This window comes from Aethalodelphis obliquidens, unplaced genomic scaffold (assembly GCF_003676395.1).
Source record: "Aethalodelphis obliquidens isolate GAN/ISIS:26980383/991018 unplaced genomic scaffold, ASM367639v1 scaffold14, whole genome shotgun sequence".
NCBI classification, from domain to species: domain Eukaryota; kingdom Metazoa; phylum Chordata; class Mammalia; order Artiodactyla; family Delphinidae; genus Aethalodelphis; species Aethalodelphis obliquidens.
In genome coordinates, this window is record NW_020837958.1 from 31,706,907 (window position 1) to 31,851,085 (window position 144,179).

The following is a 144,179-nucleotide window of genomic DNA, read 5'->3' on the forward strand; positions in this document are numbered from 1 at the left end:
AAGCTGGGACGAAGTGAGAGAGTGGCATGGACTTATATATACTACCAAATGTAAAATAGATAGCTAGTGGGAAGCAGCCGCATAGCACAGTGAGATCAGCTCGGTGCTTTGTGACCACCTAGAGGGGTGGGATAGGCAGGGTGGGAAGGAGACACAAGAGGGAGGAGATATGGGGATATATGTACAGCTGATTCACTGTGTTATAAAGCAGAAACTAACACACCACTGTAAAGCAATTATACTCCAATAAAGATGTTAAAAAAAAAAGACAACAGAATGATATATGTAAAGTGCTAAAGAGAAAAACTGTCAACCTAGAATTCTTTTTCCAGAGACAATATCCTATAAAATGAAGATGAAATATAGACATTTCCAGACAAAGGCACAAGAATTCATCACCAGCAGACCTACACAACAAGATATGATAATGTTTTCAGGCCAAAGGGAAATGGCACCAGATGGAAATATGAATCTACATGAAGAAATGAAGAACTCCAGAAATGTTAAATACTTTTTCTTAAAAGTACTTTAGAAAAAAAAAAAAAAAGTACTTTAGAAAATACAAAGTCTTGTTTTCATTACAAGAAAAACAGCTGACTGTTTAAAGCAAAAGTATTAACAATTTATTACAGTTTATAACATTTGGAAAAGCAAAAAAAAAAAAAAGAAAAAGAAAAATGTTTGGTAACAGTATCATGAAGAATGGGAAGGGGGTAATTGGAAATATACTGTTGTAAGGTTCTTATATGCTAAGTGGTGTAACATTAATTCCACGTAGACTGTGATAAGTAGAGATATTAGCAAGCTAAACTCAGTAGTGTATACAAAAGACACTATACAAAAACTAAATTGGGTTTAATCCTAGAAAAGTGAGTTTTATAATTTAAAGTGGAATAATTCACTCTATGCAAATTAAAGGAGAAAAAAATAATCATGTTTTTCCTATTCTAGAATTGTCCTTTTCCATCCCGACAAGCTAACTGTGCAACTTCTAACCAGGCCACATAGAGATGCTTAAGTTTGACAAAAGATGGCAGATATATTGCACACATCCCATGTTTCTGTTTTTGCACCCATGGCAGACGTCAATAAATGATCATGCCTCGCATTCTCTTCTGCTGAGCCTCTCTTGGGTCTCAAATTTTTTCTCAATACAGATATTAGTTATCAACTGACTGGCAATAATACCTAAGATAATGTCCGTTTACAATAACTGGTTTGGATCAGAAGAATGAGATGTGGAATGGAGTTTTATCAGAAGTCTGGGATCACTTAAGAATGATGGTTAGAAGACTAATCTTATTATTATAAATAATAACAGTAATGATTATGATGATTATGACAGTAATGATCATAATGATTATGACAGTAATAATGAATCAATGCTATCAACTGCCTATCTCCAGATTTCTTATATAAGAAAACTTAGTAGCAATCTGTTTTTGGATATTTGCCATTGAAAGCATTCTTGATACAGACTTGATGCCTAAATTGAAAAGTGAAAGATGGGTGAGAGCTGACAAAATTTTGCAGGTAGAGGCACGTCGTGATCAAGACAAGACAGAGATTAGAACTTTGGTAGAAAAGCAAGTGGTTGAGGCATGAGGAACAGGAAAAAATGTAGGAGATGAGAATGTTCAGATCATAATGAGCTTTAGAAATCTGTGTTATGAAGTACAAACTTTATCCTGGGTACAGTGTACAAATGGGAAGTCACTTAGGGGTTTTAAGTATGGAAACCAACATATCAGAATTGTGATTTAGAAAGATCATTCAGTTGTTGAAGAGAGCATGCTTTGGAGAGGAACCAGACTAGAGGCATGGAAATCAGTTAGGAAAATGTCATCACGATCCAGGTAAGAGAAATGTTGGTCTCTGGACCACAGCGGTAGCAATGAAGATGGAAGGAAGTTAACATATCCCCAATGTTAAGGGAATAGAATGGCAAAGATCTGGTGACTAATGCAAAAATTAGTATAAAGAGAGGGAAGAGCAAAGAATGATTCCCATTTCTAGTTTACCTGGGTGGATGATGGGGTCCATCTGATGGGACAGAGGAGGAGAGTTTGGGGGACAGGGAGAAAAATATAAGAGATAATTTCCATTTTTTGACAACCTTGAACAGTCTCTTCCAGAGCTGAGTTCATCTTAAGGAACGGATGAAGGGCTCTTTATTGAAGTACTACAACCGTGACTCCACTGACAAACAACAAAAGAGTGTGTGTGTGTGTGTGTGTGTGTGTGTGTGCGTGCGTGCGCACGCGCACGTGCATGTGCGCACGCCTTTTTGGGAATGGGATGTATAGATGGGGAAGACAGGCTAGGTAGAAAGAGTGGGGTTTTTTGTTTTTTGTTTTCAGGCAAAGAATTTGCCTTCTAGATGTTGGTGGGCTGACCAAATCTGCAAATTAGCAATCGGTTCCACAGTGATATAATCCATATGGAAGAGCAAGGATGATTCCCATGTAATGATGGCGTGCCCATATCAGCTACTGACAAAGGAAGTAGTAGCCAACTTGAAAAAGTGAGAAAGGCAGTGAACATTTTTTCAGGACCAACCAGTAGGCTTTACTCCACCACATTTGGGGTCCTGAACTGTGTTAGTGGAAGGTACCAGCATTGCTAAGATGTAGATGAGGAGCTGTATCCAAACCGGACAGGAAACAGATGGCACACTGAGAAAAGTAACAGAGGTCAAGGAAGGGACTACAAAAGTATGAGCAGGGTTAAAGCAACGACGAGGAACGGTGAAGCACAGGGACTATCAACAGTGGGGAGCTGCAGGCAAGGGGAGGAGACGATGATTGGAACTCTGAGAAATGCGGAGCTGTAGGAGGGAGGCCACCCTGCAGCAGCAATGGCATTTGGTAGAGGAATGCAACCACTGCCAAACCAGAGCTCAGAGGGAATGACTGAGGAGCAAACAGTCCTATCCTTTCTCTCCTCTTGTCCTCTACTCCTGCCAGTGCCTCTCACGGGCTGAATCCAACTGGAAGCCAGAAGGCAAGGGAACCCAAATGTGTCATCCACAGAGGTCAGCTTGACGTGGCAAAGAGCAGCGTGGAGAATAGAGTGGGTCTGCAGGGGCAAAGAACATTCAGCAGAGGAACTTTCCTCTTGAGGGAAAAGGGTGAGGCGGGGTGCCTCTAAAGTGAGGACTGTGAATCAGAATTAGAAACTCAAATGAAATAACCAGCAAGCTCTAACCAAGGAAAAAAGGTAAAAAGTAACTAGACTTATCTTGGAAAAAAAATAATTGAAGCCCAGGGTAGGGGTGGGAGGGGGAAGAGGGGAACCTGACAACTGATGTGGAAACACTGTACATTCTCCTTTGAAAATGAGGAAGACTGAGAAAGCTGTACAGAATGCCTGGCAAAGCAAAGAATCAAATCTAGAGCTAAGAATCTGTGATTTAACAGTATACAAATACACGTACCCTGCAATTTCTAGTTGTAAGTGAAAATTTCCTGAAGATTTTTGATTCTGAGGAAGAAACCTTGTTCAAAAACGAAGATTTTAAATGTGTATGTGTGAGGGTGGGATGATTTCCAGAATTGGCTTCTGGATAGTTCAAGTCTTTTCCTAATTACAGGCCACTGATCAGGATTGAGGACTACAGAGCTAATGGAATGCGAAATGCTCCAGCAGCCAAGTTATATAAACAATTAGAAAAAATTGACAGTTTGCAGTTCAAGTTTGTTTTATCTCTTTTAAATAAAAGCAAGAGGAGGGAAACTCCCCAAAGAATTCTTGGAACACAAATGAGGCCCAGGTCATGTGCTATAATCTACCTCAGCAAGAAGACAAACTATTGGGTTGACTACAGATCATTAGGGCAGATAAAGAGGGCCAGTTGTCTCAACGTGCCCGCGGGTGAAATGACTAAGTGGGACTTCTGTTCCCGTATGAGGAAATTTTGAAGGATCCTCATTTTATCCAGTGGGCAAGTCCTGTTGATTGCAGAAAAGCCACAGTGGAGAAGGGTGCTCAATTAAAGTGATAATAATATTAACACTGCAAGGTGTAAAGAGAACTGATTTCTTATACTTTTATTCAAAATGTTCAAAATTTGTATTCCTTAATGATTAAAAAAAGTGGTATCTGGGACTTTCCTGGCGGTCCAGTGGTTGAGACTTTGTCATCCAATGCAGGGGGGGTGTGGGTTTGATCCCTGGTCAGGGGACTAGGATCCCACATGCCTCGGGGCCAAGAAACCAAAAACATAAAAGCGAGGGCAATATTGTGTCAAATTCATATTGTGTGTGCAATATTGTGTCAAATAAAAAATGAGGACTTCCCTGGTGGCACTGTGGTTAAGAATCCGCCTGCCAATGCAGGGGACACAGATTCGATCCCTGGTCAGGGACGATCCCACATGCCGCGGGGCAACTAAGCCCATGTGCCACAACTACTGAGCCTGCGCTCTAGAGCCCATGAGCCACAAGTTCTGAGCCCACGTGCCACAACTACTGAACCCGCACGCCTAGAGCCTGTGCTCCGCAACGAGAAGCCACTGCAATGAGAAGCCCGTGTACCACAACGAAGAGTAGCCCGCGCTCACCGCAACTAGAGAAAGCCCGTGCACAGCAACAAAGACCCAACGCAGCCAAAAATAAATAAATTTAGATTTTAAAAGAAGACTTTAAAAAAATGGCCCACATTAAAAAAATCTTTTAAAAAAAGTGATATCAGAAATGGGGAAATCATAGTATAAAATTGGAGAATATAAATTGCGTTGCATTAGTATAACTAATTCCATAATTATTCCATAGCTTTATTCCTTAGGCATTTTTGGTGATTTTGAAGAAATAGTTACTGAACACTATGTAACACACACCTTATATTCATTATATCATTAATCCTTACAACCACGTTCCTGGGCAGGTATTTTACAAAAGTGGAAACTGAGTCTGAGAGGTTAAATGACTCATTCATAGTCACACAGCTCATAAGCGGCAGTTGATTCATGCCTAGTCTTACAGCAAAACTAATGCTTTTTCTACTATACAATTCTGCTTCTCTGTCCTTACAGAAGTTTTGTTGTATTTTTTTTTAATTTTAGAAGTGACTATGTACTTGTGCTCCAGTTACCATGGAACAGTATGTTAGAAAAGTAGACATGGAGTATTCATTCTCAAGAACAATTAGAATATCTGTGAGAATCCCTTTCGACACTAATCTTTAACTGCTTAGTTATTTTTATTATTATTATTAACATGGCTGTGCCACGCGGCTTGTGGGATCCTACTTCCCTGACCAGGGATCGAATCCAGGCCACGGTAGTGAAAGCACTGAGTCTTAACCACTGGGGCGCCAGGGAATTCCGCTTAGTTATTTTTTAAAACAGCAAATCCTTCATGTGTGCGGACCTTATAGGAATTAAGCCTCCTAGAAGGAATATTAGTCCAACTCCCTGCAAGAAGAATGTCAGTAATTCTGGAAGACTCACTGCAGCTGGAAAGGGAGTTTTCAAATGGGAAATGCGGAAGACAAGAGCAGAGAGAGAACTGTCAAGAACTATGTGACAAAAGGCAGAGTAGCAATGGGACCAGAGTGGGCAAACAAGCAGTAGTGACTCTCAAACAGATGAGGCTAGGTTTTAGTACATTACCTGGGCTTTGTGAAGAAGTCCCAGAGCTGGAGTTTTAAAACGCCTCAAAGTCAACGTTTTCCCCTTGCATTTTTTCTGTGTTAAGAAAAAAAAGCTTTCTTTCAGACAAAAGGGATTCCTCCTAGGATGCCCAACCTAGGGGATGGTTCTGTGTGCCTTTTTGAGATTACGCTAATACGTGTGCCTAGTGCCAAGGAGGATCTCGGGATACTCCAGAATCCCAGTACTGACATTTCTTGAAGAATTTGTCCTTATGCTCTGCGATGACCTACAATTTTATGGTCTGTTAAGCAGGGTATTGATGTCTATGGATACAATATGCTTGCAGGTAAAGTGCATCTGACAATTCGAGAAGTAGGAGGGTGCTCATAACATGGTATAAGTTTGAACAATACTGGAATTATACAATGAGGAAATTGAGGGTTGAAGTGATGTCAGAGCAGGGCGGGCATTTCATATAGTGTACTGAACATTACCTCGTGTCAAAGGGAAAAAATTCAAAAATTGGCCTAGGCCTGCAAGATCATTCTGGTATACTGGGGAAGAAGGCAGATGATATAGCCAGGTCAAAAATGTGCCATCAGGCCATTCTACTGTGCTGCCAGATGTTACATGCACAGTCGACCCTCCCAGTTGCTTTCGCACCACTGAGCTAAGCAGATTCATAAAGCTTATCCAGAGATTTTCTGATCTAAAGCACACACCACTAGGAATCACCACACACCAGGAATCAAGTTGCCCTTCATTCTAGACAACTAGATTTCTTTGGATAAGTGTCTTCATAAAGAAAAACTCTAGAAGTAGTACAGACAGCAGTACTAGTACTTTATGATCTACTAAGAATTCAGAAGATTGTATTTAGCATGACTTTACATTAGTGGATAGCAAAGAGCCAATCAATGCTTATGGAATAAAAGACTAAACTTTGTCAATTGTGGAGTTTCTAACTTGGAGCATTTGCATTGTCTTTTGTTAGCATCTCTAGGTGAGGAAAAAAAATGAAATTATTGGTGTCAGCTTTTATATTCCTTTTGGCAAATTCTTTTTTTTTTTTTTTTGATGTTGGGGGTAGGAGTTTATTAATTTATTTATTTTTGCTGTGATGGGTCTTCGTTTCTGTGCGAGTGCGAGGTCTTTCTCTAGTTGTGGCAAGCTGGGGCCACTCTTCATCGTGGTGCGCGGGCCTCTCACTATCGCGGCCTCTCTTGTTGCGGAGCACAGGCTCCAGACGCGCAGGCTCAGTAGTTGTGGCTCACGGGCCCAGCTGCTCCGCGGCATATGGGATCCTCCCAGACCAGGGCTCGAACCTGTGTCCCCTGCATTAGCAGGCAGATTCTCAACCACTGTGCCACCCGGGAAGCCCTTGGCAAATTCTTGATTGTAATTTTGTATTATATAGGAAAAGGAAGCTTAACAATTCTGGGGCTGATAGAAGGAAGGACAAACTTCATATTATCAATTAAGCTGAGACATTTATTGAGTAACTTCTATGTGCTAGGTTCCTTAAAGAAATAGGCCCTGCCCTATGGGAGAGCTCACAAGTGCATGAAGTAAACAAAGTAAACAGGTATTTTCAATCTAATGGGGTTAGATCCTGTTTTCATATAGCTTAAGGCAAACCCCCTAATCATTTCAGATTTTCTCAAGTAAAACATTCTAAAATTAGCAATACTTTCAACTGCCTGCATGCTTTGGTAATTATGCGAGGTTCCCATGGCACAGGCTCTAGAACCCAGTTTTAAGGACAGAAACACCTTCTCAACCTATGAAGAGCTGAGCACTCTCTGTGACAGCTGACTCTCCATAAACTCACAATTAATTGATATATAAAATGAGCATTATAATGGGAATTACAATGGGAAAGTAAGCTAGTTGGAGGACTGTGGTAACTTGGCTGCACAGAAAGGACATACACTCATGCTTAGTACCAGATAAAGACTGAGTAAGAAACTAGTAAGCACAGAAATGAATATACTTACCAAGTTTACCAAAAACCTAACAAAGACCTGGACAATTTCAAAGGCTATCATAGCATAGTAAGTTGTTGTTCTCTAACCATGAGACAAAAATGCCATCTCAAGATCTGGAGTTAAAAACCCAGAATGAATGGACTTTTTTTTTTTTAAGTCTTTTCTTATTTTTCCAGATTCCGGAAACACACCCTCATTTGTTACTGTAAAATAAAAACTTTTGCTTTAGTTTACAAAAAACTCAGGCTCATTGCAGAAAACGTAGAAAATATGAAAGTATAAGGGTCAAAAAGCTAGACCACCCATAATTATCACATAAGGCTAACTTCTTGAACATTTTGGCATTATTCCTGTGAGGCCAGACCATTTCCTATGTATTACTATGTGTTTTGTGTCATGTTTTATATATTGATTTTTAGTTTCAAGTGGGACTTTCCAGACCTTGTCCCAGGTCCTAGGAATGTACTCTACTTGGACCTTGCTGGTATCTCACGAAGACTGACTACTCAGACCAGCAGTTCTCCAACTTTAGTGTGCGTAACGATCACTTGGAGGCCACCTCAGAACAGGCTGCTGGGCCCCACCCAGTTTCTGATTCAGTAAGTCTGGATGGGATCTGAAAGTTGCATTTCGATTGAGCTCCCAGGTGATGCAGATGCTGATGCTGCTGGTCTGGGATCATACTTTTGAGAATCACAGAAAACTGAAAAACAGAGAGACCAGCTGTTTAAACACTGGTGTGGCCTGTATTCTCAAAAATACTTAGTGTCACTAATTAAGTAGAATTTTTTCTCTTAAGTTGATTTCATTCAGGAAATAAGTGTTATAGGTCAGTTCACTGAAGTCCAAAATCTATTCATATTTAATAGGAATTGGTGTGCTTTGGCTAGGAGGACCTTCTGAGTGTTTTTGACCACAGCCATTCCACATTCCATAGTGAATTCTGAGCATATAAAGGCCCTTGGTTGGCCCCCAATTGCCTCCCCAGCCTCATCTTCCCTTAGTCATCCTCCCCTTTGGCACCAAGATATTTCCTCATGGCTCCCCACACTTCCCTTTACACATGCCCTTCTCTATACCTGGAATGCTTCCCTTTCCCACCATTCTTCCAATGAGACTTAAAACCACAATTCAACTGTTGTATGTCTGTATGAGCTCCTCCCTGAAACACTAAGCAGTAAATCACTCCTTTGTGCTTTTAGTATTTTGTTCTTTATATGTTATATTAAAACTATGTTTACTTACCTATGTTAAGTCATACAACCCTAAAGGTAGTGGGTCATACTCCGATCTGAACCACTGACAAGTTTAAAATGTGTTGAGTGATACAGACAGATAAACAGATAATTGCAATATATAAAACACAGTGCCTAACCCAACAGCATATAAGAGAACCTCTCTAAATGGTCCAGAAGCACGTGCTCCTATAGTGAAAGACAGTATAGTGTCATGGACAAGTGTAGCAGGCTTTTGAGCTAGACTTACTTGAGTTCAAACCTTGGCTCTGCCACTAGCAGTGTAACATGGATAAATTACTAATGTTACACACCTTAGTTACCACACCTATAAAACATGGGTAACAGAGGTGCCCTTCTCAAAGGGTTGCTGTAAGTCACAAATAGGTTAATACATGTAAAATGCTTAGAGTAGTGTCTGGCACATAGTGAGTGCTCAACAAGTGTTCACTAACGTTATTTCTACAGTGTAAAAGGTGCAAGCTGGTTTTCCTCTCAACAACCAGAAATCAACAACCCAGTTCGGGAAAATGACAAACCTGTGAAAGATGTAACATGAAGCAGAGAAGTAGGTATTATATGTCAAAAAATTAAGTACTGATGAAATAAATATATATTCTCCTGGGATGACTATTTTAAATAAAATCCATTCATCTGTATGTTTAGGTTCAGGTGTGTTTGTTAAAAAATAAAACAAAAAAAGCAGCTCTAATACTAGGGTAGAGTCATATGAGATTATCTTTGTAGTTCAAAGACCATCAAGTATTAGCATTTTTACGTGTTTCAACCTAACACTTTCTAGTTACACTTTGCTCTCAAAAACTGAAGATAAGCTTTCCACAGATATATGTGAGAGAGAGAGAAAGAGAGAAAGAGAATTAGGTTTTCTGTATAACAGCAGAAAATAAAGGAATTCTGCCTCCAAAGCATCTTTGGAGGACACCTAATTCAACCCCATAAAAAAACAAAGTCAAACGTCTAGGAGAGAATCTCAAAGTAAATATTTTGAAGAGAATAATGAGGCACGCTTATATATTTTAATGAATTCGGAAAAATCTCCACGGCCTCTCTTCATCTTTTTTTATAATTTCTTGGCTGCACCACACAGCATGTGGGATCTTAGTTCCCTGACCAGGGATTGAACCCACACCCCCTGCATCCCTGCATTGGAAGTGCAGAGTCTTAACCACTGGACTGCCAGGGAAGTCCCTGCCTCTCTTCATCTTGTATATAAGTATAGGTATTGTATGTGATCTGTGACAAAGGAAGGGAGGGAGGGAGGGAGGGAAAGAGAGAGAGAAAGAAAAGAAAGAAAACGACAATTATAGCCTTATTTGCCCACCATAAAGATATTTAACTCATATTTATCACTTTACATTTTTCTTTATAAATGTATTCTTACAGCCATCAACTTGCAAAGGAGCACGTCAAACTTAATGTTACTCAAATTTTCTTTAATAAAGAAAAATCAAAGGAATAATTTAACAAATATGCTCAAATGACAAAGATGATTTGTTTAGGAATCTTAAGGGTAGCAGAGATGTATGCTAAGAGAGTACCATCATAAAAAAAAAAGGCATTCATTCATTCTATGACTTGAAAATGTCTCAAGATAAAAATACTAATTCAATAAGAAAATATTTCATATTTCTTTTATCACAGAGACTGTAAATTTAATTAACACATTTCTATATCAAGTTATGCAGTATACCTTCCTTTCTCTAGCTTCTCATGCAAAAGATTAGGGAGTTTTTCTCAAAATAGAGCAAGTCAGTGCTAATATTTTCAAGTCACAGCTTGGAGTCAGCCTAGAAGAGCTTGGCTAGGAAGGACATTTATATTCACCTGTACCCCAGCCTGATATCAGCTCTCTCCTTTTTTAGTTACCCTCTATTACTAATGAATGATTCCTTATACTTACTCAATAGACAAATTACAACAAATGTATTTATAAATTAATATAATATCATTCAATGTGGAGGAGAGGAGCTGGAGCCTAATGACACCCTGGCACTGTTTTTAGAAAAACCACCTCATTCCAGCTAATAAATAAAAATGATACTTTAACAAAAAGTATTCATCCTGCCTATATGCTTCCCCTAAAATGCTGTGTAAGAGATTTAGAATTCAACAAAATTAGGATATAAAAAGTAATGAGTACACCTTTAAAAAGGTAAGAAGTATAAATGAGAACTGTTTCCCGTAATCCTAACCACATTACCCCATGAGTAATTTTCAGGACAATTATTGTAAAAATACAATAAATACTATAATGGAAATATAGGGATTCATTTATTACTTTTTGGTTTACAAACAAAGGCACCCAATAATGCTTCTATTATTTCTTATAAAAGACTATCGATTTACATTTAAAACAAAAAGCAAAAAACCCTGAAACAGTTCCTACAGACAAGCACAAAAAAGGGAGAGAAGATTTTTCCTCCCTGCTTCCAAGCTTTATTACACAGATTCAGAAAATATTTATTTTATACCATCCTTAAGTCAAAGAATGTATTGCCATGCTTCTCTGTGTTGAGTTTTTGAACATATTAATGTTGCCAAGTCAAGTTTAAATACAGTTATAATGACTTCACGACTGACAAATGCATATGTTAGAATTATAAGAATCAAGGGTGAATAGGGGGAAAAAACCCAATGTTTAAAAATCAGCTTTATCAAATGAGTTAAATGAAATATTAGATTTATTTAACAGGCTATCCTGTTAAAATTTGAGTTTGTGTGTAAAACACAATCAGAAAGAACTAAAAACCATATCTAGCAAATGACATAAATACAAATGATTTCCAAAATCTTTGTTTGAGTTAAGCTTAAAGTCAAGTTGGTGAGGATTAACAACCTATATACTTTTTATACTAATTTTAGAACTTTAAGTTCCAGAATGACATATTAAATTATTCATTAGCTTTCTTTTGACAGAAGAATTCTAAACACACAAAATTAATGCAGTGGCCTCAGCACCCTCCCAGTTATCATTTCTTTAAGTTAGATTGTAAGAACAATTACTAGAACTGACAGAGTTCAGAGACATACACCTTCCATGTGCTTCACACACCTGCCAAAGTTGTACCTGATTCTTTTGCAAGACACAAAGACAATTCATCTGATTCTAAGTATATTCAGCAGATGTGTAAAAATCATACAAATGTTAGCATGTTTTCAACACATTATGGAAATGTATTTGGAGAGATGGAGTACTCAATGTATAGAGCATCTATAGTTAACTTTGTGGGCCACTTCAAATCAAAGGCATCATCATTTATTCCATTTTTAGACACTGCCATGGTCTCTCACACCTTACACAAGGTATGGTCCTAAACCAGAGACTTTAGTATCATTGCAAAGAATACATATGTATTTATATTTATATACATATTTCTTTTAAAATAATGTTTTAAAAGGTTTACTACAGAAAATCTGGCTTCAACATGGAAGCATTTTCCTTTTCAAGATTATACACCTGCATGGAAGAAGGTGGTTTCCTTTACATTTAGTTTTTTCACAATAACAAAATAAATTTCTTATACATTGCATTTAAATTGATGAAGAAAATTAAGATGTAAAGTTCTATGTAACTTTTTGTATTGTGAACTGACTTCATTAAACATATTCAAGACACATTGTTAATGATTTAAATATAGTACAACTTGATCAGCTAAATTAGAACATGTTAGGCTGATATGTTAAAGCAAATGTGTTATAACAGTAAGGAGAGTTACCTACTATTAAGATTTAAAGGGAATTGTAATGTATCATTAAAATATACATCGATTTTCTTGCTATTACTTGTTTCTATAATGAATTCCTTTCTAAAAGCTAAAACCACATGCAGAAAAAAATAAATGATATCTTTAAACTCATTCAACAGTTTGCTACCTTATGTGGTATGTAAATAAAGTTCTTTAATTTTATACACATTATTTTATGTATTATTTTGTTTTTCTGGAAGAAATTCAGCTCTCAAGGTCAAAAATTAGTATGTGTTTACACACGAGAACATTTTCTTAATGCTATGACTACCTGCAAATACATTCTTCCATAGTAATGTACTTTTAGTTTTCATTGGAAAGACAGTATAAGCCTTTTAAAGTCCTATTAATAAAATTTATAAAGGGCAGAGAGCATAAGTATGGTGAATTCCTCCCTGTACCCACACCTGCTTGTCAAAGTCTCAAGTAATCATCCAGCTTCAAAATATGAACAAAATGTCACAGAACGGATTTTCATTTGGTCATAATGTGGTCAAGAAAAATGTATTCCTATTCTTTTTGATACTAACTGTCTTACTGAATTTTCATTTTCCTTCTAAAAACACATAGTGTATGTTGACATGATTCTCAAACTCATTTAGATCCAGTAGGGCCTCTATAATAATATATTGCCTTCTGATTATGAAAGCAACTGACTGCTTATAGAAAAATGATATGCATCAGACCTCTAATCAGAGAAAGAAAAATGAGAACGTGTCTCTCATGTCTGAGACTACTCAATAACTTACAGGATGAGGTGAAAATAGTTTGGTTGTAATTTTAACAAAACTAAAACCCACTTGAACTGATGAAAAAAATCAAACACTGAAGAATCAAATATCTACCACTTAGCTAGTATTCCTGTCCAAATAAATGCTTTCCACTGCACTAAATATTATAATTAGAAAATCACTGTATGTTAAGGCATATTTTAATTAATATGTTCCAGAATCGCACAGTTATACTGGTCAGTGTTCCTATTTCCCCACTCCTATCCTCACCCAACCCCTTTTCCCCAGGGATCAAAATGTTAAGTCATGGTTTTGGTGGCTATTATAGATTTGAGTTGGCATACCACAGTGTATTCACTAGGTTTTTATGAGCATATGTTACATAAAACGTTCCATAATTTACTCCACACTCTGAGTTAAGATGGTTTAATGTCTTGACAAAAGGTGAAATGACTTAAGTACATTTTACATTTTGTGCATTTAGACCACCATATGCATAGATGTTCTAATGCTAAATTCTTGTCTTCAGTATCTCATAGTGCTGGATGCTCGGAAGTAAGACAGAAACTTGTAGCACAGACTAACCACAAAGTACCAGATGTTTCTTGCCATTTGTGATCTTGCGATAAAAATGCGCCAAATCAGGATCACGAGGATAGTATTGAAACCGTAACGTATGTTCCTCAACCTGAAAAGCAAATCAAGAAATGTACTGGATACTATTTTCTAGAATAGAATATTGTTGGACAGCAGATAATTCATGCTCAGTTTTAATCTAATCAAAGTTCAAATCCATATTAAGCTGCAACTTATTTAAAAACTAACTAGAAGCAACTTCCCTGGTGGTACAGTGGTTAAGAATCCACCTGCCGATGCAGGGGACATGGGTTCGAGCCCTGGTCTGGGAAGATCCCACATGCCACAGAGCAACTAAGCCCATGTGCCACAACTACTGAGCCTGTGTGCCACAACTACTGAAGCCCGTGCGCCTAGAGCCAGTGCTCCGCAGCAAGAGAAGCCACCGCCATGAGAAGCCTGCGCACCGCAATTAAGAGTAGCCCCCGCTCTCCACAACTAGAGAAAGCCCGCTCGCAGCAACTAAGAACCAACGCAGCCAAAAGTAAATAAACAAATCTATTAAAAAAAAAAAAACTAACTAGAAGTCCTTAAATTAGAAAGTTAGCAAACATCAAACAAACCTGACTGTGCACATTCTGGACAAGAGTCCATCAAACAATGCATTACCTCTATTAATAATGAATAATGCAAAGTTTTTTTATAACTACATTTGGGATGCAAATTTATTTATTTAACAAGTATTATTTAGCATCCTTCTGTATGCCCTATACTGTGCTAGTCAGCAAGTACATTAGTAGGTACAATAGACATATCTCTTGCACTTCGGAGCTTCCTATCTAATCTAAAAAGGTAGATTCATCATATACATCATCCTACAGACAAAATAAACATTTTTTGGACATCTTTAGCTGCTTACAAGTTGTCAGACAAGTGAATTTACTCCTTCAGTCACAGGATCAAAAGCCAACTGGACAAGTCCTCATTCATGAAAGAAACATGGCACTTGCTCTAAATAGGAAGACCCTCCTATTCTCAAAGAGCAACATGCACATTATCTTGCTCATGTTTCAAAACATTTTTGATGTTTTTTAATGGTGTTAGAAAGGAATATAAATCCTTTAGATATGCAATACTGTTACATAAATTCCATTAACTTCAACAGGCAGTGAAAGATATAGGACTACAGTTGATCCTTGAACAACGTGGGGGTTAGGGCATCGACCCTCCAACAATCCAAGTATAACTTCACAGTCAGCCCTTCTTACCCGTGTTTCTGCATCAGTGAATTCAACCAACTTCACATTGTGTAGTAATATAGTATGTATTTGTAGAAAAAAATCTACATGTATCAATAAATGGACCCATGCAGTTCAAACCTATGTTGTTCAAGGGTTAACCAAACAACACACAAACAATAGGTGTAGACAAAAGAGCTTTGAATTAGGAGTCAAAGATCAGTATTCTAGTTTGCCCTGCCACTTAATACAATACGACCTTGTCAAACACAATTTTCTTAAGTCTCCATTTCCTCATCTATACAACTAGCTGCCCTATAAATTCTCAAAGAGTTGAAAACACAAGAATAATAATGTGAAACTTTTGAAAACTGTTATAAAACTTGTATTAAAAAATTACTATGGGGGCTTCCCTGGTGGCGCAGTGGTTGAGAGTCCGCCTGCCGATGCAGGGGACACGGGTTCGTGCCCCGGTCCGGGAAGATCTCACATGCCGCGGAGCAGCTGGGCCCGTGAGCCATGGCCGCTGAGCCTGCGCATCCGGAGCCTGTGCTCCGCAATGGGAGAGGCCACAACAGTGAGAGGCCCGTGTACCACACACACACACAAAAATTACTATGAATAAAAGAGATTACTATTAAAACTAACTGCATCTCTGAATAATGGATTAATAGTAATTTTTCCTTTTCTATTTTCTGAGGTTTTTTTTTTTAACAATTAGTATGTATTACTTTTATAAGCGACTAAGAGAATAATTACAACTATTTTATAAACAAGGAAAAAAATTCTATAGTGAATAATGTATTATTATACCTCTTTTCCTCTTCTAAAGATGTATTTAAATAGGGTAAAAGAAACTTTACATTACCTCCAGTTTAAAATATATTTTTATTTTCTCCTAATATCTTTACTTCTTCCTTCACTAGCAATAAGGGAAGATTAAAGTGATATTTAAAACTAAATTCCACCTGACTTTATTACTAATGGACAGTATAAGCTGATGAAAATAGGTTCAACAATCATAGGCTAAATTAATACTACCATAGTTACAGCTCAAAGGCAACCACTTTTCTTAAATATTGATACAATATGTTATTAGCAGTATCTCAATTTATCAGCTTAGAAAAAATTGTAATATTTCATAAGGAAGACAAGATGAAATCAAACCCATATAAAAACGTACTTGTTCAGATGTTTTCTAGCTGCAGGGAGGCCAGACATTTCTTCATTCAATACATATTTCTTAGTTCCCATACAGTAGTTCTCTATATATTCTGCCCAATGTAACTGTCGTACATCAATATTAAAAGTCTACATAAACAAAAAAATTATTGGTTACTTTCTTGGATAAGTTTTTTTACAACCAGTCAAAAATTCACACTTTTTCTAAAGGCTAATTCCACATGACATGATTACAAAACATTTACTGTATTAATTGTTTAAATGTTACTGCTACTCACAAAAAAGTTCTTATTTCATATCGTCCATTAAACAAAGAAACATTTGAGAAGATAATCTAAAAACTCATGTCAGCTTTTAAAGAGGAGTACATGAAGAAGAAAGAAGCCTGCACCATTAAAAATAAATAAATAAACCGACAAAATCCCATTGTCCAAATAGACCTAAGTATTCCTTTTATACATGTAACAATACACCTGTTTCCAGTTTCCTTCTGTCTACACTATCTCTTCTTTTTGAACATCCTGCATACCACACAGATTAATTTTCCTAGAGAAACAGTATTGACATGAAGAGATAGAATATGTTATGAAAGCTGGCTTAGGAATTTAGATAACTTTAAGTAGGCCATTTGATGAAAAGGGTAGATAAATCTGAAAAAGAAAGCCTTACAAAAATGCTATTTCATGACAAAATAAGAGGGCTATACACTGCTCAGTGCTCCTCCACACACAATCAGGTAATTTTTTTGGTGTAATAAATTATTCACAATTTAATTTACCATTATTTCTGAAAATAGCAAGTTCTAGACCAAAAATAAAAAAGCTACCATAAATAAATCACTAAAGTACCAGTGCACTGAAATGGAGACTTGACTTAAGATATGAGATATTATGAGAAGGTCACACATATGTGCAACTGTATTCCCATAGGAAGAGTGAAAAAGAATAGAACAGAAGCAGTATCTGAAAAGACAATGGCTGGAAATTTTCCAAAAATGGTGAGAGACCAAGCCAAAGATTCAAAACACACATATACCACATATACACACATATATCTACACATATTAGAGTAAAACTGCTGAAAGTCAAAGAAAAAATTTTTTTAAAAACCAGAGAAGGCACTGTGGATTACCTCCAAAGAAACATTAGTCTGACCAACTGACTTCTGAAAAGAAGCAGTAGAAGCCGAAAGACTATGAGAAGATGTCTTCCAAGTGCTCAAAGAAAGCTGCTAACATAGAATTCTATACCAGTATAAATATCTTTGAAAAATAAAAATAGTCCCAGAAGAATAAAAACGGATACAAACTGACATCAATAGAAGACACACACTAGAAGAAGTATACTAATGGGTACTCTTCAGGCAGAATGAAAATGATTCCAGATTGAAGTCTGGAATCATTAGAGGAGGATGGACGATGGAGGAAGAAATAAGAGCAGTAAAAGGACAATTATGCCAGTAAATCTATATGAATACTAATTGACTAGACTACAATAGGAATGATTGTGAGGCACATAACATAAATATAGAATTAAAAAACATAACAACATAGCAGATAGGTGTTACCCTTTGCATTATCCAAGAAAAGGTAGAAGTATCAATATTATATTAGACTTTGCTAAATTAAGAAAGGATACTGTAAAGCAGCCGCAAATTAGACTGGCTTTTCAACACTAAGAAAATAAGACAAATATAAAAAGAAAGTTGTCTTTAATGTGCTGAAATCATGTAACAATCACAAACTGAGAATTCACTACCAACATACCTGCTACTCAAACATATTCTCATATTCTGGATATATTTCAAGCAGAAAAAAAAATAACCCTAAAGAGAAGATCTTATAGCAAAGACTCTAGTAAATATATAGTTAAATCTCAGTAAAACTGAACAAAATAATCATTTCTAATTATGAGGTTTAAGTAGAGAACTAAAGTAACATATAACCATATAAGTTAATGAGGATGGTAATCAGAGCTAAAACATTTTATGGTCCTAAATATTATTAAGGAAGAGGCTATAGAAATTGCTCAATTTAGACTTTGTTAAGTATGCATGTTCAAATATCTAAGGTAACCTTAAAAAGAAAATACAGAGTTTAGTCTCAAACTAACGGAGAGCAAAATGTGGAATGGCAAAAAGTAAAAGAGTATACAAAAGCAATTTCTGAGAGAAGGTTTTCCTTAAAACTTAAAGAAAACAGAGTATTTGGGGGGAAAATGCATAAAGAAGTCAAAATTCTCTTTGAATCTGGCATTAAAGAGAAAAAGAGAATCAACATGTCAATCATGCTTTGAAAATACCTCTGCTACTCTCATACTTACATTATAAATTCTAGGATAAAGCAACTTTATCACCACCAATTATGACTGAAGCTTTAATGGGAGAATATAAATAGATCAAATTTCTTATTGTATAATGGTTGGGGGAAATACTCAATTATTTCTCGGGTTGCTAATTAGCATACTCTAATTAGTATGCTACTTGTTTTCTAATATAAAACAGAAAATACTTGCCTTTTTATCTTCCGGGTTTAGTTGATTCATTAACATATTGACATTGTCAGTATTCCAAACCCAAGAATTACTTGTGAAATATTCAAGAAACACCATAGCTTTGTGAAGACGAGTTATTGTCTTCATCATCCTGTATTATAAGAAAAACTGAGATTCATAATTTGCATAGATAGGGAAAAATCTCATCACCACCCAGGGAACCAGTTTCTATTTTGAGACATTAACAATAAAATTGTAACACGTAATTCAGTAAGTGTACCAAACCACCAGGAAATAAGAATATTTCTGCATCTTAGAAGAACATTCTATAAATCTAAAATGAATTTAATACAGCAGCAGTAAGTTTAAGCAGCAGTAATTGAATTTAAGCAGCAGTAAATGCCTAAAGAGAGTTCTGCTGATATATGAAATTAATTATCAAAGGAAATGCAATACTTCAAGCTCAAATTTTCTACATACAATACTAAGCAAATAAATGGATTCAATTAGTATTCCTTTCCTTTTTGTTCCTTAAGCCACATTTTAGTTCAGCTGCATTTTACTAAGATTATCTGTGAATTCATAACATACTGTTCCATTATAATCTCAACTCTTCATGGAAGCAAAGTATACAGAAATATTCATTTGCCATTTAGTCAACTCTCTCTATATATTTTAAATAACTTTCTCTTGAACACTAACGGGTTCCGTGATTGTCTGGACGTGCCATGAAATCAATGACTCATGTTGACAGCTTTCTGAAAAAAATATTCAAGATATTCAAGATATTCACTCACCTTCCCAAGTCCCCAATATCCATCCTTATGGAAACAAGGGAGTTCGATACTTTTTTTGTTTCTTTTTAGAAGTGTGAAGGGCTTTAATCTTTAAATTTGTCATTTTATATATCATGGCTCACCATAAGTCATTGATATCGTAACACTAACCAGAAAAGCAACATCTATACAATAATAATTACCTACGATAAGTAGAGGAACGGAAGAAAGAACTTTTTGAAACAAAACACACACCAAAAATTCCTAACCTCTGGTAAACAGAAAAATTACGTGTGAAGTAATACTTTAAAAGAATTCTATTTATAGTCCCACAATAAGTAATAGCATTATATGCAGTTTAGAAGTCCCAAAATTATGGGCTTCAGAAACGGGGGAAATAGGAGAAAATTAGAACATTAGAAATGGGGGGGGGAATCAAAACAGTAACATTAGCTAAGAAATTCTGATGACATATACATTTAGAAAGAAACCCTAAATCCAGAATACTGAAAGAAAATGAGGCAACATGGACTATGTAAAGAAAAACTGTACTTCATGCAAGGAAGCAATTCCAAAATAAAACCTCCATTAAACACAAGAAGAATTATTGAGCATCAAAGGCTAAATGTGGACAGGAATAGTTCAAATAGAAAGTACTTGAAGGGAAAAAAAAAACAATTCATGCTGCTTTTAGAAAAGAGATTAGGCAATTTTTTTCTAAAAAACAACAAAAAGATTTAACAGATTTGTAATTAACACCCACTATCACAGCCAGTATAGTACACTTGAATCACACATATACACATATTTAGTTAATGTGATTTTCCAACATACATCTTACTAAAAAGTTTTTCTTCCTAACTCCTTTTTCACTGACAATTCTCACCTAGTCTTATTTTCAGATTCATTCAAGTGACAGAATTACCCTAAAACCAATCACTGATTCAGCCATTATGACAATAAAAAATTGGAGGGGGAGAAGGAAATCTGAAAGGTCATATATGTGTGAAGTTCACAGAATACTTATCAAGCAATAAAACTCTGGATTGAATACTATGGGGGATAAAAAGAAACTTAAAACTTTGCATCATCAATCTTTGGTTAAACATGCTGTAAGAGCAGATGCCTGGGACTACAATGCCATGTATGTTCTGAGTATTTATTACAGCAACCTGTAAAAAATAATCACAATCTTTTAGAGGCAGGCAAGATCTTAATGGTCATCTAGTCCAGGGTTCCTCAACCTCAGCACTATAGACATTTTAGGGCAGATAATTATTTGTGGTAGGGGGCTGTCCTGTGCACTGTAAGATGCTCGGCAGCATCCCTGGTCTCTACTCACTAGATGCTAGTAGCACCCATCCCCCAGTTGTGATAACTAAAAACATCTCCAAAAATTGTCCAATGTCCCTTGAGGGGGGCAAAATTGTCCTCCACTGAGAATCACAAAGATAAAAAAATATCATATTCAGAGAAGTTAAGCTGGAGAAAGTTAAGCTAAATAATCAAAAAAAAACAAGACAATGGAAACATTTTTTTAAAATACCATTTTAAGAGTGATGAAATATCTACTACATTTCAAGAGCTAGAGTAAATAATTTATACTGCTTCTACATGTGATAATATCATGCATCTTAGTCCCCAGTGACTATTAACCAGGAATCCATATGATGTGTATACTTTTTAAATTATGTCAAGATATAGAGTAAGTCAGATTTTTATCTAGCTGGTACTCAGAATAATGTAAATGAGTAAACTGGACATCACGAATGACATGACTGACATTAGTTTAATGCAGAACTAGGTATTATATTAAGGCCCCAATATAAGGTATAGAGGCCAGTACCTTGCTCAGTAAATATCTGAACAAATTAATATAAACTACGTATTTATATTTGTAAATATGTAATTTATATTACATATAAATTAATATAAATTTGCTATATTTATATTTAACATTTATAATATTGCCTAAATAAAAAACCTTTATATCTCTTGTTGCTTTTACAGTATAGGCTCCCAAAGCATCCCTGCTTTGATACTTAGGAAGCCTTGTACAGGACAAACCTCATGTAAGAAGATTCTTTATTTGATGTTTCCTATTTGTAGCAAATTTTAATTTCCAAAGGTGGCTGCAAATATTATCTCCCATCTTACATGTTCACCTATAATATCACCTTAATTATCGCCCTATTAAGAGGTGAAGGTAACTTATACAAAAAGAATGAGGAGGAAGTGACACTGTGTGGCTTCCGTGGGGAGGTAAGAAAAAGTGATGTAGCTTTCTGCCTTGCTCACTGGAATACTCACCCTTGAAGCCTTCAGAGGTCATGTATGCTGTCCAACTCCCCCTGAGGCTGCCAGGCTGTGAGGAGGCCCAAATTAGTCCACGTGTAGAGACCACATTGAGAGGCTCTGAGACTATATGAAGAGAGAAAGATGCCTGGCCACCCAGCTGCTCTGTACCCTTTCTCTCCTTTACCATTCCTACAGTGTACCTGCTCCAGCCCCTATGACTGCAACCACTTGAAAGATCCTGAGAAAAAACCACCCCATCAAAGGCTTCTAGAATTTCTGACCCACAGAAATCATGAGCAATAAATGACATGATTACTGTTTTAAGATACTAAGTTTGATGTCAATTAGATCTCAATTTTTTAAAAAAAGAAAGATAACAAATTTGAAAGATCTGCTATGCAGCACAAATAATGGGAACAGATATCAGTACTGGGAGTGAGGGACTGCTATAATAAGAATCTAAACATGCAGTACTGACTTTAGGATTAGGGGGCAGACAGAAACTGGAAGGCCCTGGAAACCACTGCTAAAACCTGGAAGGACCAAGAGTGTTAGTGGAAAAAATAAAAGGGCTCTAAGGAAACTGTTGGTGAGAGTTTCAAGGTAAGTGAGGAAAATAATGTTGGAAGTTAAAAGAACAAAATTGTCACCTGTGGTCACATGGAAAATGTATCTAATAAACTCGATGATCTAGCTAAGATTTCCTCAAAGATGATCTTAAAAAATGAACTATCTGTTTGGGTGCAACTTGGAAGGAATGTAAATTTCCAACCAGGAATTCTTTAAGAAACATCTTCTGGGGATAGATCAAATCCAGAATGTAAATATAAGATTCTTTGTTAGGACCGCAGAAAGATTTAAGGTAGTATACTTCATAGAACCTTTCAGACAAACAAAAGTTTCACTCTAGATGTTAAAGACATGTCTTACATAAGCTCTATTGTTTAAGAGGCAGGATGTAAGAGTCTAAGGATCTAAGATTCAAGGGTGTTATCCCACAGCAACCTCATAAGGAACCCAAGATAGAGAAGGTTATGTCTCAAAAAGATATGTGGGCTTTGGTCTGATGGAGTGGATTGTTTTAAAATAGATACATGGGAAACCCACACAGTTTTAACAGGAATCCTATGAGTTTACACTTAAAAGGACAGAGACAGTACCAAATGAAAAGAGGCCTCTGGATCAAGGGCCAGCAAACCAGAGCTTAGGGGCCAAATCCACCTGTTTTTGTAAATAAAGTCTGATTGGAACACAGTCATGCTTATTCATTTACATATTGCCTAAGGCTGCAGAATTGAGTAGTTACAAGGTGGAAGCTACATTTAACAGCAGAGTTAAGTAGTTACAACAGAATCCATGGCTCACAAAGGCTAAAATATTTACTATATGGCCCTTTACAGAAAGTTTGCCAATCCCTGCCCTGAAGATTCCCAACTTTTTACAGGCAGGAAGTAGGGTACGAAGGCTGTTCAGTTGCAAACACAGGCCATTTTTTTTATGGGAAAAGAAGGATGACTCAGAGGGGAGAGCCAAAAGCCTCAGAAAACAACCAGGGAGTGGGAATGAGCCCTAACTAAGAAACCATCAAACGGGACCCTGCTGGAATGCAGAACTGTTATGGACCACTGATTGCTGCATGCCTCTCTTTTTCTCTCTTTCGAACAAGACTGTCTAAAGTATTTCCTATGCTTGTCTCACTATTATATGTTGGGTGGACAGGCAGCAGGTAACCTGTCACTTTAGTTCACAGGTTTTCAGATTAACACTTGAGGAACTATACCTGAAAAAACACTCCTAAAGAGCTTCATCCACAATTTACCAGATTTCGCTGACCACACTGGCTTCAAGCTGACGTCAGAGAAGTTTTGGGGGGAAAAGGCAAGAGTATTTTCCATGTAGGAGGAATATGAATTGTTTGCACCAGAGGCCTGACTATAGCAGACTGCACTTTCCAAAAATGGCTGCAACAATACCTTTCATCTCACCCGTTCATTTACAAGATGACCTTGACTATTCTCTATATCCCTTCTTCTTCAATCTTGGAGGATCTGTGACTCGCCTGTGACTAAAAGAATGAGGTGGAAGTAGTGCTGCATGATTTCCTTAGGTAGGTCAGAAAATGCACATAACTTCCACCTTGCCTGCTGAAGCACTTTTCCTTGAAGCCTTCAGTTGCCATGTAAGTAGTCCAATTCCCCTAAGGCTACCACTGGTCCTTGCAAAGAGACTCTATGAAGAGATCCTGACACAACATGAAGAGACAGTGATACCAGCTGTTCCACTGCACGCCCCCCTTTCAGCTCCATCTGACCACAATCACATGAAAGACCTCTAAGACAAAGTTGCCCAGTGGATTCCTTCCTGAATTCCAGATCCTGAAAGAAATAAAATGACTACTGCTGTTTTAAGCCACTAAGTTTGAGATGATTTGTTATGTAGCAACATCTACTATAAATTATTTAATAAACTTTGGCTCTTCATTTTTTAAGTTTACTAAGCCCCATTTTCTGTGTAAAGCACTGTGATATATTTAACTTATTTTACTTTTTTGACCTAGTTTTGATTGTTCTGCTCTAATTTGCAACAACTTTATTAATATCAAGACAGCATCACTGCCATCACTCATAAATTTACATCTGCTTTTTAGCCACGAAAGAATGTTGCCAATGACAAATACTGTACTTTGCAGATCATTCTAGGAAAACTTGAAGATAGTTTTAATGTATTTTGGATCTTCTTTCCACTGAGTATTTCTTTACCTATTCTAAAGTTGTTCAATTCAACACCTCTCTTGTATTTCAATATTTAACATACAGGGTTAGAAACATAATGGACAACTGAATCCACAGAAAATTCCCTACATGTAACTCAGATCTTGATACACTATAACTGGAAGATACCTCACTTTTATTTTTTTGAGCAGTTGATGAAAGTTCTGGAATCAGCATCTTCTTTATACATAAATACTCAAATCCTGAACTCTCTAATCAAAGGCTCCACTATAATACCAATGTAGTTAAAAAAATAAATATTTTATAGTATATTTCACTATAATTGTGGTAAAGACAGTAGGATTACTTTATTTAAGTTTGTGGGGTTTCAATAAAAAAGAAAAGAAAGAAAGGCCATAACAACTATAATAGAAAGTTTTCCATTTGTTAACTTTTGTTTTAAATTCTCAACCTTAAAAATTAGTCAAAAACGGTAATTACCATATTATAAGCTGAATAGGAAGCTGAGATAGCTCAAGCAGTTAATTTTCTAGAAGCATCCTAGGTTTTTTCATATAAAACTGCACAATCCACTTAAAGCAAAACATTTAACCCTTAATCCCCTATAAAACTCACCTCCAAGTTTTTAACGGGGAGAGAAGGGCTCAATTTCAGCTTATAATAACAATGACAACCTTGATGCTGGACATTTCCTATATTATGGGATTTTGGAGGATCAGTGGCCCAATCAGATGAGATCCACAGTCAGTCTCCCCAAATATGCTTAATTTCTAAGAAATGTCCTAGCATCCTGACTGTGATTGTGATTAATCAGGTTAGTAATTCTAAAGGTAAAGCTCATGCTAGCGACTTTTTGTCTCTCCAGCAAGCTTCCACCACCTTACCAATACATAGTGTATTTACTGCTATTCTTCTTACCACGGTTTCTGACCTGTCAACCTGAGTGCAAGATCGAGCAATAATGCAGGTACTGTATGTCTGACACCCTTCCAATAATGAAGCAATAAGTTGTTGGAATACAACTTAATATTGGGGCGCCTGAATACTTGGTTTAAAGGATTCATCTTGAAGGAATGATTTAGATAATATCCTGTAGGAAAAATAAGCATCAAAGCATTTTGAATGTTATTTGTTATTCAGAAAAATACCTGAAGTTAGACCTAGAATTCAGCACATGACAATAATTTATCATCCAAACTTTAAAACAGAGTGAATTATAATACTACCTTCGCTTTTCTGACAAATTCTTAAATTCAAGAGTCTTCTCATTCACAAAAGGCCATTAAGCCTTATCATAAGCATAAACAAATACAGAGTTAATATGCATTTTAGCGTAAGCATGGGTTGCTTAACAGTCAGAGGAACAGATAAGACAGAGCTAGTCACCATTACCTTGGGCTTCTTCCAGTCATCCTGAGGTAGATATCATACAGGAATGCTGGGGCCTTATGGCTTACAGCAATCCAGTAATGATATAAAAGGTGATTGGAGGTTAGATTTACATTGGGCCGTCTGAAGGCCTGTTCGAGAGGATTCCTCTTGAAAGTGGAAATTACATGGTATTCTGAGGAAGAAAAGTTGTGTAACAGCTTTGATAATAACCATGTAATGAAGTTTTGAAAAAAAAAAACAAAAACACATGTTTTTACAAAGCAAAATATTTTACCAAAGATGTAAGAGTTTGCTCATTTAAAAAACAAACTTTTCTATTTTCTATAGTAGCTAAGAGAATATGGGTATTAGACTGCGGAACTCAAATGATTTTAGAACTGCCACTATTTATGAATTTTAATTAGATGAATGAATTTTTGCTAAAATTCACTCTTAAAAATCCTTTTAATGTTTTACCTACATCAATTTACAATGTCAGTTTCTATATTTCACCTCTCATGATAGCTTCTTTCTTTCTGTTCCTCTTTCCAGATTCTTATTACTGTACTTACTTAAAAAAGAAAAGGGAAACCATCATCCTTTGCTTGTGAATAATTAAGTTGCTCAAATTAACATATATCAACAAGCTTAAAACAACCCCAAATTAACTTCTGTTGTAATTTATTTAGGTTATGCAATATCAAAATAATCAAATCTATTATCATGTATGTTAATACTTCAATGGAAATGTATACTGGAATATTCACTAAAATAAAGCTCAACTTTATTTTTGCTAAACTTCATAACACAATGAAAGACTACAAAAAACCTAACTCATTAAAGTGTTTTAAAATTCTTAAAAGAATACAAGTTATCATAAAATTAAAAGCACCCTAGATTTTCTTTTTCTTATATGCTCTAACAGTCAATCTTTCAATTGAAATAAAAATGCCATAAAAAACCCGAGGATGAAAGACAAAGATTTACTTTAAAATCAAATCGCTCCTCAAGGGTAACAAATATTGTTCAATTAGAGGTAAAATAAGACCTAGTACTAAATCAACACTGTAAATACATTTTACTTTAAATTTGAAAACATAAACCAACAACTTAAAAATGATTCAATTTAAGTAGGCCTTTAAGTTATACTATTCCTATTCTAAAACAAGTAACACAGCATATACACTACCTGCTGTGAATCTGTGAATTTAAACAGATTAATAAATGTAATAGAAAATATTCTGGCAACATGTATTCTACTTGCTAATTCCTTCAGTTATTACTCTTAGGACAACTAGCTATCTCCTACAATATACCAACTCTTGTAGTTGGAAGTGATACTGCCTGTGAACAGGGAACATCAGGATTGAGAGTACCCACGAGGGAGGAAAAAAGCATTATTTCCATACCACGAGTATCTATAGGCGTTGCTGCAGATGGCAGCAGAGAAATAGTAAGGGTCAGACAAGGGTGGGATGAGGAAGGAATATACAGCAGGATATTTTAAAATTTATGAAACATTATTAAGGACCAAAAGGCAGTACTAGTAGATATTCTAACATGGCAATTAAAATAAGAATAAATTGGTAACTGGTGGCTTTAATGCCTCATGGGTTATTCTAACGTAAAAACTCAGTGAACATTTTAAGTTCGTTAAAATTTATTCTAACATTCAAAAACACAGGTAAAATCATACCAACTTCACCCCAGTGGAAAGGATTAGTGCTGCCTGTTGTACAATTATACACCATGATGTTTCTTGGTCTGCAAAGACAAAGATCAAAGCAATGAAACATAAAAAGAGGCTAAACTTAACCAATCTAAATCTTACATGATACTTAAGTAGGAAGAAATGAGGGTGATGGGTACCTCTTCTACAGTGAATATTTAAAATATTACCTTTAAAGGATTAATTTTTTTGTCTGAACGACTATTTACACTACCCTTTTTCCCTATTCTACCAAAAAAATTATTTATAAAAAATAATATAGACTTCATATTTTCTTCTTTGTATTAGCAGGAGTGTCTGTTTTTCATGCGAGGAAAAAGAACAACAAACAACCTCAGCTCTTCCTATCTCCTTCCCATTTTCAGAGGCTCTAGCTGAAACAATTATGAATTGAGTTCCCTTTCACCAGAAACAATATATTCATATAATCATATCCCTCCTTTTTAAGATATAAAATACTGACTTCAAAAATAAGGGCAGTTTATTATTTAGAAAAAAGTTATTAAGAAGCTTAGGTGTTTAGGCTTAGGTGTTACCTGTAAATGCTACTACTCCCTTTTAAAAGGAGGCCCATGAGTTGATTAAAGTGCTGTAGTGTGCATATTTGATATATGTAAGCCATTCTCTGCGAATTTTAGCTCTTTATATATGCCAAGTTTATACCAAGTTCTAGTTTGGATTTTAAAAAAAACATTTTTTTTTTAAATTTCTAATGACCTTGTCCATCCTGTGGGCAGTACACAAGAATTTATGTTAATTCTTAATAATTGCTGATGGAACCACTTCATCACCTATTTAAACCAACTCTTGCAGTTTAAAATGATAATGCCTATATAATATTGGTATGGGTTAATAAAACTGATAAATATCAGTTATGAGGGATTATTTAACATTAGTATTCCCATCTCAGTTACTATATATTTAACAAGTGACACTGTCATCTCATATACCTATTAACTCCGGAATACCAGGCTGCCGCAAGACTCATGTTGACAACTACATCTACAGGAACAAGATCTGCAAGGGCATTGTTGGAGGCACGCATTGTTCGAAGAATTCCTTTCCCTGCCTTTGTTGAAATTAAAAACAACACCTTAAGATATATAAGCCAAAGCACATATACACAATATACAGATACACAGAAAACAGAAAAAAAGTACAGAATATTCAATAAAACAAAAGGCTTACTTACCGCAATAAAGAGACCACTTGGTCCATTAAAGTTATCAATCCATCCCTAATACCAAAAATTAAAAAAAGGGAGGGAGCTTAGAAATATTATGAAACTAGAGATTTATCATTTGAAATCTATAACTCCACATACATACTTGGTAGTTTTCTTCTAAAAACTAAAAAACAGACTAGATTCAGGCCAGAATATTTCTCCCCATCTTAAATACAAGCAGTCTTCCTCTGAGATTGCAAATGACTAAGTAAAATAGTTTTCAAAGGCGTACCTACTCTTCCATTAACTCTCTGCAAAGAGAATTTTTAAAAAAGGAGTTTATATCTGTCAAATATTTTAGCTAAATGATGACTGTTTAAGTTTGATTTTGTGCTATTTACTAAGGCAGTAGCCTGAGATTGAGGGAAATGGTAAATCCTCCTCAAAATTACTGAATAAAACAGAAGAAAACAGAATAATGCCAAAGCAACAGAAGAGATACTATCATTTACTACCATTACAGAGACCTAAGTTTTTCCTAAATCAATTTATCTCTTATGTTTTCTCTTATTTCAGGGATTCACAAATACCATAATGCCTTGCTTTTCTACAGCAGATCACAGAAATCTCTTATCTTCCTTAGCTTGTAATCTATACAGGGAGGAGTCAACCTCTTGGAAGGCCTGCCTCTTTTTGGTACTAAAAAGCAAATGAAATAAAATAAGATCTGAATATTCTCATCTCTATTTCCTTCACCTCTGCAAGGGAAACTAATCTGCAAATAATTTTAAACTCCAACAAACGTTGACGTGTCAGAGTCCAATCCCTCATCAATCATGAAGAAAACTCATGGTCTCCTTTGACTCCAGACAACACCATAGCCTTCGATTTAATTTTCAATTAACATTTTAAAAATTGATCTGCATATGTATACATACAGTATTACATTAGAAATAAAAGTACCAATAAGAGTGTCTCTTTCTACAAACGGAAACAACTTTGCCATAGTAAGCCATGTTCAGTAAACAAAACCCGCTCATAAAAAATTGCCAACTCTTTTTGTACAGAATTATGCCTTAAAATTCCCAATTCCAATTATTTACAAAGATTTCTAACAACTTACTGGAAAAGGTTCTTTCCAACTGGCACCAACAATTGATGGCCTTACAATCGCCACATTTAGCTTTGCTCCTTCTTGTTGTACGACATATTCTGCCAATGCTTTTGTGTATATGTATGTATTAGGTCTGTCTCCTATCAATTTTGGTGTGATGTCATTTACTAGGCCATCATCCATCCACCTGGTAAACAAAGAAATTGCATGCAAAAATATTTTCGGATGTTTTACTATAAAATGAAAAAACACTTTGCATATTTCAAACATATCTGTTGCTCTGACTCAAGTGATCTGACAACAACTTTTACTAAAAAAATGGAAATTAGCTTTACTTTCATTAAATATCAACCAGAACTCCATTATCTCTTATATCCAGTTTCTATACCCACAAAGGTCTGAAAACCAAGAGTTCTTTAATAACTTATATGGTAGGTAGCAAAAGTGAATCAGAACTGATTTATGTTCTTTTTTTTAAAAAAAAAAAACATCATTTAGTTGTAGGTATTCATATACTTCATATGTGTTTGATGAGGGGTGCTACCCCGAATCCAGTTGAAGTTATTTCATATTACACAATACATAGATTATATTTCCTTTCTAAAGTCTAAATAAATTCCAAAATACATCTGGCCCCAAGGGTTTCAGATTAGGAATTACAGATTTGTGTATAATCACCATAACAGCATAACATGTAAATTATATACATTTTAAATGAACATACATTTACAATCAACATAAAAGGTCTAGTAATCTAAATATTTAAGGTGAAGCACTAAAACTTGTTATACTCTCACTAGCAACACTAACAAATACTGGGGTAAATGATAAAAATAAATTGAACCGTGCTGTAAAAGTTCAATTAGCAACCTACTGTGAAGTCACAAAATTCCTCCAATTCTCTCAGTGTCTCTGAAGAAAAGTTCTACTATGATAATCTGTAAGAGGAGGGTGATACACTAGGTGATCTCTATAGTCTTTTCCAGTCTAAATTTCTAATTCCAAAACATTATGTACTTGTTTTCAGATAGTTTTTCTTCCTGTCTATGATACAATGCATACTAAGTACTCTATCAGTGCACAAATGATACCCATACTAACTGATAAGGATGCATAAAATGGAGACTATCAAGATAAACTTTCTTCTGTATGTGGAAGTAGTTTTTGCATGTAGAAGGAAAAGAACACTAACAAAATTGAAGGGAGGTTGCTACTCAACTTAGGAAAAATTCCATAGTGGAGATGAACTTTGAAAAATGGAAGAGAGAGCTGCTATATTAAAAAAAAAACAAGGGCTTCCCTGGTGGCGCAGCAGTTGAGAGGCCGCCTGCCGATGCAGGGGACACGGGTTCGTGCCCCAGTCCGGGAAGATCCCACATGCCGCGAAGCGGCTGGGCCTGTAAGCCATGGCTGCTGAGCCTGCGCATCCAGAGCCTGTGCTCCACAACGGGAGAGGCCACAACGGTCAGAGGCCTGCGTACCGCAAAAAAAAGACAAACTAGCTAAACCGAGGAAAGACTTTTAGAGTCAGTAAGTCTCATCACTGGAGTGAGTTTACAGAGCCAATCTATGAGTTATCCTAAAATTATCTGGTGGCCAGTTGGTCAGATTTCTTTGTAAGCAAAGAAAGGAAATGATAGAATTAGAAGGTTATAGGCTCTTTCTCAGCAACTTCGATGTCTGGCTATACAAACTGCTAATAAGAGAAAAAGTAAAAAGATTTATTAACTTCCACACCCAGCTGTTCCCAGAGATATTAAACACTTCTGCCTACTGACCTGAGGAAAATGAGGTAGACATTTGGGACCATCTAAGAAACGAATTAAAAAACAGAAACCAGGGAACTGCCATAAGAATGTCTCAGTAAGCTCCCATACTTATTAGTTTCCTTACAAACCTGTCCACTTCCTCATATTTCCAGGAAAGCTTTAAAGAAATGGACTTATGTGTTTATTTTAGAAGAAAACTTGGAGAAGGAGCTACCAACATTCTGTAGCACCCTTGGGAAGAAAAGAATTCAACTGAGAAAACAGGGGATGGTAACTGAAGAGCTGAACGTGAATAGGATTCCTTGGAAGAAAAGAGACCAAAAAGCAAACAGAATAAAGGAGGAAAAAGCTCACAGGAATATTATATGAGGATTAACAAATATGTGAAGATACGGATACTGGAATTTTCTATAATTATCGTCTATAAAAGACCCTTTATTTATTCTTGCTCTGATCCTGTTTGTTTGTTTCACTCGATGAGAAAGTAAAGGCTGAAGCAAATGAAATCTTGGCCATGCCTATTTGTATCCATCAAATGCAAACATTTCTCAAGTAATAATTGATGACAGGATCCTAGTCCTCAGAAAGATGGCGAACAACAACACTAGGAGTATCAATTAAAGGACCATGACTCCTCCGATTCCCTAATAATTCAAGGCCTCTCTGCAGATACACAGTTGACACTTGAAAAACATGGGGGTGGGGCATTGACTGCGCAGTCAAAAATCCACATATAACTCTACAGTCAGCCCTCTGTATCATGGTTCTGCATCAAAAGATTCAACCAACTGCAGACTGTGTAGTACTAGAGTACTTATTTATTGAAAAAAATCTGTGTATAAGTGAACCCACATAGTTCAAGCCCGTGTTGTTCAAGGGTCAACTGTACTCCATTGGGCAAAATAAAAGGATAATCTTTTAATAAATTAGACCTTGCGACTGAATAGGCAGTCATTAGTCTCCATGGATATCAGGCACTTCTTAGCAGCTAAGATTGATTCCTTGGAAAAACGGAGACTCTAATACCATGGATGAGTTGTTCAGAGGCTTTCCTCCAACCATCACACCTGGTCCAAAGTGAAAGCTCTACACTGACTTTACATATTGACTTTATGGAGAGTCATTTAGGTACAAATCTATACAATAAAAAGAACATAGTAGATACATAATAATTTGCTGAATAAGGAAGAGGTAAATGTATACATAAGCGTGGGTGGAGATTTAGAGAGAAAGATAGAAACTGAAACAGACCAAGAGATACATGTAAATAGATCCAAAACTCGGATCCAAAGTTTGGGGTCAAAGCAAATGTATATAAATTTCAAACAAACGTACTCTAAAGAATCAATCAGCTTCTTGGGATCCACAGGGGGTGGATAGACTACTTCATCAATATGCTTTCGATTGCAGTAGGCATATGCCGTTGATACATGCATGAACACTTCCAGATTCTTCATCTGTTGTGCAAGCAGAATAAGCTGTCGTGTAGCAATCACATTTAACTGAACAGCATCTCTGTAAAAGAAAAAGTGACAATAAAAAATTGGGAAGCTGTGTCATTTTTTCACCTGTTAAAAAAATCTTATTTCCATTTTAGAGCATCAGAGACAGAAAGGGACAAAGAAGTTTTTGTTTCTTTACAACTGATCCCTTAGCTCAGATTTCGTGTGTTATTTCAACATGAAGTACAACCATTCTACCAGTTGTGTTTAAAATTTTTCTGATTATAAAATAAACTTCATATTAGGATTGTAAAAATAAAAGCACAAATTAAAAATTTTAAATTACCCAGAAATAGACACAGATAATTTCAGTCTTTGGCTTTTATGCATACATTTTTGAAGTCATTTTAGACTTCTTTTGCCTCTTGATTTTTGAAAGCATACTGTTTTCTGAATGGCTATACCACCAGGAGAAGTAAGAATCATTAAGTAATTTTAAAATGCTATGGTAGAGTCATCAATAAGGGTAAAACAGTCAAAGAAAACTCAAAAACATTAAATTATATTAATATATAATCAAGTAAAAGTATGTTTACTTCTCTCTTTGTAGCAATTAACCCAAACACCTTTTTAAGACTACCTTACAAAATTCAAAGCAGTGTTACAATACATTTGTTACAAGAGGCAAATGCAAGACCCCAAGATGACCTATATATTCCCTTCTTGAAATTTATTTGAGGTAAATAATTTCACAAATGCAAAAGTATATATGCAGAAAAATAATCGATGAAGCATCATCTAGTAATAGCAAAAGCCTAGAGAGCTCAAATATTCACTATGAAATGGTATAATAAAGTAGGTATCTTATCACAACGAAAGAATATAGCCATTAAGTAACTGACAACTATAAAAACATGGAAAATCTGTGTGAATAATATTTTTTAAATATATAGATTATGAAGTGAAACAGGATTAAAAACAAGACTCTGGAATAAGATCTGGGTTCAAACCCTGGTTTAGCCTGCCTATCAGCTAGGATTAGGTGACCCTGTAAAGTCATTCAAGCACTCAGGCCTCAATTTCTTCATCTGTAAAGGAGAATACATAATGGAGACTAACTACTAAGATTTGTATAAAGTTAAATTAAACAAAACAGCTTGCAAGTATTCAGCATTATTCTTAACATAGTCCCAAAATAGGCATTCAATAAATATTACTTAAGGGGTGGATAGTTTTTCCTTTCTATTATACTTTTGTTTATAACTTACTTGAGGGAAAAAAAGTTGAAATACCCCAAACCAGTAATACTGTGAAAAAACTGGAAAAGTAATACACTGTTGGTGACACTATAAACTGATACAACTGATCTGAAAGAGACTAGGACAAAGTACCAGGAATTACAGAGATGACAGAGTTATTAATCTAGTTAACCCACTGAAATTAACTGAGAGGAAAAACTTGTTCTAACCGTAATTTTTCAAACAGAAAGAAATTAAGATTCCCTAAATTTGTTTTTTGGGTTTTTTGGTTGTGTTTTTGCTTTTGTGTTTTAATTGAAGTATACTTGATTTACAACGTTGTGTTAGCTTCTGGTGTACAGCAAAGTGATTCAGTTATACATATATATTCTTCTTCATATTCTTTTCCATTATGGTTTATTACAGGATATTAAATACAGTTCCCAGTGTATACACATTAGGACCTTGTTGTTTATCCATTCTATCTATAATAATTTGCATCCTCTAGTCCCCAACTCCCAATCCAACCCTCCCCCGCCCCTACCCCTTGGCAACCACAAGTCTGTTCTCTATGTCTGTGAGTCAGTTTGTTTTGTAGATAAGTTCGTGTCATATTTTAGATTTTGCATATACGTGATATCATATGGTATTTGTCTTTCTCTTTCTGACTTACTTCATGTAATATGATAATCTCTAGATCCATCCATGTAGTTGCAAATGGCGTTATTTCATTCTTTTTCATGGTTGAGTAATATTTCTCTGTGTGTGTGTGCGTGTGTGTGCGCGCACACACACACACGCACACACACACCACCACATCTTCTCTATCCATTCATCTGCTGATGGACATTTAGGTTGTTTCCATGTCTTGGCTATTGTAAATAGTGCTGCTATGAACACAGGGTTGCATATATCTTTTTGAATTATAGTTTTGTCCAGATATATGTGCCCAGGAGTGGGATTGCTGGACCATATGGCAACTCTATTTTTAGTTTTTGAGGAACCTGCATACTGTTCTCCATAGAAATTGGCTGCACCAATTTACATTCCCACCAACAGCGTAGGAGGGTTCCCTTTTCTCCACACCCTCAGAAAAATTCCCTATATTTGCTATACTAAGTGAACATGACATAAATTACAGTATAGTAACATGATGAAATATCATATCATGAAAATTATAACTATGAAAAAGTTAGAAATATGGAAATTGTTTCAGTAAGTAAAATTACAAATTCTATGTTTACGTTTTATGGAAAGCAACGTATTTTCAAAGAGAAACCACAAGAAAATTTTTTAAAAAAATAAAAATAGTTTTGAGTACTTTCCGAAATTCTTACATTTTCAGTATTTAAGAAGAAAAAAATCCAACTGTTCTTTTAAAAGGCCAGGATATGTCACAGATAGAATCTGGTCTACTTGACTGTAAAGTAGTTCTTTGATGCGTATCACATTTGCAAAACAGTGGGAATGGGGAGGGTACTGTTTTCGAAAAGGTATACAGAGAATATCCTGTTACAGGTTTCTGAGGACAGAACAACAAGTTCTGGGTCACTAGGAATAAGAAGTAATTCATGAGAGGAAAAACTCTTGGGACTTATTTGTTCTTTTAATTTAATATTATCTGAGAACCTATGAAGACATACTAAAAGGAAAAAAAAATTTTTAATGGAATAATTGGGCTGGGATCTTAAAAACATGAGTGTATCTTTTTCCTTCCTTATCTCAGCTGAGGGAGGAAAATCTGTTTAAATAGATATCCAGCAAAAAAGACGTTTCACAGAGAGCATACTGTCCACTAGACTATAAGGCAATGTTCTATTTTCTTTTGCATTTGCAAAACAATAGTGGTAGGGAGAGTGATGTTTTGGGAACAGAACACAAAGGATATTTTGTTACAGGTTCCTGAGGATGGTGACAGAATTTCTGGGTCACTGAAAATAAGGAATAACTTGAGAGAGGAAGCACTCCTGAGCTTTGCCTACTCACCTCTTCCCATCCATCCGCACCTGACAGCGCAAACCTGAAGGCATTTTGTGCCCATGTAAATAACTTAGTATCTCTGCCAGGCTAGTATCCTCATTCTGTTTTACTACCATCCAATTTGTACACCTTGAACTTTAGGCTGAGACCCTGACATGTTAGATCTGAAAGCATTTAGCAGTACCAAACAAACATAAAGTTCTCACTATGTTTTGGTTATGGGTATTCATAAACGCATCTTATATAACACTGGCTTTTTGGGGGGAGAGCAAAAATGAATAAATCTTTGTAATTATGGTCCATCACTAATGTAGACATAGAAACCACTTTAATAAAGGAAAAAGCTCAACTTGAACTGCCAATAAATTTTCTTATTCACCTGTCTTCTATTGACATATTGGGTTGTTCAAAATCTATGCTGATAACACTTTTAAGACCTTAAACCAGAGATCATGCTTTGCTTGACAGACACCTGTGAGCTTATTAAAAATGCAGATTGCTGGCCCTCATCTTCAGACACTTTTTAATGTGTCTTAAATCACATCTTTTTTTTTTTTTTTTTTTTGCGGTACGCGGGCCTCTCACTGTTGTGGCCTCTCCCGTTGCGGAGCACAGGCTCTGGACGCGCAGGCTCAGTGGCCATGGCTCATGGGCCTAGCCGCTCCGCGGCATGTAGGATCTTCCCGGACCGGAGCACGAACCCGTGTCCCCTGCATCGGCAGGTGGACTCTCAACCACTACGCCACCAGGGAAGCCCTTAAATCACATCTTATATAAGCTCCCCAGCCCATGCTGATCTCTTCCTCATCACTCCCTTCCCCACCTCTGAGAAAATACTACCTACATGAGATCTCATCACTATACTGCTGCAGATTTTTTTTTAACTTAATGAAGATATAGAAACAGATGTCTATTAAGGGGACAATTAATCAATCAGGGTAGGGGATCCAGTCGTTTGTAATTTAAATCACACCCTAGGCTCTTATTAAAAATGAGGATTCCTGGGTATCATCTCAAAACTAGAGGCTCTGAATTTGGCAAATACAGTCCAAGACTATGCATTTTTTTTTGTTTTTGGCAGTACGCCGGCCTCTCACTGTTGTGGCATCTCCCGTTGCGGAGCACAGGCTCCGGATGCGCAGGCTCAGCGGCCATGGCTCACGGGCCCAGCCACTCCGCGGCATGTGGGATCTTCCCGGACAGGGGCACGAACCCGTGTCCCCTGCATCGGCAGGCAGACTCTCAACCACTGCGCCACCAGGGAAGCCCAAGACTATGCATTTTTAACACATTTTCCAGTACTCCTTAAGATTCATAATACATTCTAAAGTTTGAGAATCCATGCCCTTAGGCTCAACAGTTTCTTGATCTTTTCTAAATCATCTATCTTTACTTCCACTCCTTTCTGAACACCTACTCTCATATTCATACCCTGGGCCCTCTCACCCAAAATTGCTCTAGCTCTAAAATCTCATACTATGAATTTTCCCCAGACCACACTATCCGTCCTCCCATTTCTGCCCTTAAGCCTGTTTTCTGTCCTCATCATGGTCTTTAGTCTTCTGATACTTCTTTACTCTCAAGTCCAATGGCCCTGTTCTACCTTCACTTTCCTTACTAAGAGATACCATACCTGTGGTCAACTATTTAAGTAACTCCCTTTATTATCCTCAATATCACTCTCTCCTCAACTTTTGTCAGTATTTCTTTATAATTCCTAATCTTGATATCCATTTTTTCCCACTTCAAGATTTATAGACCACCGTATCTGAAAATAAATGAGCTCTGCCACCTCTCAACTCTCACAGCACTTTAATGTATGCTCTTCAGTAACTCCACATTTTCTATCCTATTTTATGGTTATTTAAGTATATTCCATTTCCTCTAATAGACAATATGGACTTTGCAAATAGGATCTGTGTACAATTTATTTTGATTTCTCCCAAAATACAGAGTATAATGTTGGGAGTAAAATCTGGATTTTCTTGTCCTGGCAGTAAAGGCTCTGAACAATTTTTTATTTGTGGGCTAACTTAAAAAGTGGCTATAAAGAATAATTGTTTTGTAAGTAGTTATTATATGTCAACCTACAGTATTTTAGAATGTTGTAGTATCACCACTTAGACATCAATATCCATTAAAATTGCTCCACAGAAAACAATAATCTCAATTAATGACTAGGATTAGGTCAGTAAATATGCATGCCCTGACAAAGAAGAGAAGAACAATAAATTTTCTTGTTCACCTGTCTACCTCCTTCCACTATGGCATCTCTAGTGAAAGAAGAAAGAATAATAATAAAAAGATTTTCCTTTTGTTAATGGTAACCTTGTTTACCCTGAAGGGAAGAGAAAGAGGAGAGAACATTCCCCAAAAGTGTTACACTTTGGTTCTCCTCGTTACTTGGATGAGTTTCACCCTAATGAATGTTGCCTGTTTGTAAAACAATTTCCCCTTCAAAAGCATCTGATTTTCCCTTTGAGGACTATACCATAATTATCAAGTATCTATATACCTTTTTCCTTGAAAACAGTTTCATAAGGCTATGTGAACTCTTTCTTTTGGTTATGAAAAAAATGAAAGCTAGAACTACAGGGAAAAATACCAGTTAGACGGACTATTTCATATTAAAAACCTACCTGTAATTGCACTATCCAAATATAATAACTGGCCAATATTAAAAGATATGTATATAAATACACATTTATGTACATACATATTTTATGAAAATGAGATTATACTATAGTTCTAATAAGATTCTTTTGTCACTTTTGAATCCTGAACACATAATTGCTGCATAAAAAGAACTAAAATGTGAATAAATTATTACCACCAGATAATAAAGGATAAAGTCAAGATTAGAACTAAGGTGTGTAATTCCAAAGCTCATGCCCTCTCCATTATACAGTGCTGCCTCAGCTTCCTCAAGTATAAAATAGATTTGACCATTATATTACATTGGGTAACATTAAGCATGGAATGAAATAATGAGCGAGAAAACACCCTGAAACTATAAAGCATTGTTAGAGGAATCTAAGGGACTATTATAGTGTCCTTACCTGCAATATAGGCAAACTCACTGTAATGCTTTGGCACTGAACTGTCATGTTATACACTGTCGATTAAGGTTTATACTTCTACACATAGACAATATGGGGGATAATCTCAAAACTCTTTACAATCAGAATTGAACTTAAAAACATTTTAAGAAGGCCGTCAAGCAATTATGAAACCTAAAGAAGTGTGCACCATTTTAATTGATATAAGACCATACAATTAGATTAACATTATAAAACTGTATATAACATCAAAAAATGCTCTGAATTAAGCACCATTATTTGAAATGTGTATTTGTTAGATTTTTAAAAACATAGTGACCATTTAAAATGTTATTTTTTTCTTGAAATAGGGCATCTTGAAGGAAGTCCAGACCGTTTTTAAAGTAAACCTATATCCAATGTACCCTGCCCTTAACACTGATACCAAAGTTTTAAAACAAAAACAGGGTATGACTTCAGTGTATAAGCCATTTCATCTTACTCTGCAAAACCTGAGCCTAACTTTTTAAAATTTTCAGATGAATATGTGTGAAGTAGACAAAGCTGCTGGGGTATATACTTCTGAAAGAATGGAGGGCAGAGGAAATAAACATTATTAGTTGTTAAGACTAATACTCCTACCCAAGGGAAACTTCTCTTTCTTCTACTCCACACTTCCCATTTCTTGCCTCCTCCCTGCCCCATATATAAATTTATGGCAACTTCTAATAAACATATACTAGCTATCCGATGTTTTTAAACTGTTAAGAAGAGAAAGAAAATTCTTTTAATACTCTGTAGGACACGGAATGCTACAATTAACAGAGAGCAAACATTTTCAAAACACTTTCAAATGACTTGACTAAAAAGTAGAATTCAAATTAGATCTTTTAACTGTGCTGCAGTTCAAATATCATATAAATACCTTTACTTACCTCAAGTTTTCATTAAACCTTACTGTAGCTGCACAGTGGAATATAATATTGGTAGACTCTATGATGATCTCTTTATCTTCTTCACTAAGAGCCAGTTTAGGTTGGGTGAGTTCACTGTTGACTGCTATAATTTTCTCCCTAAAATCTGGATTTTCATCTCTCAATCTGTCAAAAAGCTATCAAAGGGGAAAAACATTTTAGGGCAGTATTTTTCAACTTTCTAAAACCCATCATCACCACCTTTTCCTCCCCCAAGGATCACTATTTTTTAAATTTCAACTACGTGAATCCTAAGGTTGCTTAAATTGCTATCATTCTGCATGAAAAACACTCTATGGGGTCCACATTGTTATCCCCATTTTATAGATGAGGAATCTGAGACACAGAGAGGTTAAGTAACTTGCCAAAGGACATAGGGCTGGTAGCTTGCAGAGTTAAATTTTAACTGTCCATGCCTTTGTTGATTAGATTATATTATCTCTCAGAATAGACATAAGCAGCACAGACATCAGAACAATGTTTACAATGATCATCCAGAGACTTCCTGGTGGCACAGCGGTTAAGAATCCGCCTGCCAATGCAGGGCACACGGGTTCAATCCCTGGTCCGGGAAGATCCCACATACCGCGGAGCAACTAAGCCTGTGCATCACAACCACTGAGCCTGCACTCTAGCGCCCACGAGCCACAACTACTGAGCCTGTGTGCCACAACTACTGAAGCCTGCACACCTAGAGCCCGTGCTCTGCAACAAGAGAAGCCACCGCAATGAGAAGCCCGTGCGCCGCAATGAAGAGGAGCCCCTACTCTCCACAACTAGAGAAAGCCTGCATGCAGCAACGAAGACCCAACTCAGATAAAAATAAATAAATAACATTTTTTAAAAAATAAATAAAAATAAAATGATCATTCAGATTTCTAAAATCCAAACCTTAATTTATCACTTCATTTTATTTTGCTTTTAGTCTCTTTTAGTAGATTAAAATACCAGTAATCATACTCTACCTAAAATCTTAGGAAAATTTTAAAGGGGAAAACAAAGTAAGTATGTTAAAGGAAAAAAAATTTGGTAAGCAAATGTGAATACGAAGCTGGATAAACTTGAGAAATACATATAGGATTCTAACTTGAAAATAGAAAATTCAATATTCCTTAAGTATACTCAAAGGAATAAATTTTTAACTAGGGAATCAGATCCCAAAATGGTTACAGTATAAAGGTACATTCAATTTTGAGTCAAATTTAATTTTTTATCCCAGATTTTACAGAGGAACAATGGTGTCACCTCCAGATCACTGTTCTAGTACACCCTGACTCTCCACTCCATTTAAAGTCCATATTTGTAGTTTAAGCAGAGATTCTGAAATCTGGGGAAAAAGTCTATAAAACATATATGGTACTCGCTTTCACCTTCCCAGGTGACTTTTAGTAAGTAACAGTCTTCCCCTCCACCACTGCTAGCTAGTGACTTCAATATTATTGTTTTTTTATATTAATTAATAAAATATCTACTAAGCATTTCAGATGAACTAAGTACCTTCTAGACACTGAGAAAACAAGAATTATGACCTTTGCCTCAGGCTATTTAGAGTCTAATAGGAAAAATTAGACAAGTAAACAGTTAAAGTATAATGTTATAAGTAATAAAATAGGGATAATATAAGTGTTATGAGACTGTACAGGAGCAACATCTAGCCCTGCTAGTTGGGAAGGACCTGAGATTATAAAGTAGAAGAATAGTGTTTCAAGTAGAGAAAGTAGCATGTATAACCACCTAGAAGTAACAGAGCATTAATGTTTGGGAAATTTAAAAAACTCAGTAAGACTTGGCCAATGACTGGAAGAGGGATAAGGAATATAAACTCCATGTGGACAGGGACTAGGTCTATTTTGCTCAGAACAAAGGCCCTAGATAACAGAGTGCCTGGCAAGATAGTGACATGATAAACACTTGTTAAATGAATAAATTCATTAGGTGGAAAACACTGGAAGAGAAAGAAGTACAGCTATGGAGATATGAGTTCAGTTTTGTGAATGCTGAGTGTAAAGTGCCAATGAGAACACCCCAGAAGACTGGTCTAGTAGAGATAACTGGCTCTGTGGGTCCTCAGTTCAGGGAAGAAAGAGTCAGACTACTGATATAGATTTTATTAACCACCCAGGTAGCAGCAGTGATGAGCACCCAAGGTCCAGACTATATGAAGCTTTTTCCAAATCTAATTTAAAATACAACCTTTCACCTCACACAAAACAGAAGGTGCTGAGTAATTACCTAAATGGACCTAGTAAAAAGAGATCAAGGCCTAGGACAGAATTCTGAAGAATATTTAAGGGTCTAGCAGAGAAAAAGGAGCCTGAGGAATGACCAGAAAAGTACTTTTAACACACTGAATTCAGACTTTTTCATTCTCCCAGACTGCCAATGACCTTTAATTCCCCTTCATATCAGATATCTCCACCACTACCACCAATACATGATCACGCTGCTTCACAAGTTACATCTCAAATGTGATGCTCTTCCCTTCTTTAGCTACCATCTCTTTATTCAATACCATCTTTTCCAAAGTTTTTAACCCACTGGTATCCCAATTAGTTCCTACTTTACTAAGTCCACTAATGCCCTCTTTAATGTATTTTATTCCCTTTCCAGAATTTATTTTGTGGTCAACTATTTGCACTCCTTGCCAGCAATGAGGTTTACCTTCCCAGAGACATTCCTGTAAATCAGTGGTTCTCAAGGTGGGGCAATTTTAGCCCCCAGGGAACATTTGGTGATGTCTGAAGACATTTTTCTTTGTCAAAACTGGGATGGTGAGGAGAGTGAGCTGCTGGCATTCAGTGGGTAGAGGCCAGGAATGCTGACCACCCTACAATGCATAGGACAGCTCCCCATAACAAAAAATTATCTGGCCCAAAATATGAATAGTGCTGAAGTTGAGAAATTCTGCTATAAGACAATGTCCCACTATAGTATATGCTCTATGCCTATGCTCTTTTATTCCTGTTTCAAAATCACAGAAGGCTCTACCTTAACAACTTTAAGTGTACATATTCACTGCTACTTGATATAAAAAGAACTCATTTTATTGATTCACCAGAAATGCTATACATAAGTGGGAATGAATGGCCCTAGGAGTAAGTGGTGGGATGTGCCGGGGGGAATTAAAAGCATAAGATAAAATGACAAAATTTTATAGAGTATTTTAGTCAAATATTTATTTAGACAAATACGTGGGGACAAGGCATTTTTATATTGAAAATAATGGCCATATGTTTAGACTAAACTATAAAAGTTCAATGAAATTTCAGGCTTTCAGTAGAAGATAACCATTTTCTTTACAAATCAGACTTACTGGTGAGGAAAAATTTTAGAAGCATTACCCTGGAGACCCCAGAGAAGATGCCCAACTCTTTCACATTTTACTTAGGTCCTCAATTCCAACCAAGACATCAGCTTCAATAATTGCTCCTATCCAATCTCTCTTAACACCTCTACACTCTCTCTTCCTTCCCTCCTCCCTCTTAAAAACTCTCTAGACTGTAGGCTCCATTAAGGCAGGGACTCTTATTTATTCCTGAATTCAACCCCTTACATCAAGTCAAGTGCCCAGCACTGAGTACACACAATAAATGTTTTCTGAAAAATAAAAAATGAATAAGAAAAAATAACCTCTCACTAGGGGGAAGGAGGGTGTTGGGAAGGGAATTACAATATACCAATTACAAGTGGTTCATGATAAAATGCCAAGATGAGTAAACAAAGGGCAGAGATGGCAGCAAAACACACATGCAGGCATTATTACTTAAAATAGGCCTTGTGGTCTGATAGCCCCCTTGATGACTCCCTTCTCACAGGTTTTCAGGGAAGCAAAGAATTCCAAAAGGATCTGGCAAAAAATCAGAAAGAGGAAAAAGAAGAGAGACTAACATACACTATCTGAGTAGTTAAGAAGTTTAGGGATAACTTCTAAATTTTGGAGAAAGGATTTTACATCCTACAGTTAAATAAAAATAAAAGCAACATGTTAAGTATCTGCTGCATGATGTCAAAGAAAAGCTACTGTGACATGACAATTAGTTCTAATCCAAAGAACTATCACAAAGGTATACGAAGTTCATTCAAAGTAAAAAATCTGGTTAGTTGCTATGTAAGGATTTGCTAATTTTTTTGCTTTTTCCAACAGGACTATAAGAATTTAGATAGACAAATGAGCATCATTCTCTTCCAAAAAAAATAAATAATGCTATCATTGACATTTCTTTGGAGGGATATGCCTATAGAGTCAGAGCCCTTGCAAAACTGAGCTCACAGCTTTCTAATCACTTTGGTTTCTGACTCCAATTTTATTCTCTGAATCTTTACTGCCAAGCTTGGGTTCAAATTAATTTTGGATGTCTGCAAAAGTCAACTCTCTCCTTAAAGCATGAACATTTGCCCCTATTCAGTATATCCATTAGAATGTGCCAGTAGGCTGTCCCCACATGGTCTAAGCAACACTCTTAATCAGCACCAGTTCGCAAAGTGTAGAAGATCCTAGGAGTCCCTGAGACTCCCACTTAGGGAGTTCACGAAGTCAAAACTATTTTCATAATAAAAGTAAAACATTATTTGCATTTTTCACTTTCATTCTCTCACAAGTATAGAGAGGAATTTTCCAAAGCTACATGTGTAATGACATCATCACTCTCGATGGCTCATGGAATGTGTGCTTGTATGTATATTCTTTTACTTTAAAAATTTCTCAATTTTAAATGGGACCTAATGAAAAAAGCTTTTGCACAGCAAAGGAAACCATAAACAAGACAAAAAGACAACCCTCAGAATGGGAGAAAATATTTGCAAATGAAGCAACTGACAAAGGATTAATTTCCAAAATTTACAAGCAGCTCATGCAACTCAATATCAAAAAAACAAAAAACCCAATCCAAAAATGGGCAGAAGACCTAAATAGACATTTCTCCAAAGAAGATACACAGATTGCCAACAAACACATGAAAGGATGCTGAACATCACTAATCATTAGAGAAATGCAAATCAAAACTACAATGAGGTATCACCTCACACCAGTCAGAATGGCCATCATCAAAAAATCTACAAACAATAAATGCTGGAGGGTGTGGAGAAAAGGGAACCTTCTTGCACTCTTGGTGGGAATGTAAATTGATACAGCCACTATGAAGAACAGTATGGAGGTTCCTTAAAAAACTAAAAATAGAACTACCATATGACCTAGCAATCCCACTACTGGGCATATACCCTGAGAAAACCATAGTTCAAAAAGGGTCATGTACCACAATGTTCACTGCAGTTCTATTTACAATAGCCAGGACATGGAAGCAACCTAAGTGTCCATCGACAGATGAATGGATAAAGAATTGGCACATATATACAATGGAATATTACTCAGCCATAAAAAGAAACAAAATTGAGTTATTTGTAGTGAGGTGGAAGGACACAGAGACTGTCACATAGAGTGAAGTAAGTCAGAAAGAGAAAAATAAATACCGTATGCTAACACATATATATGGAATCTAAAAAAAAAAAAAGGTTCTGAAGAACCTAGGGACAGGACAGGAATAAAGACGCAGACGTAGAGAATGGACTTGAGGACACAGGGAGGGGGAAGGGTAAGCTGGGACAAAGTGAGAGAGTGGCATGGACTTACATATACTAACAAAGGTAAAATAGATAACTAGTGGGAAGCAGCCCATAGCACAGGGAGATCAGCTCGGTGCTTTGTGACCACCTAGAGGGGTGGGATAGGGAGGGTGGGAGGGAGACGCAAGAGGGAGGAGATACAGGGATATATGTATATGTATAGCTGATTCACTTTGTTATAAAGCATTAACTAACACACCATTGTAAAGCAATTATACTCCAATAAAGATGTTAAAAAAAAAGAAAAGAGGAAACTAGAAGAGGAATACAGCATAAAGCTTACTTTGATAAATCTATACACAGAAAAAGATGGGTGAAGAGCTGAACTCGGGAAGCACAGATCATACCTACAGTGTGAATACCCGACTGTTTGGAAAATTCTTCTTGTTAAATAACTCTCAGTACTCGATGAATGATCTAGCAATCCAGTATAAAATAAATCAATATTAATATTGCACTACAATTATCATAAGTACTAAATCACTATCATTGCTATTACTGCTTCTATCATGTTTTGAGTTTTTACTATGGCCCAGGCTCTGTGCAAAATGTTTTAAATAGCAGTATCTTATTTGAATCAATCATTCAACATGTATTTAACACGTAGTCTGTGTAAGGTATTGTTAAAGTCTCTAAACTTTACAAAGAGGTGTTACGGACTGAAAAAAAAAATTCTCAATTTTAATCTCTACTACGATAAAACATCAGTAAGATATTTGAAATAAAACCTCACAAAAACAAAATCTCTTTGAAGTCCTCAATAATTTTTAAGAGTGTAAAGGGGTCCAGAGATCAAAAGTTTGAGAATGACTGCCTTAAATAAACAGAATCTTTCAACCTATTTGGATGATATGAAAAAATACAGCCATAAGGTAATAATATCAGTCTGCAATACACTGCAGTCAATATACATTATCAAATAATTTGCTCAAGAGTTTTAATTAAAAGTCACTTGGAAAAAAGCTATAAATTATATCACATTTTTTAAAAAGTCCTTACACTAGGCTACCAAATACTTTTAATTTTAAAATGATATTGAATACAGTTTAGTTGATCTTCCCAGTTCTCAGGAAAAACTGAAAATGACCTTTGTACCTACCACACTTTAAGATGGCAAATTCTTCAAGCATAGTTATTATGTAGCTAGATTTTACGGTAGTAAATACTGAAATATTAACTCACATCTTTTTTTTATTGTCTCTAAAGAATTTAGAAACAATAATGAAAATGACTAAAACTTGTCTTTTTGTGTGTGTGTGTGTGGGGGGCCATTCCCCTTGGCACCCAGGATCTTAGTTCCCCGACTAGGGATCGAACCCATGCCCCCTCCAGTGGAAGCAAAGAGTCTTAACCAATGGATCGCCAGGGAAGTCCCTTGTCTTTTTTTTTAATTGAGATAACTAACACTGGTTTATAACATCATATAAGTTCCACGATTAGGACATTATATTTTGACTCCTATATACACTACTGCGTGCTCACCAACAAAAGTTTAGTTTCCATCTGTCACCATACAGTTGACCCCCTTTACCCATTTCACCCTACCCCCAACCCCTTCCTCTCTGGTAATCACTACTCTGTTCTCTGTTTTCACATTTAACCCACATCTTACTTTTAAAAATAAGTACATAGAAAGTTCATGTGATAATTCCTTAATCTAAGAGTTTAAAGTTAACACTTGCTACACTTTTCTCATGTGTAAGTATAAATATTTGTTTGAAGCCCTCTTCCTCAAGTCAAACAAGCAAAAATTTAAAAGAATAATTAACAATTTCGATTGTATTTTAAAAGGCAAAAACCTCACTTGGGTAGAGGAGAGTGTTAGTAGGAATACTCCGGCACTTAGTATTTACTTTACATGCCTTATACAGAGTCCAGTAAAGCAAACACCACAGCTTGCTCTGACACTCTTCCAACCTGCCAAGCAGTTCTCAGAGCCTTTGCCCGTGCTGTTCTCTCTACCTTTAACACTCGTCCTCCACATACCACATGCATTCTTCCTCACTTCATCATTCAGGTCTCTGACCAAACATCACCTCAGAGAGAACTTTTTCTGACCATTGTATCTAAAGCAGCACCTCCATCACTTTCAATCCCCCTTTTCTGCTTTACTTTTGAACAGCACGTGGCACTATTCAACATGTTATATAGTTGTTAACTTGTCTCCCTAACTAGAATGTAAATTCCAAATGCTGGGATTTTGTTTTCTTCATTGCCATATCTCTAGTAACCTGAACAGCTTCTAGTATGTAGCAGGACTCACATCTTTGTGGAAGGGAGGGCAAATGGGAAGAACACAAGTGCACGAGAGTTTGGGGCAATGGGAAGAACGTTACTAGAGTATAACTACCCTTGTGAGCTATACTGTCACTGGGTAGCCCTCAAAGAAGTAGATTTGTTTTAAAAAGTAATTCAGAGAAAAGAAGTTTTTCTAGTTGAAATAAAGATTATTTAAAGTTTTCATGTGGGGACAAACTCAATAAACTGTGGGACAAAAGTAAATATTATTTTTATTCTTTAATGCCCTATTAATAGTTTCAAACAATTTATTTTTTAAAGTAAAAACAAATATTAATTTACATCACTGTTACAACCCTGTAGGTCTAGGATTACCTCTTAATGGGGAGGAGGGGGAATACAAACAAGAAAAACGTGGATGCTTCACAAAAGAGAAGTTTATCTTTCTGAACCAAAATTATATTTGAATGGAAATCATTCTCAAACAACGTAACATCTTCGTAAAGAAAACATTCTAAATATAGTTTAACCTTTTCTTAATTTATCCTAAGTCACTGTAGTGAATATTAGTGATTGTATTTTATTTTAACTCTGTAATGTTAAGAAAATTAAAAGTTATATTTAAACCCTCCCACACTTCTGTACAGGTCTTATTGTGTACCTTCTCTTTTTCTCTTAATTATTTTTCTGTTATCATACTTTATCACTCCTAGGAGATAAGCTTCCCACTACTGCCCTAACCCATAAACTGACTCTTATTCCTTCTGATGTTAACCTCTGTTATTCGCTGCCCTTCATGCACTTCTCTTTTGCTTTTGTCATCTTCTCTTTTAATTTTTGTAAACTTGGGCACCAAGCTTTTTGCCATTGGCTTAGGGAAATTAAGCTATTTTTACTCAGTGTGTACCAGCTACAACATACAACTAGTAAGGTATCCAACTCTCAAGATTACTTTTTCCATTTTATCACAAAGTGTTCCATCATCTTTGCCTTACTTTCTTATCTATTGGGGAAGTAATGCTATAAAGTAGAAAGGGATTTGTTATCAAGTCATCTGCATTATATCCGACATCTATTAGCTACACAACTTCAGATAAAATAACCACCTCTGAGACTCATTGTCCATATTTGTAAAATGCGATATATCAACATCTGTCCCTGCCAGAGCATGAGCTCTGGTTTCAATCGTTCACAGACATTGGCTCTAACACTAACTATATGACCTTGTAGAATGGGAATAAGACCAGTACTTACCTTGAAGAGTTCCCGTGATAATTAAATACATATAAGGTGCTTTGCACACAGTGCCTGGCACAACTTAAGCACTCAATAAATGTCAGCCACTATTAACTATGGATTTCTACTGAAAGATCAAAACAGGCTGGAATACAAATCATGTCTAATAAATTATTTATTAACTCTAGAGAACTGTTAATCTATAATTAATCAACATATCTTTTGATACTTTTCAGCAATTCTTTCACTGCTCAGAGTAACTCAGAGGTTTCTAGTTTTGGTCTTTTTTGTTTTTTTATACATAAGTCACAGCTGCCCTAGAAGGTTAAAAGGTACCAGATACCCACCTAATAACTAAAAAATTACATAGCTACTATACCAAACTTACTAACAATGAATGTCAGATAAATTCTAAAGCCTATAACTGTGAAATAATTTTACTCCAGCTCATTTCCATTTTTTCTTAGCCATATTTTACTAAAGGTTCAAATGTATGACATACTCTTGTATTCTATATAACCCCTCTGTCACCATGTTCTTATTTGTCAAATGGGAATATGTGACTTTGCTACTTCCTAATACTTTTGTGAGGAGCAATTAGTGCTTACAAATTTTTAACTGTTATCAAAGCACTGTCTCACAGCATAGTAGGAGTTAGAAAGTAACTCATTATTATCATTCTGAAACTATTTAAACATCTAGTAATTACAAATAACCTGCCTCAAATATTCTAAAAACACATTAAACCTTTACCATAAAGGTAATTTAGAACTTGTTATATAATTTTGTTCATCATAGAAGAAAGCTTTTTTCAAAAAAAAAAAAAAAGAAGAAAGCTTTTTTCTCCTCCTGATCACAAGTCATATTCAGTTTACTGCCATTCTTATAGGGGTTTTTTTTTACCAATTTTTTTCAGGATACTTAAGAAATATACTAAGCTGTTGATGATTACAATAATTACATGCACAAACACACACTTTTTTCTCTCTTCCAAATGATCATTTTCCATACTTACCTTGCCACTAATGACTTCTTCTACTCGTTCCTGGGGTGTCTGTCCAGCTTTCTGCCTCACCAAAACATACACTGAATTCACCTTAGGACAAGACCTCAGCAACTTTTCCAGAAGTACCTTCCCTAGGAAACCAGTAGCTCCAGTGAGGAGGACATTCTTGCCTTCATAGTATTCTGGGATTGAAACCATTCTGATCCTATGGAAAATATGACAAATAAGCATCACTTCAAAGATTTATGTTCATTGTTACATACTGAAAATCTCTTGGTATTCAAATAAGTATTTTCAAGGACAGGCAAAAATCAAAGTTCAACGTTAACACAAAAGGGGACATTAACGTTTGGCTCATTGTAGTAAGGTGGAAAGTACAGTGAACTGCAACACTGGCTTCTAATCCCTGTTTTTACCTGGACCACCTCAGACAAGTCACTCACCTTCTCTGGGCCTGGGTTTCTTTAGTACAGTTTGTACCAAGTGATCTCTAAAAATTCCTTCAGCAATAAGAATCCAAATCTTCACTTAAACCTCAGTTAAACCCCAAACATGAATAAGTGGTGTTTCTCTGTCTCTAAAAGTATTTATAACACCAAATAGAGGTCAGCAGCAAGACTCAATTGCCTAGCTTGTATAACATGGTGAGGTGTCATATTCACCTATCATCACCAGTTGAAACAAGAGGTAACACCAAGTCCTTTCTTTTATATGTCTGTAGTGACAATATATTCAAAAGGTACTTAAACCTCCCTTTTAGTAAGAAATATAGTAAGGAATATATAGACTGACTTATCCTCCCTACCCAAATTCCACTGAAACAGCAGAAAAGAGAGTATACTAACAGAATGAACACACAAAAGAACCATGATGAGTGGAAAAAACAAGATGCAGAAGGACTGATGCAGTATGTCACTATTCAAGGCTCAAACACATTCAAAATGATGCTACTTACTGTTTAGAAATGCAAATACATGATAATATTAATAAATGCATTAGAGAGAGTATAATACAATCAGAAAAGAGAATAAGAAGCTTCAATTGTATTTATGTTTTGTTTAAGCTAAGGAGTAGATACCTGTATATCTAAATTTTTCACAATTATAAAAAATTAAATTCATAACAATCTGAAAACCCATTAACAAGCAAAAAGAAAAGAAGGAAGGTAGGAAGGAAGGCAAGAAAAAAGAATTTCCACAAGAAACAGATGAGACTAAACTGATAGAGAAGCCATAGCATAAGAAATAACAACCTAAGCAAAACAAACATAGGAAAGCACCATAAGGAGGCAAGAGCTGTCCCAACCCCCTATATAGAAAACACCAAGTTCAGGATCAAGAAGCTGAATAAAAGCTTAGGGAAATTAAGGTACCTAAAGGTTGCTCACAGAACAGCAAAGCCACTCCTGACAGTCTTACTTCCTGTATAAACTTTGGCTCCCAGGCTTAGTATCCAGATCTGCTGAGAACATCCAGCATGGCTGCTAAGGACAAAAGAGAAGTAGGGCTAAGTTTGAGGTTGCTCTGTACATCCACAAATGGAGGTGGGGCACTGGGAGAAAGGAAACAAAAACAACCAAAAGAAGAAAAGTCTTCAGAGCACTTGTGCCCCAGAAATAAATTTTAGGTCCTTAGATTATCTGGCTGCTGCTGACCCTTAAAACAAACTCATACAGAGCTCTCAGTAATTCCACTTGGAGAAAAGATCTCTTGGAAAATCAGGCTTCAGAAAACTGAGAGGAAGTCAGTATCAGCTACCAAAACCAATCATACTAGTCCTTCATAAATATGGATAACTAAGGATCATCAGATATTTAAGAAATATCTACAAAATTAAGAAGGACCAAAATGAAAAGCAACAGAACCAACCACGAAAACTAAGGTAATGAAAAATTTATAGGAAATTTAAATTCTAATAAATACCCTCCAAGTCATTCACAAGAATATTGCATCCATCGAGTAAACTACTATGAAAAAGGAACAGAGAATAAGAAACCATTGGAGACGGAGCTCTGCCCACCACAGCAACAGCCAGCTCTACCCACCACCAGTCCCTCCTATCAGGAAACTTGCACAAGCCTCTTAGATAGCCTCATCCACCAGAAGGCAGACAGCAGAAGCAAGAAGAACTACAATCCTGCAGCCTGTGGAACAAAAACCATATTCACAGAAAGATAGACAAGATGGAAAGGCAGAGTGCTATGCACCAGATGAAGGAACAAGATAAAACCCCAGAAAAGCAACTAAATGAAGTGGAGATAGGCAACCTTCCAGAAAAAGAAATCAGAATAATGATAGTGGAGATGATCCAGGACCTCGCAAAAAGAATGGAGGCAAAGATCAAGAAGATGCAAGAAATGTTTAACAAAGACCTAGAAGAATTAAAGAACAAACAGAGATGAACAACACAATAACTGAAATGGAAAATACACTAGAAGGAATCAATAGCAGAATAACTGAGGCAGAAGAACGGATGAGCGACCTGGAAGGCAGAATGGTGGAATTCACTGCTGCGGAACAGAATAAAGAAAAAAGAATGAAAAGAAATGAAGACAGCCTGAGAGACCTCTGGGACATTAAACACAACAACGTTCGCATTATAGGAGTCCCAGAAGGAGAAGAGAGAGAGAAATGACCTGAGAAAATATCTGAAAAGATTATAGGCAAAAACTTCCCTAACATGGGAAGGGAAATAGCCACCAACGTCCAGGAAGCACAGATAGTCCCATACAGGATAAACCCAAGAAGAAACACACTGAGACACATAGTAATCAAACTGGCAAAAATTAAAGACAAAAAAAAATTATTGAAAGCAGCAAGGGAAAAACGACAAATAACATACAAGGCAACTCCCATAAGGTTAACAGCTGATCTCTCAGCAGAAACTCTACAAGCCAGAAGGGAATGGCATGGCATATTTAAAGTGACGAAAGGGAAGAACCTACAACCAAGATTACTCTACACGGCAAGGATTTCATTCAGATTCGAAGGAGAAATCAAAAGCTTTACAGACAAGCAAAAGCTAAGAGAACTCAGCACCACCAAACCAGCTCTACAACAAATGCTAAAGGAACTTCTCTAAGTGGGAAACACAAGAGAAGAAAAGTACCAACCAAAACAAACCCAAAACAATTAAGAAAATGGTAATAGGAACGTACATATTGATAATTACCTTAAACGTGAAAGGATTGAATGCTCCAACCAAAAGACACAGGCTTGCTGAATGGATACAAAAACAAGACCCATATATATGCTGTCTACAAGAGACCAACTTCAAACCTAGGAACACATACAGACTGAAAGTGAGGGGATGGAAAAAGATATTCCATGCAAATAGAAATCAAAAGAAAGCTGGAGTGGCAAAACTATATCAGACAAAATAGACTTTAAAATAAAGAATGTTACAAGACCCAAGGAAGGACACTACATAAGGATCAAGGGATCAATCCAAGAACAAAACATAACAATTATAAATATATATGCACCCAACATAGGAGCACCTCAATACATAAGGCAACTGCTAACAGCTATAAAAGAATAAATCAGGGCTTTCCTGGTGGTGCAGTGGTTGAGAGTCTCCCTGGTGATGCAGGGGACACGAGTTTGTGCCCCAGTCCGGGAAGATCCCACATGCCGTGGAGTGGCTGGGCCCGTGAGCCATGGTCTCTGAGCCTGCGCGTCTGGAGCCTGTGCTCCGCAACGGGAGAGGCCACAACAGTGAGAGGCCCACATACCGCCAAAACAAAACAAAACAATAAATCAACAATAACACAGTAATACTGGGGGACTTTAACACCTCCCTTACACCAATGGACAGATCATCCAAACAGAAAATTAATAAGGAACACAAGCTTTAAATGACACAATAGACCAGACAGAATTAATCAATATCTATAGGACATTCCATCCAAAAACAGCAGATTACACTTTCTTCTCAAGTGCGCACGGAACGTTCTCCAGGATAGATCATGTCTTGGGTCACAAATCAAGACTCAGTAAATTTAAGAAAATTCAAATCATATCAAGCATCTTTTCTGACCACAACGCTATGGGATTAGAAAGCAATTACAGGGAAAAAAACGTAAAACACACAAACACATGGATTGTTCATATTTTGACAAAACAATATGTTACAAAATAACCAAGAGATCACTAAAGAAATCAAAGAGGAAATCAAAAAATACCTAGAGACAAAAGACAATGAAAACACAATGATCCAAAACCTATGGGATGCAGCAGAAGCAGTTCTAAGAGGGACGTTTATAGCAATACAAGCCTACCTCAAGAAACAAGAAAAATCTCAAATAAACAATCTAACCTTATGCCTAAAGGAACTAGAGAAAGAAGAACAAACAAAACCCAAAGTTAGCAGAAGGAAAGAAATTATAAAGATCAGAGAAGAAATAAATGAAATAGAAACAAAGAAGACAATAGCAAAGATCAACAAAACTAAAAGCTGGTTCTTTGAGAAGATAAACAAAATTGATAAACCATTAGCCAGACTCATCAAGAAAAAGAAGGAGAGCACTCAAATCAATAAAATTAGAAATGAAAAAGGAGAAGTTACAACAGACACCGCAGAAGTACAAAGCATCCTAAGACACTACTACCAACAACTCTATGCCAATAAAATGGACAACCTGGAAGAAATGGACAAATCCTTAGAAAGCTATAACCTTCCAAGACTGAACCAGGAAGAAATAGAAAATATGAACAGACCAATCACAAGCACTGAAATTGAAACTGTGATTAAAAATCTTCCAACAAACAAAAGTCCAGGACCAGATGGCTTCACAGGTGAATTCTACCAAACATTTAGAGAAGAGCTACCACCCATCCTTCTCAAACTCTTCCAAAAAATTGCAGAGGAAGAAACATGCCCAAACTCATTCTATGAGGCCACCATCACCCTGATAACAAAACCAGACAAAGATACTACAAAAAAAGAAAATTACACACCAATATCACTGATGAATACAGATGCAAAAATCCTCAACAAAATACTAGCAAACAGAATCCAACAACACATTAAAAGGATCATACACCATGATCAAGTGGGATTTATCCCAGGGATGCAAGGATTCTTCAATATACGCAAATCAATCAATGTGATAAACCATATGAACAAATTGAAGAATAAAAACCATATGATCAACTCAATAGATGCAAAAAAGCTTTTGACAAAATTCAACACATATTTATGATAAAAACTCTCCAGAAAGTAGGCACAGAGGGAACCTACCTCAACATAAACAGGCCATATACGACAAACTCACAGCAAACATCATTCTCAATGGTGCAAAACTGAAAGCATTTCCTCTAAGATCAGGAACAAGACAAGGATGTCCACTCTCACCACTATTATTCAACATAGTCTTGGAAGTCCTAGCCACGGCAATCAGAGAAGAAAAAGAAATAAAAGGAATACAAATTGGAAAAGAAGAAGTAAAACTGTCACTGTTTGCAGATGACATGATACTATACATACAGAATCCTAAAGATGCCACCAAAAAACTGCTAGAGCTAATCAGTGAATCTGGTCAAGCTGCAGGATACAAAATTAATGCACAGAAATCTCTTGCATTCCTATACGCTAATGATGAAAAATCTGAAAGAGAAATTAAGGAAACACTCCCATTTACCACTGCAACAAAAATAATAAAATACCTAGGAATAAACCTACCCAGGGAGACAGAAGACCTGTATGCAGAAAACAATATGACACTGATGAACGAAATTAATGATACAAACAGATGGAGAGATGTTTAACATGTTCTTGGACTGGAAGAATCAATATTGTGAAAATGACTATACTACCCAAAGCAATCTACAGATTCAATGCAATCCCTATCAAATTACCAATGACATTTTTTACATAACTGGAACAACAAATCTTAAAATTTGTATGGAGACACAAAAGACCCCGAATAGCCAAAGCAATCTTGAGGGAGAAAAACGGAGCTGGAGGAATCAGACTCCCTGACTTCAGACTATACTACAAAGCTACAGTAACCAATATGATGGTACTGGCACAAAAGGAGAAATATAGATCAACAGAACAGGACAGAAAGCCCAGAGATAAACCCACACACCTATGGTCAACAATCTATGACAAAGGAGGCAAGGATATACAATGGAGAAAAGACAGTCTCTTCAATAAGTGATGCTGGGAAAACTGGACAGCTACATGTAAAAGAATGAAATTAGAACACTCCCTAACACCATACACAAAAATAATCTCAAAATGGATTAGAGACCTAAATGTAAGGCCAGACACTATAAAAACTCTTAGAGGAAAACATAGGACGAACACTCTTTGACATAAATCACAGCAAGACGTTTTTTGATCCACCTCTTAAGAGTAATGGAAATAAAAGCAAAAATAAACAAACGGGACCTAATGAAACCTAAAAGCTTTTGCAAAGCAAGGGAAACTACAAACAAGATGAAAAGACAACCCTCAGAATGGGAGAAAATATTTGCAAATGAATCAACGGACAAAGGGTTAATCTCCAAAATATATAAACAGCTCGCGCAGCTCAATATTAAAAAAACAAACAACCCAATCCAAAAATGGGCAGAAAACCTAAATAGACATTTCTTCAAAGACATACAGATGGCCAAGAAGAACATGAAAAGCGGCTCTACGTCACTAATTATTAGAGAAATGCAAATCAAAACTACAATGAGGTATCACCTCACACCAGTTAGAAGGGGCATCATCAGAAAATCTACAAACAACAAATGCTGGAGAGGGTGTGGAGAAAAGGGAACCCTCTTGCACTGTTGGTGGGAATGTAAATTGATACCGCCACTATGGAGAACTGTATGGAGGTTCCTTAAAAAACTAAAAATAGAATTACCATATGACCCAGCAATACCACTACTGGGCATATACTCAGAGAAAACCATAATTCAAAAAGACACATGCACATCAATGTTCATTGCAGCACTATTTACTACAGCCAGGTCATGGAAGCAACCTAAATGCCCATTGACAGACAAATGGATAAAGAAGATGTGGTACATACATACAGTGGAATATTACTCAGCCATAAAAAGGAAAGAAATTGGGTCACCTTAGAGACATGGATGAATCTAGAGACTGTCATGCAGAGTGAAGTAAGTCAGGAAAAGAAAAATATCGTATATTAACACATATATGTGGAACCTATAAAAATGGTACAGATGAACCAGTTTGCAGGGCAGAAATTGAGACACAGATGTAGAGAACAAACATATGGACACCAAGGGGGGAAAGTGGTGAGTGGGGTGGTGGTGTGATGAATTGGGAGATTGGGATTGACATATATACACTAATATGTATAAAATGGATAACTAATAAGAACCTGCTGTATAAAAAAATAAATAAAATTTAAAAAAAAGAAAGCATTGGAAATCAGAAATGCAAATGTACGCAGAAAATTCAGACAATACGTAAGTAAATTATTAGAATTACCAAGTGAATTTGAGAACTAGATACAAGGTTTATACAGAAAAAAAAACAAATGTATTTCTATACACCACCAACACACAAGAAATAAAGTTAAAAAAAAACTATACCACTTATAATACCATCCAAAACACCAAAAAATTATGGAAAATATCAAGTATCGACTGATGAGGATGCAGAGAAACTGGAACTCATGCACATTGCTGATGGGAATGAAAAATGATTCAGCTGCTGTGGGAAAGTTTGGCAGTTCCTCAAAAAGTTAAACAGGGGCTTCCCTGGTGGCGCAGTGGTTGAGAGTCCGCCTGCTGATGCAGGGGACACGGGTTCATGCCCCGGTCCGGGAAGATCCCACATGCCGTGGAGCGGCTGCGCCCGTGAGCCATGGCCGCTGAGCCTGCACGTCCGGAGCCTGTACTCCGCGACGGGAGGGGCTACAGCAGTGAGAGGTCCGCATACCGCAAAAAAAAAAAAAGAAAAGAAAAGAAAAGTTAAACAAAAAATTATCATATGACCCTGCAATTCTGCTCCTAGGTATACACCCCAAAGATCTGCAGATAGGTACTCAAAAAGTACACATACACACTTGCTTATAGCAGCAGCAGTGTTTACAACAGCCAAATAGTACAAACAGCCCAAAAGTCCATCAACAAATGAATGGATCAACAAATCATGTATATATAGTGGAATATTATTCAGTCATAATAAGGAATGAAGTACTGACACGTACTACAATGGGGGATGAACCTCAAAAACATACTAAGTTTAAAAAATCAGATATAGAAGATCACATACTATAGGATTTCACTTTTATGAAATATCCAGAATAGATAAATCCATAGAGACAATGCAGACTAGTGGTTGGCAGGAGCTGAAGAGTGGAGAGAGTGGGCAGTGGAGGAAAACTGCTTCAGGAGCTTTACTCTGGAGTGAAGGAATTCTGGAACTAGACAGAGGTGGCAGCTGCATAACATTGTGAATGTAGCAAATGTCATTGAATTTTTCCCTTTAAAATGATTAATTTTATATTATGTGAATTTCACCTCAACGAATTTTTTTGGGGGGCTGAGTTGGGTCTTTGTTGTGGTGCACGGGCTTCTCATTACGGTGGCTTCTCTTGTTGCAGAGCACAGGCTCTAGGCACATGGGTTTCAGTAGCTGTGGCTCACGGTTCTAGAGCACAGGCTCAGTAATTGTGGCGCACAGGCTTAACTGCTCCATGGCATGTGGCATCTTCCCGGGCCAGGGCTCGAACCCGTGTCCCCTGCATTGGCAGGCGGATTTTTAACCACTGCACCACCAGGGAAGCCCCTGAATTATTTTTTTTTTGAGAACACCAAAAATTAGAAATAAATGTAAAAGATACTAATGGAAAACTACAAAACATTGAGAGAAATCAAACAATACTTAAATAAATGGAGAGATGTACTACATTCCTTAGATTCAATACAATCCCAATCAAAATTTAAGCTGTTTTTATTTACGTATGGAAACTAAGACTCTAAAATGTTACAGAAATACAAAGGGCCAAGAGTAGCCAAGACAAGCATTAAGAACAACAAAGCTGGAGAACTTATATTACCATGTAACAAGATGTATTATAAAGCTACAGAAATGTGGTATTGGGACAAGAAGAGAAGAGTACAATCAATGGATGTCCATATAGCAAAAAATGAATCTTGACTTCTATACCACACCACACACAAAAATGAATTCCAGACAGACTATACACCCAAATGTGAAAGGTAAAATAGTTATGATTCTAGAAGATGACACAGAACATCTCCATGATCATGGGGTAGGCAAATATTTATTAAATAGGACACAAGAAGTGCTAACCAAAAAGGAAAAATATTGATAAACTGGAAGACACTAAAACTGAGTTCATCCCACAACACTATTAACAGAGAGAAAAGGCAAAACAGGTAAAAGATATTTGCAGTAGTATGTATAAATGACAACTGATTACTACCCAGAATATATGAAGAACTACAAATGAATAAGGAGAAGTGAAAAAAACAATAGAAAATGGGAAAGCCTTGAACAGAAAAGGAAGCATAAGGGAGAGTATCCAAATGGCCAATTAGCACATAAAAAAGGGCTGAGGACTTCCCTGGTGGCATAGTGGTTAAGAATCCACCTGCCAATGCAGGGGACATGGGTTTGATCCCTGGTCCGGGAAGATCCCACATGCCACGGAGCAACTATGCCTGTGTGCCACAACTACTGAGCCCACGCACCGAGAGCCCATGCTCCACAACAAGAGAAGCCACTGCAATGAGAAGTCCGCGCATGCAATGAAGAGTAGCCCCCGCTCCCCACAACTGGAGAAAGCCTGCGCACAGCAACAAAGACCCAATACAACCAAAAATAAATAAATAAAAATAAAATATAGTTTTAAAAAGAGCTGAACTTCATTAGTTATCAAACCTCAATGTGATCCTGGTACACTGTCCCCAGAATGGCTAAAATGAAAAAGACAGACAATACATAGTATTGGTAAAGTTTCAGAGAGAGAAAAATGGAACTCTCATCTACTGCTGGAGAAAGTACAGATAGTTATAACACTTAGTAAAAGTTGTACAACCTAATAAAGCTAAACAATCACATATCATATGATGTAGCAGCTCCATTCCTGATTATATACCCAACAGAAATGAGTACATTTGTTCACCAAAAGACTCATAAACAATGTTTACATGTTTGTAGCAGCACTATTCCTACTGACCCAAAATTTTAAAAACCCAATGTCTGGTCAATAGTATATTACATAAATTATAGTATATTCATACAATGGAATATTAAAAAACAATGAGAATGAAGGAATTATCCTACACACCACATGGATGGGGCTCACAAAGAGAACACTGAGCCAAAGAGGCCAGACACAAAAGGTGTATACTGTATGATATCATGCATATAAAGTTCAAAAACAGGCAAAAATCATCTACGGTTAAAAGTCAGAACAATGGTTATATTCCAGGGGAGGAAGAGGTAGTGACCAAAAAGGGTGTGAGGGAGGCTTCTGGGATACTGGTTATGTTCTATTTCTTGATCCGGGTGGCTCATTTTTAAAACTCGTCAAGTTGTACACAGGATTTATGGACTTTCTGAAGGTATGTTATACGTCAATAAAAAGTTTACTGTAGGGCTTCCCTGGTGGCGCAGTGGTTGAGAGTCCGCCTGCCGCTGCACGGGACATGGGATCGTGCCCGGGTCTGGGAAGATCCCACATGCCGCGGAGCGGCTGGGCCCGTGAGCCATGGCCGCTGAGCCTGCGCGTCCGGAGCCTGTGCTCCGCAACGGGAGAGGCCACAACAGTGAGAGGCCCGCGTACCGCAAAAAAAAAAAAAAAAGTTCACTGTAAAAAATAAAAGTAAATATAGGGTTACCATATATGTCCTGGTTTTCCTGGAATAAGCCTGGTTTTACACATTATTCCAGCTTAACTTTGATTAGAGCCCCCTCTTCTCAAAAGTGTTCCAGTTTTCACAGTATGGTTACTCTACTTATAATCTGCTTCAGGTCTAATAAGACTATTTCAAGACTTCGTTGACCCCCAAACCTAATTAAAACTATAGAGCATTAAAATGTTGTCATAGGGGAGAAATGAAGAATAATTCTGCATCAATACACCTAACAAATCTGGTAAGTATTAATGACAATTACATACTAAATATATATTAAACACAGTGTCCTAGACACATGACCTAGAACAAGTTATTTAATTCTCTGAGCTTCATATGTAAAAATCTATTCAAGAAATATTTATTAAGCACCTACCAGATACCAGGAACCAGAAAGTTTTCCATAGGTGTACACATGCATTTAAGACAGAAAAAGATACTAAGCAGTTTGCCCTTTAATAATTGAGGATTTATAGCCTGAATATGTGATTGGCTCAACCCTAAAAGGATTGGCTCAACCCTTCCTCACCTACCAGGACACCCTCCCTATAAAAATCTGTTAAAACCAAACAACAGAAAATTTTTACCGAATTTAATACTCTCTCCTTAACAGTATAAAGATTATTTGCTAAGAGAGTTGTAGAATGAAACTACTTCTTACCAGTTTCAGGTAACTAGCTTAAAGCTAATTGCATGTGATTTTATCCTTAAGGTTCTCTTCATGGAAGAAAGAACAGATTCCCACAGCTCCCCAACTTTATCACAACACAACCAAAAACTTTACAAGCACCAAGTATTTTTAAACTCTGTCTCCAGGTATTCTTGATTCCCCCACCCACCAATATACTTTACCCTATTAACTTACTGGCAAAGTAAGTGCATATGAGCACTCCTTTTAAGGAAAGTCTAGACTTATCACATCTTCCACATAGTCCTGCTAGTATGGCCAAAAGCTACAGGAAAAGCAGAAGCCAGGAAAGAAATGCTGCCAATCCTTCCAGAGCATGCTGTTTAGGTTCCTACTGTATGATTCTACTTACACAGGAAAATATCTAAAGCTCCTATCAGCTGTTAAAAAGTAGCTGCAGCACTGCAGTAATGAGAAAAGCAGCAATATTATTCCATGTGCCAGGGCAGAGAAGCTGTGAAACATGATTCATATTTATTTTCACTGTTCTTGAGATGCCTTAGGATACACCACCTAGCAGTGGCAGCTGGGTATTTTCTTCAAAAAGTGCCTTATCCTATGGTTCAATAGTTAAAGAGGCAGAAATCTTTCAGAAGACCAGCAAAATGGTGGGTACCAAATATCACAGTTACTTAGAGGCTTTCTTGCTAAAGTGGATTTTCCTAGTGGGTTTTATATTATGCACATAAACTTACATTAAGAGAACATATTATAAAGCTACTTAAACTAAGATACCTTCACTTGCTAGTGGCTGAGGTCCAGGCTCTGCCACTTTGAAGCCATGAGATCCTAAGATAAACCTACTACTCTTAACCTGTTTCCTTATCTATAAAAGGAGAACATGCAGGCTCATGGGCAAAAAGAGCCTGGAATGGATGTAAATGGAGAAACCACAGATAATTCTAAGATAGCACTCACCCAATCAATATAAACTGCACCCTTGTAACATAATTGTAGTCTCTTAATAGATGTCCTAAAATTAATGGAAAGCCAATCATGTTGTCTCATTACTTTCAGAAACCTAGTTAAGATAAATAATTAGAGACAAGTTCCTTCTCTCATTTTCAACTTTTTAAAAAAGAGTTCTTTATACTGTGTATAAAGTGGATGACTGGTGAGAGTCTGCTGGGTGGTACAGGGAGCTCTACTCAGTGTTCTGTGGTGACCTAGATGGGAGGAAAATCCAAAAAAGAGCAGATATGTGTAAAAAACTAAAAATATAAACTTAAATTTTTAAAAAAGAGTTCTTTAAATAGACAAAGCAATCAAAGTGAGAGACTGGGGTATTACAGTAACATGAAAACCACAAAAATCTGCCAAAAAAAGCAGCTCTTTAGTGCCAAGAAATGGGAATTCCTTTGCCTATATTACCGCTAAAAACAACTCAAATTAATTAAAACTTTTAATATACTGTCAAGTAGTTGTTTCAGAAACTTGCTAAGCAGAAAGACAAATGTGAACAAAGTACATGGAGATTAGGATATGGTGAGAGGAACAAGGTGGGTCCATGGGCTTGAAGCAAAGCTTTACAGAAGCCATTAGTGATGAGAAAAATAAATAATAAAAGGAAGACAGGAAAAGAAGAGATTAAGCACAAAAAACTACATCTCTCATGCTTTCCAATACAATTTCCTACAAGTCTTCGTAATAATTTTTCTTGCCTAAGGTCACTCAGCACCTATATATAGACAGAGGCAAATTTAAACCAGTATCTTCTAACTAAATTCCACATTTATAGAGAGTATAAGAAGTTTCCACTTGTCCTACAGTGAGGTAAAGGCATCAACTCATGGGTAAGGAGTGAGTGCATAACACTGGAAGAGAAGTTGCAGGAAAGTGAAGAGGCTGGAACAGATGGTCTTCCTTTCCATTTCTAAAGTTGTATGATTCACTATAAGAGGAAATGGACAGTATCTTTACTACAGGGTCTTCTTGGCATATAACAGTCAAGAACCTGCTCCACAGAAAATTTTAGCATATGAAATAAGGCAAATTGTGGCTGAAAAATCCTTAAAACTCCACATCATTTCACAGTAAAAGCTGATGGGCCAATTAAGCAACACAGTTTAGAAATGAGACTATTAACTGGTTCAGGTAGACTCTTAAACAATTAAAGCTCAAGAGCAATTAGACTTTACCAGTATTTCCCTGAAGGCCATTTCCAGAGGCACCCAACAAAGAGAATGAGAAAGGAAAAGGTCTGTTGTCAAACTTAGAACTGGACTCACAAGAACACCGAAGCGGACTTAATTATTGCCACTATCAGTTTGAATAAAAAGACATCACTCTCAGGTTAAGAAATACACACTTATCGAAGGTTAGTGGATTTATTTCCAACTCTACTCTACCCGACCCACTGAAAGACCTTTTCTAAACAGAACTATTTATTGGAAGACTAGAAACAAAAAACTCAAGGCAGTAAAGGTAATAAGATAAGGTAAAGACAAGAAGCTCTGAGAGCTTCTTAAGGTCTTGCTTAAGATTAATAACAAAATTCAAACATGTTTCTATAAATATCTATACCAATATATGCAAATATCTGTACCAATATATATACTATGTATCACACTTACCTACCTTTGAAAAACAGTGAGTTCTGTGTAAGGGAGTATGGGATCAGAATTTACACCCCAAAGCTTATCACTAATAGCACATGGGTTACTTTGAGCTGAAGGAACTGAGATTCAACAGATGCAGAAAGAATTCTTCTCAGAGCTTCCCTCATCTGATTAAAAGCAGAAACTTCCAAGAAATGAGGGCTGCCATAATGAGGACTCTCTGGGTGAGTTTTATGGCCATGAAGAAGATGGAATGTTAGCAACCGATACCTTCTATTAGTTTTCCCACATATTTACCTTCCCACAATTTATTGCCCCTAGAAGCCCAAACTCCTTTTCCTTTGTCTAGTCACTTCTCCATAATTTATAACCCTTTGTTAATATGGTATATAAGCTCTCAAGTCTAACCATCTTTTTTTGGGTTTTCACTTTTCTGTGAAGCCTTTATGCACATTTTAAAAATATACATATGCCTTTTCTATTAATGTCTTTTGTCAGTTTAATTTGCAGGCATCAGTCCTAGAACATAAAAGGATAGAAGAAAAGTCTTCCTCCCTTACATAAGCTATTAAGAAATTAAGTCTCTAGTGAAGCCATTTTCAGTACTCTATTGATTCCGGCCCTGTTATAAACTGCTTCCTGATAAACAAGGTAGGCCCCCTTTGTGGAAACAAGCCTTTCAGATAACCCAATGCCATGATGTAGTGGGGACCTTTGGGCTCTGAGTCTAGCAGGGCTGGGCTGGAATCCAGGCTCATCCATTTATCTTGGGGGTGAGCTTACTTATCTGTTTGTTTCTGTAGTTTCCTCATTTCTAAAACATATAGACAGCATATACATCCCCACCCCTTCACTTCATAGCATCTGTGTAAGGATTAAGGCTGGGCACATAATTACATTTCCTTATTCATCTTCCCCATACTTCTTTGGCAGTGATTTCTCTGTGGTCCCTCAGCAGTCAGTCTGATCTGTAATATTTCAGTCTAAAAAACTTTAATTATCTTTTTTTATGGAAATAATCATTTAGTTATGAGTGTAATTTTTAGACTAGGAAAAAATTTTTATTACCAAAGTAAAAATAATAGCTACTTTATCTCTGGACTGTATACTGTTACAGTCACATGCACATATACCCATTTTTTTAATTCTGGGAAGGAAATTAATGATTTTAGGAGAAGTAGGTTTAAACCAAACCTCTGAGGACTAAAGAAGGAAAGAGGTGGTTCAACTTATACTGATATGAAACACAGCATTCATGATTAACTTTAAAAGCCAAGATGTAATATTCTGTATGATATACCACCTTTTATGGAAAAGGAATGAAAAAATGAATGCATATGTTTATAAATACACAGATTTTTCTGGCAAAAAAGCCAGAAAACTGGTAATAATGGTTGCCTCTGGGAGGGAGAATTGGATAACTAGGGAAGAGAAATGACGGGCATTTGCTTTTCACTATACACACTATATATCCTTTTGCACAATTTAAAATTATGTACAAAGTGCATGTGTTATATATTTTAAACTACTGGTGCAGAAAGAAACATACAGGTAGAGCCTGTAAATAGAAAAATCAGAAGGTACCAAAAAAAATTTGAAAGCGTATATTTTCCCATCTATTAGCCAGTCTATACTATCTTTTGTCCTCTAACAATTTACAAACTCACTTTCATCTATGAGAAAAAAAGTACGAAAAATCTTTTCTAAAGTGAAAAATAAAAGATGAGCATTGTGTTAAGAAAAAAAGTGTAATATCTTTCTTCTGCTAATCTTTATTACTTGAGTTTTTATTTCATTTCTTTATTAGATGGCAAACCTACTAGATTAAAAACCAGATGATGTTTTAACTATGAAACTGTTGTTTAACAAGACTTTAGCAGGCTGGATTTCCTAAATGGAATGTGAGAAATTCTTCCCCCGTCTGGATAATGTTGATCTTTGGATCAGATACCACTCTCTCCCATCTCCTGAGAGGACCCCTACGCTCACCATGTTCACCAAGGAGTCAAGTACACAGAATTACCGAACACAGTTCTGAGGTGAAGTTCTGCAGTGAGACTGGCTCTACCTATATGTTTCTTTCTGCACCAGTATTTATTGAACATACAGTAAAAACTGACAAAAGGTAATTGTAAGAACTCTTAGTTCCTTGTTTTAGCTGCTATAAATTTATTTAGGGAAACTAAGCACTGAATATGAAAATCTCTAGACAATGTCTAAACATTCATTCCAGCTTCCTATAAATTTCCACCTACAGCTACACCTTAAAGTAGGATCTACTTAGTTGTCTTCCTCTTAAAAAGTGACTCCTCTGTGCCTCTAGCATGTAAACAAACCCAAAGTAAATAACCTACCAATGGAGACAGTGGGGAGAGCAAAGAGACAAAGAATAAGCTATTTCATCTATCTTTTTATTGAGAGTCACTGATTGACTCCCAATCAGGGGCAATTCTGTGTTTAACACAGACACATCCAATGCTGTTTTGTCTCATAATCCTACTACACCTCTAAGCTGGAGGATCACTTGGCAGGAGTACTGGAGGAAATTCAAGCAGCAGTAGATAGAATGCTGAGCTAAATGGTCTTTTAATATCCCTCAGATTCCATGGCTGAAGAAGTAAAATAAATAAAAGAATTTCAAATATCCTTAAAAGAGGGGGAATTAATTCCAAAATATTCGAAACCAAGAGTTGGCAAAGGTTTCTGTAAAGGGTCAAGTAGTAAATATTTTCAGCTTGTGGGCCATACAATCTTAGTAGCAACTACTCCATTCTGCCATTTGGGGCACAAAATCAGCCATGAACAGTAAGTAAACAAATGGGCATGGCTCTGTTTCAATAAAACTTTATTCACAAAGACAGGAAAACAGTTTGCAGGTCACAGTTTGCCAACCCCTGTTCTAAATAAAGATTCTGAATATTCCACATTCAGAAAAATGAACTACTAAGAAAGGCATCAATGGGAAACCAGCACAGTCTAAATATCCATTGCCTATGATTTCACTATTACTAGAGTTACTATGCATATCACTCTAAAATGGACAGTAAATAATTGATACAATATTTTCAAAACAAAAACAATAAATGAATGACAGGCTTCAGAAACACAGATATGTCAGAGACTAAACACAACACAAAGACATGATCTTTAGCCTTTTTCAAGGTGTACCTAAAAATACGTATTTTTAAAAAGAGAGCCCATTAAGATAAGATGTTCAGGGGTGAAGCTTGGGCGATATTATTTTGGAGAAAAGGCTACAAGTGAAGAAGAGCACAGAATATAATCCTGTCGCAGACTCAGAAACCCTAGACCGCTACCATGTTCAAAAAATCTTGATATAATAATCAAAAAATAACACAGAATTTAAAGAGGTCAAGAGTTAACCCAACACTGTTGCAGGATACAAAGCTTTGTTTATTTACTGTGTACAGGTCTAAAACTACATAGATTATTCTTTTCTACATAAAAGTATAACGTTACTTATAATTTTATGTAGCCAAAGGTTATAATACATGGCTAAGGGAACGGGAATGGAAGCAGAAAAGAGACTACACACATGGTAAATATCACAGAATTATGAAAATTCCCCAAAAAGCTGCACTGAGCTACAATGACCATGAGGGGACTCCATATACATACTTCTGCTTCCTCATTATTTTTCCTTTTCGTTTGCTTTTCCACTAAAAGGGAAATAGAAATTAGGTATCTGTAACTGATGGGAATTAATAACTCTCTAATCCAGAAGTTCATGAACAGGCTTGGGGGGTGGCGGGGAAATCCAAGAACGTGTTAAAGTTTCATGCAAAATATTGTTTTGAGTGTATTTATGTGTGTGTGTACAAGTGTGCACTCCCGTGCATATATTTGTACATTTTTTCTAGAGGAAAAATCCACTGTTCTTATCAGATTCTCAAAAGGGTCAATGAGCGTAAACAGTAAAAAACTACTATCAAATTTTATGTGTAGTATGTATGTATGCTAGAGAGAAAGGGGACCTAAACTGCAGAGAATAGAGCTTCATGGTCACTGATTAATCTGGAGTAAAAATGTTTAAATGGTTAACACATAATTATATCAATCTCCCTTGAAGCCTGTTATGGATTGAACTGTGTTCCCCCTAAAAAGATATGTTGAAATCCTAATCCCTAGGACTTCAGAATGTGACCTTATTTGGAAATGGGGTTGTTGAAGGTGTAATTAGTTAAGGTAAATGATATAACACTGGAGCAGAATGGGTCTCTAATCCAACATCACTGGTGTCCTTATAAGAGGAGAGGCATGTAAAGACATAGATATACACAGGGAGAACTCCACCTGACAACAAAAGCAGAGACTGGAATTACACAGCTACAAGCCAAGGAATATCAAAATTGCTAAGAAAAAACTAGGAAGAGGCAAGGAAGAATTCCCTCACAGGTTTCGGACAGAGCATGGATTTTGGGCTTCTAACCTCCAGAACTGTGAGACAATAAATATCTGTTGTTTTAAGCCACCCAGTTTGTAGTACTTTGTTACAGCAGCCCTAGGAAACTAAGAGAAGGCCAAATACCATAGTAACTAAAATTAAGGTACAGAGCAAAAGGCCTTCTAAAGATGATCATATGCTCTCATGACATAATAAACATATCATGGACACTTTCCAACAAACATGACAGTTTCAATTACCAAAATACATTCTACTAAATAGTTAAGGATGGAATGGCTTTTCCAAATGGGTACAGGAAAGAATGATAGAAAAAAAGCTTTATATATCAAAGGTAAAGACCAAAATAAAGTTAATGTTCAGATCCCAGAACAAATCATTGCGGTATATCACTAACTGTACATCTGTACACTGACAAATCTCAGTATATAGTAGCAGATTCAGGGAAAGTAGTGTTCTGATTATCTATTGCTATGTAACAAAATCACTCTAAAACAACATCTTAAAGCAACAATAATTTTTATTCTCTCTCATAGTTTCTGAGAGTTAGGAATTTGGGAATGGCTCAAATAAGCAGTTTTAGCTGAACAGTTCTAGCTCCTATCTTAGAGCCTCTTCACGTGGTCTGTCCACATGAGGCAGTCTGGGTTTCCTTATAGCATGGCAATCTCAGGCTATACTGATGAAAAGCTGTTGAAGACTTCAAGACCAGTATTTTGGTGAGCTGGATGGAAGCTCACCTTTTCTGACCTCACCTTATTGCTCACAAGTGATTCACAAGAACACCCAAATTCAAGGGAAGGGAACATAACTCCACCTCAGGATGAGAGAATGGTCAAGGTCACAAGAACATGTGAGAAGGGACACATTGTTACAACTACTTTTAGAAAATACAATCTGCCACAAAGAATATGGTAAAGTAACTGCTCATTACTCCTGAGATGGTCAACCATTTGAAACTGTCCCATAGGTTAACAGAAACTGATGACTAAAATAAATTCTTGAGCTTGTCTTACAGAACAGCAGCTAAGGGAACAGCTTATTAAAAACCCCCCTGATTGTAATATGCTTTCACTGATCAAGCTCATCTTAATTATTTCTTTTGGCTCCTTAACCACCACGTATAGATAATACCTCTGTCGTATGGGTCCCTACAGTATTGGGGGCTTATGATGTTTTCCAGAAACTTGGAGTCAGCTCTTATCCAGTTCAAGCCGGCTAAGATTTTTGGTTGGGACCACTGACCCTAAAACTGGGCCTGCAATGGTGTCCAATAAATGACCTTTTGACATCAGAGGACTCAAAACTCCACCCTCATATCATGCTAAGTGCCTCCATTTTTGAACATGCATCTCAAGAAGAAGCATGTAACTCAGATATGCCTGCAAAGAACACCAATTACCTCACCTTTTCCCTACCTCCAATCACCTTTCCCCATGCCTAATACCACCCTGCTTCTTTATCCCATAAATATTTCAAACCCCTTGCCTTCATGGAGGCAGATCTGAGATCTGCTCTCCTGTCTCCTGTCTCCTGACTTGGCTGTCTCCTGAATAAACCCTTTCTCTGCTGCAAACCTCGGTGTCTCAGCGTTTGGCTTGCTGCACATCAGGCAAACAAACCTGGTTCGGTAACCCATTTAATCCATGTTCAAGTTACCCAAAATGCCTTAAAAAAAATGGCCCCATGGGCCTCATACTTCTAAGTACAGATGATCCTTGAACAACACAGGTTTAAACTACATGGGTGTACTTATGCACAGATTTTTTTCAACAAATGCATATTACAGCATTATACAACCTGCAGTTGGTTGAACCTGAGAAGGCAGAACCACAGATACAGAGAGCCAACTGTAAAATTACACACAGATTTTTTTGACTTCTAGGAAGACTGGCACCCATAACTTCCACTGCTGCTCCAGGGTCAACTGATTTTGCCCACCAAATAATCTCATTCACTGAATAAAATTTTCACTTTCCCATATTCACTTAATTGTGAACTTATAACCAGTAGATTTCCACTTGGAGTTGAGATACTTGTAGCCAAAAACAAGCCAACTCATTTTAGTTAGACTATTAAGAGGCCTCATATTATAGGTAAGCATATATTTTCTTTTAAAATTTTTGATAGACTCTCATCTGGAGGCATATCGGGAACCACTGGTATAGTGTCTTTTTACTATATTTTAATAACTCTAGAATATTTAGTGTTTTGATTAAGACTCAACATAAAAGAAAACCTCTGCAAGTGAACTGTAAACAACAAAAGAAGGACTAAAAAATGCAAACTCAAAATGTACAAGTTGATAAGAATAGTGGGTTCCTTTTTCTTTTCAAAAATTAAGGCTTACAAAGCATTTTTCAACAAACAAAAGAATAACTCTAGCATCTTGGTTTTCAATAAAAGATGCTAGTGTCCAACCCTGTTGTAAGCACCCATTGAAGTGAATATAATGGCCACTCTGTTTGCCTACACAGACATTGATATGCCAATATTTAACTCTCTATATCCAATCTTCCCCAATTTCTACGACACATCTTGGTAAGGAATCTCAGTAGGTTCGTTAGTTCTTAGGGCACTACACAACTATTTTGTATACTGATGTTACTCCGTAAGCATGGCACTTTGGCAAGTTAAAATGCCTCTAAAACCTCATTATCCTGGAAAATATTAAACGTTAAGAAAAATCAGACTCAGAATTCCTTTGAGTGATGTAAAAATCAAACACAAAAACATCCTTAAAAGTCAAGTTCTACTTCATCAGAGAGGAAATGTCAATTCTACAGCATTAAAATTATTTGCTGACAAGAAAACTTAAATTTTTTAGCAATACCCATTTTCCTTTGTTTCTGTCCTCGAGGCTTGTATACCAGTAGGGTAACTTCTCTACTGTAAAGCCTACAGAAGGGCTGTGCTCTTGTTAACACAGTTTGGTAATAAACAGTTCCACAGCTTGCAAAAACATGTATCCAATTCCATTCTGGGAGAAAACAATCTTAAAAAAGTAACCTCCAAAAGTCATACATGATTTTCTTTAGATCAACTATTGTGCTACAGATGCCTTACCTTAATAAAAATGTGTTCATGTTAAATATTGTAATTTTTATCCTAACACTTTCAGACTCAAAAAAGTGAAATACAATATACAAAGGCATACTAGTATTTTAAGTGTATTAGCAAAGATAAGGCTTCTTAAACTTCTCCAATACAACACAGAAATCGAAATATCCTATTTTGCTTAAAAACTCATTAAAGTTGTGCATCTGATTCCATAATATACCTAAGAATTAATATAAAAATATTTCACTCTTTTCCTCTCTGGCTGCTTGAAGATCAGCAACCATCATAAATGACACAGTAGCTCTCCAGACCAGGAAGTTCATGACCAACCAACTACTTTAGCAGAAACAATTGGTCATCGACATCCTTCACCCTGGGAAGGCAAAAGTAGCTAAGAGAGATATTCAGGAAAAACTAGCCAAAATGTACAAGACCACACCAGATGTCATCTTTGGATGTGGATTCAGAATCCATTTTGGCAGTGGCAAGACAACTGGCTTTGGCAGGATTTACGATTCCTTGGACTACAGAAAGAAAAATGAACCCTAACATAGACATGCAAGACATGGCCTGCATTAAGAAAAACACCTCAAGGAAACAGCAAAAGGAACGAAGAACAGAATGAAGAAAGTCAAGAGGACTGCAAAGGCCAATGTTGGTGCTGGGAAAAAGTGAGCTGTAGATTGGACAACAGAAGGAGTAAAGACTCTGCAGTGATTGTATCTGTGGTGACTGTGCAGATTTTTCATGAGACGATTAATAAACTAAGAACTTTTACGTGAAAATATATACACATTTCAAATTACTCAGCAAAATTGATTTTAACATGAAAATGTTCCATGTATACCGCGAACATTACATGTAGACGTACACATACAAGTTTACCCAAAAAATTGACTCAGGCAGATTACTAATCATGTATCTTGTGTGGTCTGATTTAAAACTACCAAAGCCTATTCATGAAGATTAGTAACTTTAAGAACAAGTTGTTAGAATCAGGTATTTCACTGGTTACAGAAGTAGACTTTGTTTGAAAGCTGTTTATACTCAGTCTGATTATTATAGCAAATAACCTGCAACTCTTAACTACGGAAAAGTGCTTTGAAGTTCCTGCTGTATGCTGTTATTTCCTCTCCATTTCTCTTGTGTCACTTTCTTATGAAGCCTTCTGAATCTGTTCCCAAGGCTGAACCTAAAAACAGGCTCTAGTCCACCAAGGCAGCATTTTCCAAATTGTGGTAAATGGGGCTGCGATGCTGTACATTTTATCCCCAACCAGGAGAGCTACAAAGTGCATTAGCATATCAAAGACCTACAAAATGTACTGAGGTAAAGAAACTCCTAGACCTCTTTTTTTAATTTAATTTTTTTTTATACAGCAGGTTCTTATTAGTTATCCATGTTATACATATTAGTGTATACATGTCAATCCCAATCGCCCAATTCATCACACACACCCCACCACCCCCCCGCCGCTTTCCCCCCTTGGTGTCCATACGTTTGTTCTCTACATCTATGTCTCAATTTCTGCCCTGCAAACCGGTTCATCTGACCTCTTTTTAACGCTGGCCTTTCACCAATTTCCCAACACCGCTAGGGAAACAATGCTCCTGAAAAGCTCATTATTGCCACATCAGCCTTCTAAGGTAATGACTATACAAACATGGACCAAACCTCCCATGGTCTACAAATGATTTAGAAAGCATGACCTTCCATTGATCCACAAGGCTACTTATGAATAAACTATAAAGCCAGTTATTAAGAGTTGCAAATATGAGTATGTTATTAGAATGTACCGAAAACTTCAGTTTGTATACAATTAATAACTCTGCTTGCTGCAACTCACAATGCTCCAAATATGCACACTCAAAACCTGGAATTCTGTAATTTTCAAGAGGAGCAATCAATCATTGTCAGTGAAACTGGTCATGGTTTTCAATTATCATTATTCTTCTAATTAAGTTGAGCTTAATTATTATCATTTTAGTTGTTTTATTAAACCAGGAGAATGTGTTATATAATTCCATCACTAGAATTTGAGACCTACAGTTTTCTAACTAGTCTAGACTTTAAGATAAGTATATTTTTTGTGATTCAAATAGGAACCATCCATTTCCCTAACTGCTGAAGAAAGTCCCTCTCTCCCCCAAAATGCTTATACCTTGACAATTTAGTTGTTATTATTCCACTAGAAAATGGGAATTACTGAGCTAAAGAATGACCCAGCTAAAGGGCCGGGATTAAAAGACCTGGAGGGTCACCGTTCTAAAGGTCTTTACCCCAGCTATAGGCGCAGGTCTTCTCCCTGGTCACCAGGTCCACACCAACCAAATGTGGCATGAGGACTTGGAATCAGAGCCCTTCGTGGAAGTAATAGAAACTTCTCTGAACTTGAATGTCAATGATCCCTCCAGTCTCTAGTTTTGAGGAGGAAGCTTCCAGGAATCTCTTTAAACAACTGAATCCCATAACAAAGCCTCTTCTCAAAAATCTTCCTGGTCTAGCTTTAAAACCTTGCCAGGTTCTTATGTAAAGCTTGCAACAAACAAAATGCTGTCAAGCATAGAAAGGTACAGAAAACAGGAGGGAAGTGTTTGATGACTTTGTGGATTCTTAGAATCTCTTTCCAGCTCTGAAACTGACTTAACGCATCTAAAAAGCCCAGCGAATTCTTAGTCAATTTATCAATTGAGAATCAAAGTCACAATGCTAAAAACTCTGTCAAGATATTTCCTTCTCCAGAAACTGAGATCCAGAACGAAAAGACAGCCAAGATAAATAAGAGCAACAGACTACACTGTTGTGACTGCCACTAACCACGTGACCTTGGGCAAGTCAATTAATTGCTCTGATCAGTCATAAAATTCACTGAAGGGGAGGCTAAATCACTGATGGATAAATCCTCTTCTAGCTCTCAAAGTCTATGTATTACTGTATATTAGAATAAGTTTATTTCCTAGTAATACATTAGATACTCAGAAAATTATTAACTCCAATGGGTCACAAGGTTATCACTTTAAAGCCATACACCTAATATTCACTGATCTTCAAACAACCTATGCTCTGCTCTGCAGTCAAATGTCTCATTTAGCAGCTAACTGATCTGTTCCTATCTCCTAAGGATTCTGCTTATGCTAATAACCATTATTACGATTATATTTTAGGTACAATCCACAAATTTTTAAAACCCCATACTTCTCACCTCACACTGGTCAGAATGGCCATCATCAAAAAAAAAATCCTCAAACAATAAATGCTGAAGAGAGTGTGGAGAAAAGGGAACCCTCTTGCACTGTTGGTGGGAATGTAAATTGATACACCCACTATGAAGAACAGTATGGAGGTTCCTTAAAAAACTAAAAACAGAACTACCATACGACCCAACAATCCTACTACTGGGCATATACCCTGATAAAACCATAATTCAAAGAGTCATGTACCACAATGTTCACTGCAGCACTATTTACAATAGCCAGGACATGGAAGCAACCTAAGTGTCCACTGACGAATGGATAAAGAAGATGTGGCACATATATACAATGGAATATTACTCAGCCATAAAAAGAAACGAAATTGAGTTATTTGTAGTGAGGTGGATGGACCTAGAGTCTGTCACACAGAATGAAGTAAGTCAAAAAGAGAAAAACAAATACCGTATGCTAACACATATATATGGAATCTAAAAAAAAAAAAAGGTTCTGATGAACCCAGGGGCAGGACAGGAATAAAGATGCAGATGTAGAGAATGGACTTGAGGACACGAGGAGGGGGAAGGGTAAGCTGGGACAAAGTGAAAGAGTAGCACTGACACATATACACTACCAAATGTAAAATCGATAGCTAGTGGGAAGCAGGCGCATCGCAAGGGGAGATCAGCTCAGTGCTTTGTGACCACCTACAGGGGTGGGATAGGGAGGGTGGGAGGCAGACGCAAGAGGGAGGGGATATGGGGATATATGTATACATATATCTGATTCATTTTGTTATACAGCAGAAACTAACACACCATTGTAAACCAATTATACTCCAATAAAGATGTTAAAAAAAAAAAAACATACTTCTAAGAAATATATTTAGCCCCATCCTTCAAACTAGATGGACAATAAACACTTATGATCTCAGGGCTCTACAGAGAATCAATCCTCTGTCAGACCAATACATGTTTCTAAGCCTCTGTGTATCATATCTAGGAGTTGTTTTAACACAAATGTGAACCTCAAAATACTTTAACAGATCCTTTCCTCCACAGATCTTAACTATTTAAGGGCAAGAGAGGTCAAAGAAGATTTTCCTTTACCTCTGAAAAAGTGGTATTTATGTATTTATTCATTCTTAAATCATATTCTACTTCACCTTAATTCAGGATGGATAGAAGCCATTATATAAAGTTCCATACACTTATTCCAAAATCTTTGGTAAAATCATTCCTACATATTCAAACTGGCTACAGCTTGTTTTCCCCCAAGAATGCAATTAAGAATTGGTCTTTTAAAAAATTAGGCATTGCATAATGAATTTTATAATTTCACTCAATAATGAAAAACACTTGTTTGACTCAAAATTCCTTCAATGACCACTGCTAAGAATGCAGGTGTCGAAGAATCACTGATAGTTGAGAAAATTTTGCAAAGTTCTTCAGAAATTGGTTATGACGCTATGCTTGGAGATTTTGTGAATATGGTGGAAAAAGGAATCACCGATCCAACTAAGGTTGTAAGAAGTGCCTTACTGGATGCTGCTGGAGTGGCCTCTCTGTTAACTACAGTAGAAGTCGTAGTCACAGAAATTCCTAAAGAAGAGAAGGATCCTGGAATGGGCGGAATGGGTGGGATGGGAGGTGGGATGGGAGGTGGCATGTCCTAATTCCTAGAATAGTGCTTTACCATCATTAATGAGATGTGAAAGGAAGCTCAAGGCAGCGTTCCTCACCAATAACTTTAAGAGAGGTCAGTTGAAGGAGATGACTGAAGAAAAGGCTGGCTGATGTTTAAGAATATCACTATAACCATCAGTTACTGGTTTCAGTTGACAACATAGAATGGTTTACTGCTGTCATTGTCCATACCTACAGATAATTTATTTTGTATTTTTGAATAAAGACATTTGCACATTCCTGGTAAATGAGTATAAGAGCCATGTACCAATGTACTGCTTTCAACTTAAATCACTGAGGCATTTTTACTACTATTCTATTAAAATCAGGATTTTAGTGATTGCCATCAACAGATGAGAAGCTAAGAAGCAGCCTTTCTGTGGAGAGTAAGAATAATTGTGTACAGAGTAGAGCAATATCCAATTATGTGACAACGTTTGTGTAATAAAAATTGTTTAAAGTTAAAAAAAACAAAAAATATATGTAGAAGGTGAAAAGCACAAAGAAATAAATAAAGTTGAGTTTTAGCAGTATGCTATCTGCCTATACATTAAAGAACGGATTATTAAACCAGAATCTGTAAACCTTCAAAGATATCTGAATGGGTTTTGAAAGTCTTATTATTAGCCTCCTGAAATTATTAGAAAAACTAAGTGTATATGTATATTTTTTCTGAGGAGAAGAGATAGCACAAAGCTCTGAGATGCTCAAAGAAGTTTATGACCTTTGACTAAGACTCTGCATCATGGGATATATTTTAAGATTTTAATTCTCAGTTAATAGTTCAAAGTTTTTAAGTCAATACTCCAAAATAATAAGATATAGTGGTAAGAATTCCTTACATTCAAGAAGGATTTCTCATGTGGCTGCCATGCCAACATTTTTGGCAAAAATTCCATAAAGAACAAGAATGATCTAGACTAGATATCTCAAAGCAATCTTAAAACTGTCAAACAGTTAAAACTTAAACACACACACACATACACACACTCCACCAATGTCATTTCCCATTTAGAATCTCTAATACTGGCATATGATCTTACGTTGCTACATTCTGTTTTATACATGTATATTCAGTCTCTCCAACTACTTATCCCTGTCCTACAGTAGATTATTATATCTAATTTCTCTTGCTCAGAACAGTATAATATACAAGTCTCAAATATATTTATATGAAGAAATTTCCACTTCACTTAGATTAGCATGTCTATTGTTGCATTTATCATGCTGTATGGTAATAACAGGTAAAAATGTCTAGGGACTTGTTTCAAAATTAAGAAGGGGGAGGGGAGTGGGTGGAGAGACAGAAAAAACAAGATTGACCACAAGTTGAAAAATGTTAAAGCTGGTGATATGCATATTATTATATTTTTATGTTTGCAATTTTCCATAATACAAAGTTTAAAGACATTGGCCTCGCCTATTAGAACAGAGAGCTTCTTAAAGACAGGTGCAGGAGCTTTCCTCTTTGTACATCTGCCCAGTAGAGAGCAGTTACTTTGCTAAACACATTTCATTCTTTATGTGAAAGGCAGCAGTACTATCCTTCAATGAAACTTCAACAACTCTTTGATGGTATTTTATTTAAACAATTCTTTTATTAACCCAGATAAAACATATTCATTCATTCACTACTTACTGGTTACCTACTTTTCTCAGATATCCTGTCTTGATAAATGGAGGATATAAAAAGTAATTCATACTCTCTAATAAATTAAGAATCTGACAATACCCTCAAGGATCCATGGGAAAAAGGGCAGGGAGGGGAGAAAGGGAGATAAAGGGAAAGAAAAAATAGTAAAAAGCAACAAATACAGTATTTTAAGAAAGGGCTCTAAGGCATTCACATTTTTAATTAGAAAGAAGGCATACAGTTTCTTTAAGTTAGACAGGTCTAAAAGTTCCCCTCCCCACTCTATTTTACAGATGAGGAAACTAAAGCTCAGAGAGGGGAAGTGACTTGCCTCAAGTTACACATCAAGTTGCTAACAAAACCAAAAGTAAAATTCAGATCTGCTCATTCACAGTGCAATGTGAATTTTCTACATAAAAAATTTCCTCCTACCCCATAATATTCACTACCTAAAGAGAATGACTATTTTATTATTAATATACACTTCAATTCTGTATTCTACCATACTAAAAAAAAAAAGCAATACACTAAGTAAAGGGGGGAGGCTGGGTAGAAAATGCAAACAAACTGCTAAGACAGTTATACATGAATACTATATGCACATACCACACTTCCTTAATTCTGAGACACATTTGACTTTAAGACATAGTATCCATTTTGTAAACATTTTTTAAAAAATATAGACACTGTAAAATCTTCATTTCAAAAAATATTAAAATGTGAAAACACACACCTCTAAAGCAATAAAATATAACGCACCCTATAAGACACAAAAATCACTATCATTTAAGACCCCATGTCACAGGCACAAACACACAGAGCAAGAGTCCCATCTTCTAAAGTAACGAATAGTTACTAAATACCTAAGGCTATGTGGCATTTTTTTCAGTTGTCTGTATTAATAAACAAGTCCTTTTTGCCATACATCTCATATGCATGAGCTCTGGAGTCAGAGAAAGTAAACTGGAATCTCCAGCTCTGCCACTTAGCTCTCTGGCCTTTGGAAAGTTACTAATTTCTCCAAATCTCATTCTCTTCATAAAATAAGATAACCACCTTAGAGAATTGCCTGAGAATTAAATGTAATAATTTATTTAAGGAACATAGTACAGTGCCTAGATGAAATATTAAGTTTCCTTCCACAATTCCTATGGACCAAATGAAATTAAAACTAAAAACTACGTCCCATTCTTGACTTATAAGATTGGAATAAATCTGTACTAACCCTAGGGCAAATACTACTAATTTCCTTTGGAATAATTATTTGATAAGAAAAGCTTATTTTCTTGAAATTTCTCTCTTTTCTTCTTCAAACTGGGAACAGAAAACAATGACAAATTTTAAGTGTTTAAGTTAAACTTGTTATATGTAAACTCAGCACTTTCATGTTGCCTTACTGAACTGAGACTCTAAGCCCAATACAAACCCACTGAAGAGAGGAACTATAAGCCTACGTGTGGGAGGAGAGAAGGGTATAAGGTCAAAAAGACACATTTAAAATGACTCGATGTACGACTGGTTTGGTTTTTTTTAACCTTAAATTCATTTATTAAACAATGTTCAGAAAAGCCAAGACTGTATCTCCATGATTCAGGGTGCTTTAGTAACCTGATCCCCCAGATTAAGCAAATGTAGTTTCAGGTTGTTTCCAACAATAACAAGTCATTGCCAGGATGGGACTGTGCCTAGCAAAGTGGCTCATATGCAGTAGACACTGAAATAAGACCATCTTCTCTCCTACCCCAAACATAGTACAGCCTAGACCACCCACATATTCTCTCACTATTAGTTCATTTTAGTTGAATGATTTTTCCCCACTAATGATAAAAGTAACAATGCTTTTTTTTAAACTTGGAAAAATACAAAAAGTACCAGCATTTTTAAACTACCCATGATCTTACCAGCCAATAACTAAAATATTACAAAAGGACATACTAACATCTTTCCTATGAATTTGACCATAATTATGATCATACCAAACTTTAAATTTGTATAGAGCACTTGCCACTAAACACAATTAACTACCAGTCCATATGTTAGTATCTTCATTATGGCTTTCTTGAGACCAAATTCACACTGTTTTTCCTTACTTAACTCAATGGTTTCTTCTCAATCTTTCCTCTTCTGAGTCTCTACATATTTTGCTGATGATCACTTCCTCTTTCTTAAAACTCTATCCTAAGTTTCCCTAAACAGTATATTCCTCAGTGTCTACAAAAGTCTCTCCAACTAATCTTTTTCTATTTCTTCACTGGCTCTCTTCTGTTAACTCCTGACAATCTCTAAAACATGGCTCAGTCCTGACTTTGAATTTGCTTGTCAACCTTGAATCCCTAGCACTTAATAACACAATGCCTGGCATGAAGCAGATGCTCAATTTACGTTTACTTACTGACTTTGCCAACCCTGACCTGCCACCTACTAGTTGTGTTACCTTGGTTAAATTAAATCTTTCTGAACCTCAGTTCTCTCATTTATAAAGTAGGGATAATCAAAGGAAGATGATGCTTGGAAAGCTCAAGACAGTTTCTGGCACAAAGTTGCACCCAATAAATTTTGCTATTATTATCAACATAATCTAGTACAGGAATCAAAAATATTTATTATTGGGCTTCCCTGGTGGCACAGTGATTGAGAGTCTGCCTGCCGATACAGGGGACACGGGTTCGTGCCCCAGTCCGGGAAGATCCCACATGCCGCGGTGGCAGAGGCCACAACGGTGAGAGGCTTGCGTACCGCAAAAAAAAAAAAAAGAATTTATTATTATATACGGTTGAACACCAAATCTACTTCTCAATAACCTAATTTACTTTCACCATATTCCTCTTATCATAACTATCAAAAAACATTTTTGTACTCTTCACCACTTATCTCCAATCCATCATCAACTATTCTAATTTTTCTCTCCTAGCCACCATACAAAACCATCATTTATCAACTAAGCTATAACAACAGACTTAGCTGATTTCTACACCTTTATATCTTCATTCATGGGCTTCCCTGTGGTCCGGGAAGATCCCACATGCTGCGGAGCAACTAAGCCCGTGTGCCTCAAGCAACTACTGAGCCTGCGCTTTAGAGCCCGCGTGCCACAACTACTGAAGCCTGCACACCTATAGCCGGTGCTCCACAACAAGAGAAGCCACCGCAATGAGAAGCCCATGCATCACAAAGAAGAGTAGGCTCAGCGCACCACAACTAGAGACAGCCTGCGTGCAACAACGAAGACCCAACTCAGCCAAAAATAAATAAATAAATAAAATTTATTTTTAAAAAGATCTTCATTCAAATCTTCAATCCTCCTTAAAAACCATTTTTAATTTGTCACTCTTGTCCACAGTTGCTTATAACATGTCCATACTACTGGAATGCCATCCTCTTATCTTGCAATAACCCATGTCCCAACTCCTAGTTCAAAAGATGGCTCAACACTCACCTCTTCCAGGAAACTTTCCCTGATTAACTCCACACCACTCAGATTACTTCTCTGCTTCGAGTCGCCTCAGCCCCTCAGCACTTAGGTACTCTGTTATACTAAGAGTAAAATGTGATCAGTGAATAGCATTACCAAGAAATTACTTCCACAAAACTATTTCTACATCCTAAAGAATGGTCCATTACCTATAATGCTTTGTTGATTTGGTTAATTAGGAAACATCCTATATGACAAATGCCCTCTTTGGGTTTTGTCCTTAACACTATACTACTTCATGTTGGTAAAGAAGCACTTAACTCTTCACAATCCTTTTGTCCTATCCTCAGGCAGAAATAATACCTCAGTTGTATCACCTCCTCCTGTTTAAATCCAATGGAAATGTAGTAATGGACCATTTTCTTTTCTACTATCTTTTCCCTGCCCCCAACCTCTGCCCATACCCCGCAAATAAAACTTCTAAAGCTTTAAACAGAAAGGTAGTAGCAGTGATACCACGTTTTTCTTTCCTGTAAGTGAAAAGAACTTTGAACCTATTTAGCTACAAAACTCTTCCCAAGGCTGAAAAATTTCCCAACAAGCATGATGCATAATCAAATTCTACATCAAAATGCTTGATTCTTATAGAGTAAGAGAATTGTACTTATGTTCACTCTTACTTGTGTTGCTGTAAGAGATCTTACATCATTTTTATGACACGACTGTTGAGAAACTCCCCTGTATTGCAGTTTTCGCAAAGTATCCTGTGATGTTGTCTTTAAACTAACACATTCTACTTTTTTTGATATAAGAATTAAGCGATTCCTCACTGCCATCCAATCAAAAGCAAACAATATTTGTGCCATGGCTTGTGAGAAGATGAGTTCGTGTGCTGCTGAGGCAAAACAATGAGATGAACTGTCACACGGGTGGGAGAAGGGTTGGGGAGGAAGGAGGAGGGTTGGGGAGGGAGGACAATCAACCTCAGCGGTGAGAGTTAACAAGTCTGTGAGTTTGGCCATCGATGAGTAGTGAATGAACCTATGGACCTGGCTGACTGACTCCTACCTGACAAAACCGACAGTTATTCTTGCTGACTTACTCATAAAAGATCCACACCCTTCAGTTACCATACATAAACCTACCTCGTTTGCTCCTCGTATACTTTCTCCTAACTGGCCACCTAACGCTTTCTAGTCTAACAGCCTCCAACCACACCTCACCTAAAACCTCTGCCTCTCAGTCACCTTCCGGCTTTAGTAAGTGCCTCTTACTCCAGATTCACGTGTCCCAAGCCTGTCCTCCCTTCACTCCCAGCTGATTTCCCCCCAGTCTCAATCAATGCCTACTTCCAAGAGGCCAACCACACGCCCCGGCTCCGCACCTTCTCCCCGGGCACCCTTTTCTGAGCATCACCCTATTCCCATCACTTTCTTCGTCCCCAGACCCAGAGTCCTGCCATCACAGGCCTCCTTTCACTGCCACCCTCAGGCGCACAAACCTGCTCCTCCGTTAACTACTCCGCCCCACCTTCGCCACCTCTACGCGGTCTCACCGCCCCAGGCGGCGCCCCCAGGCTCCGCGCCTGCAAACCAAGCCCCCCCCCCATGGCACTGCTCTCAGTCCCGGCTCTCCAGAGGGCGGTGGCCCCGCCAAGCCTCGCAGAGACCATCCGGGCAGAAGCGGGCGCCCCCCGCTCTACGCAGCCGTGGGCGGGGGCGGGGCAGCTGGTGTAGCCCCCGCCTCGGCCAGGCCTGCCTCCCCGGCTCCCAGAGCCGTGGCCCCGGCCAGGCGAGGAGGGACCCGCAGCCCGCCTCTCCCGCCCGGCGTCCCCGCCTCTCACCTAGACGCAGAGGCTCGGGCCTCGCTTTCCTCCTGGCAGTCCAGAGAGGGCTCTGTCGCCGTCGGCGTCGCGCTCCCTTCACTCGCTCTTCCACCGCCCCCGACCGGCCGCTGAAGAGCAAACGGGCGGTGGCACGCCCATTGGCTGCGGCCCGCGCTCGCGTCAGCCGGCCCCGACACGGACCTCGGAATGTGACTGGCTAACGCGGCGCCTCTTTTCCACGTCTTGTCCTGATTGGCTCTCTAGTGCCCCCTTACTAGGAGGACCGCTCACCCTCCGCCTGGCTTCGGCCTCCCACCCCCTCAACCCCGTTTCCATCCGGGCGGGAGGAGACGGGAGCGGGCGCGGGTGGGACACGAACGGCCAATGGGAGGGCGGAGAGAGGGCCGGGAGGTGGGCTCTGCTCCCGGCCAGCTCGCGGGGAAAGTTCATCCAATGGTCGCGCGCCCCACACCCCGAGCTCACGAGCGCCCCCGCCGGCAGATCGCGTTCTGGCGGGTCGCGGCCAGGGCCACACCCGGGCTGCCCGTCGCTTGGGAGCGGCGCCCACTGGAAAGGTGGGGAAGATGCGGCGAGGCGGCCGCGGGTGACCGCTGGCAGCCATTGTGGCGTGCTCCCGTGCTGTCTTCGTGAGTCCCGACGCGCCTCTTGGCGGGGCTGGTTTGGGTCGGTGAGAGCGGAATCGTGGCTCTGTGGTCCCCTGGAGCCTCCGCGGGGTGCCCTATAGAGAGGGAGCCGAGCGTGCGTCTCGTCCAGCCCCGCGGGACTGTGGGTCAAATATTTCCACTTAACACTGCTTCCAGAGTAATTTCATACAAAATTTATCCATGAGAGAAATTAGAATAATGGTTATCTCGCGGGGGGGAGGAGGGGAAATGGAAAGGGCACAAGGGAACCTCACGGAAGCTCGGAGCGTTCTGCCTCTCGATCTGGGTGGTAGTTACCGAGGTGGTGTCTGCCTAGATAAAACTTCACCGAGTCGTACACTTAAGATTAGTTCACTCAACGCACTTTATGTATAATATCTCAATTTTTTAAATGATAAAAGGATTGTGAGAAAAACTCTAATATTACCATAACCGTAGGCTCCATGGGACACCCATGGTATAAACAATCCCACTAGGATTTAGCTATCGTTCAAAAACTAGAAACCAGAGGAAGAAAAAAAGGACTGTGAGAATTTAAAGTGAGTGAAAGCTCCTGGCACGGTGAATAACACTCACAGGTTGGTGCTTTAAGGATGAGCTAAGATGGTTCAGAATGATTTTTCTCTGAGGATTTAGAGCCTGTTTCAGTGCCTGACACTGTTACCAGAACTAAAGCACCCATGGTGCTGCACCCAGTTGGAAACTACAGAAGTTTACGGAGCTGCGTACTTTACTTTCATTTGAACACCATGGCTTCTGCCTTGGAGGAGCTCACAGTCCAGCACCAAGTACAGTCACCCTCTGTATCCGTGGGGAATTGGTTCCAGGACACACTCTCCCCCCGCCCCCCCGCAAATACCAAAATCCACAGATGTTCATGTTCCTTATGTGAGATGGTGAAGAATCTTTGTTTCTGAACTTGACATATAAAGTTAGGTAAGATAGTATTTTCCACAGAGCATAGGATATAATAAGGACTCAGACATAAACAGATAATTCCACTATAATGCAGGATGAAGGAATACATATAAACAGGATCTTACCCAGCCTAGGGAATTTAGGGGCATCTTCTTAGAAGATGCAGAATTAAGTTAACCACTGCTAACATAACCACTGTGCACATCCTCCCACATTCTTTAAATCATCTCTAGTTAACTTATAATACCTAATACAATGTAAATGCTATGTAAGTAGTTGTAAATACAATGTAAATGCTGGGTAAACAGTTGCTGACAAATAGCAAATTCAAACTTTTGCTTTTTGGAACTTTTCTAGAATTTTTTTTCTGAATATTTTCAATCCACAGTTATTTGAATTCACAGATGTGGAACCCACGGATACTGAGGCTGTCGATACAGTCATTCCTGGCAGAGGGCACTGAACACAAAACTAATACAGCTGCCTACCCTCAGGGATGAGTCATTTCCCTAGGCTAGGCAAGATGTATGTGTGTCTAAAACCCAGGCCATTAACAAAATTCTGAAATATCCAGGGTCAGATGAAACACTTCTTAGCTATAGGTCAATAATATTCTTCCCAAAATAGCCACAAGAACTATGGGCCAAATGCTAGCCTGTGGAAGGGCATCAGCAGCAAAACAAGTTAAAGATTACAGGATTCGTGTTTATTAACTCAGTCATTAAGTTGTTCATTTCTGATAAATACCTTTGTTTAAAGTACTTGTCCCTGAACTAGGCACATAAAGTTAGGTAAGACAGTATTTCCCACAGAGTATAGGGTGTAATAAGGAGGCAGACATAAACAGATAATTCCATTATAATGAAGGTTGAGAGAATATATATAAAAAGGATCTAACCCAGCCTAGGGAATTTAGGGGCATCTTCTTAGAAGATACAGAGCTAAGTTAACCACTGCTAAGGTTTATCACCATACCATAAGCAATTAGGCACTATTTCTGGAGAGTACTTTCATTACAAATTTTTAAATTTTTGTACAAATACCTTCATTTTTTAAAAATAGTTATATGTAAATATAACAATATAATAGCTATATATAAATATATAAATTAATACTTAGTTCTGAGGAAAACATGTGAAAAAATTAAGTAATTGCTTAATGAATACATTATGACTTTCAAAAATAACTTTAGGGTTGCAAGCTTAAAGGCATTCATTTGATTCAAGTCGATGTGTATGTAACATGTCCCTCCAGCAGAGACCCCCCACAGATGGGCAGCATGCATTCTGGAAGAGGACTTAAAATTAAAACAACGGTTTACTATCCAAGATGGTACAGTCTCATGGGCATGTTGTGTGGCTCATGTCCCTTGCAGTACACCACCATTTGTACGTGAATTCCAAGTCATATATCTATAAAAAGTGACTAATAGTCTTCACAAAAGGTAATGAAGGATTTTGCCCAGAGTCTAACACTTAAAATATAGTAATACCAAAAAAAAGTAATAATTCATTCAAATGCTTTTCCCATCTCTTTTCAGCAAGAGCCCCGAAAATTGGGCTGCCATATATTGGAATCTACTACATTGTAATTTTATTCATGTATGGAACACCTGTATATACTTTTGATTCTTGCTACAGAAACACAGTTCTGTAAATGAAGGTAAATTATACCAAGCCAAAAATGTATTACTATAGTTTACAGCCTAAGGATACCATACATTACTGAGAAAATAAATAGGAATAGACACCAAAAACACATATGTTACTCATAAACTAGTTATAGCTATTTGTGCATTCCCTCAGACTTCCATAACTTCTTTAAAAACAGAAGTCAAGTAAGGTCAAGCATTAACTTTTTTATGCAAACAGTACCTCTTCCTGCTCTGAGGAAATACTTTTCTCATGGCATGTATCATTTTCTAACTCATATGATATATTGTTCTGTCAATGTCTCATTAAACATAGTTTTGTTGAGGTTCTTCACTCCATCTTTACAACAACCCTATGCAAATGTTCATCTATTCATCTGAATTTTGTAGAAGAGAAAATTGAGGCTCAATGAGACAAGTAATTTGCCCAAAGTCACACATCTGTTAGGTGGCAGAAGTGGGATTGAAATCTAGGTCTATTTGATGGCAAATTCCATAATCTTTTTACTATGCCACATTTGTCTCCTCCAAAACAAGATCTGGTCATTTTGCCTTCTCCTCCATACATCTTTGTGTTCCTCACAATGAGTAGCACAGAATCTTACGTATGTCTCTCATGGAACTCATGGTGTTAATAATTCTTTTCACCATGCTTTATCTTTACAGATTTCATGACAAAGAAGAGTGTGAACTATTTAAAAGTAACTACTTCTTTTGACAAAACTAAAGGGAACACAACTTTGTAGTTGCAGTGAAGAGCCCATTACTGCTATCTAGAATGCATCAGAGATGCTCACTTTCATAGCATAGACTGAGCACAGCATAGAAAGAGTTTCAGGCAGCTTTTCTCAAGAGAGCCAAATTTCTAGTGAGTACAGTTACTCTCTGCAATTCATTTGGTGATCTCTACCTTGTTCTGTATTCAATTATGACATCCAGAATTGGTCTGCTTTAAACATATTTTTAAAGCTTGTTATTAAAAAGCAAACAAAAAAATTCTACCAAGTTTCTAACATTTCTGCTAATACATCAATTGTCAGTCTGAACGAGTACACACAGGTTTCTGTGGTTTCATTTCCTCATCTGTAAAAGAAGGGTGAAACTTAATGCCCAGTATCTGTTCTGAGTGTTTTAGAGATCTGTGAAATAAGTTTGGTTTTCACCTGGAGGCGAATCATCTGACCTTCAGTTATTCAACAGCTTTAATCTACGTGGAACAAAAATGGAGCTGCTGTGTTCTTGGCTCTTCTAAAATATTCCTTGTGTCCTGACCACTGACTTTCTGGTTCTTGAAGAGTGGCAGAATATGCCACCCCAAAATATGCCACTTTAGCATAAGGATTATTTTGAGCTAAAGTCACCTAAGAAACAGCAGATGCAAGAAGAGCCTTCTAAGCTCCCTTTTTCTTCCTGAAAACAGGAGATAAAAGCTCCCATGTGAAGGATGCTCTTATACCAAAAGAAAAGAAACATTCTTCAGTGGCAAATCAAAGCCGAGTATCCTGTATACATAGACTTTGTTAAAATAATTCGTATCTTCCTTTAGCCTCCCCATATAATTTACTTTTTCACAATTGCCTTTATTTATTCAACCTAGTATAAAAGCCTGTAGATTTTGCCATTTCTTTGAGTCTTCATTTAACATAAATGTGTATACAGTTCTACTGTTAATCTGTTTTATGCCAATTTAATTCTCAGGCCCAGCCAAAAAACCTTAAGAAGATAGAGGTAAAATTTTGCCTCCCCTACAGTTTCTGGTTATGAGGTTGGGATTTCAATGGTTGGGACACTGAGAGATCCTGGGACAGCTGACAAAAAGCCAGCAGAAGGTAAGAATTCTTACACATCAATCCCTTAGATCTCTGCCTGCATGGCCCAACCAAAGCAAGAATAATGAAAGTCTCTCCTTATCTTTTTCCCTTTCTAAATGTAGCTTGGCAGGAGAAAAAGTATGTAAAACTTAGTTCTTTGAGTTGTGACCTTTGTATTTGGTTCTGAGTACCCATTGGTTATAATCCACAGCCTCCTAGTCTTTGTTTCTTTGTCTCTGTCTTTAGTGGTGCTTGTCATAAGGAGGAAAATCATAAAATGAGCTGCACCATTCATCTTGTTTCACATCTTCAGAGCTTGGCTTTGTGACCAGGGAAAATATTCTCTCTGGTCTCCACCAGCTGGACTGGACAGTACAAGTATTGGCTTGAATCAGGTAACGAGCCAGACAGGGTGGAAATCAAGACACAAAATGACAAGCAGCATTCTCTTTGTCCATCTTGCCACCTCTCAGAGAAGTGTGTCTTAAGAGAGATTCCAGTTTGTCTTGAGAGATTCCAGTCCATAAGAAGCTCTGGTTGTCTGACCTTTGTTGTCTTCATAGTGCTAGGAAGCCCTTATCCTAATGTCACCCACCCGATGCCACAAATGAGCTGGTCTATAGCTGGAGACATTTCAAGTTCCTGTAGGAAGCAAGAGACACCAATTTCACAAACACTATTCTTACTGCCTGTGACAGTAAAGCTCTTTGCATTCTTAGGCTAACTCTGGGAGTGAACTTTCTGGATTTTGGGAGGGCTGCATCTTTTGTACTGTCTTTGGGGATGCCTCTCATGTCTGTGGCTAAGCCATAAAAGGCTTATTGGTTTTGAGTCATAATTAAAATAGGTATACTCCTGAATATTTGGACTTCTATATCTAAAAGCATTTTTTAGAGAGCTCCCACCCTATACAATTATCCTACTGTTACCTATGGGAAGGTCAAATTGAAAGGAAAAAATTAATAAGATGAAGATAACTCTTGTATAAGTTAGTAAATTTTGTGTTTCTATATTTATACCTAACTCATGGCTAAGGTTTAAAATGAAAACTGTAAGATCTCTTTTTGTATATGTCTCTATATGTCTATGTATACATGTAATATTTTTCTACCTCTGGATGATACTGCCAAAATTACTCTGTAAAAGAGTTCTATTTAATTGGTTTAAAAAAATAAACGCTTATATAAAGTATTCCTAAAACTCTCAGAAATATAGAAACTAACCCAAATGTTTCTCAGGTTCACAGGATCTGGGATAAAACCTTGTTTAAGTCATGTCTTCAGAGTTGTCAACAGTAAATATAATGAAGACATAGCACTTATTCTATTTGGGTTTACTAGTCAAATGAATTTATGTTATCTCTACTAGATGTTTAAGATTGTAAAATTTTAAACTCAATTTAAAATCAGGACATATAGTAAAAATAAATTGCTTGATGCATGTCAAACACAGCAGTACATTAAAAAAGTTGGAGAGGGCTTCCCTGGTGGCGCAGTGGTTGAGAGTCCGCCTGCCGATGCAGGGGACACTGGTTCGTGCCCCGGTCCGGGAAGGTCCCACATGCCGCGGAGTGGCTAGGCCCGTGAGCCATGGCCGCTGAGACTGCGCGTCCGTAGCCTGTGCTCTGCAACGGGAGAGGCCACAACAGTGAGAGGCCCGCGTACCACAAAAAAACAAAACAAACAAACAAAAAAAACCCTCACTAAATGCCTGATTGTTCACATCATATAGAGATCTAACTTAGATGAGCTACTGCTCTCACCTGCACCACTGCCTCCTTAACTAAGACACAACTGTTCAAATAAACTGACCTATTCTCAAGACTAATTCGAGGAGAAACAGAATAATCTGCAAGCTCAGATTCTGCACTATGAATCTTTGGGGTGAAGTTTCACAGGGGAGGAATAAAAAGTGGCAGAATATACCACCCCAAAATATGCTACTGTGACATAAGGATTATTTTGAACTAAAGGCACTTGAAAGAATAGCAGATGCCAAAACAGCCTTCTAATCTCCCCATTTCTTCCTGAAAACAGGAGATAAAATCTCCCAGGTGAAAGATACCCTTGCTATACCAGAAGAAAGAAACATTCTTCAATGGGGAATCAAAGCTGAAAGAATCCTGTATAAACAGAACTGTTAATTCTTATCTTCCTTTAACCTCCCCATATAATTTAGTTACTTTCCCACAATTTCCTCTCTTTGTTCAACCTAATGTAAAAGCCTGTAGGTTTTGCCATTTCTTTGCGTCTTCATTTTCTTGTCAGAGCCCCCGTGTCACGTAAAACATATAAATTTGTATACATTTCTCCTGTCTTATGTCAGTTTAATTCTCAGGCCCAGCTGAAAACCCCTAAGGAGGTAGAGGTAAAATTTTGCCTTCCCTACATTCTCAAGTGTCTCCTCCAGACCCTGTTTATTGCTAATAGTGTTCTGGTGTTACCCGACTCACAGGTATTGGGAGGAAGAGGAACAGTATTTGTAACATTTCTTTAAATACCATCTGCTGTCTTTTTTCCAAGTGTCACTGTGGAAAGAAGTAACCGTCTTGCTGGCCAGTTTCTTCCCACAACTGATTTGGTGGTCATTTGCCCTTCTTTTGTGGGTGGCATTGTCATTGTTTGGAGCTCACTTTGGGGGCAGTAGTAACTCAGTAGGACCCTGAGACCTGGAAATTATTCTTTTTTTCTTTTTCTTTCTTTTTTAGGGATTTACTCTCTTTGCACATTAGTCAGAACCGAGCTGCTTCAGATGCCCAGAAGTGGGAATCACTAGTTCATTATCTGTATTAGAACATCACAGCATGTTCAAGGTGTAAACCACAGACTCTGACTCCCCTATGTCCTGCTCTCTGGGTGGTGCTTTTTGAGAACTGTGCCTAAAGTCTCTGAGATCAGTATCAGCTCACCCTTGAGCTTCTAGGGAAAGCCCTCTTCCCAGAAACAGTTGAAACAAAGGACCTGAACTGGGAGAACCTCAGACAGCAAACCACATCTATGTGTAAAAAAAATCTGTCACACACATGTATGTGACACACATGTATGACTCTTAAGGAAATAAAACTTATATTTAACTCAGTTCCTAATCACTTATTCTCCAGATCAGAGAACAGTGCGCAGATTAGGTTCTCCATAAAAAAGCCATTTAACCACTCTGTTATGATATTTATTAGAGCAGCCAATTGTAGGTTTTTTCTAATAAATTAGTCAGTGCTTGGCTTGAGAAGAATAGAGCAGTGATTAACAGTCCTGACTCTGAACACCTGGGTGTAGAATCGAAGCACTACGACTTACTATGTGTGTGACCCTGGGCAAGTTACTTACCCTCTGTGCTTCAGTTCCCTGGGGGTAAATGGAAATGACAGTAATAGCACTTACCTCATAGGGGTGCTATCAAGCTGAATGAGTTAATATTTTTAAGCTTTTTATCACAGTTTCCGGCACATGGTAAGCCTTATCTAAACTCTTACCTTTACGACTGTTAAAATCCTAAGGGGGAAAAAATAAAATGAAAGACTTCTCAGAACCAATAATAATGTCTTCTGTTTTTTAAAGGTATACTAACATGCCAAAGACTTTATAGGTATTATTTCCGAACCCCGCAACAGGTAGCTATTGTCTCCATTTTACAGGGAAGAAGTGGAAGACTGGGAAATTTAATTTCATTGCCTAAGAGCACATAACTGAGTAGTGGAGCTGGGAATTCTAACCAGGTGTGCCTAATTCCAAAGCCTTCCACTGTGCAACATTGTCTCTTAAAATTTATCTGATCATTCATTGTTTTCATGACTCAACTCTAAATGCTCTGCATTCATTTATATCCACACTATTTCAGAACTGGTCTAAGTCTCAATTTGCCCATCCCCTCTGTCTTTCACAAGTAGGAAAACTTGAGTTCTTAACAAACAAGTGGCTTTCCCAAGACTAATTACTTAATGACTGTTAAGTAGCCATTGAATACCAACTAAACATTTGCCTGTAGGGAAAGGAATGAAGTTATGTATATTGCTTACCACAGTGCCTTTCACATGCAATCAGCACTAGCTAATTTTTATCATTGTTCATTTATTCATTAATTCATTTAGCAAGCATTTGTTAGGCATTTCTGACAAGTCGAACACCTGGGAATACAAAAATTAACAAGGTATGATTCCTTTTGAACGTCATACTAGTCTTTCAGTACAGGAGCCATTAACCACATGTGGCTATTGAGCACCTGCAACGTGGCTGGTCTGGAGTGGAAAATGTTATAAGTATAAAAAACACGCACAATTTTGAAGACTTAGTACCAAAAAATAAAATACCTCATTAATAAATGTTACATGTTGAAATGATATTTGGGATGTATCAGGTTAAATTAAAATATTTAAATTCTTTTAATCTGTTTCTGTTTACATTTTTTAGTGTGGCTGCTAGAAAAGTTACATGTGGCTTGCATTATATTTCTATTGGACAGCATTGGTCAAGACAGCAGAAAAGATGAACCAACAGAATGTAAGTCCAATGAGAAGAGTCACTAGAACATCTGTGGGAGCACAGAGGAGAAACTGCCCAGGAGTCAAAAAGTTTTCATAGAGGAGGTAATATTTGACTTGAATTCTGAAGGGTAAGTAAGAATATTGTCAGGTGAGTATTTTCTAGGCAGAAGATGAGCATGTAGAATGTCACATAAACATGAGAGAATAACCCACACATTTTCAATTTGGGGATGGAAGAATGAGAAAGGAAGAGAGGAGATTTAGATGTCCATAACTTGGGCAATGGTAGTGGGAATTCATAAGACAGGGCCACAAAAGATATCTCAGAAGTAGAACTGACAGGACCTGGTAATTCATGTCAGGGAAGCAACAAAAAGAGAGGGATCAAGAGAGATGCCCAGTTGTATTTGTACATGGCTATGTAGTGACATCTCCTTCTGTTCATTCACAAAATATTTATTGAAGGCTTACTTACGTGCCAAGTAGTAGGTAGTAGTGCTTAATGGGCTCCTGGTACAATGTCTTAACGTTATGTGATTATAGGGATCAGAAAAGAAAGTATTAAATCCACATTTAATTACTGGCCCACTAACGAAACTTTTATTTCTGTGGAATAATCTTATTTTCAGGGACATTAAATGGGCAAAGTTCTTGTGCTAAGGTGAGAGTGGCAGTTCCTCCTCTAATGAGATAGAGCAGGAATCTGATCCCTGAGGGGAGAGATCAATCCACAGACTGGCAGGTATGAAGTCTGATAATATAAAGTTTAAGAAAGGATGTGAAGAAACAGGAGCTCCTTCATAAACTGCTTGCAGATTAGTACGTTGCATTTAGAAAAGCAATTTGGCAGTTTGCAGTAAAACTGAAAATGTACATTTTGTAGAACTTGGCCATTGGATTTCTGTATCCCTGAGCACTGTTCTGCAAAGCAAGGCTCTACCACCCCAGGCATGTGTGGGAAGAAAATGTGAGAACTTCTATAGATGTGTTTTTAAAATATGTATATATACAGAAATGAAAAAGAAATTGAGCTTTACTAAAATTTATTATAAGGATTGAAGCTTGTGCGTTTATTCAGTCTGTATGTCAGATATCATATGGATGCTGACAACTCCCAAATTTAAACATCCAGGCTTATCCTGTCCCCTGAACGTTGCCTACTAAGTATCTTCACTTGGAAGTATGTGAGTACGTTGAAAAGGTGGAGAGACTAGGCAGTTAATTCATCATTCATTGATAAAATAAATGAATCAAGAGATAGTGGTATATGCTTATTCTTTAGGTTTATCAAGGTAAGTGACAGAATTCCATCTTGAGGTGCTAGAAGCAAATCTTTCTTCAGTACCATTCCCTGGAGGTGCTGTTCTCTTCCCTCTGACAATGAGAGTGGGCCTTCCGCATTACTGGCACTGGTGCAAGAACAGCGTAACAATGGAGTAAGGGTGTGGGATGGTTGAGGAGCAGGGAGAATAGGGGCTGACCAAAGGCTGAAACATGAGGCAAGAAATTAGTGTACAAAGAACCTAAAGAAAGTTCTATGGAAAAGGGTGAGGCATTATTTCAGGGAGTGGGAGAATTAGGGTCTGAAGCTGTATTGGGATGGAGTTTACCCTTTCTCATTCCTTCTCCTTCTCATAAAATCCCAACTTGGGAAGTTCCCAGTCCAGTCAGCCTTTCTTGACCATGAGGGTAGTATAAAAGTTAGGAAGGAGGTGATGCAGAAGGACATGGTGTTGACTAATACCGTGGCAACTGCAGGTTGGACCTTTTCCCCCCTTCCTTGCTTGCTTTCGCCTTCACCTCACCTACTGTGAGCACAGTATGGAACGGGGGACCAGAATGAAGAGGAAACTGAGTCAAGGCCCTGGGACCCTGGCAAGGATCAGCTCCCAGAGAGAAGAATGAGGGGGGTTAACTGCTCATCCACAATGTAAAGGGAAGGAAATTTCCCACTCTTTACCCAATCCTGTGAGAGAAATATACAGAAGTCAGGCATTTCAAGGTCCAGGCTTGTCTGTAGTAATAAGAGAAAAATTCTCTCAGTCAAAAATCACCCCATCCACTTCTCAAAGTTAAGTGCGTATTTACTGTAGGAAACACACACACACAAAATTATATGTAATCAAGTTTGAATAATGAAAAGGAAACAAATATCCAGCAACTTTACTTTTCATTGTGGGTTACACAGAAGATGCTCTGCATGCCTCTGCTTGATTCACTAACACATTTCTGTTTTTAGTATAGGGTTTGGTGAACTTTGAGTGGAAAGAAAAGCTCTCAGTTACAATAGTTACTAAAAATTATTGACAACCAGGTTAGAGTCATGTGGGCCAGAAGAACTTGATGTTCAAGGCAAAGTTTTAGAATGGATAAAAAAACGAGAAAGAGGAATGACTTCATACTTGAAATACAAATGACATGAGTACTTCTCTCTTCATCTCTGTAAAGGAAAGTGGCAATTCAGGTTACATAGGCCTTCAAACATAGAATGATAAGGAAAAGCACAAGTAATGTACACAGAGATTAAAGAAAAATTAGTTATACAGGAGGGAGAGAATCAAGTTCTTTTCTTTCAGCACAGTAAAAACCTGGTAGAGGCTGTATTCTAGAGTCATTGTTTATTGGTGTTGTGCCCTAATTTTTTTAGGATACAGCCACAACACTTACTTAGTAAAAATATCAAGGGAGCTGAGGGAATCTCACTTTTTAAACTGGTATTCATGTTATTCAAGAAAGTAAAAGGGATGCCAAGATATCAGAAATACCTTGTATATAGCTGGTATGGTGTTCCTGGAGGTATCACTGGGAGAGCTGACTATTGGCAGGCCTAATGGGCTGGAACAACAACATGGATAAAGGGGTGCTGGGAGTGGGGGTGGGGAGGAATTGGAGAGGGAACCCACCAGACTGTAAGGTCTGAATTTGAGGCTTGCTAGTCCAGAAAATAGACTTTGGACCCTAGAATGAACAGGTTCTCAGTGAGAGATTCATAACAGAATCTTCTGAGTTGGTGCAATTAGCTTGAATGCTGGATGATTGATTTATAATAAGGGGATATGTCTTTCTAGTGACATTATGCTCCTGTGCCCTCTTCACTGCATTCCTTTCCCAGGACCACAGTCCCTTGTAGGCTGAATCAACATTCTGAAAGTTGTTGAATAAGCAGGGAATTCCAGTCAAAGCATATAGTTAGACCTGAGGCATATTTCAGCCAGCTCAGGCCTGGGGAAGTATTCTTGACCCACAGAAGAACGTTTTTCTTATACTAGGCACTCTGTCAGAATTTGCTTTTCAGAACCACCTTATACTTCTGGAATAATTTTAGATTTACTAAAAAGTTGCAAAGGTAGTATCAAGTGTTCCCTTGTATCCTTCACCCAGCTTCCCCTACTGTTAACATCTTAACACAAACATGATACAGTTGTCAAAACTAAGAAATTAACATAGTTATAATACCATTAACCTTGCACTTTATTTTTATTTTACCAGTTTTTCCGCTAATGTCCTTTTCCTATTTGAGGAGCCTACCTGGTGTCCCATACTGCATTTAGTCATCACGGTTCCTTAATCCCCTCCAATCTTTGACAGTTTCTCAGTCTCTTTGTTCTTTATGACTTTGACAGTTTTGATGAGAGCTGGTCAGATACTTTGAGAATGTCCTTCAATTTGGGTTTTTCTCCTGATTATATGAGAGTTATGAGTTTTGGGGGAAATTACCACAAAGGTGAAGTGCCTTCTCCACACATCATGTATCAGGAGGTATTATGATATCAAAATGATTTATTACTGATGATGTTAACCTTATTCAGTTGTTTAAGGTAGTACCTGCCAGTTTTCTCCACTGAAAGTTACTATTTTTCTTTCCCGTACTTTCTTTGGAAGCAAGTCACTAAATCCAGCCCACACTCAAGGAGAGGGGAATTATCTCTACTTCCTGGAGCAGGAAGTATCTACAAATATTGTTTTGAATTCTTCTGTAAGAAAAATTTGTTCTTTCTTCAGCACTTACCTATCTACTTATTTATTCAATTGTTTATATCAGTATAGGTTCATGGATATTTTATTCTTTGGGTCATAATAGAGTACTGTCATTATTTTGTTGCTCAAATAGTTCCAGCTTTGGCCAAATTTTTCTAGCTTTGAGAGCTATTTCAGGTTGCCTCCAGTATCCTTTTATTGGAGAATTATACTTAGAAACCAAGGTTTGGGTCCTGGGTGTGCTCATTGCTAGTGAGTTGCCACTGTTTCTCAGCCCACTCAGTGAACAAAGCTAGTAAATGTGTGTGTGTGTATGTATGTGTGTACATGTAGATACTAACCCATGTAAACACACATATATATGTTTCTGTATCTGTCTACATATATCTTAAAATAAACATGAGTTCATACATCCCCAACTCTAATACAGCACTATAGGATTAACTCTAGCCTCTTTCTCTGTAATTAATTTTTTAACTATTATCTGACAGTTGGAAATCTGCCTCCTATTATCTACAACTTATTTAATTCTTCTACCCTAGTATATATATAAAGCAGTTTCAGAAATGCTAACTCATGTCACTAGTTTTGTCTTTAGCCTTAAAGTATCCAGTCAAAACATGGTTTTCCAAAGTTACTTGTTAGCTCCTGTTTTCCTCACTTCCTTCAGTCAAGTTATATTATACATTTGTAATACAATTATGTTCATTAGTCATTGTCTGCATTCCATCCTGGGATCCCTGGGCATCCTGGTTGGTATTTTTGAAATTTGCATGCAGAAATTCACTATTTGTGATGCATAATTCTGTGGGTTGTGACAAAGATATAAGTCATCTGTCTAAAACTACAGTATCGTATAGAGTATTTCCATCACCCTATAAATTCCCCTGTGCAGCCTATTTGTAGTCTGAACTGCTTTAAAATACTAGTTTTTCCTATTAATTGATTTATTCACTTTAACTATGTAGCTGTTCTCAGGGCCTAGGAGACATTTTGCTGGCTTCTTACATGTGTTGAGTTGATAGGTTTAGGATTCAAAGAGCAGCATTCTTTCTCATTTCTAAAATTTTAGAAGGCTCCTCACTGCTGCTCACTCCACTGCCAGGAATTAACTAAATAGCTCACCCATAAAATTATAATGACCCAAAAATTGCTTCTGAAAGACTAATTTGGGACTGAACTATGAGACCGTTCCATCCCCCCACTTTGCAATATCATATCAGAGTAAGATATAGAAAACTTTGTTGGAAAGCAAAGATTTATATTTAATCTATTATTTGCAGTTGGTGAGGACTTAGTATTTGTGTCATGAGTAACTCCCAGGGCAGTTGGTAAGGGTGCTGCTTTTTCAGACATGAGAACCCAGCCTTCAAATGTCAAAAATGGTCCACTCGGTTTAGATGTCTGTCTATAGTGGCTTCTTGGCCTTTCTTGGCCAGTCTCATACCCTTCTAGAGTTTTCTGAGAATATGGTGAAAACTATGGACTCATCACCCAGAAAAATGAACACACATCAACTCAAAATGCTGTATGTAATTAGAATGTTTCATGGACCTCCTCCCCCCACCTGAAGATGGGAGACCCTCTAGAGGTCCATGGATTCCAGATTAAGAATCTTTATCTAAATACTAGTAAGGCAAATTGATGAATACAAGGGGTTTGTTGTTAATTAATGAGTGTATTCTACTATAGAGTTAAATGTACATGTGTACATTGTGATGGTTAATTTTATCTGTCAACTTGATTAGATTATATGTGCAGTTGTTTGGTCAAACAACAGACTAGATGATCTGTAAGGGTTGTTTTTTTTAAACATGTGATTAACATTTAAATCAGTGCAATTTGAATAATATGATGGGGCCTCATTCAATCAGTTCAAGGCCTTAAGAGCAAAGACTGAGGTTTCCTGAAAAAGGAATTCTCACAACTGCAACATAGAAGCCTTACCTGAGTTCATAGCCTGCAGCCCTACAGAGTTCTCAATACTGCAACATCAACCTGAATTGCCAGGCTGCTAGCCAGCCCTACAGATTTCAAACTTGCCAGCCCTCCCAACTGTATGAGACAATTCCTTGAAACACACACACATACACACACACACCACCTCACATATATAAAATCTCCTATTGGATCTGTTTCTCTGGAGAACTTTAAACAATACATACATCAAACTGTAACAAATACACAGTGAATTCCCATAGAAATGTCCAGTTTTCTTACTATGAAAAATTATGAAAACTCTTAATTAGTTTTTAGCTAGGTATTGCCTCTGTTTTGATCCAGTTTTGATTCCTCTTGTCTTTGCATTGTCCAAGTCTTGTAGATGATCTTTGCTTTGTCTCATGCTGTTCTTATTGTACGTCAGCCTGTACTTGGATGCTCTAATGCTGCTGTAACAAATTATCCCAAACTTAGTGGCCTAAAACAACTTAAATTTATTATCTTATAGTTCTGGAGATCAAGTCTCAAATGGGTGTCAGCAGGGCTACATTCCTTCTGGAGGCTCCAACGGAGAATCCATTTCCTTTCCTTTTCTAGTTTGGGGAGGCCATCTGCATTCCTTGGCTATGGCCAACTTCAACTCTGCTTCTGTTGTCACATTTCTTATTCTGACTCTGACCCTCCTGCCTCCCTTTTGTAAGAACTTTTGTGATTACACTGGGCCTCAGAGGATAATCAAAAAATATTTGATTTTTTGATTATTTCATGACAATTTTTTTATTATTTCATGACATTTTATTCATATCTTAACCCCTTTTGCATGTAACATTTACAGATTCCAGGGGTTAGGACGTGGGTATCTTTGAGGACTTATTATTCTGTCTACCATAGATGTCCTTTTTTCTAATTTATTCTCTGTTTTACTTAACCTTTACTTTTGTTCATAAAGTTATTTACAAAGTTCACATTAAGGACTGTTTTGATTAGTTCATTTTCATAGGTTTATTCTTCTTATACTCTGCAGAAGTATTTTTCACTTGTTAAACCCCAATTACTTTTCTCTTTTTCTGACTGCATGATTTTGAAGCATTTCTCTCTATATATCTAGGACCTCTACATTCTCTCTGAGTTCTATTTTGTCCTTTGTATGGCAAAGGAAGGACTACTTAACAGCCCTTTTGGTGAGAAAAATAAATTATTTATTAGTATTCTAACTGAAAATGGGTTTCCTTCCACTAGACAATGGTGTATAGTTAGGTAGTGCACATACTCCACTACTATTCTCCCCCTATATCCTTGCCAATATTGGTTTTGGTTTGATTTTGGTTTGAAGTTGTAACAACCAAAACTGTTCACAGGTATTGCCAAATGTCCCCTGGAGGTCAAAATCACCCTCAGTTGAGAATCACTGTCTTAGACCAATCATGACAATCCAGTTCTCCTTTTTCAGTGACTTATTTACAGAAGAGCATATCATCAAGTTCTGGAAAAAAGAAAGGAGAAGTCCGTTTAGGGGTTGGGGTGGAAGGGAGAGAGGTTCTTAGGAAAAGTTTCTTTTCTGAAAAAAAGAGAGATAAAAAATGATAAGGCCCTTTTAGCGCATCCCCTTCCTTGTTGCCTGGGATGCTGGTGTGTATAAACTTGAATCTTGGAGCTGTGGCAGCCATCCTGTGATTTTGAGGTATGGCAGAACAGAAAAATGGGAAGAGATTATATCCTCAAGGACATAGTTAAACTGCAGAAATAACCTTGGAACTGACTACCTCTAGATACTAGACATGTCAGATAACAGAAAGTATTTATTGTTTAAAACATTGTTAGTTAGAGCTTCTGTTATTTGCAGGCAAAAGCATCCTAACTGATAGGATTAAAACATGACAGAAATAAGGATATGCATTAAACATTCTCTGCCCCTGCAAAATACCCAAATGGTGAAAGTTTAGATGAGTGTGGGATGTTAAGGAAGAAACATCTGGAACTATTTAAATACTTGGCGGAATAAAAATGTTCATAAGTACACCTAAGGAAAATTTAATAAGAATTTCCGTTCAATAAAGCAAGAGCTCAAATACCAGATAAAATGAGACCAGGAGATGGAAAGGGAAATTGCAGAGTTGCAAAACCAATTCAAGGACCAAAATAACACTAACTTTCTCTAACAAATTAATATGAAATAGGAAGAAATAGAATGGGCACAACTGAAAAGAGATTTCTAACACAAAATAAAGCCTGGTTGATCACTTATAAGAGAAGAAAACAAAGGTGAAAGCAATTAGAAGTTAGGCATTGCAGAGGACAAACATTATCCAACATAAGACTAATTATTATCCCTAGAAGAGTGAGCTTAAAAAATGCAGAGTGGATATATGTACACGTATAACTGATTCACTTTGCTGTATAGCAGAAAGTAACACAACATTGTAAATAAATGATACTCCAATAAAAATTTTTAAAAAAGAGGTCTAAATAGAGGTGACCAAAAAAATGCAGCAAAAAAAAGTATTAAAAGAAACTGAAACTGTAAATTAAAGGGCTGATTTTGATCATTCCAGAATGATCTACCTGAGATGAAACATATCAAATTAAGTTGAATTTCAAGGATTAAAGAATGTTCTTTAAGCATCAACCCAGAAAAAGAAGGTCATCTATAAGAGGGGGCAATGGGATTATCCTTTGACTCTTCCACAACAGTATTCATGCCAGAAAATAATAGAACAATCTCTAATAAGCTAAAATGTGAGACAAGAATACTACACATGTAAGGAAGCATATTAACATCCCTAAGCAGAAAGGAACTCAGGAATCACATTGCCCAGGAGTCCTAGCACAAAACTACTTAAAAAAAAAAAAATCCATATATCCATGAGATTTAAGTATACAGAAGGTAAAGTAAGAGGATTGGTGGTAAACAATGAATACATTTAAATATGGAGTTAAATAACTGTGATATAGAGCATGGTCTGAAATGGTGTTCACCGAATATTTCTGATGATTATTTCTGGAGGATAGTATTTTTATTTCTTTTTACTTTCTTACTAATATGTTGCTGTGCTTCTTGAATGCTTTTCAAAGAGTGTGCTTTATTTGCCTTTTCACCAACACAGAAGTCATTGGTTTAAAAATAAATTTGTGATATAGATTAAGTAAATTATCTCTAGGAATTTTAGGAGGGGGTAAACTTAATCTGGGACAAAACTTGTTGTCTTGATTTTTGTCTTTTAAATATTTAGTATCTTGTTCGTAATAGTCTATCTTGATATGTAATATTTTGTATTCTAAGGGTAGAATTATGCAGCACAAAACAGTCTTTCATTTTCTTGGCTTTAGTTGCATTACTAAAGTCCTTTCCAAACTTCAAAAAAATGGAGGAGGAGGGAAAACTTCCTGACTAATTCTATGAGGCCAGTGTTACCCTAATGCCAAAACCAGACAAAGGCGTCACAAGGAAAATGACAAAACCAAACTACAGACCAACATCCCTGTGAATATAGTCACAAAAATCCTCAGCAAAATAATAGCTGCATATTTATTCATTTGCAGACCACGTCTAGCAATGTATAAAAAAGGATTATATACCATGACCAATTGGGACTTATCCCAAGAATGCAGTGTTGGTTTAACATACAAAAATCAAGCAATGTAATACACCACATTAATAGAATAAAGTTTAAAAATCATATAATCTCAATATTTCTGATAAAAACATTCAACAAACTAAGAATAGAAGGCAACTTCCTTAATCTGATAAAGGGCATCTGTGAAAAAACCACAGCTAACATCATACTTAATGGTGAAAGTTTTAAAGCTTCCCCCTAAGATCAGGAACAAGACAAGGATGTTTGCTCTTGCCGCTTCTATTCAACATTGTGCTGGAGAGTCTGGTCAGTGCAATTAGGCAAAAATTAAAAAAAAGAAAAGAAAAGAAAAAAAGAAAAGCCCCATTCAGCCTGGAAAGGAAGGAGTAAAACTACTTCTACTTGTAGATGACATAATCTTGTACATAGGAAATCCCAAGACTCCATTAAGACCATTAAAACTAAGAAATAAATTTACTCACTGAAGTTGCAAAATAGAAGCTCAATATACAAATGTCACTTGTACCTAGGTACACCAGCAAACAACAGTAAGAAAATAAGATTGAGAAAACAATTCCATTTTCAATAGCATCAAACAAATAAAATATTTAGAAATAATTTTTTTAATTGTTAAAAATTTTGAAAAAAATTAAAGAAGACCTAAATAAATTTGAAGACATGGTCACAGATTGGAAAAATTAATATTGTTAAGATGGCAATATACCCCAAGTTGATCTACAGATCCAGTGCAATCACTATCAAAATACCAACAGCTTTTCTTTTGATCCTAAAATTCACATGGAATAGCAAGGGATTTGAAATAGTGAAAGTCTTGAAAAAGATCAAAGTTGGAGGACACACAATTCTTGATTTCAAAACTTATTACAAAACTACAATCATCAAGGCATTGTGGTACTGGCATAAAGATAGCAATATAGATTAATGGAATCAAGTTGACAGTCCAGAAATAAACCCTTATATTTACAGTCATTTGATTTCAACAAGGATACCAAAACAACTCAATGGGGAAAAGAATAATCTTTTCCACAAATGACACGGGGACAGCAAGATATCCATGGGGACAGCAAGATATCCACGTGCAAAATGACACAGGGACAGCAACAAATCCACATGAATTTGTACCCCCTACCTCACACCATATAAAAAAATTAACTCAAAATGAATCAAATAACTAAATGTAAAACTTTAAACTATAAAACTCTTAGAAGAAAGCATGAGTATAAGGTTTTGTAACCCTGGATTAACCAATGATTTCTTAAATATGCCACCAAATATGGGAATACAAACTGATACAACCACTATGGAGAACAGTATGGAGGTTCCTTAAAAAACTAAAAATAGATCTACCATATGACCCAGCAATCCCACAACTGGGCATACACCCTGAGAAAACCATAATTGAAAAAGAGTCTTGTACCACAATGTTCATTGCAGCTCTATTTACAATAGCCAGGACATGGAAGTAACTTAAGTGTCCATCGACAGATGAATGGATAAAGAAGATGTGGCACATATATACAATGGAATATTACTCAGCCATAAAAGGAAACGAAATTGAGTTATTTGTAGTGAGGTGGATGGACCTAGAGTCTGTCATACAGAGTGAAGTAAATCAGAAAGAGAAAAACAAATACCGTATGCTAACACATATATATGGAATCTAAGAAAAAAAAAAAAGGTCATGAAGAACCTAGGGGTAAGACAGGAATAAAGACAGAGACCTACTAGAGAATGGACTTGAGGATATGGGGAGGGGGAAGGGTAAGCTGTGACAGAGTGAGAGAGTGGCATGGACATATATACACTACCAAACGTAAAATAGATAGCTAATGGGGGGCGGCCGCATAGCACAGGGAGATGAGCTCCGTGCTTTGTGACCACCTAGAGGGGTGGGACAGGGAGGGTGGGAGGGAGGGAGATGCAAGAGGGAAGAGATATGGGAACATATGTATATGTATAACTGATTCACTTTGTTATAAAACAGAAAGTAACACACCATTGTAAAGCAATTATACTCCAATAAAGATGTTAAAAAAAAAAAGATGTGGCACATGTATACAATGGAATATTACTCAGCCATAAAAAGAAACGAAATTGAGTCATTTGCAGTGAGGTGGATGGACCTAGACACTGTCAGTGAAGTAAGTCAGAAAGAGGAAAACAGATACCATATGCTAACACACATATATGGAATCTAAAAAAAAAAAAATGGTTCTGAAGAACCTAGGGGCAGGACAGGAATAAAGACACAGAGGAAGAGAATGGACTTGAGGACACAGGGAGGGGGAAGGGTAAGCTGGGACGAAGTGAGAGAGTGGCATGGACATATATACACTACCAAATGTAAAATAGATGTCTAGTGGGAAGCAGCCACATAGCACAGGGAGATCAACTCAGTACTTTGTGTCCACCTAGAGGGGTGGGATAGGGAGGGTGGGAGGGAGACACAAGAGGGAGGAGATAGGGGGATATATGTTTATGTATAGCTGATTCACTTTGTTATACAGCAGAAGCTGGCACACCTTTGTAAAGCAATTATACTCCAAAAAAGATGTTAAAAAAAATGCCACCAAATAAAAATTAGATTGGACTTCATCAAAATTAAAAATGTTTGTGCTTCAATGTCAAGAAAGTGAAATAACTAACCACAGCATGGGAGAAAATATTTGCAAATTATATATCAGATAAGAAACTAGTATCCAGAATACATAAAGGGCACTTTCAACTAAACGGTAAAAAGACAATCCAACTAAAATATGGGCAAAGGATTTGAATAGACATTTCTCCAGGGAAGTTACATAAATAGCCAATAAGCACACGAAAAGATGTTCAGCATCATCAGCCATTAGGGAAATGCAAATGGAAACCACGATGAGATACCATTTCTCACCCCCTAGAATGGTTAAAATAAAAATGAGGGCCAAGTGTTGCTGAAGATCTGGGATAGAACCTTATAGCTTGCAGATGATGTTTGTCAGTTACTTGAAATGTTATACATAGAATTAACACATGACCCAGTAATTACACTCCTAGGTGTATACCCAATAGAATTGAAAACACACATGGACACAAAAAATTGTACATGATGTTCATAACTGCATTATTTACAATAGCTATAAAGTAGAAACAACCCAAATATCTATCATTATGAGTGGATTAATAAATTGTGATGTATCCATACAATGGCATGTTGTTTAGCCATAAAAAGAAATAAAGGACTAATACATGTTACAACATGGATGAGCCTTGAAACATGCTAAATGAAAGAAACCAGACACACAATGCCACATATTATATGATTCTATTTATATGAAATGTCCAGAATAGGCAAATTCATAGAGACAGAAAATAGACTAGTAGGGACTTCCCTGGTGGCGCAGTGGTTAAGTGCATTCGCCTGCCAATGCAGGGGACACGGGTTCGATCCCTTGTCTGGGAAGATCCCACATGCCGTGGAGCAACTAAGCCCGTGCACCACAGCTACTGAGCCTGCGCTCTAGAGCCCATGAGACACAACTACTGAGCCTGCGTACCACAACTACTGAAGCCCACGCACCTAGAGCCTGTGCTCTGCAACAAAGAGAAGCCACCGCAATGAGAATCCTGCGCACTGCAACAAAGAATAGCCTCCGCTCTCGGCAACTAGAGAAAGACCACGCACAGCAACGAAGACCCAACGCTGCCATAAATAAATAAATAAATAAATACATTTATTAAAAGAAAAGAAAATAGACTAGTAGTTGTCAGAGGTTGAGGGAAGGTGAAAATGGGGAGTAACTGATGAAAATGTTCTGGTATTATATAGTAGTGATAGTTGCACAAGTTTGTGAATATACAGCAACCACTGAGTCACATTACTTAAAAGGGTGAATTTTATGGCATGTGAATTATAGCTCAATTAAAAAAAAAGAATGAGGGAGTGTAAGGGCCCATGTATTGCCCATTTGGGCTGATCTCTGAGCCGAACCATGCTAAACATTAACTGAGAAAGGAAATACTATCATGTTATGACCCCTTTCCCTTCCCACATGGAAAATGTCCCAAGAAAAAGCTGACAAGTCAAGAGGATCCAGCAGAGCCAAACAGTCTCTGAAGAAGCAAGTTGGGATCTTTTTTTGAGAGGTTTTTGATAATTTCTGTAGGAGACAGACCAAAAAAAAGCAGAAGAGCACCCTTTGCCTCACAATCTGCCTCAGCTGTCTCTGTTGCAAGGGACTGAGAATCATCATTCAAGTAACAGTTATGGGATAGCCAGGGTAATGGTACTCACAGGAATCAAAAGACAGGAATCAGAATCATATGGGAAGGCCTATGGCAACACAGAAAAGGACAGAAAGCCATGTTGCTGGGCAGTGGACAGTTCTTGGTTTGGCTTCCCTATATTCATCTTTTCCTGTTCTTAGCCCCCCAGTTTCCTTTTCCCCTATTGCCTCTTCCACTTTGATTAATTTGGAGCTATTGTTTGAGATTTGGCTTGTAACCCAAGCTAGGAGGGCAGGCCCATGACTCAAGCTAGGGCATTGTATATTCCCTCCCTGGAATTTGAATCTCTAGCACAGGGACAAAGAGACTGAAGCTATCAATTATCAAATTTCACTCTGTCTGTATAGCAACATCTTGACCAGACCATTCCTGCCACCGAGACAGCTATTGTCTCTAGGGCTGTCTTGCTTCCCACCAGTCCTCAAGTCTGACTCTCCCACCTCCTGTCAATTTGATTATACCCCTAATGCCTCTTTTTTTTTAAAAAAAAATTTATGTATCTATTTATTTGGCTGCGCTGGGTCTTAGTTGCAGCACACAGGATCTTTTAGTTGCGGCATGCATGCGGGATCTAGTTCCATGACCAGGGATCGAACTCAGGCCCCTGCATTAGGAGAGCAGGGTCTTAACCACTGGACCACCAGGGAAGTCCCCCCCAATGCCTTTTGAATAAATTCCCTTCTGCTTAAGTTAGTCAGAGCCATTTTCTGCAGCTTGCCACAGAGAGCTTCACTCATGAATGGCTGGAACCATGGTAGAGCTGGGTCCCATGGGACTGGGTGGTCATGCAGAATCCAAAACAACTCTTGGGTCCTCAGCAGTAAAAACTGAAGTACTGTCTCTCTAGTGCACCATGATCAGCTATTCTTTGTCTGCTATTCTCTGCATCTGTTTCTTTCCCTACTACGAATTCATCCTCACCCTTTATCTTCTCTCCAGCTCACAGTTCCTGTATACTCAAACTTTCAATTAGTCTCTTTAACACATTCATGACCCCTGCAGGGGAGGGAAAACCATTCCTCTATCCTCTTAGGTTCTGTGGCCAGGCCTGAGAATTAAACTGACATAAGAGAGATTAACAGGAGAAATATATACAAATTTTATTGAATATTGTTATGTACACTTGGAGCCTTTATAGGAAAACTGAAGACCCGAAGAAGCAATTAGGACCAAGAGCTTATATACCTTTTTTTCTTTTTTTAATCAAAAAGACAATAAATTTGTGGAGAAATGACAAGACAAAGGAAAAGAGTTTAACCTTCTAGGAGTGGTAAATTGTGAGGAAGTGACTAGGAAATATTAGGGGAAAGTAATGAAAGATAAGGGTTGTTTTAGTAGGTTGGTTTGTACAGATCAATTTTGGCATTGACTCCCGATCTCTGGTGATAAGAATGTTCTCTTCCTGGTACGTGGAGGACACTTTTCTTATGGGAAATTTTATGATCTGCTTTTAGGTAGAAAGGAGAAGTTCGGAGAGCCCTTCCTGCATGTGCTGTTTCTCAAATGCCTTCCACTCAGAATAATCAATGTGTCAAAGCTGTGTATTTCGATTCGCATTTGGCATGTTCTGCTCCCCTCAGGCTTCTGAGCCCCTGCTTTCATCCTTAATTTACTGAAACTTTCAGGATTCAGCAATTAAACTTCTGTGAGTGAGACTCTGCCACAGCTCATTCCCCAATAATCAGAGTGCCACACAGGGCCAGGACTAGGGTGAAGCAAGCAAGGCCCCCAGAGAACAGAATTTCAGAAGGCATGCACTCTGTGATGCCAGCCACGCCACTTGTACAACCCTAGGAGGGAATGCCTCCTGACATGCTGCCCCCTGGCGGTCTTGCTGGCCTCACCCTAGTGCTGGCCCTGGACTGCCTCAGCACAGTGTTTGGAGGGCCAGCCTAAATGCTTGCTAGAGTGCCCTTGAGTCAATTTTCCCTCCCTAAAGTACATTCCTCAAATCCCCAAGGTTCTGGGAGGGGGCCATTGCTTTTATCTTCCCCACAGAGTCCTCATATTATGCTCCAGAATTCACCTTGTCCCAGGGTGATTGAAGGTGGAAGCACACATTCTCTTCACCCCCCCCATTCTCAGAGCTATCCTCCCTTACCTTAGGTTCTCATCAAAAGATTCCTCTGAAAATAATGAGCCGTCCATTTTCCAAAATGTGAACAACTCAATCTTTTATAATAGGCTTACAACCAAGCAGTGAAGCTCGTTTTGGATATTTGTGGCTTGTCTTCAGCTCTAATTTCCTACTTCTAGTTACTTGGACAAAATCACATCCCTTCCTTCAAAACAGTGATTTTTAGGTGTAGGCTATTCTATTTCCAGATTAAGAAAAAATGTTTTTAATATCATTTTCAGGGATGTGGTTCTGCTAAAAAGAAACAAAAACAATTTACCCCTTTAAATAGGACCCTCGATTTTTCAACATAGACCATCTATATTTGTATATTTTTACAGAATTCCCCAAGGAAAGTTGGTAGATACTTGACTCATATTCATGTAACTAAAAAATCATGCAAAAATAATACTTTCCAGAGTGCGGGGAGGGTCTGCTCCTAAAAGTAATCTGTTTTTCCATCCTGTGTGGCAGAAGGTGCTTGCAGCATATAAAATGAAAATGTTCTTGCATCTACACTTTTTGTTAAGGTCCAGTCTTTAGTAAGCAAACTCCTTCCTCAGTTAAGGCAAAGAATTTCATGTCATTCCACTGTACAGGATGTGGGCCAGCCTATGTATTGGTGGTTCTTCAGTCAGGTGCCTACCTGGCCTCAATCACCCCATGTGGTATGGGGTGAGGTAGTCACATAATAAAAAACAAGGTTACTTGGTCAGCATGGGCCATAAATGGTCTGGGGTAGAAGCAAGGTATTTACATCATTAACACAGGCCAAAAGTGATTCTAATTTGAGAATCCCTAGGAAATGCATCTTTGAAAACAAAAGGTATGTATCTAGTGATAAATTCCCCATAAAAGAGAAGGAGCAGGGAACATCTGTGATTGGGATTTGATCTCCTCTACTCCCAGCCCAACTTGGTGTACATGGGGCTGATCCATATAAATAGGCAAAGTTTCAGAGAACAGGTTGAGAGAATGGAACATTTTGTTTATGACAAAGACTTCCAAAGGGCAGAGTGTATTGGGGAAGTTGCAGAGGAATATGATACTGCGTCAGATCACTAGCTAGAGGATGCTCAGAGCCATATAATTTAGTACGTCCCATCTTTCAAAAAAATGCTTCTTGACCACACTTCCCCTTGCAAAAGCTTCTTTATTTCTCAATTCCACCTTACTGCAAAGCTCCTCAAAAGAGTTGTCTATTATCTCTATTTTACTTCCTATCCTCATATTCTCTCTTATATTCACTCCATTCAGGCTTTATAACTTTGGCAAAGTAATCAATCTTCATGTTTCCAGGTCCAATGATTATTTTTCAGTTTCATCTTGTTAACCGCCAGCAGTGGTTGACACAGTTGATCATTTCCTCTTTCTTGAAATATTTCTTCACTTGGCTTTAAGGGCATCATATCTCTTTGATTTTCCTTCTACCTCATAGACCATTTGTTCAGAGCCTCCATTGTTGATTTCTCCTCCTCAGCATTTATTGGAGTCTACCAAGGCTTAATGCCCAGCTCTCTTCTTTATCCACCTTCCCTCCCTAGATTATCTCATCCAGTATCATTACTTTAAGTGGCGTCTATATGCTGATGACTCCCCCAAATTCTTATCTCTAGTCCTGACCTTGACCCCACTCCCAAGTCAGTAACTTTTACAACCACTTCTTGGTGTCTCCACTTGGAGAGTGTAAAAGTTTACATGTCCAACACTGTCTTTCTTCCCCCAAACCTGCTCTTCATATAGTTTTTCTTATTTTAATAATTGGCAACTCCATTCTATCCATTGCTCAGGCAAAAAATGATCCTGAATTCCTCTAACACCTCACATCCAGTCACTCTGGAAATCCTACTTCTTCTACCTTTAAAATATAACTTGAATCTAGCCATTTATCACCACCACTTATGCTACCCTGTTTCAAGTCACCATAGCTCTCATGTGGATTAATAGCCTCCTCACTTATCTTCCTGTGTTTCTATCCCCACCTTCCCACATAGTCTATTGTTAAGACAGCAGCCATAATGATCCTTTTAATACATAATTCAGATCATGTTACTCTTGCACAACCCTTCCATCCCACCCCAACCCCTGCATTTCCAATCAGTGAGAGGATACATTTTTAGTACTTGGCATTGGGTATATTTGGATAGTCCTTTGGCTAAATATTTTTATTGAAGCATAATTGATTTAAAATATCATATTAGTTTCAGGTGTATCACATAGTGACTCAATATTTTTATAGATTAAATCGATTTTATAAATTTAAAGTTATAAAATATTGCTTATATTCTTGTGCTGTACAATATATCTTTGCAGTATACTTATTTTATGCATAGTAGTTTGTACCTCTTAATCCCCTACCCCTATCTTGCTCCTCCCCACTGGTAACCACAGTTTGTTTTCTATATCTGTGAGTCTGTTTCTGTTTTGTTATGTTCATTTGTTTCTTTTATTTTTTAGATACCACATATGTGGTAACATACAGTATTTGTCTTTCTCCATCTGACTTATTTCACTAAGCAATAATACCCTCCAGATCCATTCATTTGTTGCAAATGGCAAAATTTCATTCTTTTTATATGGCTAATTAATATTGTATTGTATATATATCACATCCATTTATCTTTATCCATTCATCTGTTGATGGACACTTAAGTTGCTTCCATATCTTGGCTATTGTAAATAATGCTGCTGTGAACATCAAGGTGCATGGATCTTTTCATATTAGTGTTTTTGTTATTTTATGGGTATATACCCAGGAGTGGAATTGCTGGATCATATGGTAACTCTATTTTTGTGTTTTGAGGAACTTCCGCACTGTTTTCCATAGTGCATACCAACTTACTTTCCCACCAACAGTGTACTAGGGTACACGTTTCCCCACATTTGTTATTTGTAGACTTTTTGATGATAGCCATTCTGACAGGTGTGAGGTCATATCTCATTCCTTTGGCTAAAATTTAAAGTAAGAAATCTGTATTAGTTTCCTATTTCTGCGTTAAAAATTACCACAAACTTAGTGGCTTAAAACAACACAAATTTATTCTCTTACAGTTCTGGAGGTCAGAAGACTAAAATCAAGATATCAGCAGGGCTGTATTCATTCTGGAGGCTTCAGGAAAGAATGTATCTTTGCCTTTTTTAGCCTCTAGAGGCTGCCTGCATTCCTTTCCTCATGTCCCATTTCTTGCCTCATGGCTCATTCCTTGCAGCACTCCAACTTCTTGCTTCCACTTCAGATCTCCTAGTACTACTTACTCTGATTGCCTGCCTCCTCCTTTTAAGGACCCTTGTGATTACTTCAGACCCACTCTGATAATACAGGATAATTTCCCCATTTAAAAATCCTTAATCACATCTGCAAAGTTCCTTTTGCTATATATGATAATACTCAGTGGTTCTTGGAGGACCACTATTCAGCCTACCACAATCTGTTTCTCACATTGTTCACAAAAATAAATTCTGATGAATTTCAGGCCCATGTGTTTTTTATTTTTATTTTCAAAAATAGTTTATTTATTTATTTGGTTGTGCCAGGTCTTAGTTTGGTGCTAAGGATCTTCATTGCCACGTGCGGGATATTTGTTGCGGCATGTGGGCTTTAGTTGAGGCATGCGGGATCTTTAGTTGCAGTATGAAAACTCTTAGTTGTGGTATGTGGGATCTAGTTCCCTCACCAGGGCTCGAACCCGGGCCCCCTGCGTTGGGAGTGCAGAGTCTTAGCCACTGGACCACCAGGGAAGTCTCTCAGATCCATGTGTTTTTAAAAAAACATATCTTTCAAAGAATAAAAGAAAATTTAAGGGAATAGATTTATTATCCTAGATGTAGAAAGTCCTTAAATGAATTTCAGAAACCTAAATCAGAGTGACATCAGTGAAATTTTTAATTTTTTTATTATTTTTAATTTTTAAAATTTTGGCCACCTGCACGGCTTATGGGATCTCACTCCTCTGACCAGGGATTGAACCTGGGCCACAACAGTGAAAGCACCAAATCCTAACCACTAGACCACCAGGGAACTCCCACATCAGTGAACATTTTAAAGTAGAGAGGGAAATCCAAAGTTCTTCCCCTCCATAAAAGCAGTAAATAAACTGGAAAAAGAAAACTGTCAAAACCAACTTTATCAGAACCTCTAGAAAGTAATAAAAAGTTTGCAACCAGACAAATGCTTAATCAAGAAAAAAAAAAAGGTGAATCTTGGTAAGACAGCTTTGTTGAATTTTGATTTTCACTCCTTATCCTCCATCCCTCACTCCCTGGTTCATTCAGCAGCAGCTTTCAAGACATCTTGCATTATAGGTTAAGTTCCAAGTGCCAGAGAGAGAAGAACAGACCTTATTCTCAAAGAATTGTGGTAGTTTTTTTTTTTTTCACTTGTCTGGTGGTTCCCTGAAAGACCAGATCAAAGAACTTGACTTTATTTCACGTAACTTGGATCTCTCCCGATGCTAAGGCAGTTACCTGGAGGTATTTGTCAAAAACATTTAAAGGCAAATGTATTATCTGCTGCTACATGGGGCAAAAAATAACAGTTGGAACAAGCAATAGAAAAGCTTGGGAGGGGAAATCCTGGGAAATGAGATCCTTTGGGGAATAAGGCTTTTGAAAAGTTCCCAAGACTCTGGAAGGGCATTGCATGCCCAGGGCTGGTGTGTGTTCAGAAAAGACCGGAGAAGACCCTGGGCTCTCACCTCTAGCTGGCCTTAAGTCTCTGCTCAAGCAGGAAGTGAAGTCTAAGGCAGAGTTGCTAATATCTGGATATCTAAGGCAGAGTTGCTAATATCTGGATAAGTGTTGAATGTGTGTCACAACATGCACATGGAGACCCGTAACAAACTGGGAGGTTTTCTGTTGTTGTTTTCCAGACATTAAAGGAAATCTGTCAAGTCATTAGCTGATCACTGATATAATTGAACAGAGACTTCAGTGGCCCACATGACCAAAAAAAAAGTGTTTACAAAATTAATTCAGAAAACTCAATAAAGAAACAAACAACAACTACAACAAGCAGGAACAGCAAACCTTGGGGAGGAAAGAATATAATTTCTGTAGATGCTGCATTATAATATTCAAAAGGTACTTGTACAAAGAAGTAAAGGAAACCAGGAGAACAAAGTCTCATCAAATAGAGAATATCAATAAATAAATAGAGATTATTTAAAAATGAACCAAATAGAAATTCTGGAGCTGAAAAATGTATAACTGAAATTAAAAATTCACTTGAGGGTTCAACAGCAGATTTAAATATGCAAAAGAAAGAGTCAGTGAAATTAAAGATAGGTCAATTGAGATTATCTGATCTGAGGAGAACAAAGAAAAATGAATGAAAAAAATGAAGAATCTCAGAAATTTGTGAGACACCACCAAGCATACCAATGTACACGTAATTGGAGTCCCAGAAGGAGAGAAGAGAAAGGGACAGAAAGAATGTTTGAAGAAATAATGGCTGAAAACCTCCTAGATTTTTTTTTTTTGTCGTTGTTGTTTTTCCTGTACGCGGGCATCTCACTGTTGTGGCCTCTCCCGTTGCGGGACACGCAGGCTCAGCAGCCATGGCTCACGGGCCCAGCCACTCCGCGGCATGTGGGATCTTCCCGGACCGGGGCACGAACCCGTGTCCCCTGCATCGGCAGGCAGACTCTCAACCACTGCGCCACCAGGGAAGCCCAACCTCCTAGATTTGATAAAAGATGTGAATGGTCATATTCAACAAGCTCAGTGAACTTCAAGTAGGACAAAATCAAGGAGATACACACCAAGATACATTATAATCAAACTGTCAAAAATCAAAGACAAAGAGAATCATGAAATCAGCAAGAGAGCAATGACTTGTCAAGTACAAGTGATCATCAATAAGATTAACGGCTGATTTCTCATCAGAAACCACAGAGGCCAGAGGGTATGAGACAACATATTCAAAATGCTAAAAGAAAAAAAAAACCCTGTCAACCAAGAATTATATATCCAGCAAAATGATCTTGCAGGAATGAAAGAGGTATACTTATTGCATCATTTTTCACAATAGCCAATATGTAGAAGCAACCTAAATTCCCATCAGTGGAATAAAGGATAAAGAAAATATTGAACATACATATAATAGAATATTATTCAGTCTTAAAAAGGAAATCCTGTCATATACTACAGCAAGTATGAACTTTGAAGACAGTATGCTAAGTAAAATAATCCAATCACAAAAAGACAAACACTCATGATTCCATTTATATGAAATATCTAAAGTAATCAAACTCATAGAAATGAAATAATAGTAGTTTCCAGGGGCTGGGGTGAGGAGGAAATGGGAGTTGTTGTTCAATGAATATAGAGTTTCAGTTATGCAAGATGAAAAAGTTCTAGAGAACTGTTGTAAAACTATGTGCATATAGTTAACAATACTGTAACATATACTTAAAAGTTGTTAAGATGGTAAATTTATGTCATGTGTTGTTGTTTTTTTTTTTTTACCACACACAAGAAAAGCCTAACAAAAAAGGAAGAAACCAAGACTTTCGCAGACAAATAAAAACTGAGAAATTGTTTCTGGTAAACATTCCCTACAAGAAATGAAAAAAGGAGCCCTTTAATCTGAAATAAAAGAACACTAGATGTAAATTCAAATCCACATGAAGAAATATCCACTAATAAAGGTAACCACATAGCTAAATATAAAAGTTAGTCTTTTTTAAAAAATTTTATTTATTTATTTATTTATTTTTGGCTTGTTGGGTCTTCATTTCTGTGCATGGGTTTCCTCTAGTTGCGGCGAGTGGGGGCCACTCTTCATCGCAGTGCACGGGCCTCTCTCTGTCGCGGCCTCTCTTGTTGCAGAGCACAAGCTCCAGACGCACAGGCTCAGCTCAGTAGTTGTGGCAAATGGGCCTAGTTGCTCCGCGGCATGTGGGATCTTCCCAGACCAGGGCTCGAGCCCGTGTCCCCTGCATTGGCAGGCAGATTCTCAACCAGTGCGCCACCAGGGAAGCCCAAAAGTTAGTCTTAATGTATTTTTTGTTATAACTTCTCTTTTTAGTCTATTCAATTTTTAAAAATCTACATAAAACAATAATTATAAATCTATGTTGGGCACATATTGTGTAAAAATGTAATTTGAGGCAATAACAGCATAGGGAATGGAGGAGCTATATAGGAACAACGTTTTTATATATTATTGAAACTAAGTTGGTATTAACTGAAATTATCTTGTTGTAAATTAAGATGTTAATTGTAATCCCATGGGAAACCATTAAGAAAATAACTAGAAAATATATAGTAAAGGAATTGAAAAGAAAAAAATTGTATACTAGAAAACTATTATTTAATTAGTTACTATCCACTTAACACAAAAGAAGGCAGTAATAGGGTAACTACAGAACAAAAAAGATATGAGACATATGTAAAACAAATAGAAAAATCACAAAAGTAAATCCTTTTCTATCAGTTGTTACATTAAATATAAATGGGTTAAACTCTCACATTTAAAGCAGAGATTGGCAGAATGGATAAAAATTTGATCAAACTATATGCTGTCTACAAGAGACTCACTTTAGATCCAGGACACAAATAGACTGAGAATGAAAGAATGGAAAAATATATTTCAGTAACCAAAAGAGAGCAAACAGTAAGCAAAAGAGAATTGGAGTGGCTATTCTAATATCAGACAAAATAGACTTTAAGACAAAAATTGTTACACAGATAAAGAGGGACATTACATAATAATAAAAGAGTCAATTCATCAAGAAGGTACAACAATTGCAAACATATATGCAACTAACAACAGAGACCTAAAATATATTAAGCAAAAACTGACAGAGTTAAAGGGAGAAATAGACATTTCAACAACAAGAATTGGAGACTTCAACACCTCACTTTCAATAATCAATAGAACAACTAGACAGAAGATAAACAAGGAAATATAAAACTTGAATGACTATAAATCAACTAGACCTAACAGACATGTGTAGAATACTTCAGCCAAAAACAGCAGTACTCACATTATTCCCAACTGTACATGGAACATTCTTCAGCACAGAACATGTTGGGTCATGACACAAATCTCAATAAAGTTTAAAATATTAAATGTTATAAAGTATCTTCTCTGACAACAATGGAATGAAGTTAGAAATCAATAAAAGAAGAAAATCTGGAGATTCACAAATATGTGGAAATTAAACTACACAGTCTTAAACAAGCAGTGGATCAAAGAATAAATCCAAAAGGAAATTAGAAAATACTTTGACATGAATGAAAACAGAAACACAACATACCAAAACTTATGAGATGCAGCGAAAGCAGTGCTCAGGGGGAAATTTATAGATGTAAACATCTACATTTTTAAAAAAGAAGAAAGATCTCAAATCCACAACCCAGCATTCCACCTTAAGGAACTAGAAAAAGAAGAGCAAACTAACCACAAAGTAACTAGAAGAAAGGAAACAATAAAGATTAGAGCAGAGATAAACAAAATAGAGAACAGAAAAACAATAGAATCAGTGTAAGGTTGGTCCTTTGAAGAGATCAACAAAATTAAACTTTTAGCTAGACTGACCCAGCAAAACAGAGAGAGGACTCAAATTAATAAAATCAAGAATGAAAATGGAGACATTACTTTCAATCTTGCATAAATAGAAAGTTTATAAGAGAATGCTTTGAAAAATGCACACCAACAAATTGGACAAACTGGATAAAATAGACACATTCCTTGAAACACACAAAAACTAAAACTGACTAAAGAATAAATAGAAAATTTGAATAAACCTGTAACAAGTAAAAGCGTTGATTCAGTTACCTGAAAACTTCCAACTAATAAAAGCCCAGGATCAGATGGCTTCACTAGTGAATTTTATCAAACATTTAAAGAAGAATTAACACCAGTCCTCAAGCTCTTCAAAAAAAAAATGGAAGAGGAGATAACACTACCTAACTCATTGTGTGAGGCCAGTATTACTTTGATACCAAAGCCAGACAAAGAAATCACAATAAAAGAAAATACAGACCAATATCCTTCATGAATAAAGATGTAGGGGCTTCCCTGGTGGCACAGTGGTTGAGAGTCTGCCTGCTGATGCAGGGGACACGGGTTTGAGCCCTGGTCTGGGAGGATCCCACATGCCATGGAGCAACTGGGCCCGTGAGCCACAACTACTGAGCCTGCACGTCTGGAACCATGCTCTGTAACGAGAGGCGGCGACAGTGAGAGGCCCATGCACCGCGATGAAGAGTGGCCCCCGCTCACTACAAGTGGAGAAAGCCCTCGCACAGAAACGAAGACCCAACACAGCCAAAAATTAATTAATTTTAAAAAATAATAATAAAAGACGTAAAATTCCTCAACAAAATAGTAGCAAATGAAATCCAGCTGCATATTAAAAGGATTATACACCATGACCAAATAGGAGTTATTCCAGGAATGTAAGGGTGCGTCAACATGAAAATCAGTCAGTGTAATACTCCATATTATGAAAACGAAGAGGGGAAAGTCACATAATCAACTTGATAGATGCAGAAAAAGCATTTGACAAATTCCAGTACCCTTTCATGGAAAAAAACAAAAAACCTGTATTAAGTCAGGAAGAGACGGAATGCTCCACAACCTAATAAAGGGCATCAGTGAAAAAACTCACAGCTAACATCATGTTTGAAGCTTTCTCCCTAAAATCAGGAACAAGACAAGGATATCTGCTTTCACACTTCTTTCCACTACCTAGCACTGGAAGTTCTAGTCAGGGCAATTAGGCAAGAAAAAGAAATAAAAGTCGTACAAATTGGAAAAGAAGAAGTAAAACTATTTCTATTCACAGATGACATAATTTTAAATATTGAAAACCATAAAGAATCTATTCAAAAACTATTAGAGCTAATAAATGAATTCAGCATAATTACAGCATACAAGATCACTTACAAAAATCAGTTGTATTTCTATACTCTTCAATGAATGACCTGAAAATGAAATTAAGAACACAGTTCTATTTACAACATCATCAAAAATAATAAAATACTTAATAAATTTAACTGAGGAGGTACAAGACTCATATACTGGAAACTGTAAAACACTGCTGGTAGAAATTAAAGAGAACCTGAATAAATAAAAAGACATTCTGTGTTCATTGATTGGAAGACAATATTGTTAAGATGGCAATATTCCCTAAATTTACAGATTCAGTGCAATCCCTATCAAAATTTCAATTGTCTGTTTTCCAGAAATGGATAAGTTGATCCTAAAATCCATATGAAATAGCAAGAGACCCATAATAGTCAAAACAATCTTAAAAAGAACAAAGTTAGGGCTTCCCTGGTGGCACAGTGGTTGAGAGTCTGCCTGCTGATGCAGGGGACACGGGTTCATGCCCCGGTCCAGGAAGATCCAACATGCTGGGGAGCGGCTAAGTCCGTGAGCCATGGCCACTGAGCCTGTGCTGCACAACGGGAGAGGCCATGGCAGTGAGAGGCCCGCGTACCAAAAAAAAAAAAAGGAACAAAGTTAGAGGTCTCACAATTCTAACCTCCAAAACTTACTACAGGGCTTCCCTGGTGGCACAGTGGTTGAGAATCTGCCTGCTAATGCAGGGGACACAGGTTCGAGCCCGGTCCAGGAGGATCCCACATGCTGCGGAGCGACTAGGCCTGTGAGCCACAACTACTGAGCCTGCGCGTCTGGAGCCTGTGCTCCGCAACAAGAGAGGCAGCAATAGTGAGAGGCCTGCGCACTGCAATGAAGAGTGGCCCCCACTTGCCACAACTAGAGAAAGCCCTCACACAGAAACGAAGACCCAACACAGCAAAAATAAATTAATTAATTAATAAACTCCTACCCCCAACATCTTCTAAAAAAAAGAAAAAAAACTACAAAGCCACAGTAATCAAAACAGTGCAGTATTGGTATAAATATAGACATATAGATCAATGAAATAGAATTTTGAGTCCAGAAAGAAACCCTCACATTTATGGTCAACTGATTTTCAACAAGGGTGCCAACACTATTCAGTGGGACAAGAATAGTCTTTTCAACAAGTGGTGCTGGGACAACTGGATATCAGTATGCATAAAAATGAAGTTGGACCCTTACCTCACACCATACACAAAAATTAACTCAAAATGGATCAAGATTTAATGTAAGAGATAATATAAAACTCTTAGAGGAAAACATAGGAGCAAATTTCCATTTCTTGGATTTGGCAGTGAAATCTTAGATAGGATATTAAAAACACAAGCAAAGAATATATAAGAAATAGGAAAAAATTAGTTAGACTTCATTAAAGTAAAAAAATCCTGTGCACTGAAGGACACTATCAAGAAAGTTAAAAGAGAACCCACAGAATGGGAGAACATATTTGCAACTCAAATATCTGATAAGGCTCTAGCATTCAGAATATATTTTTAAAAACCTCTTACAACTCATCAACAAAAAGACAAACAACTCAATTAAAAAATAGGAAAAAAACAAAAAGAATAAAACACCAAAGAATAAACCTACTTACAGAGACAAAAAACCTGTATGCAGAAAACTATAAGACACTGATGAAAGAAATTAGAGATGATGCAACCAGATGGAGAGATATACCATGTTCTAGATTGGAAGAATCAACATTGTGAAAATGAATATACTACCCAAAGCAATCTACAGATTCAATGCAATCCCTATCAAACTACCAATGGCATTTTTCACAGAACTAGAACAAAAAAATTTCACAATGTGTATGGAAACACAAAAGGCCCCAAATAGCCAAAGCAATCTTGAGAAAGAAAAATGGAGCTGGAGGAATCAGTTTCCCTGACTTCAGACTATACTACAAAGCTACAGTAATCAAGACAGTATGGTACAAAACCAGAAATATAGATCAATGAAACGGGATAGAAAGCCCAGAGAAAAACCCATGCACATGTGGTCACCTTATCTTTGATAAAGTAGGCAAGAATATACAATGGAGAAAAGACAGCCTCTTCAATCAGTGGTGCTGGGAAAACTGGACAGCTACATGAAAAAGAATGAAATTAGGGGCTTCCCTGGTGGCGCAGTGGTTGAGAGTCCGCCTGCTGATACAGGGGACATGGGTTCATGCCCTGGTCCGAGAAGATCCCACATGCCACGGAGTGGCTGGGCCCATGGGCCATGGCCGCTGAGCCTGTGCATCCGGAGACTGTGCTCCGCAACGGGAGAGGCCACAATGGTAAGAGGCCCGTGTACCATAAAAAAAAAAAAAAAAAGAATGAAATTAGAACACTCCCTAACACCATACACAAAAATAAACTCAAAATGGATTAAAAACCTAAATGTAAGGCCAGACACTATAAAACTCTTAGAGGAAAACATAGACAGAACACTCTATAACATAAATCCCAGCAAGATCCTTTTTGACCCACCTCCTAGAGAAAGGGAAATAAAGACAAAAGTAAACAAGTGGGACCTAATGAAACTTAAAAGCTCTTGCACATCAAAGGAAACCATAAACAAGACAAAAAGACAACCCTCAGAATGGGAGAAAATATTTGCAAATGAAGCAACTGACAAAGGATTAATCTCCAAAATATACATGCAGTTCAACATCAAAAAAACAAACAACCCAATCCAAAAATGGGCAGAAGACCTAAATAGACATCTCTCCAAAGAAGATATACAGATTGCCAACAAACACATGAAAGGATGCTCAACATCAGTAATCATTAGAGAAATACAAATCAAAGCTACAATGAGGTATCACCTCACACTGGTCAGAATGGCCATCATCAAAAAGTCTACAAAAAATAAGTGCTGGAGAGGGTATGGAGAAAAGGGAACCCTCTTGCACTGTTGGTGGGAATGTAAATTGATACAGCCACTATGAAGAACAGTATGGAGGTTCCTTAAAAAACTAAAAATAGAACTACCGTATGACCCAGCAATCCCACTACTGGGCATATACCCTGAGAAAACCATAATTCAAAAAGAGTCATGTACCACAATGTTCACTGCAGCTCTATTTACAATAGCCAGGACATGGAAGCAATCTAAGTGTCCATCAACAGATGAATGGATAAAGAAGAAGTGGCGGGGCTTCTCTGGTGGCGCAGTGGTTGGGAGTCCACCTGCCATTGCGGGGGACGCGGGTTCGTACCCCGGTCCAGGAGGATCCCACATGCCGTGGAGCGGCTTGGCCCGTGAGCCGTGGCCACTGGGCCTGCGCGTCCGAAGCCTGTGCTCCGCAGCGGGAGAGGCCACAGCAGTGAGAGGCCCGCGTACCGCAAAAAAAAAAAAAAAAAAGAAGAAGTGGCGCATATATACAATGGAATATTACTCAGCCATAAAAAGAAACGAAATTGAGTTATTTGTAGTGAGGTGGATAGACCTAGAGTCTGTCATACAGAGCGAAGTAAGTCAGAAAGAGAAAAACAAATACCATATGCTAACACATATATATAGAATCTAAAAAAAAAAAAGTTTCTGAAGAACCTAGGGGCAAGACAGGAATAAAGATGCAGACGTAGAGAATGGACTTGAGGACACAGGGAGGGGAACGGTAAGCTGGGACAAAGTGAGAGAGTGGCATGGACATATATACACTACCAAATGTAAAATAGATAACTAGTGGGAAGCAGAGCACAGGGAGATCAGCTTGGTGCTTTGTTTCCGCCTGGAGGGGTGGGATAGGGAGGGTGGGAGGGAGACACAAGAGGGAGGAGATATGGGGATATATGTATATGTATAGCTGATTCACTTTGTTATAAAGCAGATACTGACACACCATTGTAAAGCAATTATACTCCAATAAAGATGTTAAAAATAAATAAATAAAGTTAATAAGCTAAAAAAAAAAAAAGAATAGCTACCTTGCTTACATTGCTGGGTTGCTGAGAAAGGCATTGTAAAAGGAAAAATACTAATAAGATCAAAAGAGTTAGAAAGTTGATCTTTCAGATCAACTCAATAATGTAAAATCTCAGGGGGTTACGAGCTGCCAAAAGACTTGGGACAGACTGTCCACAGAGGCTCATTTTGGACCAAGTCCAACTTTATTCTTTATCCTCCGCATAGTAATACACACCAGCCTCAGACTGTGTCCAGGTTTCCCCCTCATCATTTCAGAAAACTGCTCTTGAATCAATGCGAAATCATTTCTATCGTTTCTATCTCACAGGTTCATTGACTTGACTAAAATGTGTATCAGTCACTCCCACCCACTTAAACCATGTATTTTGAGAATTCTGTATTCAAGTGAGGCAGTATCAGAGAATAATTAAGAGGCTCTTGGGTCAGATTGCCTTGGCTTAAAGCTGAGCTCCACATCTTAACAAATATGTAGGCTTGGTAAATACGTAGGCATGCCTCAGTGAAGTGGGTTAAGAAAAGTGCCTAGTATGTAGAATTGTTATGCAGTGAAATGACAAAACAAATGGTAGTTTATTAGAACAGTGTCTAGCACACCTTAAGCACTCAGTTAATGTTAGCTCTTTTTAACAGTCCCTTTATCTTCCTGGGTCTTTTGTAGAACCTAAATGAGTCCTTCCTGGGTCTGGATTGAGAAAATTCCTCCTCCCAAATGGATGGAAACATCATCTAGGCTTTCCAGACTCCCCACTCTCGCTACAAAGAGGTCTCATTTTTCCATTTCTATAGGTTCATATATTTTAAATTCTTAGACACCACCCCCCACTCTTACCACCCCCAACCCCACCCCACTGAAAGTAAGTTGAAGCTTAAATAAAATACCTATTTCACCAGGTTAGCTACAATCACAGAGCTGGTCACTGCCGATCATATCCCAGCTATAATTCATATTTCCACAGAACTGATGACAAGGACCATGATGATAGCCAACATTTATTAAGCACAGTTATGTACAGCATCTAATAGTACTAGGCACAGTTCTAGTGCTTTACATGTGATTCATGTGATCATAAAAACAATCCTATGAGGACACTGAGGTTAAATAATGTGTCCAAGACCACCCTGCTACTAAGGTGGAGCCTAGACTTCTGCACCCCTACTCCCTCCCCAAAATCTTAACTACCTTTGCAATAGTGTGGAGTTTTTACAAATCAAATAAAAGTCAGAAATCACAGAAAGTACCAACTTGTTCAACTAAAGCAGTCCATTGCTGGTGGGAGTGTAAATTGATATAATTAATTCAGAAAACAACCTGGCATTATATACTGAAGTTGAATATGATGCATTTCCTATGGCCCAGAAAATCCATTCAGTTTCTAAGTGTGACCCTTAGAACAGCATTTCTCAAATATTTTTGTTTTCAAGACCCTATCATAGTCTTAAAAATTGTTAAGAACCCCGAAGAGCTTTTGTTTATGAAGGTTATAGCTATCAGTATTTCCCATATTATAAACTACAACTGAGACATTTTAAGAATCTTTACTTTTAATTCACTTAACGATAATAATAATCAAGTTGCATGTTAGCAGAAATAACATTTTTATGGAGAACAGCTTTATTTTCCAATACAAATCACAGTTGACCCTTGAAAAACATGGGTTTGAACTGTGGAGGTCCACTTACATGTGGATTTTTGTTTTCAATAAATATGTATTGCAGCCCTACATGATCTGTGGTTAGTTGAGTCTGCAGATGTTGAATGGCAGAATGGAAGGTCAACTTGTGAACTTACAGGTGAATATTCCACTGTATGGAGGGTCATCACCCCTAACCCCCGGATTGTTCAAGGGTCAGCTGTAGTGAGATGAGTGACATTGTTTTACATTTTTAAAATTAATTTATTTATTTTTGGCTGTGTTGGGTCTTCGTTTCTGTGCGAGGGCTTTCTCTAGTTGTGGCAAGCGGGGGCCACTCTTCATCGCGGTGTGCAGGCCTCTCACTATCGCAGTCTCTCGTTGCGGAGCACAGGCTCCAGACGCGCAGGCTCAGTAGTTGTGGCTCGCATGCCTAGTTGCTGCGTGGCATGTGGGATCTTCCCAGACCAGGACTCGAACCCGTGTCCCCTGCATTAGCAGGCAGACTCTCAACCACTGCGCCACCAGGGAAGCCCCTACATTTTTTTAAATTGAAGTGTAATTGACCTACAATACTATATTCATTCCAGGTACACAGCATAGTGATTCGATATTTCTATGTTACAAAATGATCACCACGATTAGTTACCATCCGGTCAACATACAAAGTTATTATAATGTTATTGACTATATTCCCCATGCTATACATTTTTATAACTTTCACTCATTTATTTTGTAATGGGAAGTTGTACCTCTTAATCTCCCTCACCTATTTCACTCATCCTTCCACTCTCGTCCCCTCTGGCAAGCACTGGTTTATTTTCTTTATCTTTGAGTCTTTCTTTATGGTTGTGTTTGCGCATTTATTTTGTTTTTTAGATCCCACATCTTATGATGAATCATAAGGTATTTCTCTTTCTCCATCTGACTTATTTCAGTTAGCACAATACCCTCTAGGTCCATCCATGTTGTCACAAATGGCAAGAATTCATTCTTTTTTGTGGCTGAGTAATATTCCATTGTAAAGATATGATTATATCACATCTTTATCCATTTATCTATTGGTGGGCACTTAGGTTGCTTCCATATTTTGGCTATTGTAAATAATGCTGCAATGAACATATATCTTTTCTAATTAGTGTTTTTGTTTTCTTTGGATAAGTACCCAAGAGTGGAATTGCTGGATCATACAGTAGTTCTATTTTTAATTTTTCGAGGAATCTCCATACTGTTTTCCATAGTGACTGCACCAACTTACATTCCCACCAACAGTGCACGAGGGTTCCTTTTTCTCCACATTCTCACCAACCCTTGTTATTATTTTAATAATAGCCATTCTGACAGGTGTGAAGTGATATTTCATTGTGGTTTTGTTTTGCATTTCCCTGATTGCTAGTGATGTCAAGTGATCTCTTCATGTGCCTGTTGGCCGTCTGTATGTCTTTCTTGGAAAAATGTCTATTCAGATCCTCTGCCCATTTTTTAATCAAGATGTTTGTTTGATGTTGAGTTGCATGAGTTCTTTGCATATTTTGGATATTAACCCTTCCTTGGATATATTGTTTGCAAATATCTCCTCCTATTCAATAGGTGGCCTTTTTGTTGTTGATAGTTTCCTTCACTGTGCAAAAGCTTTTTCATTAGATGTAGTCCCATTTTTGCTTTTGTTTCCCTTGCCTGAGGAGACATACCCCCCCCCAAAAAAAAATTACTGAAACCGATGTCAAAGAGCATACTGCCTGTGTTTTCTTCTAGAAGTTTTATGGTTTCAGGTCTTACATTTAAGTCTTTAATACATTTTGAATTTATTTTTGTGCATGGTGTAAGAAAGTAGTCCAGTTTGATTCTTTTGCATGTGGCTGTCCAGTTTTCCAAACACCATTTATTGATTCTTTAATTCAGGTAGAAGACCTTTCTTCTTCAGAAAAATGAAACATTGTAAGCAACAGTACCTCCAAGACTGTCAGTTCTCATCATGGGTGATAAAATGACCCAATGGCCCACTTCCACAAAACCCTAATTTAGCAAACCAACTCAGAGGGCCTCAGGTTTTCATAATGATGGAGCTTTAAGTTTCAAGAAGTCATGTCCAAGTCTGGGAGACCACCAATAGAAGATTACTTTCTAGACATAATTGGGTCCTTCAGTTTATGCAACATCCTAGCAAATCAAAGTTCATAAATTACACTCTTTGGGGCAAAGAAACAGGCTTAGTTTATCTCCATTTACTTCAGGTAATGGAAGATGTGCGGATCTTTTGCTGTTTGCTCTCAGATCCATTCCTTGCTCTGCCTTGTATTGTAGGGAGCTGTGTGTCCAAGGTTCCCTTGCCAACTGGCTTCCAGGTAGGTTCACCTAATGGAACACATCAGGAGAAAATTGAAATTCAGAAAGTGAGGGGAGAGCCTGGGGATTTCTTCATGGCTTACCATGCCTCAAACAATGTCTCTGGTTCCCATTCCTGATGGGACAGCTTATCTTTCTATGGTCCCTGCTTCCTCTGGGCAGCATTCTAGGCTCTTGTAATACCATTTCCTTCCTTGTTATCTGACCCTAGATATGGTAATAGATCCTTGGTATTGCTAGCCTTGGGGTTGTCTCATACCCTTTTTGGCTTCTCAGTGCTTCCATCACCTATATAATTCTTGTATTAAATTCCAGCTGGATCTTGACTGGAAAAGTATGTTTATACTAAGCCTCTGTGTGCTTTGGGAAACCAGGAATAGTCAAACAATCCGGGCTTTGGAAGAACAGGATTTGTAGTAGAGCCAGCCTTCACAGAACAGAAACTGGATACAAGGCAGTTCTCCAGACCTCTACAGCAGGAGTCTATTAATTCTCTTTAATGCTGTGCCATCAACATGAGTCAGTTATTCTCTCCATATGCCTGTTTCTTTACCAATGACTTCCTCCTCTTATACTCTTGCTGTGTCCTTTGCATGCCTCATAACTTTGGCTAACTCATAAGTTTCGAATCTCTCTGTCTTCACTTTTCAGTGGCCTATTATGACTTTGACAGCTTCTCTCTACATCAGAAACTTTCTGTTTTAGCTCCCACTGATAATATGCCTTGTCTCTCAGTATTTGTTTGTTCAGATCTATGAGAGAAGAAATCTGATTATCCAGGCTCATTTTTTTATAGTAGTCTATGTCATCGGTTGTGGTCAGTCTGTGGATTGGGTAATATTCTCAATTCTGGTATAATCAGCTACTGTCTATGGCTAGGGTCTAAGTTCAAAGACAGACAGACAGAGACAGAAAGAGAGAGACCACATTTTAGTGATTAAGGTTATGTGCTCTGAAATCAGACTGCTTAGGCAGAAATCAGGTCCTGCCACTTAGCATGTGTTCATGCTATTTTCTCTGAACTTCCATTTCTTCGTCTATAAAATGGAGATAATGAATGTGCCTGTTTCATAAGCTTTTTGTGAGAATCAATGGTGTTACATGTAAAATATCTACCACAGTGTTTGGCACATGGTAAGCGCTCAGTATTAGTTATCATTACTACTACTACTAGTAATGTAGGACTCCTTCAACAGGACTATGGCTGGGATAGTTTCTCTCAGAACAGGGCAAGGGGATATACTCTATTAATAAGATTTCAATTATGTAAGGATGTTTGGAGACTGCTAGGAATTGGGGATATTACAGATAGTTGCCTCCCATTCTTTTTTTAAATATTTATTTATTTATTTGGCTCTGCCGGGTCTTAGTTGTGGCATGCGGGATCTTTGTTGCCGAGTTCGAGATCTTCATTGCGGCATGTGGGATCTTCAGTTGCAGCATGCGGGATCTTTTAGTTGCGGCACGTGGAATCTAGTTCCCTGACCAGGGATCGAACCCAGGCTCCTGCATTGGGAATGCAGTCTTAACCACTGGACCACGAGGGAAGTGCCGCCTCCCATTCTTTAACTTCATCTTCCTGTTAACTGGTTTACCTGCATATACTCTTGCTCCCATTAACAATCCCCTCTCTCTTCACACTGTAACTATAGAGATCTTTCAAAATCACAGTCTGATTGTGTTCCCATTGCTCTTAAAATGATTGGAAATTTTGTCTCCAAGGTCCTGCCTGGTCTGACTGCCTCTGTCTTCCATCCTCACAGTAGCATTTCCCATTTGCTTCTTTTTTTTTTTTTTTTTTTTTTTTTTTGCGGTACCCGGGCTTCTCACTGTTGTGGCCTCTCCCGTTGCGGAGCACAGGGTCCAGACGCACAGGCTCAGCGGCCATGGCTCACGGGCCCAGCCGCTCCACGGCATGTGGGATCTTCCCGGACCAGGGCACGAACCCATGTCCCTTGCATCGGCAGGCGGACTCTCAACCACTGCGCCATGAGGGAAGCCCACCATTTACTTTTTGCTCCAGTTCAGTTCCTTTCTCACATTCGGCTTTAGAAAATATTTCGTACTAAAGTATTTACTGATAAAATAATGTGATGTATGGAGTTTGCTTGAAAATATCCCGTGTCCCTAAAAGTGTTAATGAAAAGAATAAAAGAGAAAGGATTTGCAAAATGTGGGAAGTTGTTGAAGCTGAGTGGTGGGTAGTTGGGGGTTCATTATACTGTTCTCCATTTCTTTGTGTATACTTGAATATTTTTTACAATAATTTTAATTTAAAAAAGTATTTTTAGGGGCTTCCCTGGTGGCGCAGTGGTTGAGAGTCCGCCTGCCGATGCAGGGGACATGGGTTCGTGCCCCAGTCCGGGAAGATCCCACATGCCGCAGAGCGGCTGGGCCCGTGAGCCATGGCCACTGAGCCTGCGTGTCCAGAGCCTGTGCTCTGCAATGGGAGAGGCCACAACAGTGAGAGGCCCACGTAGCGCAAAAAAAGTATTTTTAGTTGAATGATAATGAAAATACTTTATATCGAACTTGTGAGCTGCACCTTAAACCATGATCAGAGGGAAATATGTAGCCTTAGATACATCTTTTAGAAAAAAAGAAATACCAAACAGAATTGAGCTAAGCATCCATCACAAGAAAGTGGAAAAGGTAACAGCAAATGAAATTCAAATAAAAAAGAGCAGAAATTAACGAAACAAAATAAATAATATGAAGAATCAGCAAGGCAAGAGGTACTTCTTTGGACTATAATAACTTTCCTAAATCTGGTGACTATGGTTAATTTTTTAAAAAGAGAGAAGGGGGATTTCCCTGGTGGTGCAGTGGTTAAGAATCTGCCTGCCAATGCAGGGGACACGGGTTCGAGCCTTGGTCCGGGAAGATCCAACATGCCACAGAGCAACTAAGCCCGTGCACCACAACTACTGAGCCTGTGCTCTAGAGCCCGTGAGCCACAACTACTGAGCCCACATGCCACAACTACTGAAGCCCACATGCCTAGAGCCCGTGCTCTGCAACAAGAGAAGCCACCTCAATGAGAAGCCTGTGGACCCCAACGAAGAGTAGCCCCCGCTTGCCACAACTAGAGAAAGCCCACGCGCAGCAATAAAGACTCAACGCAGCCAAAAATTAATTAATTAACTAAAAAAAGAGAAAGAAGGGACAAATTACTCATGTCAGGAGTAAAACTTAATACCAGACATTCCAAGAAGCAGAAATCTGAATGGTCCTGTATGTATTAAAAAATTAAATCTGTAGTTAAAAACTTTCCCAAATGCCTTTACTGCTGAATTTTTCCAAATGTTTAAGGAAGAAATGATACCAAGCCTACACAAATATTTACAGAGAATAGAAAAGTGGGGAGAATCTATCAATTCATCTTATAAATTGAGGATTTCTTTCATACAAAAACATGTTGAGAACATAACAAGAAAAGAAATTGTAATTCTCACTCATGAACATAGAGGCAAAACTCTTAAACAAAATGTTAGCAAATCAAATCAGGCAATACATATGTAAACCAATAAGAAACGAGTAGAAAATAAAGCGATTAAATGCCATACTTTAAAAGAACATAAAATATTTAGGAATAAATCTAGCAAAAAATGTACAAGATCTGTATAGAAAACCACAAAACATTACTGAGAGACATTAAAGGAGATCTAATTATGCATGAATTATAAACCCATTACTATAAAAAATTAATTCTTTCCCCAAAGGTTTTTAGATTCAATGCAATTCTGAAATATCCCAGCATGTATTTTTGTATATATGAAAACAAATTAATTTTAAAATGTATATGGGAAAACAAAGAGCCAAAAATAGCACCATACTCTTATGAAAGAACAAAGTTCTAGAGTATTAGAGAGGAGAATATTTTTGTGATTTTGGAGTATGCAAAAATACTTGATAAATTGGACTAGATTCAAATTAAGAAATATCAAAAGATACCACTGAGAGGAAAGACTTTGAGAAGATATGTAAAGCCTTATATCTAGAACATATAAAAGAATGCTTATAAATCAATAGGGAAAAAATAAGCAACCCAATTTAAAAACTGGATAGGAAACTTGATGAGGCACTTCACAAACGAGGATATCCAAACAGCCAATAAACATTTGAGAGGGTCATCAGAAGAATGCAAATTAAAATCACAGTGTAATACTACTATATATCTACCAAAATGACTAAAAATAAAAAAACATGACAATGCCATGTCTGGGGAAATTTAAAACAATCAGATTTCTAAAAACACTGTTGATGGAAATATATTTTGGTGCAATCATTTTTTTTTTTTTTTGGACCACACAGCATGTGGGATCCTAGTTCCCTGATCAGGGATCAAACCCGCCCCCTGCATTGGAAGCATGGAGTCTTAACAACTGGACCGCCAGGGAAGTCCCATATTTTGGTGCAACCATTTTTAATCTTTGATTTAGAAAATGAAATCACAATACCAATAGATATGAAATGTTCACAGAAGCATAATTCATTATATCCAAAATTGGCTATTACTTATAAAGCCTATCAATAGTATAGAATGGATAAATATATTGTGGCATAGCCAAGCAAAGGAATATTATACAGCAATAAAAAAATAAAGTATACTGGTCCACAAAATGTGAATGAATCTCATTAATGTAATGTTGAATGAAAAGGAGCCAAACACAAAAGAACACATACCAAATGATTGAATTTATCTGAAGTTCAAAGCAGGCAAAAACTAAGCCATGGTGCTAGAAGTCATTCTGTGGTAAACATTGGGGAGGAGATAGTGGCAGGAAGGGGTTAAGATATAAATTTCTGAGATTCTGGCAACAATATTCTATTTCTTGATTTTGGTGTAATTACCAGAGCATGTTCACTTTTGATAATTTATTGACCTGTACACTTACAATTTGTGCACATATCTGTATATATGTTATACTTAATTTAAAAAATTTAAAAACCAAACTAGTGTAATATTTTTGAAGAATATATAAATACTTATAAAAATGTATGTATGGAGGGTGAATTGGAAATACATGTGTTTAATATACTATAATGAATGCCTATAGTAGGAGTGGAATGAGAGTGGGGATGAGGGAATAAGAGGGAGACATGTACAATTTTCTTTATTTTAATTTACTCTCTATTACCCCCATTATTATTCCTCATTTTATGTTTTTCTGTTTTTTTTTCTCTCTCTCTTCTTTATTAAACTAGCTAGGTTATCTTTTAAAGCTCGATTTCCTTTAATTTTTTTCTCCAAATAGTCGTCCCTTCAATTTTTTTTTTTTTTTTAGCTGCATGGCATGTGCGATCTTAGTTCCCCAACCATGGATTGAAACCATGCCCCCTGAAGGGGAAGCATGGAGTCTTAACCACTGGACCACAAGGGAAGTCCCAGTCATCCCTTCAATTTATTTTCCCTCCCCATGCCATGATTCCATCCAATCTGTTTTTCGAATTGCCGTAACTTATCTTTCTAAAATGGAAATCCAATCAGGTATTTCAATGACTCACCACATCCTACAGAAAAAAAATCAAGTTCTTTAAAAGATGTGATAGATCCTTCAAAACCTTGCTTATACCTACATTTTTTGCTATTTCTCCATTTGGACCTTATACGTCAATTGAGTCTGTCAATTGACATATAAGGTCATATAAGACGAAATTGAGTTATTTGTGGTGAGGTGCATGGACCTAGAGTCTGTCATACAGAGTGAAGTAAGTCAGAAAGAGAAAAACAAATACTGTATGCTAACACATATATATGGAATCTAAGAAAAAAGAAAAAACAAAAAAGGGTCATGAAGAACCTAGGGGTAAGACGGGAATAAAGACACAGACCTACTAGAGAATGGACTTGAGGATATGGGGAAGGGGAAGAGTAGGCTGTGACGAGGTGAGAGAGTGGCATGGACATATATACACTACCAAGCTAAAGTGGATAGCTAGTGGGAAGCAGCCGCGTAGCACAGGGAGATCAGCTAGGTGGTTTGTGACCGCCTAGAGGGGTGGGATAGGGAAGGTGGGAGGGAGGGAGATGCAGGAGGGAAGAGATATGGGAACATGTGTATATGTATAACTGATTCACTTTGTTATAAAGCAGAAACTAACACACCATTGTAAAGCAATTATACTCCAATAAAGATGTTAAAAAAAAAAAGACTCCATTAGAAAAAATACATACACACAGATCTGTTCAAGATAAGCTCTTCTCTACCTTGGACTCCTGAGATGGCTAGGTACATAGCTCTTAAGCTTCCTAGAGGCCCTATTGTTTGAAATGTTCCAGGAGGCATACCCTTAATCTCTTGAAAGGGCCCATTGTATGAGTGAATACCACTCTGATCCTTTGATCTTTCTGAGGTTCCCACCCACAAGTCATGCTATTGTATTACTCCATGCATTTACACATGCAATATCCTACTGGAATGTCTGACAGAGTCAGGAACATTCTACCTTTGTTATGGCAAAGTGTGGCTGCTAGCTATGTGATCATTCTTCTGGGAGAGCTACAGGGATTTGTTCACGCAACAAAGATTTTATAAGTTGAAGTAAAAGTTTGGGGTGCAGAAAGAGTAGACCACTCTTCCTTGATTTAAAAAAGAAGTATATTTGTTAGGATATAGGTTCAGCTACTATGATGTAAAATAATAGTGGCTTAAATAAATTAGAAGATTTTTTTTCACTCTTGGATAAATCTGGATAAACAATTTAGGATCAGTGTGATGGCTCTACTGTTATAAGGGGCCCAGGCTTTTTTGCATTATTGCTCCAATATTCTTACCTGTGGATTCTGTCTTGTGAGTAAAATGGCTGGTCAACACCCACCATAACATCTACATTCCAGCCAGTAGGCAAGAAGAAATTGTCAAGAAGAAGGCCTCTCTTTTAAGAGTAAAGTCTAGAGATTGCACATTTTATTTCAAAACAATTCCCATTATCTAAATCTGGGGTTCTCAACCAGGGTTAAGTTTGCTCCCCCTATTCATGCCCCAGGAGACATTTGACAAGGTCTGGAGACACTTTTAATTGTCACAACTAGGAGAGGTGTGCTACTGACATCTAAGAGGGAAAGACCAGGACAGCTGCTAAACATCCTACAGTGCACAACCCTCTGCAATAAAGAATTATCTGGACAACTGGATATCCACATGCAAAAGAATAAATTTGGATCTCTACTTCATACCATGTACAAAAATTAACTCAAAGTGGATCAGGAGAGGCCTTCAAGATGTCAGAGGAGTAAGAAGTGGAGATCACCTTCCTCCTCATAAATACATCAAAAATACATCTGCATGTGGAATAACTCCTACAGAACACCTACTGAACGCTGGCAGAAGACCACAGACTTCCCAAAAGGCAAGAAAATCCCCATGTGCCTGGGTAGGGCAATAGAAAAAAGTAAAAACATAGACAAAAGAATAGGGACAGGACCTGCACCGCTGGGAGGGAACTGTGAAGGAGGAAAAGTTTCCACACACTAGGGAACCCCTTCACTGGTGTGGACAGGGGTTGGGCAGGGGGGAAGCTTTGGAACCATGAAGGAGAGCACAGCAACAGGGGTGCAGAGGGCAAAGTGGAGAGATTCCCACATAAAGGATCAGTGCCAGCACTCACCAGCCAGAGATGCTTGTCTGCTCATCCACCGGGGCGGATAGGGGCTGGGAGCTGAAGCTCAGGCTTCAGAGTTCAGACCCCAGGGAGAGGACTGGAGTTGGCTGCATGAAGACAGCCTGAAGGGGGCTAACGCACCACAGCTAGCTGGGATGGAGTCCGGGAAAAAGTCTGGACCTGCCAGAGAGGCAAAAGACCTTTGTTTCAGGGTGCGTGAGGAGAGGGGATTCCTTTCCAGTGTGCCCACAGAAGGCAGAGCACTGCCTAAGTGAGCTCCAGAGATGGGCACAAGCCGCCGCTATCAGCTCGGACCCCACAGACGGGTGTGAAATGCTAAGGCTACTGCTGCCACCAAATATCCTGCGTGCAAGCACAGGTCACTATCCACACCCTGCAGGGAGCCTGTGCAGCACACCACTGCCAGGGTCCCGAGATCCAGGGACAACTTCACCAGGAGAACACATGGCACGCCTCAGGCTGTTGCAACGTCATGCGTGCCTCTACCACCTCAGGCTTGCCCCGCATTCCAATTGACTACCATATCCCTCCCTTTCCAAGGCCTGAGTGAGCAAGAGAGCCCTAATCAGCTGCTGCTTTAACCCCCTCCTGTCTGGACGGGGAACAGACACCCTCAGGCGACCTACACGCAGAGATAGGGCCAAAACCAAAGCTGAACCCCAGAATCTGTGTAAACAAAGAAGAGAAAGGGAAATTTCTCCGTGCAGCCTCAGGAGTAGTGGATTAAATCCCTACAATCAACTTGAAAAACGCTGCATCTGAACAATACCTGAATAGACAACAAATGTTCCCAAAATTGAGGAGGTGGACGTTGGGAGCAACTGTAGACTTGGGGTTTGCCTTCTGTGTCAAATTTGTTTCTGGTTTTATGTTTATCTTAGTATACTATTTAGTGCTTATCATTGGTGGATTCATTTATTGGTTTGGTTGCTCTCTTCCTTTTATATGTATATATTTTTTCCTTTTACTCTTTTTATGAATGTGTATGTGTATGCTTCTTTGTGTGATTTTGTCTGTATAGGTTTGCTTTTACCATTTGTCCTAGGGTTCTGTCTGTTCATTTTTTTGTTTTTGTTTCTGTTTTTGTTTTTGTTTTCTCTCTTCCTTTTCTTCTGAGCCACGTGGCTGCCAGGGTCTTGGTGCTCTGGCTGGTGTTGGGCCTGAGCCTTCGAGGTGGGGGGGCCGAGTCCAGGACATTGGACCACCAGAAGCCTCCCGGGCCCACACAATATCAATCAGCAAAGCTTTCTCAGAGATCTTTGTCTCAACACTAAGACCCAGCTCCACCCAATGGCCAGCAAGCTCCAGTGCTGGATGCCCCATGCCAAACAACTAGCAAGACAAGAATACAACCCCACCCATTAGCAGAGAATCTTCCTAAAGTCATACTGAGTTCACAGACACTCCAAAACACAACACCGGACACGGTCCTGCCCACCAGAAGGACAAGATACAGTCACTGCAATAAGAAGCATGCTCACCACAATGAAGAGTAGCCCCTACTTGCCACAACTAGAGAAAGCCCACATGCAGCAATGAAGACCCAACACAGCCAAAAATAAATAACTTAATTAATTAATTTAAAAAAAAAGAAAAAATGGAGAAGACTCAAATCAACAGAATTAGAAATGAAAAAGAAGTAACAACTGAGCCTGCAAAAATACAAAGGATCATGAGAGACTACTACAAGCAACTGTATGCCAATAAAATGGACATCCTGGAAGAAATGGACAAGTTCTCAGAAAAGTACAAACTTCCAAGACTGAACCAGGAAGAAATAGAAAATATGAACAGACCAATCACAAGCACTGAAATTGAAACTGTGATTAAAAATCTTCCAACAAACAAAAGTCCAGGACCAGATGACTTCACAGGTAAATTCTGTCAAAAATTTAGAGAAGAGCTAACACCTATCCTTCTTAAACTCTTCCAAAATATAGCAGAGGGAGGAACATTCCCAAATTCATTCTACAAGGCCACCATCACCCTGATACCAAAACCAGACAAAGATGTCACAAAGAAAACTACAGACCAATATCACTGATGAACATAGATGCAAAAATCTTCAACAAAATACCAGCAAACAGAATCCAACAGCACATTAAAAGGATCATACACCATGATCAAGTGGTGTTTATCCCAGGAATGCAAGGATTCTTCAATAAATGCAAATCAATCAATGTGATGCACCATATTAACAAATTGAAGGATAAAAACCATAAGATAATCTCAATAGGTGTAGAAATAGCTTTCAACATAATTCAACACCCATTTATGATAAAAGCTCTCCAGAAAGTGAGCAAAGAGGGAACCTACCTCAACATAATAAAGGCCATATAGGACAAACCCACAGCAAACATCATTCTCGATGGTGAAAAACTGAAACCATTTCCTCTAAGATCAGGAATAAGACAAGGTTGCCCACTCACTACTATTATTCAACATAGTTTTGGAAGTTTTAACCACAGCAATCAGAGGAGAAAAAGAAATAAAAGGGATTCAAATTGGAAAGGAAGAATTAAAACTGTCAGTGTTTGCAGATGACATGATACTATACATAGAGAATCCTAAAGATGCTACCAGAAAACTATTAGAACTAATGAATGAATTTGGTGAAGTTGCAGATTACAAAATTAATTCACAGAAGTCTCTTGCATTCCTATACACTAATGATGAAAAATCTGAAAGAGAAATTAAAGAAACACTCCCATTTACCATTGCAACAAAAAGAATAAAATACCTAGGAATAAACCTACCTAAGGAAAAAAAAGACCGGAATGCAGTAAACTATCAGACACTAATGAAAGAAATTAAAAGTGATACAAACAGTTTGAGAGATATGCTATGGTCTTGGATTGGAAGAATCAATATTGTGAAAATGACTATGCTACCTAAAGCAATGTACAGATTCAATGCAATCCCTATCAAGCTACCAATGGCATTTTTTACAGAACTGAAACAAAAACTTTTATAATTTGTATGGAAACACAAAAGACCCTGAATAGCCAAAGCAATCTTGAGAAAGAAAAATGGAGCTGGAATCAGGCTCCCTGACTCCAGACTATACTACAAAGCTACAGTAATCAAGACTGTATGGGGCTTCCCTGGTGGTGCAGTGGTTGAGAGTCCACCTGCCGATGCAGGGGACACAGGTTCGTGCCCCAGTCTGGGAAGATCCCACATGCCGCGGAGCAGCGAGGCCTGTGAGCCATGGCCGCTGAGCCTGCACGTCCGGAGCCTGTGCTCTGCAACGGGAGAGGCCACAACAGTGAGAGGCCCGCGTACCACAAAAAAAAAAAAGACTGTATGGTACTGGCACAAAAACAGAAATATAAATCAATGGAACAGGATAGATAGCCCAGAGATAAACCCACACACATATGGTCACCTTATCTTTGATAAAGGAGGTGCTGGGAAAACTGGACAGCTACATGTAAAAGAATGAGATTAGCACACTTCCCAACACCACACACAATAATAAACTCAAAATGGATTAAAAACCTAAATGTAAGGCCAGACACTATAAAACTCTTAGAGGAAAACATAGGAAGAACACTCTATGACATAAATCCCAGCAAGATCCTTTTTGACCCACCTCCTAGAGAAAGGGAAATAAAAACAAAAATAAACAAATGGGGCCTAATGAAACTTAAAAGCTTTTGCATAACAAAGGAAACCATAAACAAGGTGAAAAGACAACCCTCAGAATGGGAGAAAATATTTGCAAGCAAAGCAACTGACAAAGGATTAATCTCCAAAATATACCAGCAGCTCAAGCAGCTCAATATCAAAAAAACAAACAACCCAATCCAAAAATGGGTGGTCGACCTAAATAAACATTTCTCCAAAGAAGTCATATAGGTTGCCAACAAACACATGAAAGGATTCTCAACACCACTAATCATTAGAGAAGTGCAAATCAAAACTACAATGAGGTATCACCTCACACCAGTCAGAATGGCCATGATCAAAAAATCTACAGGAAAAAAAAAAGAAAAAAGAAAAAAAAAAAGAAAAAAAAATCTACAGAAAATAAATGCTGGAAAGGGTGTGGAGAAAAGGGAACCCTCTGTTGGTGGGAATGTAAATTGATACAGCCACTATGGAGAACAGTATGGAGGTTCCTTAAAAAACTAAAAATAGAGCTACCATATGACCCAGCAATCCCACTACTGGGCATATACCCTTAGAAAACCATAATTCAAAAAGAGTCATGTACCACAATGTTCACTGCAGCTCTATTTACAATAGCCAGGACATGGAAGCAACCTAAGTGTCCATCGACAGATGAATGGGTAAAGAAGAAGTGGCACAAATATACAATGGAATATTACTCGGCCATAAAAATAAACAAAATTGAGTTATTTGTACTGAGGTGGATGGACCTAGAATCTGTCATACAGAGTGAAGTAAGTCAGAAAGAGAAAAACAAATACTGTATGCTAACACATATATTTGGAATCCAAAAAAAAAAAAGGTTCTGATGAACCTAGGGACCAGACAGGAATAAAGACGCAGAGGTAGAGAATGGGCTTGAGGACATGGAGAGGGAGAAGGGTAGACTTGGACAAAGTGAAAGAGTAGTATTGAAATATACACACTACCAAATGTAAAATAGATAGCTTAGCTAGTGGGAAGCAGCCGCATAGCACGGGGAGATCAGCTCGATGCTTTGTGACCATCTAGAGGGGTGGGAAAGGGAGAATGGGACAGAGGCACTAGAAGGAGGGGTTATGGGGATTTATATATACATATAACTGATTCACTTTGTTATACAATAGAAACGAACCCAACATTGTAAAGCAATTATACTCCAAAAAAGATGTTAAAAAAAAAAAGTGGATCCAAAGACCTAACTCTAAGCACTAAAAGTATAAAACTCTTAAAAGAAAACAGGTAAATCTTCATGACTTTGGATTAGGCAACAGTTTCTTAGCTATGACACCAAAAATGTGTGCAACCATCAAAAAAAATACATAAAGCAGAATTCATTAAAATTAAAAACTTTTGTGGCTTCCAAGTACACTATTGAGAAAGTGAAAAGGCCACCCAGAGAAAGGAAGAAAATATTTGCAAATTATATATCTGATAAAGATCTCTTTTTGAGATATATAGGAACTCTTACAGCTCAACAATAAAAAGACAACTCAATTTTTTAAATGTACAAAAATTTGAGTAGACACTTCTCTAAAGATATGTACATTGTTAATAGGCACATGAAAAGATGCTCAGTGTCATTAGTCATTAGGGAAGTGCAGATCAAAGCCAAAATGAGATGCCATTTCATATCTACTGAGATGGCTATAATCAAAAAAGCAGACATTAGTAAGTTTTGGTGAAGATGTGGAGAAATTGGAACACTCATACATTGCTGGTGGGAATACAAAATGGCACAGCCACTTTGGAAAATAGTTTGGAAGTTCCACAGAGATTAAACATAGAGTTATTCTGTGATCTAACTAGTACATGAGATTCATAAAAGCATTTTTTAATATTTATTTATTTGTTTTGGCTGAGCCGGGTTTTAGTTGCAGCACGCAGGATCTTTGTTGCAGCATGAGGGATCTTTAGTTGCAGCATGCAAACTCGTAGTTGTGGCAGGCATGCAGGATCTAGTTCCCCAACCAGGGATTGAACCTGGGCACCCTGCATTGGAAGTGCGGAGTCTTACCCACTGGACCACCAGGGAAGTCCCATAAAAGCATTTTAAATTATAGCTAAAAAGTAGAAACAGCTCAAGTGTCCATGCATGGATAAACAAAATGTGGTATATGTGTACAATGGAATGTTATTCAGGCATGAAAAAGGAATGGAGTACTGATACTTGCTACAACATAGGTGAACCTTGAAAATGTTATGCTAAGTGAAAGAAGCCAGTCACAAAAGGCCACATATTGTATGATTTCAGAGTAAGCAAATCTGTACAGACAGAATTAGTAGATAAATGGTGGTCAAAATATGGAGGAGAGGGAGGAATGGGAAGTGACTGCTAACTGATATAGAGTTTCTTTTAGGAGTGGTGAAAGTGTTTTGGAATAGATAGTGGTGAACACACCTTGTGAATATACTGAAAACCACTGAATTTTATACTTCAATTTAAAACAGTGAATTTTATGTTATGAATTATATCCCAATAAAAATAAATTAAGAGTTATCTGGCCTAAAATGTCAATAGTACTGAGATTAAGAATCACAGTAATCTATATAGATGCTAAATTTAGTCACATGGCCACAGATAGCTACAAGGCAGGCTAGGAAACACAGCCTTTAGCTAGGCAGTCATGCACTCAGTTAAAAATTTTACAATTCTAAATCAAGGTTTGACAAAGTATAGCTGGGGGCCAAATCTTTCCATTGACTCTTTTTGTAAATAATGATTTATTTGAACATAGTCATGAACATTTATTTATATTATATGGCCCTCAAGGCCAAAATTATTTACTATCTGGTCCTTAACAGAAAAGGTTTTTTGACCTTGCTGTAGAAGAGAGATGACTATTGGGACCAGGTAAAAATCTTTGCCTTACTGTCCCACAACACAAAGAGCCTGAGTTCCACATGATACATTTTTTTAGTGGTACAGCTCTTTCAGTTCACACATACAAAACAATTTTTCACATAACAACCCACAGTACCAAGGTGGGAGGGTAGAATCATTTCTGCAACTATAGTGTTTTCCTATGGCCTCAGCCATCAATGTAAAAGCTGACCCACTGATCCATACAACTTTTTTCTTCATGAAGAGTATATTTTTAGGGTCAGTGTTCTCCTGTCTTTTATCTAGGTTTTGGCCAGACTCACTCTGATCCATCAGACCTCTTGCAATATCTTTGTTTCTTTATTTAATTGTGGATATAATTAGACATGTGTGGGAAGAGAAGAAGTATCCTAATTCATCTGGCCATACCCTTAAAAATGAATCTGAGGGGTGACATTAGTCACTAACAGAACCTGAACTCCAAAGCTTTCATTTCAATTAATATGTCCTTTTACATTATTAAAATGTGAACAACTTTGTTTTTATTTTTTTACTAAGTTATTAATCCATTAACAAAGAAATATGTTTTGAGCACCTATGTTCCTGGCACTAGATACAGAAGTGAACAAGTGAAATCTTTTTTTCTCATTGCACTTATGTTCTAGTGTCAGGTATGTATTGGGGAAGGGAGCAGAAAATTAATGAATAAACAAAAAGACAAAATTGAATGAGGGGTAAGAGAGTCAAGAAGGGTGAGAGGTTATTTAGATAAGGTAGACAGGGAAGGTCATTCTGAGTTGGTGATAATTAAATAAAGACTGGGCTGAAGTGAGGCAGCAGGTCATGTGACTCATCTGGGAACATTTCTATTGGAGAGAACAGCAGGCACAAATGCCCTGAGTTGGAAACTAGCTTCATGTATTTGAAGAACAGCAGGACCAGTGTAGCTGGAGTGTAGTGAGCAGGGAAAGAGCAGGAGGAACCAAGGAGACACAATCAAAACCGATTATGTAAGACCTTGTAGGCCAAGGCAAGGGCTTGATGGAACGTGATTTGAAATTTGATATAAAGACAGTGAAATGATCTGATTTATGTTATAAAATACTTTGGCAACCCCCAAAGCAATGAACAGAATGGCAATAAGTACATACCTATCAATAATTACTTCAAATATAAATGGACTAAATGATCCAATAAAAAGGCATATAGTGACTGAAAGGATATAAAAACAAGACCCATATATATGGCGCCTACAAGAGACTCATTTCAGATTTAAAGACACACACAGACCAAAAGTGTTGGAATGGAAAAAAGTATTCCATGCAAATGGAAATTAAAAGAAAGCCAGGGCAGCAATACTTATATCAGACAAAATAGACTGTAAAACAAAGAGACAAAGAAGGACATTATATAATGATCAAGGGATCAATCTAAGAAGAAGATATAACAAATGCACTGAACATAGGAGCACATAAATATATAAAGCAGATACTAACAGACATAAAGGGAGAAATTGATAGTAACACAATAATAGTAGGAGACTTTAGCACCCCACTTACATCAATAGACAGTTTCTCCAGACATAAAATTAATAAGGAAACACTGGCCTTAAACAACACATTAAATCAAATGGATTTAATAGATACAGATAAAGAACTTCTATGCAAAAGCAGCAGAGTACATATTCTTTTTAAGGGCACATGGAACATTCTCCAGGATAGATCACATACTAAGCCACAAAACAAGCCTCAGTAAATTTAAGAAAATGGAAACCATATCAAGCATCTTTTCTAATCACAACACTATGAGACTAGAAATTAACTACAAGAAAAAAAAACTGCAGTGGAAGGAGATAAAGATCACAGAGTAGGGGGATGCAGAACTCACCTCCCCCCCAACCCATGAACACATCAAAAATACATCTACATGTTGAACAATTCTCACTGAAAACTAACTGAAGACTGTCAGAGAGACTCCTGTACAACCAAGGCTGTAAGAAAGATCCACATGGAATCGCGTAGGAAGAGAAGAGAAGAGAAGCGATCAGGGACATGTGCCCCTGGGAGGGGACTCAGAAGAGAAGGGAGATTACATAGGGGAGATGCTCCCTGGGAAGTTTGAACCACATATTGGGTGCCCCAGCCCTGAGGTCTGGCACTGGGAAGATGAGTTCCCTAGGCTGGTTGAAGGGCCAGCAAGACTAACAGGAGGCTTGTAGGAAGCCTAGATTCCACTCATGAGGAACATTTGCACACTTGCTCACTCCCAAAACAGCGTGGAGGGGATGAATTGAAACTGCATGTATTGCTGGCCAGTTTCCTGGACCACCCAGGTGTGCACCCCAGCCTGAGCCAAGTCACTACTCAAGCCCCACTTGCTTCATGATGCTCCACACTGAGATGAAGGCTGCTAAGCCAAGGAGAGAACCTGGCTGTGAGGCACAAAGGTGGCTCAGACCCAAAGTGACATCTAAGCAAGGTGGGGACAGCCATTACTAGTGCTTGCACAGGCAGCAAATCAGAAGCAGTCTGGATCTCTGACTGTGGCCAGACTGCCAAAACCTGCACCCTGACTCACTCTGAGCATCCATACAGGCCTCACCTGCTCTGCATTAAAGCTCCACAACAGGGCAAGGCCAGCATCAGCTGAGGGGAGAGCTCAGACCCAAAGTAGCATCTGAGCAGGGCACAGCCTCTGCTCAGACTCACCAAGTGCCCGCACCAGCCCCTCATGCTCCAGCACTCCAGTCCTCTGGGGCAAGGATACTCTTAAAGGAAATAGAGCCGGCTTGGACTCAACACTCGGGCTTCTACTCCAGCAAATTGTGACCTGCACTGAATAGGGTGGTGGTGGCCACTGGGCAAAGGAGAAACCCCAGCTCTCACCTGGCTCTGCCCCTAGCCACTCCATCTCCAGCCCTACCTCCTACCAAGGTGTTAGCTTCCAGAACACCCTGGGGAAAGATGTAACTTGTGTTCACATCAGATCCAGCTCTCCCACCAAAGCCACTGGGCACACACAGGCTG

At 37.7% G+C, this 144,179-nt stretch overlaps 1 protein-coding gene, 1 long non-coding RNA gene and 1 pseudogene across 8 annotated transcripts; 2 read left to right on the forward strand and 1 right to left on the reverse strand.

The window, feature by feature from the left end:
• Nucleotides 1-10,255: 10,255 nt before the first annotated feature.
• FAR1 (fatty acyl-CoA reductase 1) lies at nt 10,256-84,015 on the reverse strand. Of its 3 annotated transcripts, XM_027115309.1 has the most exons (13): nt 83,877-84,015; nt 82,058-82,155; nt 50,537-50,732; nt 40,390-40,565; nt 33,092-33,271; nt 29,997-30,174; nt 28,901-28,945; nt 28,659-28,777; nt 27,676-27,743; nt 26,001-26,172; nt 18,824-18,953; nt 16,312-16,439; nt 10,256-14,002 (listed from the first exon to the last, which is right to left on the reverse strand). In XM_027115309.1, exons 3-13 carry the CDS (start codon nt 50,723-50,725, stop codon nt 13,840-13,842), a joined length of 1,548 nt encoding a protein of 515 aa, XP_026971110.1. In that variant the 5' UTR covers nt 50,726-50,732; nt 82,058-82,155; nt 83,877-84,015; the 3' UTR covers nt 10,256-13,839. The 3 variants fall into 3 exon arrangements, with proteins under 3 accessions (XP_026971110.1, XP_026971112.1, XP_026971111.1); XM_027115311.1 differs by lacking the exon at nt 82,058-82,155 and having other exon boundaries at nt 83,877-84,013; XM_027115310.1 differs by lacking the exons at nt 82,058-82,155; nt 83,877-84,015 and adding an exon at nt 51,900-52,010.
• LOC113625177 (40S ribosomal protein S24 pseudogene) lies at nt 61,589-72,893 on the forward strand (annotated as a pseudogene).
• Nucleotides 84,016-84,366: 351 nt separating the features above from the next.
• On the forward strand, nt 84,367-112,746 carry LOC113624980 (uncharacterized). 5 transcript variants are annotated; one of them, XR_003434528.1, is made up of 6 exons: nt 84,367-84,505; nt 86,982-87,103; nt 87,759-87,960; nt 88,791-88,921; nt 93,359-93,508; nt 112,326-112,746. It is a non-coding gene; the product is annotated as an uncharacterized LOC113624980 (long non-coding RNA). The 5 variants fall into 5 exon arrangements; XR_003434529.1 differs by lacking the exon at nt 112,326-112,746 and adding an exon at nt 108,613-111,494 and having other exon boundaries at nt 93,359-93,482; XR_003434525.1 differs by having other exon boundaries at nt 84,370-84,505; nt 93,359-93,482.
• The last annotated feature ends 31,433 nt before the right edge of the window (nt 112,747-144,179 follow it).

Coding starts and splice junctions, on each gene's coding strand:
- FAR1 (XM_027115309.1), bottom strand. CDS start 50,725: ATGGTTTCAATCCCAGAATACTATGAAGGCAAGAATGTCCTCCTCACT. Junction 27,744..28,658: donor TGGTATTCCGGAGTTAATAG/GTATATGAGATG, acceptor TTGTCTTTGCAG/ACCAAGAAACATCATGGTGT. Junction 18,954..26,000: donor ATGACTGGAAGAAGCCCAAG/GTAATGGTGACT, acceptor CTTATAATACAG/GATGATGAAGACAATAACTC.